The sequence below is a fragment of the Natrix helvetica genome (assembly GCF_964273705.1).
Source record: "Natrix helvetica genome assembly, chromosome: 9".
NCBI classification, from domain to species: Eukaryota; Metazoa; Chordata; class Lepidosauria; order Squamata; family Natricidae; genus Natrix; species Natrix helvetica.
The window spans coordinates 3360291-3500479 of NC_138560.1; the positions used below are offsets into that span (position 1 = coordinate 3360291).

Genomic DNA, 140189 nt, shown 5'->3' on the forward strand with positions numbered 1-140189 from the left:
AGGTTCCTCTTGTCCCTGTAGGAGGCAGGAGATTTCCTTGAGTTCCTCAAAATGAGTCGTAGAAGACATCGCTGATTCGTTGGGCCAGCTGCTCCACCTCACAGGATACGAGTAACTGCGAGGGCTGATGAGTCAAAGAGGAGGACGCTCGCTCATGCCCACCAAGGGAGAACGGGTGGGAGGGCGTCTCTGGGATGAGTGTTCCATCAGCCCTCCTGGTGGATCATCCTTTCTGGATGAAGGAGATGCTTATTCAGCACATTCACCCTCCAAAGCTGCATTTTTCTTGGAAACTTTAAACGGGGGGAGACTTCAACCCCCAGAATTCCCCAGCCAGCAAAGTGATCACCTCGTAAGTCGGGGAGTACCAGCTAGTCCTCGACTTACGACCACAATCGAGCCCAACATTTCCGTTGTTTGAGACATTGGTTAAGTGAGTTTTGCCCCATTTTACGACCTTTCTCACCTCGGTCATTAAAGGGAACCACTGCAGTTGATAAGTTAGTAGCCTGGTTGTTAAGTGAAACCGGCTTACTCACAGACAGAAGGTCACAAAAGGGGATCGCGTGGACACTGCGACCGTCATAAATGTGAATCAGTTGCCAAGGGTCTGAATTTTCATTACATGATCATAGGAATGCTACAACTGGTCGTAACTGTGAAAAACTGTCAGGTCACTTTTTTCCATGCCGTTGTAATGTTAAACGGTCACTAAACCAACTTCTTTCCTTCTTGTTCTCCTTCCCTCCTTCAACTCCCAGAATTCCCCAGACAGCCAAGCAGGGAGTCCAACCTTGGCCACTTTAAGCCTTGGTGGACTCCAACTCCCAGAATCCCCCAGGCAGCCAGGCTGGGTAATTCTGGGAGTTGAAGTCTCCCAAGCTTAAAGTGTCCAAGGTCGGAGACCCCTGGTTTAGAAAAGTCAGCTCAAAATGCGAGGGCGAGAAACAACATGTGAGGCTCTTGCGAAATCCTAAATCCATGGGTGTATTTCGTCAAGGCTGGATTTATTTCCCCCTTCCGTCCGTTCCCCCCCCCCCCAAAATATGTATTTTTTAAAAAGGGAGATTGAGGAGGGGGAAGAAAGAAGGAGAAGAGGGGATCCCAAGGGAACCTCGTAAGAGCAGAGCAAATGAATCAGGCCGAAAAAAAATATGATTTTTTTTTCAAAGCGCCTAAAACAGAGCTCTCTGTTTAGTCTGCTGGAGGGGCAGGCTGAGCGGAGGAGGTGTGGGTGGGAGGCCTTTCCGGCAACTCCTGACACCCAACCTCCCTCCCAAAATTATAATTATCCCAGCCCCTCCCTCTCCCAACTGAGACGCTCAGCAAAGTGCCCGGTTGGGACCCGAAGCTGCAGCCTTGCTCGGAGGAGGCAGCCTGTCCCCCCTTCTGAATGAGGGCACACGCTGTGGGGGTCTGGGGAGCTGCCAGGGAGGGGGTCCTCCGTTAATTTCAGCCCTCCCCCTCCCAGAATGCAGGGCGTGTGGATGGAAAGGAAGGAAGAGAAAGAAAGACAAAGAAAGAAAGAAAGGACTGTTCTGTCTCTGTATGAGTGACTGCTCTTGACAGTTTACAGATCCTTTCTTTCTTTGTCTTTCTTTCTCTTCCTTCCTTCCCCTTCCTTCTTTCCTCTTTTTTCTACTTCTCTTGACTCCTTTTTCTTCTATCCCTTCTCCTTCTCCTCTTCCACTTCTTTATCCTCTTTCCTCTTCTCTCTACGCCTCCTGCCTCCCTTTTCTTCTATCCCTTCTCCTTCTCCCTCCTTCTCCTCTTCCTCCTCTTCCTCCTCGTTCTTCTTCTCCCTCCTGCCCCCTGCTCCACCTTCCTTTCCTCTCCTCCCCTCCAGTGGTGGGATTCAAACATGTTTTACTACCAGTTCTAGTAGGGCGTGGCAGGGAGAGGGATACTGCAAAATCCCCATTCCCTCCCGATCAGTTGGGCGACTCGGAAGGCAGAGAATAGAAGGGGGCGAGGCCAGCCAGAGGTGGTATTTGCTGGTTCTCTGAACTACTCAAAATTTCCGCTACCGGTTCTCCAGAACTGGTCAGAACCTGCCAAATGCCACCTCTGATCCCCTCCCTCCCTCCCTCCATTTGGGGAATTGCCCAAGGTTGCAGGTACCAGCCTCACCAGGGAGTCTGCGAAATGCTAGGCGTGGCTTCACGGAGCCTGCTCCAAGGGGCAGAGCTTCATTTCTCCCTCTCCCTCTGCCACCTTGCCGATTCAGGCTCCTCGTGCGAGCCCCTTGGCGCTCTTGGCCCCTTTTCCATCTCAGCCAGCTCTCCCACCCCTTCCCCGGGCCCTCTCCTTCCTCAAAGCCTCAAAGGGTGGCATTCAGCAGGTTCTGAGGAGTTCTGGAGAACCGGTAGCGGGAAGTTTGAGTACCGTATTTTTCGTAGTATAAGACGCACCATGATTTTGAAAAGGTAAATTCAAAGTTTTTGCACTCTGCAGGCCTCTCAAACCCTCTGCACGACTCGGGTGGTTTTTTTTTGCGACAAACGGGTCATCCAGAGAGTTTGAGAGGCCTGCAAAGAGCTCCTGCATGCGTGCGCTGGCCAGTTCGGGCGGGCCCCCTGGAGCACTGTACCACAACAATCCCCGGTGCTCCGGGCGGGCTCCGGTATGGCTGTACCAGGGCGTACTGCCTGCAACCCACCCACCACTGAGTCACACGTCCCCAAGGTTCGCCATCAGGGGGCTAGGAGATACGGAGGGGGGAGCCCCGACAGAATCTACCAGGCTGCCCAAATGGCATTTTTTCCAAACTCCCCCTTTGTCTTTTTGATGGGATCTGGTTCTCCTCCAATCCCCAGGTGGGTGGGACGAGGACGGCCGGGGTTATTTTAAACCTGCAGCAGCCGAAGGAAACCAGGCTGCTGCTTCTGGCAAAACCAGGCTCTGTTTTCGAAACCGAATCCGCAGCCGGTCCGAAGAAGAGGCGCCCCCCCCCCCTGCTTCCCCCCACCGGTCTGCCCGGCTGGAGTGTCTGTTATGCCTGGGAGTTCTCCCCCCTTATACACCAAAAGTGGCTGAGACCAGACACCGGGCTCCCCGTGGGATGAATGGATCCTTCTCTGGCTCCAGACAGTGATGGATTACACCGCAGGGTGGAGCCGAGTGCGAGGGAGGGCTTGAGTCGTCCGAGGGCAAGAAATTTAACCTAGTTTGGGTTGGCCGGGCACTCCGAGAGGGCAGGTATAGTCTGTCATGGTGAGAATTCAGGGGTTTTGGGAGGGCATTCCTTTCCAGAATTGAAATCATGATTCCATGAATGTTGCTCTATTCCTCCAGATAACTATAACAGAGTTGGAAGGAAGCATGGAGGTCATCCAGTCCACCCCCCCCCTGCTCATGCAGGAGACCTATATTGGGGATTTGAACCGCCAAACTGCCGACCTTTCTGACCGACAAGCTCAGGGTCTCAGCTACTGAGAATATCACAGTCCTGGGATTTAGCTCTAATTTAGCATCGTCATCAAGCCATCATGTCATACTCCAGCATAAAGAACAAACCAAAGGAAGGACATCATGGTTTGGGACTGGGCTGCCTAAAGGAGCCTCTTCTCCCTGACGTTTCTACCTGCCCAGGTGGGTCCAGCAGGAGGGACATGTTACAGTCCCTTGGCTTAGTGGTTAAGGCACCAGGCTAGTGAGCTGGACAAGGTGAATTCCAGTCCTGCCTTAGACAAGAAAGTCAGCTGGGTGATTTTGAGCCAATCATCAGGAGACAGGGAGTTCTGGGCCCACCTCAGCCATGAAAGTTGGCTGGGTGACTTTGGGCCAATCACTAGGAGACAGGGAGTTCTAGTTCCATCTTAGACATGAAAGTTGGCTGGGTGACTTTGGGCCAATCACTAGGAGACAGGGAGTTCTAGTCCCATCTTAGGCATGAAAGTTGGCTGGGTGACTTTGGGCCAATCACTAGGAGACAGGGAGTTCTAGTCCCATCTTAGGCATGAAAGTTGGCTGGGTGACTTTGGGCCAATCACTAGGAGACAGGGAGTTCTAGTCCCATCTTAGGCATGAAAGTTGGCTGGGTGACTTTGGGCCAATCACTAGGAGACAGGGAGTTCTAGTCCCATCTTAGGCATGAAAGTTGGCTGGGTGACTTTGGGCCAATCACTAGGAGACAGGGAGTTCTAGTCCCATCTTAGGCATGAAAGTTGGCTGGGTGACTTTGGGCCAATCACTAGGAGACAGGGAGTTCTAGTCCCATCTTAGGCATGAAAGTTGGCTGGGTGACTTTGGGCCAATCACTAGGAGACAGGGAGTTCTAGTCCCATCTTAGGCATGAAAGTTGGCTGGGTGACTTTGGGCCAATCACTAGGAGACAGGGAGTTCTAGTCCCATCTTAGGCATGAAAGTTGGCTGGGTGACTTTGGGCCAATCACTAGGAGACAGGGAGTTCTAGTCCCATCTTAGGCATGAAAGTTGGCTGGGTGACTTTGGGCCAATCACTAGGAGACAGGGAGTTCTAGTCCCATCTTAGGCATGAAAGTTGGCTGGGTGACTTTGGGCCAATCACTAGGAGACAGGGAGTTCTAGTCCCATCTTAGGCATGAAAGTTGGCTGGGTGACTTTGGGCCAATCACTAGGAGACAGGGAGTTCTAGTCCCATCTTAGGCATGAAAGTTGGCTGGGTGACTTTGGGCCAATCACTAGGAGACAGGGAGTTCTAGTCCCATTTTAGGCATGAAAGTCAGCTGGGTGACTTTGAGCTAATCACCAGGAAACAGGGAATTCTAGTCCCACTTTAGCCATGAAAGTTGGCTGGGTGACTTTGGATGAGTCAGTCTCTCTCTCTCTCTCTCTCTTACAAGATTGTTGTTATGGGGAAATAGGGGGAAGACGGGATCTTTAGATAAGTCTGTCGCTTTGAGGTTATTTGTCAAATTAATAAAAGACGGGCTGTCAAAAAAGCGAGAGAGCGGCCATGCCCGCCAAAGGATGCAGCTGGAACTCTGCAGATGGCTTGGTGGGCACACGCTGCGTGCCCCGTCCGAGGAGGTGATTACGGAGAATCCCGGACGCGATCGCTTCTTCCTCACCATCATCCGGGAGGAACCAAGCGCTTTCCACCGACAAGGCTGTGCGTCCCTGATTTGGCCTCATCGCCGAGGGTTTCAGGGAGGGGGGCAGAGGCAGGATTTAGAAAACAAAAGAAAGACAAAACAAAATAAAAAACGGGTCTTCCCGTGGCCGAATCCACCTTGCCAGGGAACGTCTGCCACGTTGGGCAAAGATGCCTCTGTTTCTGCCTGCGTGGGAGGAGGAGGAGGAGCCCCCCCCACATACACACATACACACACACACACACACACACACACGTCTTATCTGCAGTGTTTACTCAGCTGCCTCCCTGCCTCCTGTGGTCCAGCAGCACCTCTCGGAGGTGTGAGTCACTCCCCGGGCTTGGTGAGGCCCTGGGGCTGGGAAGGAGGCAGGTGACTCAAGAGCCCATGGTGTAATTTCAGGCCGTAAAGAGGTATCATTAAAACGGCCCACGGATGATGGAAATAGCCCCAGGGTCTTCTCCGACACGGGCCGGGCCCCCGCAGCCAGGCCTAAACAAAAGCAAGCAAGAGGGATGGGAAGGAAAAACACAACTCCTGGGGACACGCCTAGTTCTGCGTTGCCAGCGGCTACCGTCCCGATCTTGTCCTCAGCTCGGGTTGGTTGCTTCCTTCGTCCGCATCCTGCCACGGAGACCTCGCTCCAGGATGCTTATAATCCCATCCCCCAAATTCCCCCAGCCAGCAAGGCCTTAAAATCAGAATGAAAAAAAATCGAGCTGGAAGGGACCTCGGAGGTCTTCTAGTCCAGCCCCTTGCTGGAACAGGAGATCCTAGACCATTTCAGACAGGTGGCCGTCCAGCCTTTTCTTAAAAACCTCCAGTGACAACTTTTATAGTGGCAAGCTGTTCCATTGGTGAATTGTCCTCCCTGTTAGGAAGTTTCTTCTTAATTCCAGGTTCCTTCTCTCCTTCATTAGTTTCCACCGTTTCGGGTGCTTTGGAAAATAAATTGACCCCCCTCTTTTTTTGTAGCAGCCCCTCAAATACTGGCATCCTGCTATCATGACCCCCTTAGTCCTTCTTTTCTCTTGACTAACCAAACCCAAATCCTGCAACAATTCTACCTATGCATTCAGTTTTGGTCGCCAGGATGTAGAAAAGATGTGGAGACTCTGGAAAGAGTGCAGAGAAGAACAAGAAAGACGATTAGGGGACTAAAACATATGAAGAACGGTTGCAGGAACTGGGTAGGTCTAGTTGGATTAAAAGAAGGACTAGGGGAGACATGATAGCAGTCTTCCAATATCTCAGGGGTTGCCACAAAGAAGAGGGAGTCAAGCTATTCTCTAAGGCACCTGAGGGTAAAACAAGAAGCAATGGGTGGAAACTAATCAAGGAGAGAAGCAACTTAGAACTAAGGAGGAATTTCCTGACAGTGAGAACAATTAATCAGTGGAAGAGCTTGCCTCCAGAAGTTGTGAATGCTCCAACACTGGAAGTCTTTAAGAAGATGCTGGATAGCTATTTGTCTGAAATGGTATAGGGTTTCCTCCCTAGGCAGGGGGTTGGACTAGAAGACCACCAAGGTCCCTTCCAACTATTCTATTCTATTTTATTGTATTCTATTCTATTCATGTTTTAGTTTCTGGGCCTCTAATCATCTTATTTATTTATTTATTTATTTATTTATTTATTTATTTATTTATTTATTTATTTATTTATTTATTTATTTATTTATTTATTCATTCATTCATTCATTCATTCATTCATTCATTCATTCATTCATTCAATTTATAGGCCGCACCCTCTCCACAAAGGGACTCAGGGCGGCGAGTCCGGGTGGACTTCAACTCCCATAATTCCCCAGCCAGCGTGCTTTAAAATGAGTGGCAGAGCAAATACCCCACTCCTTCTAGCCCTGATGATGTTACCTAGCTGGGTCATGAAACGTTTGCAAGAAAGTAAATCAAGGAATCTTCCAACTAAGCTCTGGGAAAGCAGCTAAGGTTTTTTTTTTTTTTTTTTGATAATAAGTGACCAAGAGCAGTTACCCAGAAGGATTAAGAGAATAATTCTCCTGAATTTCAGCGTTGACTGATTTTCCGCCATGATTCAAACCCCACGGATTCCGAGCGTTGTAGCCCAGCCAAAGCTGACTCCCACATACTCCTGGGAAACAGGGCGACAAGCGAGGCAAACAAACGCTCGTATCAAACCACAAGCGTCTTTCAGCCCAAGCGTACCCTGCAATCTTCAAAGCCGGTGACCTCAGAAATTTCTCTCCCTGCAAATCCAGAAACGCGGATCCGGGCTGCTGGATGACGCAAGCCATCTTCTCCAAGGAGCAACGGTGGATCTGATGGTTAAGAGGTTTGGGAGGAGGGAAGAGCCAGATTCAAATCCTGCCCTGCGGTCATCGAACGCACGCCGCGACTCCCGGTCCGCCGTCTTTTTAAATGTCAGCTTTAGCTCGATCGTATAGGTCAGGGGTGTCCAAACTTGGGAACTTTAAGACTTGTGGACTTCAACTCCCAGAATTCCCCAGCCAGCCATGCTGGCTGGGGAATTCTGGGAGTTGAAGTCCACAAGTCTTAAAGTTCCCAAGTTTGGACACCCCTGGCTTAAACAAATGTGGCAAGAAAGGTTGCAACATGGGGCAAAAATTCACTAAGCAAATGTTTCACTTAGCAACAAAAAAAACGGAGGCTCAATGGTGGTCGTAAGTTGAGGACTGCCTGTGCAAAACAGGCTTCAAGCGGTGTGATCCACGGGTTGATTTCAGGAGCTTCCGGTAAAAGCAAAACACATGCAAGGGACCTTGAATGGCTCTACCTGCCCAAAATTTCTGTTGCACAGGCATGCCTGACTTTGCATAAGTTGTGGGATTGCAACACCCTCCCTGCTTCCTTGCGCAAGGCAGCTCTCTTTTGGGAAGCACAAAGGGGACGTGACAAAGGTCCACACACCCCCACACACCCGTCCAGGACCTCTTGGCCTTTCCCTCTGCTGGGATCCTCATTTATTTGTTTCTTAAGATCAGGGGTCTCCAACCTTGGCAACTTTAAGACTTGTGGACTTAAAACTCTTTGCTGGCTGAGGAATCCTGGGAGTTGAAGTCCACAAGTCTCTTAAAGTTGCCAAGGTTGGAGCCCCCTGCTTTAAGAGCTCACCATTATTATTTCTGATCTGCGAGGAAGTGATGACCCTCCCCAAAAAAGTGCAGGGAAGAGCAACAAAGATGATTAGGGGGCTGGAGGCTAAAACATATGAAGAACGGTTGCAGGAGAATTGGGTAGGTCTTATTTAATGGGATGCTGCGGCTCAGTGGCTAAGACACTCAGCTTGCCGATCAGAAAGGTCGGCAGTTCAACGGTTCGAATCCCTAGCACCGCAAAATGGCGTGAGCTCCGGTGACTTGCCCCAGCTTCTGCCAACCTAGCTATTGGAAAGCGTGTAAAAATGCAAGTAGAAAAATAGGAACCACCTTTGGTGGGAAGGGAACAGCGTTCCGTGCACCTTTGGCATTGAGTCATGCCAGCCAGATGACCACGGAGACGTCTTTGGACAGCGCTGGCTCTCCGGCGTTGAAATGGAGATGAGCACTGCCCCCTAGAGTCATGAACAACTGGCACGTATCTGCAAGGGGAACCTTTCCCTTAATTTAATGAAAAGAAGGAGTAGGGGAGACATGATAGCGGTCTTCCAATATCTCAGGGGCTGCCCCAAAGAAGAGGGAGTCAAGCTATTCTCCAAGGCACCAGAAGGCAGGACAAGAAGCAATGGGTGGAAACTAATCAAGAAGATAAACAACCTAGAACGAAGGAGGAATTTCCTGGCAGTGAGAACAATTAATCAGTTCTTGCCACCCGGAAGTGGCAAGAACACTGGAGGTTTTAAAGACAAGACTGCACAAACATTTGTCAGAAATGATATAAGGTTTCCTGCTTGAGCAATGGGTTAGACTAGAAGACCTCCAAAGTCCCTTCCAATCCCCTCACCTCATTTCGATGGGGATAAATGAATTGGGCTTCGAGTCTTTAATTCTGCATCTTCATATGAATATAGAGCTGGGATTTACTATTCTTCTAATGTTTTTAACTGTACACCAATCAGAGTCATTCTGTCAGATGGGTGGTTAAGAAGAGACAGACGTCGGTTTGGACACGTAGGGGAATCTCCTGCCGATGGGACAGGGGGGGTGGACTAGAAGACCTCCCAGGCCCCTTCCGGGCCTGTTGTGCTGCTACGTACTCCGCTCGTTCAGTTCTGCCAAAATCTGTGACTCAGGGAAAACGCTCCAGGCCCACGGGACGGGGAGGGAGGGAGGGGTGGCGGGAATACCCTCCGCTGGGCCCAGACAGCATCCTGTTTCCAAAGTAATGTACACCAGCCCCACAGAGAGAGAGAGAGAAAACAGCAGCAGCGCCAAGGGAGACGTCGACCTCCCCCGTACCAGCCCCACAGCAGGCCAAGGCCTGAGCGTTGCCAAGGGAAGGATTAATCATTTGGGGGGTTCCCCGCGGATCTCCCCACCACCTCGCCACCTCAAGGGAAAGTGGCGTGAGATCCAGGCCTGAGTTGGCAAAAGTATTTCTGTGTTTTTTCTTTCTTTTTTCCTTCCTGTCCCGGGACGGCTGGGTAGGTAGGGCTCGGCTGAAGCACCCACGGGGCTCCGTTGCAGCTTGCCGACAGCCTCAACCCGCTGCCCGGCCTCTGTGGCATTCGGGAGAGCAATTGGAAGCTGGCAGGCGGCCAGGTTGGCAGGAAGGAGCCTCCCCCCACCAACCCCTGGAAGGGCCTTATGAAGGCTCGGCTCCCAGCTGTTCGCAAGGGATTTTTGCAGAATTTAAAAACTGCTTGGGGTTGGGTTTTTTTGGGGGGGCGGGGAGAGGGGTTACACAACAGGTTTTTCTTTGGGGGGGCAGATTCACAAGCCTTTTCCTCTTTGGGTGTTTTAAGAGGTATGGCTAGGCAGCGGACTGCCTGGCCATGCGGCTAGTCCTCAGTGAGTCGGCCATTGGCGAGGTCGATTTTGGAGGCCTCGACCAATTTTAGCAGGGGAGTATAAGTACAGGTAGGGACACGGGGCTCAGTGGCTAAGACGCTGAACTTGTCGATCAGAAAGGTCAGCACTATTGGCAGTTCGAATCCCTAGCGCCACGTAACGGGGTGAGCTCCCGCGACTTGTCCCAGCTTCTGCCAACCTAGCCGTTCGAAAGCACGTAAAAATGCAAGTAGAAAAATAGGGAACCCCCTTTGGTGGGAAGGGAACAGCGTTCCGTGCGCCTTCGGTGTTTAGTCATGCCGGCCACGTGACCACAGAGACGTCTTCGGACAGCGCTGGCTCTTCAGCTTTGAAACGGAGATGAGCATTGCCCTCTAGAGTCGGGAACGACTAACAGCAGGTGACACAGGCCGAGGACTGAGTTCACGGGTTAAGTTCCCGAAGCGGCTGTTTTCGGAGCCGAACGGAAAAGCTGCCTCTTGGCAGGCTGGGAACAAGAGACATCTGGACATCATGATGGGTTTTGGCATCCTTCCGGCCCAAACACAGAAAAAAAGCGAGCAGCTGCCACAGGCATCAATGGAGCCCCGGGGTCCCCGATTTAGCCCTGGCTTCTTCCATGGGTCAGAAGGGAAGGTCATTAACAGGGGGGGGGGCATTCCCCACCCCACCCCTGGGGCAGAAAGCTTCAAGGCCCTGCGGCAGGCTGCTGAGGATCTCCCCCTCGTAACGATCTGACCGGACCAGGCCGAAGGAGCTACGAGGCTCCCTGACTCTGGATGTTAAGAGGAGCAGCCAGGTGCAGAGAGAGGGCTCTGGGTTATAATCATGCTGCTTCCTAAGGTTTGCTGAGCCGAAAGAAGCAAAACAGACAGGGGGATAAAGTAAGGGATGGGATGGGCTAGGCCAGGACAAACAAGGTAGGGTAAGGTAGGATATACTGGATTGGATGGAATAGGACGGAATAGAGAAAATATAGAATATAGAATACTATCTGGATACCCGCGCTTCGCAACTAAACTATGTGATCGGGCTATGCAGGAGAAATTCAGTTCACAATCCGTTGTCTGAGTGGAGGTTGGTGATTGAAACACATAAGGAAATATCGCTCCTGCCACCTTGAGTCCGGAAGCAGTTCCATAGGTGGAAGGCGTAGACATTTTGGTGAGGTACTGATGTTTAGCACTGTAAGGAGCCCCGGATCGCTCCTAAGTGAAGAAGTGGAACGTCTGCAAGTTTGAACTGAGGCAACTGGCAGTTGGAGCAGAGTTCTTTTCAGGTGGGGAGGGGGAGTAGAACTCCTTAGCCTCAGAGCGTGTTAATTACTGTATAAGAAATACTAATGATCTGAGGGTCATTTTGAGAAATCCTTTCTTAGCGAGCACCTAGAAGTCAAGGGGAACATATATGCCAAATTTCAAGTTTGTAGGCTTTACGGTTATGGAGATTTTGTGATGAGTGAGTGGTATTTGCCTTTTATATATAGAGAGAGAGGGTAGGATAGGACAGGATAAAGTAAGGTAGGGTAGGATATATTGGATAGGATAAGATAAGATTAGGAAGGATAGGGTAGGACAGGATAGGGAAGAATCAAAGGATCAGAAGCCTTTCAACTCTGAGCGGCCAGATCTCCTTTATTGGCGAGCATTTCACGAGGCCACGGGTGCCACAGTCCACGGCTGGGCCTCTGCCCCTTCTTGGGAGGCAGGGGAGAGCAAACGCAAGCCCAGTGAGTATGAACCGTAACCTCAGTTGTGGCGGTGAGTGTCGGATTCCTCTGCAGTGAGAAAAGGGGAAGCCATTGCGTCACGCTGACCTTTCAGGATGACCTCTTGCCCAAGATGATGTCCGTGGCAACCATAATCAGTCCCCATTTCTTTGGAATCTTCTTCCACGGAAGGCTCCCCCGGATACATACTTATCCTTCCGCTACCCAGAAACGTCCCACGTTGTCAGGCGCTTTCAGTTCTGTGTGATAAAACGTGGTTCTCTCTCTTGAGTTTTGGCTCCGAACGGTTAGGATTAGGACACAGAACATCATCAGAGTTGGGAGGGACCTTGGAGGTCTTCTAGTCCAGCCACCTAGCTCTAGCAGGAGAACCCTAGCCCATTCCAGACAAACGGTTATCCAATCTCTTCTTGAAAATTTCCAGTGTTGGAGCATTTACAACTTCTGGAGGCAAGCTGTTCCACTCGTTAATTGTTCTAAATATCAGGACATTTCTCCTTAGATCAGGGGTGTCCAAACTTGGGAACTTTAAGACTTGTGGACTTCAACTCAAGTTGAAGTCCACAAGTCTTAAAGTTCCCAAGTTTGGACACCCCTGCCTTAGATCTAGGTTGCTTCTCTCCTGGGTGAGTTGGTTAGGAATACATTTGAGATTGGGTTGTGAAATCTTTGCAGGAACTCCAGAATGAGCTAGTGGTCAGCAGAGAAAGGGGTTAAGAGCAATCAAATGACGAAGAAAAGGGAAGGGAAGAGAGGCTCCGTGTGGTCAACCCAGAGGCCATCTGACCTCTCACACCAAATTGGAAAGAGGTTTTTTCCCCCCCTGAATTTTTCCAAACCGAACTTAAGCCAGATTTTTTTATTAGAGATTTGCTGCCCCCTCCTGGCCGTCACCATCCAAAGCAGCTGACAATGATGGGGTTTCAGAAACCAGGACTCACTAAGCCTAGATTTAGGGCTGTGATCTCAGCTGACAGAGATGGGTGGGCTGGGATTTTGCCAGTCCTCTGGGTTGTTGTAAGCGGACAACTGCTAGGCAGCCGCGGAAAACTCCCCTTGCTCACTTACAGACACCTTGCTTCCAACCAGGTTAAAACCTTTGTAAGCTGCTCTTACAAACCTGGTGATTGGCCCAAAGTCACCCAGCCAGCTTTCCTGTCTCAGGCAGAACTAGAACTCACCATCACCTGGTGATTGGCCCAAAGTCACCCAGCCAGCTTTCGTGTCTCAGGCAGAACTAGAACTCACCATCACCTGGTGATTGGCCCAAAGTCACCCAGCCAGCTTTCCTGTCTCAGGCAGAACTAGAACTCACCATCGCCTGGTGATTGGCCCAAAGTCACCCAGCCAGCTTTCCTGTCTCAGGCAGAACTAGAACTCACCATCGCCTGGTGATTGGCCCAAAGTCACCCAGCCAGCTTTCCTGTCTCAGGCAGAACTAGAACTCACCATCACCTGGTGATTGGCCCAAAGTCACCCAGCCAGCTTTCCTGTCTCAGGCAGAACTAGAACTCACCATCGCCTGGTGATTGGCCCAAAGTCACCCAGCCAGCTTTCGTGTCTCAGGCAGAACTAGAACTCACCATCACCTGGTGATTGGCCCAAAGTCACCCAGCCAGCTTTCCTGTCTCAGGCAGAACTAGAACTCACCATCACCTGGTGATTGGCCCAAAGTCACCCAGCCAGCTTTCCTGTCTCAGGCAGAACTAGAACTCACCATCACCTGGTGATTGGCCCAAAGTCACCCAGCCAGCTTTCCTGTCTCAGGCAGAACTAGAACTCACCATCACCTGGTGATTGGCCCAAAGTCACCCAGCCAGCTTTCGTGTCTCAGGCAGAACTAGAACTCACCATCACCTGGTGATTGGCCCAAAGTCACCCAGCCAGCTTTCGTGTCTCAGGCAGAACTAGAACTCACCATCGCCTGGTGATTGGCCCAAAGTCACCCAGCCAGCTTTCCTGTCTCAGGCAGAACTAGAACTCACCATCACCTGGTGATTGGCCCAAAGTCACCCAGCCAGCTTTCCTGTCTCAGGCAGAACTAGAACTCACCATCACCTGGTGATTGGCCCAAAGTCACCCAGCCAGCTTTCGTGTCTCAGGCAGAACTAGAACTCACCATCACCTGGTGATTGGCCCAACGTCACCCAGCCAGCTTTCCTGTCTCAGGCAGAACTAGAACTCACCATCACCTGGTGATTGGCCCAAAGTCACCCAGCCAGCTTTCCTGTCTCAGGCAGAACTAGAACTCACCATCACCTGGTGATTGGCCCAAAGTCACCCAGCCAGCTTTCGTGTCTCAGGCAGAACTAGAACTCACCATCGCCTGGTGATTGGCCCAAAGTCACCCAGCCAGCTTTCCTGTCTCAGGCAGAACTAGAACTCACCATCACCTGGTGATTGGCCCAAAGTCACCCAGCCAGCTTTCGTGTCTCAGGCAGAATTAGAACTCACCATCACCTGGTGATTGGCCCAAAGTCACCCAGCCAGCTTTCGTGTCTCAGGCAGAACTAGAACTCACCATCGCCTGGTGATTGGCCCAAAGTCACCCAGCCAGCTTTCGTGTCTCAGGCAGAACTAGAACTCACCATCGCCTGGTGATTGGCCCAAAGTCACCCAGCCAGCTTTCGTGTCTCAGAACTAGAACTCACCATCACCTCGTGATTGTTGCAAGGTCATCCAGGAGGTTTTCGTCACTGTCTCCCGGTTTCTAAACGGGTGCCTTAACCAAATTGACTCTTCTACTTACAGAATTAATTAGTGCAAATTCTAAAAGTGACTTCCATTTTGGTCGTCCCCCTTCTCTTTTCTCATCCGCCAGCCTTTAGAGGCAGAGACTGCGTGGTGTACAACATTTTTTTTAACTTCAATCCTTGGGAGCAAAGGGAAGCGGCGAACTTCCCTGTGAGTTCTGAAAAAAATTGCTAAATGATGCCAACCCTGATTTAACGGTTTTATTGTTTGCCTCTGAATGCTGGAGAATTGCACCCAATTCGCCACTGAATATGCAGAACACTGGAGGGGACGGCGGGATGTTTGATTTGGGGCGAGAGCCAGCATCTGTCTCTAATGGGGACTGATTACCGTATTTTTCGAAGTATAAGACGCACCTAGCTTTTGGGGACGAAAATAAGGGGGGGAAATCTGCTTCTGCCTCCCAGCAATTTGCCTCCTTGCAGCAAACAGCCTGTTTCACTTACAGCACAGCCTGTTAGCACAAGCAGCTGATTGTGGCTTCCCCACATCAGCTGTTTCAGGCTGCAGGGATTGCCCTAGCCTATTGCCGCCTCCACGCGCCCCATTTTCGGCCTCCGCATCCCATTTTCAGCCTCCGTGCACCCCATTTCCCGCCTGTTCTGGGGCAGCGGGGATCGGAATGGGTGGAAAAGGGGGTGCATTTGAGGTCAAAAACGGGGCGCGCAGAGGCCAAAAATGGGATGCGGAGACCGAAAAGGTGCGTGCAGAGGCATCCATAGGCTATGGCAATCCCTGCAGCCTGAAACCGCTGATGGTTGGGAGGCCGATCCAACCGACAATCTGTCGCTTGTGCTAATCAGGTTGTGTTGAAACAGGCCGTTTCCGGTTTGCTGCAAGGAGGCAAATTGCTTGGAGGCAGAGGCTAAAGGGTGGGGGCCAGCGAATGGGAGTACATTCGGTGTGTAAGACGCATTTTCACCCTCTTGGGGGGGGGGAGTGCATCTTATACCCCCTAAAATACAGTAGTTAAAATAGTGTTTCAAGCTTGGCCGCTTGAAGAGGGGACTCCCATGCTGGCTGGGGAATTCTGGGAGTTGACGTCCAACCCCCCCCTTAAAGTAGCCAAAGGTTGAGAAACACCGATTTACAAATCAAGGGGAAAAGGCAGACACAAGGAAGCAACATGCTGGCATCTCCACAACGGGTGTGTCCAAATCAAGGGATGAGATGTCCTGGGCCACGTCAAACACACACCGGTTTTCTGAGAGCTCTCTGTTCTCCCCCATCTTTTTCCTACTGGGGGCTCAGAAGAATTCAGGAAGCAAGGTGCTAATTTCCCCGCCCATGTACGCTTCCCTGCTCGGTCATCAGCAGTGCCCCGGGGCCTTCACCTTCATCCCAGGAACTCAAGTCTTCCTTCCGTCTCAGCTGTTTCCATACCGTCGGCGACTTCGGGCTCCTCGCCGTCGAAATAGCGCTCTTCCTCGTCTCTCGAGACAATGTCGAGGTTATCAAACTCTGGATTCTCGTCGACTTCACTGAGGGAGGAGGAGGGGGAAGGCAGGGGATAAAGGAGAGAGTGGAAAAGGGTTCAGCGTTTCACCATAGGGCGTCCTTGTCTTATGACAATCCAGGGGTGGGCTTCTGGGCGTTCGCAGGGATTCGGGAGAACCTCTAAGATTCTATGCAGTTCGGAGAACCCCCAAAGCCCACTGCTGGCTGGCCCTGCCCACCCCTCCCTTCCTAGGAGTCCCCAGGCGGTCCGCCTTGGACACCGGTAAGTGCAGGGCACGCACAGAGGATCAGGGAGGGCGAAAAACAGGCCTACCGGAAGTTTGGGAAGGGCAAAAACGGGCTCATTTCCAGCCTCCAGAGCCTGGAGAGGCCATTTTCACCCTCCCGGAGGCTCAAGGGAAGCCTCTGGAGCCCAGGGTGGGCAAAAACGCCCCTCTGCCGTGGTGCAGGAGGCCAACGAGGCCACGGCCACCCAGCAACAGGGCAGAAAACCCCTTGCTATAATGTTTGAAACCCACCCCTGATTCAGCCCAAAATCATCGTCGCTAAGCAAGTCAGTTTTTTGCCTCATTTTGTGACCTTTCGTGACACAATTGCGAAGTCAAATGCTACGGTTGTTAAGTGACTCATGCGGTCGTGAAGCAAATAAGGCGTTCTCCATCAACGTTGCGTGTCACAAGCCAGCTGGGAAAGTCACAATTGCCGATCCCGTGACCCCAGGGCCTGTGTAACTGTCACATACAGGTAGTCCTCGACTTACCACCACAATTAGGCCCAAAATATATGCTCTTAAGTGAGAATTTGTTAAGTGAGTTTTGTCCCATTGTAGACCTCTTGCCACCGTTGTTAAGTGAATCACAACAGTTAATATGTTAGTAACCCGGTTGTTAAGTGAATCCGACTTCCTCCTATTCCTATTCCCGTCCTGTCCTAGTCCTGTTTCTGCTCCTATTCTGTCCTGTTCTGTTCTGTCCTGTCCTATTCCATTCTGTTCTGTTCCCATCAGGCCACTCTTCAAGTTGTGACATTTTGAGCGCTAGTAAGTCAGAAGTGGGGAATGTACGAGCTCGCTTACCTGGGCTTCTCTTGCCCAACCCATAAATCCAGCTTAGTGTTAGGTGTGCAGGGATCTGTCGTGTCCCGAGTCCTGCCCTTACCTGTAATCGAAGTCCATATCCTTGCCCTCCAGGAAGCGCTGGTACATACGGCTCGTGAACTCTTCCCGCAGGAAAGCCTTCTCCTCCACATCGGGGACCCATTCGTCTGCATCAGGGTTAAAATCCTGGTCTAAGGAGGGAAGAACAGGAGGAGGGATGCTCAGTGTGCCTCTTCCAGGCCTGGGGACAAGCCGCCTTTCTCTGTTTTCATACAACTTCCTTAACTTTTATTTATATTCCAACTTTATCAGGCGGGATATTCGGTGATGAACATATCTGACACAGCTTTATCTTTTAATGACCCCATAATCCCTTGTCTGCGCAACTGAATGGAGCTAGCAGAGTCGTTTAATGGCCAGATGCTTTTCCTGTCGCCAGTATGGAGTTTTGTTCAGCAGAGATATTCTCAGTGTGCCCAGAGAGAGAAATATCTGCCGCTATCTAGGATCAAACTCACAACCTCCTGACTGTGAGGCGAGAGCAACACCTCTAGGCCACCGCAACACACTTTCTCCTCCTATTTTCCCCACAACCATCCTGTGAGGTGGGTTGGGCTGAGAGACTGACTGACAAAACCACCCAGCTGGCTTCCAGGCCTAAGGCGGGACTAGAATTCACCGTCTCCTGGGGATTGGCTCAAAGTCACCCAACCGGCTTTCATGGTGGGACTAGAACTCAGCACATCCCGGTGATTAGCCTAAAGTCACCAGCTGGCTTTCATGCTTAAGGAAGGCAGGATTAGAACTCACTGTCCTCTGATTTGTGCCTTAACCACTAGATCAAACTGCCTCTCCTACTACTCCGGATAGTAGAGGCAGCTTCCACTAATATTGAGGGAGACAGAAATCCTCCCTGGCAGTTTAGGAGACAATAGGGAATCGATTTAAATTGTATTTAATTTAGAAATTAATGTAATTTTGAATTAAATCCTATCCATTACTCCCCATTTCCCTGCAAAGCCGCAGGTTCTCCACTTATTCTCCCTTTGAAGCAACTTGGCTGCTCTCAGGGCCCTGACCCTTTGAGATCCAACCACTAGATCCTACTTCCTCATTTCACCCACCTTTGCTGTCTTGGTCACTGTCTTCCTCCTCCTCTTCTTGGCAGGCCTCTTCCTGCTCCTGCTGGATCAGCAGCCGCTGCTGGATGACCTTCTCCTGATAGGACTCTAGGAGGATGCCCGAGAGGGAGCAGGAAGCCTCCAGTTTACAATGGCCCAGCTCTTGCAGCTCCTCATCGCTCAGATACTGTCCAATGTACTGCTCATAGAGGAGGGGGTCCCGGCCCCTCATTTGCTCATCGCTGAAATATTCCCCACCTGCAAGGAATGGGGAGAGGGGGGTCTGTGAGCCTGGCACATTGGTTTCTCTCCTCTCTCTCTTCTCTCTCCCTTCTCGCTCTCTCTCTGCCTCTCTCCTCTTCTTTCTCTTTCTCCTTCCCTCTCTCTCTCTTTCCCCCTCTATCTTCTCTTTCTCTCTCTCCTTTCCTCTTTCTCTCTCTCTCCTTCCCTCTCTTCTCTCTCCCTTCTTGCTCTCTCTCTGCCTCTCTCCTTTTCTTTCTCTCTCCTTCCCTCTCTTCTCTCTCCCTTCTTGCTCTTTCTCTCTCTTCTTTCTCTCTCCTTCCCTCTCCCCCCTCTCTATCTTTTCTTTCTCTCCCTCCTTTCCTCTTTCTCTCTCTCTCCTTCCTTCTCTTCTCTCTCCCTTCTTGCTCTCTCTCTCCTCTTCTTTCTCTCTCCTTCCCTCTCCACTCTCTCTCACTTATCTTCTCTTTCTCTCTCCTTCCCTCTCCCCCCCTCTATCTTCTTTCTCTCTCTCCTTCCCTCTCCTCTCTCTCCCTTCTTGCTCTCTCTCTCTCCTCTTCTTTCTCTCTCCTTCCCTCTCCACTCCCTCTCGCTTATCTTCTCTTTCTCTCTCTCCTTTCCTCTCTCTTCTCTCTCCCTCCCTCCCCCCTCTCTCTAACACACATCCATCATATGCAGCCTAGACAGTAATAGAACAGCTGCCTTATAGTTCAATCCAAGATAAGAGCAGCAAAATTACTGCACACCTGGAGAATAGTTGACAGGTCTTCTTGCCCTGTCTTTTTAAAAAGAAAAATCTAATTCCATTTGCCACGAAGACCCACGCAGCCTCTGATCCAGCCTCCTCGTGGCGAAGGAAATAACGGCATTTATTACAATCTTGTTTATTCCAATGGTTTGCAACATCAGCTCAATCCCAAGGTTCTAGACAGCTTACTATGCATGACAAACGCAAAACTACCTTTTCCCTCTTCGCTTTCTTCTCAAAACTAAATTCCTCTATAGGCATTACTCTTCAAAAGTGAAATTTATTACTTGGCAAAAACCAGGCAGCAGCCTGATTGCTGCATTTTATGCCAACTGGAGTTTCTGAGATGCCTTGAAAAGCAATCTAGGGACAATTATTGCCAGAAATAATTAATTAATTCTGTCTGTCTGTCCGTCCGTCCATGGTCATCCACTCACCAACTTATCACTATATCCATCCACCCAACATTCATGCATTCTTTCTTTCTCTCTCTCTCCCCCCTCCCTCCCTCTGGCTTAGTTACAGAGCAAACTCCAATTTCTGTCTTTGCACAACGGAACTACTAACTAGCAAAATAAGAGGAACCACAAACAAGCGAAACAAGTAGCTAATATATTGTGGGCATGTGGTCTCTGTCTAAGTTGGAGAACTATGCCGAATGAACTTAGTCCTCTCATTGCAGTCATTGCACTAAGAATAGATCAGCAATGTTTGCATATGAACACCTGGAAGTTATGCTGCTAAAATGGTGGCTGGTCCTTCTCCTTAGTCCATAAATCTGTCAATCCACAGGTTGACTTTTAAACAAACTGTAAACCCATTTCCCCCCCCACCCCAAAAAAACCACTCAGTGCCCCAGTACCTCTGATGAGTTGTTGCAAAGCTGCGTAGCGCTTGTTCTTCACCCTAGTGTGCAGGGTTTTGCCCAGATTTGCTTTGCGGACCTCGGCGCAGTAAAAATCTGCCTCATAATTGCCAGAGAGATGGTAGAAACAGGGCAAATGTTCTTCGCGCAGGACTGTTCGGAAGCGCTCCAGGAAGATCAGAGGCTTGGCGTGGTATAAATTCCGTAAAATGCCCAATTTCTGGGCTGGTGTAAAATCTGGTTCATCCTTTTGTTGGCTCTGGACCGCTAAGCGGCTGTTAGCCACAGTGTGGAACATGGCAAGCACAGCGGAGTCCTCCTCTTCCATGGGACTATCAAGGACCACATTTGAACCAGAGGACTTAAAATTTCCATCATTGTAAGGTGACCGTTTGTCGTTGGAGGTCTCCTCTGTGTTAGGGGTGCCACTTTCAGCATCCAAGTCCCCCGGTTTTTCAGCGTCTTGGTTAAAATCTTGGGCAGCCTTGCTCCCATTAGTTGTGGCTGGGTTTTCCGCCTTTAATCCAGCCCAGCAGCAGGAGAGAGACGGCCCCATTTTGGACCTGTGTTTGTCCACCGAAGAATTTTGGCCTGGATGCCAAGAGTCCTCCTCCCTGCGTGAAGGCGATTGAAATGTTCCTTTCCTGCTCAGGGAATAGCTGTGTGAATTTGGGACTCCTGACATTTCTTCCCCCCAATACGTGTGACCCCTAGGGGAACTGCCAACAGTTCCAAAGCTGCACATATCTGAGGCTACATCACCAGGAAACGCTCGGCAAGACCTATCAGAACCTCTGTTGCTCTGCGAAGGGCAATCTTTGCTTGCTGGAATTTCCATATTGTGATTTCTTGCCTTGATTTTGGCTGGAAAATTGCTCTCTGCTCTCTGGGCAGATCAGCGACTGGCTTCCTCCCCTTTTTTCTCTCTTAGGGAATCAACACCTAGAAAGTGAAAATCATTTTTACAACATTGAATCAAATAGATATCAAATGCCCCCCCGACCCCCTCACCCAAGAGAGGGAATAACATCTACTGTACTGGGATAACCCCAAGACTGTGGCTCAGAAATAAATTCAAATAAGCTTGGCATGAATCCCAAGAGGCGTTCTGTGAAGCAGAGTTAAATGAGAGAGAAGACAAACTCAACATTATTTCAATGAATTATTTCAATGGCTGCACATTTTGGAAGGAAGACCCAAAATGATGTTGATATCTTAAAACGGACACTTTAATGTAATGGAAAAGACAGAATGACTACCCAGTGGAGGGAGGAAGAGCCTGGCTGCCTCTTCCCCAGTGATACAGATGTGAGCCAGAGGGCCACTCCACCATCCCTTAAGAAGCTCTGGATCCCCTCCAAGCACATGTCCAGATATTCAGATTTAAGGGCCTCAGCTGGACAAAATCTCTAATGTGGCTCCATATCACCCCGATGGACTGGAGGCCAAAACATATGAAGAACGGTTGCAGGAATTGGATATGTTTAGTTTAATGAAAAGAAGGACCAGGGGAGACTTGATAGCAGTCTTCCAATATCTCAGGAGCTGCCACAAAAAAGAGGGAGTCAAGGTATTCTCCAAAGCACCTGAGGGCAGGACAAGAAGCAATGGGTGGAAATTAATCAACAAGAGAAGCAACCTAGAACTAAGGAGAAATTCCCTGACAGTTAGAACAACTAATCAATGGAAAAATGCTGTGAATGCCCCAACACTGGACATTTTTAAAGAAGATGTTGGATAACCATTTGTCTGAAGTGGTGTAGTGTAGTGGTTGTAGTGAAGCAGGAAGCCTAAGCAGGGGGTTGGACTAGAAGACCTCCAAGGTCCCTTCCAACTGTGTTATTCTATTTCTATCCCTGACTCTAGAAAGAGTGCAGAGAAGAGCAAGAAAGAGGATTAGGGGAATGGGGGCTAAAACATATGAAGAACGGTTGCAGGAACTGGACATGTCTAGTTTAATGAAAAGAAGGACGAAGGTTGACATGATAGCAGTCTTCCAATATTTGAGGGGCTGCCACAAAGAAGAGGGAGTCAAGCTATTCTCCAAAGCACCTGAAGGAATGGATGGGAACTAATCCAGGAGAGAAGCAGCCTAGAACTAAGGAGAAATTTCCTGACAGGTTAAACAATTAACCAGTGGAACGACTTGCCACCAGAAGTTGTAAATGCTCCAAGACTGGAGGTTTTTAAGGAGAGATTGGACAACCATTTGTGGGGTTTCCTGACTGAGCGGGGGGGGGGGTTCGACTAGAAGACCTCCAAGGTCCCTTCCAACTCTTGTTATTCCTACTGCCAAGCGCTCTGGAGGACCCCAAGGGGAGCAGATGGGGGTCGTTACCAAAGGAAGGGACGCCTTTCCAGGGCAACCACCTCACCAAAGAGGGGTGGGGTGGGGTGGGGTGGAAGCCCAGGACGGAAACTCACCGTTGGAAACGGCTCCTGAGGCTCATCCCGCTCCTTCTTCGACCTCTTGCCGCTGGCCCTCTTCGCGGGGGAAGGTAAATCAAGTCGAACCAGCTCTCTCCGAGCGACTTCCGGTTCCTGGGCGGGGCCGCGGGGATGGCGCTCCGGGCGGGAATCGGGGCTGCGGAAATTTTGGTTCCGGGAGATTCTAACGGTGCGAGTCTATGGAGATTCTCAGCCATCCCGAAGGTGGTTTTTGCAAAAGGCAACTGGAGACTTTGGGGTTTTTTCTCTCTCTTTGAAAACGTTTCGCTTCTCATCCAGGAAGCTTCTTCAGTTCCATCTCAGTCTCAGAACTGAAGAAGCTTCTTGGATGAGCAGCGAAACGTCTCCAGGAAAAACAGAAATGCAGCTGCCCTTTGGGGCCAGAAGCACCCTTGAGATTCTAACTAGGCAACTAAAGAGGCAGAAATAGAGAACGTGGGAGAAGACAGGGCAGGATTTTTTTTAAAGGTGGGGCGGGGGAATCACAATCATAGCTGTAGGACATTACAGGAAGACTTATTTCCGGATCTTTTTTCTTTTTTAACAATCTGGGTTAAAAATAGGGAATCAACTCCCTGGGTCCTGGTCAATGTAACCCACCTCACAAGAGTTGGTGTTATGAGGAAAATAGGAAGCAAGGTTCTATTCACCCCTTCCAAAAAATTCTCTACATCTAACAGTCAGGAAAAGTTCAGCAAACCGACGAAAAGCAGAGAGGAAGGATGAATAGTGTTGGTGTTTTAAGATGTGGCTGATTCGAGGCCAGAAGTACATCCAGCTGCTGATGTGTGCAGAGGCCAAACGTTTGAATTTGTAAAGTCACCTATCGCAGGAGTGTTCCACCTTGGCAACTTTTAAGATCTGTATCTAAAAGACAACTGGACTTCTTTTTTGAAAAGTTTTCGCTTCTCATCCAAGAAGCTTCTTCAGTTCAGAGACAGAAATGAAGAAGCTTCTTGGATAAGAGAAGCAAAACGTTTTCAAAGGGGGAAAAACACGAAGAAGGAACAGTTGTCTTTTGGAAAAATTTGGGACAACCATGACCTAGATGATTAAGAATCTTCATAGATTCTAGAGCAGGGGTGTCCAAACTTGGGAACTTTAAGACTTGTGGACTTCAACTCCCAGAATTCCCCACCCAGCCAAGTGCTTCTTCTTCTTTTTTTTCATTCTTTCTTTGGAAGGACAGATATTGAAGCTGAAATACTTTGGCCACCTGATGAGAAGGGAGGACTCACTGGGACAGACCCTGATGTTGGAAAAGATGGAAGGCAAGAGGAGAAGGGGATGACAAAAGTGTCATTCAATGAACATGAATTTGGGAAGACCATGGGGTTGCGAAGCATCAGCAACTTTTAAATGCTACAGTGCACGGGTAGAGACAGAAACACACAGGCAAGTTTAAAGTTCAATATTCATTCTTTTTCTCCAAATACAAAAAGCTGTTACAATTCAACTCAACACAAAGCATGTTCAGAGTTACAGAAACTGAAACATTGTATAAAAAGTTACACATTTAAGATGATTCTCTCCCCCTTTTTTTAAAAAAAAATCCTCTCCTGTACTGAACCAACAGAATTGTTATCTTGATGAAAATATTAACAGCTACTGACCCACAGTAAAAAGTTACAGGGGAAAAAAATATTTCTTTGAAAAAAAGAAAAGAAAATCATAATTACTGTAAGATAGCCATTTCTCCTCCCCCTACGGTTTTAATGGTTCTTTGCAAAACAAAACAAAAAAAAGAAACAGATAAAAACACCTCAAAGACAGGTGACACCAAACTGCAAGAAGTTTCCAAAAGGTGTGGAATTTATGGTCTCTAGCAGATTGGGTGGAGGCGGAGTGGAAAGGGGAGAATTTGGGAAGGAGTCTGCAGGATGCGGTCCACAAACAGGGTAGCCACATCATGGCCCAAATCCTTTTTTTTATATAAATGTGCACTGTGACCACTCTCTTCTCTTAAGTGGACCACCCCCTGCAGACACCCCTGGAGAGAATAGCGGTAAATCCTACAGGAGCCCCTTCCAATGCTGCCCCCCCCCCCCAACCTCTGTAGGAAGTTTAGATACCTGGATGGGTCCTGGTTTAAAAGGATTTTTAAAAAGTACAATTTTATGAACACTGAAGAAGACCCTAGCTTCTTACGGAATAAAACAAATCTTAAAAGAAGAAAAAGAAAGGGGGGGGGAGCTAAATGATCTTCAACAAGGAGAGACAAGGAATCATGTAACTTTCCTCATGAAGGATGGTAGAAAGGACATAACATGCCTAGCTGTACAAGTAAAAACCCAACCATCCTCAAGAACTCTAGAGTGGGGAAGTGAGTGGAAACGCCCAACTTCCCTCTTCTGGATCTCTCTCTCTCTCTCAAGATTCAGAAATGCCCGTCACTGTGAAGGATGTGCTGTTCCTTTTCCCTGGGGTGGAGAAACAACACACCCTCCCGAGCTATCACTGTGCGCTTGAGCCTCCCTGCGAGGTCCCCGTGTAGCTTCCGTAGTCGTAGTTGCCGTAGTACGGAGGCCACTGACTCTGGTTTTGATAGTATTGATTCCATTGTTGGGTGTACTGTGGGGAAAAAGGAGAAAATTGATCAGTGGACAGGTAATATTCTCTACCTGGGGGAAAAAATCCCTTTCCATTTCCACCTGCTGGCTCATCTCAGATTATGTCAGGGTTGTTTCCTCCCCTCCAAAGTCCTCTCTCTTCACAAAAACGTAAGACTTAGAACAAGTTTATTGTCACTTTGAATGTACACTAATCGGCATACATTAAAATGAAATTTCGTTGCATGCAGCTCTTCAAAGGGTCTCCACCTCTACTATACACTACATAACCATAAATAAATAACTAAATAAACACACACACACACAAAGAAATTATGCATGTACACACATATAGTAGTTTTCCTTGTCAAAGGCGAAGGACCAACAAGAGAATGAATAGCTGAGTTGGTGCAACTTATTAAACCAGGGATGTCCAACCTTGGCAACTTTTAAGACTTGTGGACTTCAACTCCCAGGATTCTAAGGGGTTGACTGGCTGGGCTGGGGGATTCTGGGAGCTGAAGTCCACAAAAGTGGCCAAGGTTGAATATCGCTGCATTCAACTATCAATCTGGAGGAGGATGGAATCACTGCTCCATTTTTGTACCCCGCTACAAGTAGTCCTCGATTTGTGGCCACAATTGGGATTAAGTATTTCAGTGGTTAAGCAAGGTGGTTGCTAAGCGAGTCACAGCCGATCTTGTGACCCTTTCAGAGCAAGGCTATTAAGCAGATCCCTGCCGTTGTTAACTGAATCACATGGCTGTTATGTGAAGTCGGCTTCCCTTGCTGACACGGCTCGTCGGAAGGCAGCTAAGATCACAAATGGCGATCGCATGACCACAGGGCCCCGTAATACATGGGTGGCCCCACCGTGTCCTCTTAATGCACCAGAGTAGTCTTTGCTTTCCCACGCTTACCTGTTGGTACTGGTTGTAGTTGGGCTGACTGTAGGCTGGTGGGGTTGGGGCTGGCGGAGGAGGAGGCTGGGTGTAACTTTGGCTATAACTGCCGTAGCTTCCGTAGTTGTAGCTGGGAGCAGTGTAGCCCCCTTGGCTGTAGCTGGAAGGCGGGCTGTAGGGCTGGCTGTAGCTTTGCTGTGGACGACAAAGTGACAGTTGGTTCTGTCAGCTGAGGCACAGGCGCCCTAAGTCCCATTTAGTGGGTCCCTCAAATGCCTAATGCTGCCAGCTGAAGCGTATCTGGCTTGTAGGCACAATTTGCAAGAACAAGTTCCTTCTCTCCTCACTGACATCCGTTTTTTGCCCCAAAGGGACATCCCAAAAGCTGTGTGGTGATTAAGGCACCAGGCTAGAAACTGAGGGACGGTGAATTCTAGTCCTCGCTTAGGCATAAAAGCCACCTGGGTGACTTTGGGCCAAACACCAGGAGACTGGGAGTTCTAGTCCCGCCTATGCCATGAAAGCCAGATAGTGTCTTAGGGCAGGGGTGTCCAAACTTGGCAACTTTAAGACGTGTGGACTTCAACTCCCAGAATTCCCCAGCCAGCAGAGCTGGCTGGGGAATTCTGGGAGTTGAAGTCCACACGTCTTAAAGTTGCCAAGTTTGGACACCCCTGGCTTAGGGTCAGCCACCTGTCTCAGCCCAACACACCTCACATGGGGAAAACAGGAGGAAGAAAGTGTCTTGGACACAGTCACAGCCTTGAGTAGTTTGCAAAAATAGTCAAGGCAGGATATAAATGAATTTGTAACGTATCGACATGCCAAGGGCTAATGGAGCACTGGGCCTTTAAAGGTCTCCTATTGATAGGTATCAAAGATGTCAAATATGATGCTCACCTCTCTGGCTATTCCAGAGCTTTCCTTACAGCCCCCCAAGATACGCCACTGGATGCTTTCTCAGCTGCCCTGACCCTTCCCAGATTCATCCCTCAATTACCACCATCCCCATTTGAAGGTGTTTCGGCATTTCCCCAAACAGAATCTGGAGCCGAACCCTGGACATACCTGTGGTCCTTGACTGTATGACACCGGTGGGGGGTTGGTGGCAGGGCCTATGGCTGGAGGAGGGGGAGCAGGAGCAATGCTGCTGCTCTTGTAAGGATTCTGGTCACGTGCCGGGCTGTAGCTGCTCTGCTGTTGGTTGTTCTGACTGTAGCTGCCTCGGGTGTTGTTATTGTTGTCTCGGTTTCCACTGCCCCAGCGGTTCTGGTTGTAGCCGCCTCGGTTGAAGCCTGAATGGGAAAAACCATACTTATGAGCTTCCACTAAAGAGCCAATTTGGTCTAGCCTAGTGGTTAGGGTGCTGGGCTAGAAAGCAGGACACGGTCAGTTGTAACCCCAGCTTTGCAATGAAAGCCACAGGGCGACAGTGAGTTCTAGTCCTGCCTTAGGCATGAAAGCCAAGTGGGTTGTTTTGAGCCAATCATCAGGAGCTGGTGAGTTCTAGTCCCGCCTTAGATCTGAAGGCCAATTGGGTGGCTTTGGGCCAATCATCAGAAGATGTTGAGTTCTAGTCCCGCCTTGGGCATGGAAGCCAATTGGGTGACTTTGGACCAATCAAGAGGGGATGGTGAGTTCTAGTCCCACCGTAGATATGAAAACATGAGTGTCTCTGGGCCAATCACAGGGGGCATTGAATTCTAGTCAAGCTACATTGAAGTATTATATGGATGGGGAGACCATCAGAACTTTGAAACACCACATATGTGAGTCCCAGGTAGGTCTACTACAGGGGTGTCCAAACTTGGGAACTTTAAGACTTGTGGACTTCAACTCCCAGAATTCCCCAGCCAGCATGGGTGGCTGGGGAATTCTGGGAGTTGAAGTCCACAAGTCTTAAAGTTCCCAAGTTTGGACACCCTTGGTCTACTAGAATGTCCAACGGTTGCTAACTGACCAGCTATAAGTCAAGAACATAGAATTGAGGCAACCAACCTTCTCATCTCACCGAGGCCATAAGGCCAGCCTTACCTCCACTTCCGCCGCCGCCACCACCTCCTCCAATTCCGCCGCCACCTCCACCACCGCCTCTGTAGCCTCCTCCTCCTCCGCTGCCTCCTCCGCCGCCTCCGCCACCACCTCCTCCTCCTCCTCGGTTCTGGAAGCCGCCCCGACTGCCCATGGGCGGCCCTCGATTGTCAAAGCGCTGAAACCCTCCTCCGCCTCCTCGGCCACGGAATCCGCCGCCGCCACCTCCTCCTCCTCCTCCGCCCCAGCTGTCGAACCGCTTTTCGGGAGGCGGGCCAGCTTTCTTGCCTTCTTCGTTGTACTGCTTCACCAGCTTCTCTGCCTCATCCCGCTGCACCTCAACGTAAACCACCGAGTCGAGGAAATCGCCAGATTCCGGCAGGGCAAAGTTGGCTGCCGGGAAAGGAAACCGAGATGCTTGTCAGTCAGCGCGAAACAGGGTGGGATAGGGACAGGCTAAGTCACAGGGGGTGGGACTACGTGGGGCGGAGCTGGAGTGGATTTTCTCCTCCTCATATGTGCCACGAATGCGAGTTGTGTGGTGGCCTATAGGTGGCCATCAGGAGGCTGTGAGTTTGGTTCTCGGTAGAGGCAGATATTTCCCTCTCTGGGTTCTCACACTGAGAATATATCTGCTGAACAAAACTCCACACTGGCGACAGGGAAGGGCATCCGGCCATTAAAAAACACTCCGCTAGCTCCATTCAGTTGCCCAGACTCCGCCCCGCAAGGGATTATGGGATCGTTAAATGAAGATGATGGTATGTACCATAAATGCGAGGTTTGGTTTTCCTCTTTCTGACACCCTACCTTTCATTTCTAACACTGCGTGATCGGGCACGTCCTTCCCCTCTTCATCGGTGCGCTTTATTGTCCGATCTTTTAAATCCTCGTCCGTGGGACAAATGACAATGGCTTTGCGTTGAAAACCTTCAAAAGGACGCATTTTTCGTCTCTGGGCCGACCCATAAACATTTGTCTACCAATGATAATAAAGAAGTAGGTTTGTTTAAAAAACAAAAACAAAAGACCTTTATTTAGCACTTGAAGGCTCCCAACGCCCCACAATGGAACAAGGACTTCAAAGAGAGAAACACTGGCTTCCTGGAACCTCCATCCCATTCCTCCCTCCCCGTGGATAGAGAAAAGGATGGAAATAACCCCTGACAACGAAGCAAACTTGAAGAGATCCTCTCGTTTTTTAAAAGATGGAAAACAGTAGGACGTGACAGTAATGTGCCCCTTTTTGCAATTCAAATGAAACCCCCCTCGAAGACCAGGCTCACAAGGCAGCGGTGGCTTTGCTCAGAGAAAAGTGCATTTTGCCTTAGGAGGAGGAAATGAAGGGACAGGGCATCCGGAATGCATTCCTCTAAATGCACTGTTTGCATATTAGAGCCATCCAAGCACTAGAGCAGGGGTGTCCAAACTTGGGAACTTTAAGACTTGTGGACTTTAACTCCCAGAATTCCCCAGCCAGCCATGCTGGCTGGGGAATTCTGGGAGTTGAAGTCCACAAGTCTTAAAGTTCCCAAGTTTGGACACCCCTGCACTAGAGAGTTCATTAGCAGGAGGTTTTAAAAAGATGTCGTTGTCTTAAAAGGCCACCTCTGGACTTTTGAGGGGAGGGAAGAGGCAGGGAGGCTGCAATGATCTGAGCTGGGAACAGCCAAACTTGACAACTTTTAAGACTTGTGGACTTCAACTCTCAGAATCCCCCAGGGCAGCATGTGCCACACGGGTCTTAAAAGTTGCCAAGGTTGGGACAACCCCTGATCTGAATGCATTATGTTTGAAAGGCATTGGCCTTCAGAAAGATTTATCAAGACTCAAGAAGCCGGGGAAAAAGCTGGCCCAGTTAGGCCTTATCTAGGATTTGAAAAGCCAGGATCGCTGGTTGGCTTTGATTCTAGAATTAAGGCTTGCAAAATTGGCAGCCACTTATGGGTGGGTTGAGTGGCTCTATATACATTTAATAAATAAATACGTAATAGTAAAAATGAAAAATAATAAATAAAAGGGGGACAGATCACATTTCCACCTACTCTGGCTGGCACATCTGGCCAGACACCCCCCACCCCCCCAATTGACCCCATGAAGTAAATGGAGGGGCCTCATACCTGATCCAGGATATAATTCCGCTTCTTTCGTGCTGCAATCTGGATTAAGCGGTTGAGGCACTGTGTCGCTTGCTGGATGAGAACGTCCCAGCGGCCGGCGTAATTGCGCTGCCGTCGGAGTCCCATTACCTGAGAAAAAGACAGGTCGGTGAGGGCAGCCAGGGTGGGGGGGGGAGTGGAAGGCCATAGCAAGAGTGCTCCCTATAGCTGGCTTGAAGTAGGTCTTGCGTCTGAAGAGGTATATGTCCCCCAAGGCAATTCACACAGGAGGACTCATGAAAGGAGATGACTATCAGAATAATATACAGGTAGTCCTCGGCTTACGACTGTAATTGAGCCTGGAATTACAGTTGTAAGTCACTGTGGTCGTAAGTTGAGGCATCAGGTCCTCAGACATGATTTTTCAACATTTTTGTGTAGATTTAAGTTGTTGTTTAGCAACATTGATTAAGGAAATGCTGATAAATGTGCTTGATAGCACCTATTTCTGATTAGCAAATTGTTATTAAGAGGCCTCTACTGAAGCTTGTGAAAGTCGATGCCTTTAAATAAAATGTGTTAATCGGAAAAGATGCTTTCAAATATTTGACTACCAGAGAATAACATGAGTTTTCTAGTAGATGGCAAGGATGTCCAACCGTGGCAACTTTAAAACATGGCTGGCTGGGGAATTCTGGGAGTTGAAGTCCACAGGTCTTAAAGTTGCCAAGGTTGGACACCCCTGGTATAGGGAGGAGGCTGGACTAGAAGACCTCCAAAGTCCCTTCCCACTCTGTTATTTCTCCTATAAAGCTGGAAACTGGGAGCTTCTTGTATCAGAATCCCTGCAAGACAGCAATTTCACCGTCAATTCTCAAGTAGGACACTGCTGTCTTCTCCCAACCTGCCACTTTGCAGATATTTTGGGACTGCAGCCCCTGGAGTCCCAATTAATTAAGGGCTGACCAGAAATTCTGGGAACTGCAATCCAACCACTAGGGAGGGGGGCAACTTGAAAGCCGGTCTTGACCCAGACTTTGAGCAGTTGTATAAACAGGCCTGGTGATTAAAAAAAAAGGGGGGGGATCTAATCCGTAATACACAATCTCTCTCTCTCTCTCTCTCTCTCTCTCACACACACACACACACGGATGTAAATGGAACAATCTGGGGAACTAGGAATTTTTCATTATTCTAGAACAGCGGTGTCAAACTCGATTTCATTGAGGGTTGTGTTTTACTTTGGGGGCCAGGGTAGGTGTGGCCAGCTCGACGTCACTTGTGTCTGGGGTACCTGTGGTGGCCCAAGCACTCTGCCAGCAAAAACAGGCTCCCTAGCTCCGTTTTCAGCTCTGACGGCTTACTGCCACCCTCTGCCAGTGAAAACGGAGCTCAGGAGGGCTCCGTTTTTGCTGGCAGAGGCACTGTGGGCCAGTCCTTCCTTGTTTCCAGGGCGGCCCCCCGGGCCAGATCTAAGGACACCGCGGGCTGGATCCAGCCCCTCGCCCTTGAGTTTGATACCTCTGTTCTAGGAAGATAATTTGGAATGGTGACAGACCACACAAGGAACTCCCGCCCTCGCCCCAGCTCCTGCCAACCTAGCAGTTTGAAAGCATGCAAATGTGAGTACATAAATAGGTATCACTTTGGCAGGAAGGTAACAACGCTCCGTGACGTCATGCTGGCCACATGACCGCGGAAATGTCTTCGGACAGCGTTGGCTCAAAAGCCTTGAAACGGAGATGAGCACTGCCCCCTAGAGTCAGCAATGACTAGCGGAATAAAATCCGCAGGGACTCTTTCACCTTTGTAAGAAAATCCACCGGCTATAAAAGGAAGGCTTTCCTGCAAGGGACCGGCCAGAAAAATCATTTTGAAAAAGACAGTGAGCTGTTCTCAGTTTGACATGGAAGGAAGTGACCACGAACGAGGAAGCAGACGGGGAGAAACCGGTGTTCTCTGCCTCCAACGCTTACCCTCATTTTGTCCATAATGGCGTTTGTTCCCAAAATATTATACTTCTTGGCTGGATTGGCTGCGGCATGCTTAATGGCCCACGTAGTCTTCCCAGCGGCAGGCAACCCCACCATCATCAAGATCTGAAACGGAGGGTGTGGTTTTAACATCTGCTGCAAACCAGTAACGCGACCCCCAAACCAGTTTCTCAAAGCAAATCTCTTCTTTACAAATCTCTCTCTCTCCCTATATATATATACATACACACACACACACACACACACACACATATACATACACATATATAAACAGATACAGGAGTCCTCGACTTACAACAGTTTGGTTAGTGCCCTTCAAAAGTTACTGTGGCGCTGAAAAAAATTGACTTGTTTTTCAGACTTACGACCGTTGCACCATCCCCACAGTCACTTGATCAAAATTCAGGTGCTTGGCAACAGTCTCCTGTTTATGACGGTTGCGGTGTCCCCTTTTGTGACTTTCTGGCAGGCCAAATCAACGGGGAAGCCAGATTCGCTTAATGACCACGTGATTGACTTCACAACTTCAGGCATTCCCTTGTGGCAAAAAAAGGTCATATGGGGCAAAATCAACAGCAGAAATTTTGGGCTCAATTGTGGTCCTAAGTCGAGGACTAGCTGCGTAGTTTTATCGGCCTAACATCCAGTCAGTGATAACCATCTTAGTTGCTGTGTTTGGATCTGTCAGACTCTGATTGGCCCTCTTCACTCATGACAAATTGGGAGTCTGAGCATTAACCCCTGATTATTTTGTAATAGCAATGACCCTTAGACTTATATACCGCTTCACAGTGCTTTCCAGCCCTCTCTAAGCGGTTTACGGAGTCGGCCTCTTGCCCCCCAACAATCTGGGTCCTTATTTTGCCCACCTCGGAAGGACGGAAGGCCGAGTCAACATTGAGCCTGGTGAGATTCGAACTGCCAAATTACAGGCAGCCGGCAGTGAGCAGAAGTAGCCTGCAGTACTGCACTCTGACCCCTGCGCCACCTCAACTCTAAGCATAAGGCATGGTTTTAAACCCAATTGATACAATACTATTTTTTTGGAGGGGGGGAGGACTACTCTTGTCTTGAGTCCTGGTCCACTCAACGACCAACTGGCAAAGGACCCTGGCAACTGAACTCCAGAACCTGCCATGTCTGGATTCACATTTGGGGGCGGGGACGATGACGACCTACTTCGCATTCCCTTTTATTCTTTGGTCCAATTGTGCCCCGAACTCTCTCGGACAGGGGGAGGTGCTGTATTAAGGTGAATCCCGGTGGAATCGGAAAGAAGGTGTCTTCCCTTTGGCCGAAGTTGAACTCGATGGCACAGTTCTTCGCCAGGACATGAGGGAACAGGGCCTGCCCTCCCAAATTCTCCTTCCGTAGTCGATAGGCCATCCCTAGCCACTTCCCATTCTTCATGAAGGACATTTCGACATCGTCGCCACACTCGAAGTCCTGAGAGGAGGGAAGGAAACGTCAATCAATTGAGAAACAGGAAATGGAGGCCCGTGGAAGCTTCCGGTCTCCCCCTTTCCCACTTGGAGAAGGGAAGGTAAAGAGATCCAACGGGTTTTACTCCACTAGCCGCACCCCCAACTTTCGGAGGTGTTGCTCATCTGCTCTAGTCCAGGGGTCACCAACCATTTGGACCTCAGGGACCCCTAAATTCATAATTTTAAATCTCGCGGACGACTAATATGATCTGCCTAATGACCAGCTGGGCGGGCGTGGCTAGGTGGTCATCTGACTGGGTGGGCGTGGCCAATTCAATGTCACTCACGTCAAGGGGCGCCTCGCTGGCCTCTACTCATCCCTCCCCTCCCCAGCCACTCATCGCCTGCCCGTCCGGGCTCCTGAGGGCCCCAATAGGAAGCAGTTGCTGGAGCTAAGCAGCCCGCAGGAGAAAAAGTTGACAAAACAGCTGGCTCAGTTCCAATTGGATCTGACTGAGAAGGAGGCTCAGCAGAAGCACCTCACTGAGGACTAGGAGCATGGGCTTTCCAAGCAGAGGGAAGACCTGCAGGAGTGCAAGGCCAGGTGCCGGCGCCTGGAGGCTCAGCGGGCTGAGATGGTCAGCCAGTTCCAGGCCATGGTGCAGTCCCACTGGAACGAGGCCCTCTGGCTCTTTGCCACCAATGGCGCTTTCCTCCAACCTTCACCCAAAGACCCCCACCAGGAGGCCGAAGCAGACCCCAAGTCAGAATTTCTGTCCCCCTCCGACCTGCACAAAAAGACCACAAAGGGGGAGACTCTCTGCAGCAACACAAGCATTCATTGCACGTATCCATCCCAGGATCCGTAGTTTGAGGACCACAGATTTAGTGCCATATAAAAAATGCAAATAATTTTTCTGCGGACCCCCAAAATGTTCTCATGGACTCTAGGCCACTGAAGAGCTTTCTGCAGTCATGTGGCCAGCATGACATCATGCTGCAGGATAGAGCATGCAGCGAAACCTGGAGCACTGTTACCTTCCCACCAAAATGGTACCTATTGATCTACTCGCATTTGCGCTCTTTCGAACGGCTGGGTGGGCAGGAGCTGGGGCAAGTAGGTGGAGCTCACCCTATCACACAGCAGCACTCGGGCCTCAAACATGGGCTGCCGGCTTTCCAGCAGACAAGCCCGGTGTCTTAACCGCTGAGCCATCGTGGCGCCTTATGGGGGGGGGGTGTAGCTTCTGAAACAGCACAGGCTGCACTCACCACGAGACAAGTGATGACGTCGTTCTCGGAAAAGGTCTCACCGTAATTTTCAAACTTGCAATTAGTGGATTTCTTCGCGGTGCCTCCGTAGCCATAGGAGAAAGCCTCTTCACCTAACGGGGGTGATAATTAATCTGAGCAGCCGTGCCATGGGAGACCAGGTGGCATTAGTGGGGCAGAGCACTCTTAATATCCCCAGTGTGGTTTTACTTAGCAGGGAAATTGCCTAGTTCAAAAGCTCCTGTTTCAACTAAAGATACTTAAAAGTAAAGACACCCCAGCATAGCATGAAAGCTGGCTGGGTGACTTGGGGTAAATCACAAGGAGACAATGAGTTCTAGTCCCACTTTAGGCATGAAAGCCAGCTAGGTGACTCTGGGACAATCACCAGGAAGCCATGAGTTCTAGTCCCACTTTAGGCATGAAAGCCAGCTATGGTAGGTGACTCTGGGACAATCAGCAAGAGATTGTGAATTTTAGTCCTGGTTTAGACATGAAACCCGGCTGGGATATTATGAGCCAGTCATTCTCTCGCAGCCCAACTGATCTCACAAGTATGTTGCTGTGCAGCAAATAGGGGGGGAGGGGGGGGAAGCAAATTAGGTATGTTCGCCAACTTAAATAGGAAGGGTGGAATGTGAAATAAATAAACAAAACGTACCCTCCGAGATCTAGCAATTAAAACTATTCACCTAACTGAGTGCTACATGAATCCAGTGACCAGCCAATACGCACAACGTGAGGATCTGGTTCAGTGGGAGGAAGGTGTTTGACAGAGATCTCTTCGTTGATCTGAAGACAAAAAAGAAAGCATTTGTTTAGTACAAGACGGCCAACATTTATGACAGGAACAAGGGCTGATTAAATAAATCATTCAAGAACTATTATTATCTTCTTGATTAATTCCTAGATTTTTAAAGGCTTTATGAAGAATTTCTAAAATACTTGATATTAAAAAAAATTTATACGACAGGATAATGAATTCAAGTTATTCTAGATTTTTTTTAAAGCTGGCTGTTAAGCTAAAACCTCAAGTGAATTCTTTTTTTAATTTAAAATGGGCCATGTTTTTCATTAGCAAAGGGTTATCATAAGCGAACGAATGTAAGAGATAACACAACCGCTAACATTACAATAATAAAATGAAGCAATAAAGAAGAAAAGGGGCTATCCCTGTTGGTTGTTATGAGAAACTGAGTCACAACTGTTGGTTGAATTCATGTAATAACTGCTGCTAGAATTGTATTTGCACAACATTGGAAGGGTAGAGAGATCCTCACAGATGAAAATGTGGTTTAAAAATGCTAAGAATGTGCAGAAATGAAGAGATTAACACTTGCAATTAAAGGAAAGGAAGAATCTGGAGTGTTATAACATGTGGGAGCTATTTTATCAATGGTTAGACAATAAATATGAAAACAATGTATTATAAAGTTAAATTAAGAAGAGAAATGTTATAATAATAGATACGTGAAGTTTTAAGTACTAGTATTACTTGCATTCTTATGGCCTGGTAAATAAAGGCAGGTGGCTAGGGAATGTGGAATTACAAGTAAGTTTCAGGTGAACGAGCAAAACATTTGAACACAGGCTGAATTCCAGGAAGTGGGAATTTTAATTGTCCCAGAGCAGATGTGAAGCCTCGGGGTTTCACTAATTTGGTCCCTCCCAGAAAATGCCAAAAATTAAGGAATAACTTATGCAGCTGCAACAGCTACCTCATAACCTCCCTCTATCCCAGGGGTGTCCAAACTTGGAACTTTAAGACTTGTGGACTTCAACTCCCAGAATTCCCCAGCCAGCTGGCTGGGGAATTCTGGGAGTTGAAGTCCACAAGTCTTAAAGTTCCCAAGTTTGGACACCCCTGCTCTATCCTGTCCCCAGAGACCAACAGACTCCTCAGCTCACAGGTCTGCCTGTATGTAACGTAGCCCATGTTAGCAATGCTCCTTTTCATATCATCTCCTCTGCCCCTCCGCAGTGAGGAGGCACGTTCCCTCACCTTCATCTCATAGCACACCCTTCCACGCCACACCCCGTACGTCGCTCGTGCGCCTGACCAGAGGTAAGCAAATCCTTCGATGGTCAGAGGGTATCCACTGTATCGATCGCGGGCCACTTTGAAATGGAGATCGCAATTATCTGAAGAGCAAAGCAAACGTCGTCGTTAATGGAAACCCAAGGAGATGGATAGTAGAAGCAGCCGTGGGCTAAAACCCCGGACAGATCACAGCAACGTATTAAGGTGAGGCTTTCTTTGAGGGGAAAATGACTCTCCTGATGCTAAGCTAGGATAATATGCAAGGAGAATTAGCTAACTCATTTCTCCTATCAAAATTGCTGCATGTAAATGGCTCTATTAAAGCAGCACGGACTGAAATAGAATAGGAATGGAGAACTCTTCCTGGGGAAAAAAATCGCCACTTCTGCTTTGCAAGCTAAAAAAACCCTCAAACCCCGCCTCTATTCAATAATTTCCTTGCCAAAACAGGCTGGCTTAGTGTGAGATTATGATGTCTCGTGACTCGGGGCTATTAAAATCAATCCACTTAGGGGGGTTGTAGTTTTTAAGAGATAAATCAATGTCTTACAACTCTCCAATAGCCAAGGCACTTCACCATTTACCCACCAACCCTAAACACTTACAAGTAGAAAGGTTGTTTTATTAACCATTCACTTGTATCTGACTCTTGGTGGCTTTATAGACAAGGGCTCTCCATGCCACCCTGTCAATCACAGCTTCTTTCAGTTGCTGGATGTTCAACTCTGCATCAGATTTGAGGCTTTCGAGCCAGCGTTTTTCTTTGCTTGGCCCTTCTTCTTCTTCCACTAACCCTGCCTAGCAATGTTGCCTTCTCTAATGAGTTTGCACCACAAAGAATAAAAACGTTTCAACTTCCACCTATTCCGAGGGAGGGTTTGCCCACTCATGACCCAAACTAGAACAACTGCAAAAAAGCTGAATTTAAGCCTTCCTGCTAGTAGAGCCACAGCTGCAATTTCTCCTCCTGCAGGGAACCAATAATCTAAAGGACTCTTCCTCAACCCCTTTCCCTGAATTTCAAATATCGTGACCCAAGCAACCCTCTAACTCAGCTGCTGTCATCTTACTGCACTTCAATAGATGCGAGATGATTGAAGGACACAGGAACAGAGCCCAAGGGGGAAACGTCTGCTCTGTGTTGACTCTGCAAACAAGCAAGATCAGGCGAGAGGAAATCTGGGTCTTGGGAAGGGGGGCAAAATAAATTTTATTTATTTCCCACGTTGCGGAACTGCCCTTCTCCCTCAAAGTGGGACGCCGGGCGGCTTACAGTAAAATGTAAAAATATATACAAAGAGATATACAGAGAAGTTAAAAACAATGCTGTAAGCTCTGTAACTCACACGTATCGATGGCCACCAGGGTGTCGTCAAAATCGTCCTCGTCGTCTTCTGCAGGCGGCTGAGGAGATCGGCCCCTGGAAGAGAGGCAGGAAATGGAGCTTCCATAAGCCCGTTTGAGGCAAACTGAGAGACGCGGCCTGCAAGGCAGGCCAAGAGGAAACACAGGGCCTGATTCCAGGAAACAAATCCCACCCGTTACTGTGTTGATCAAACTGGGAACACTTTGGGAGCTTCCATCCAAGTCAAAAATGGCCTTTCCCATTACTGTTGCCCTCTGTGATTCAGAGATAGGAAGTCTTCATTTTTTCAGTAATTGTCTGGAACTACAACTCCTAGAATCCCGAGGAAACAGGGCCCAAAGGGAGGGATGCTGGGAGTTGTAGTTCAGGAACATCATGGAGGTTTCGTTTGGTGAGAGGAGCGAGATAGATAAGATAGCTGGATGGATGGATGGGCGGACAGATACATACACTATATACCCAAAAGTGTTCGCTCACAACTGAGCCTGATTATGTGGATGGGTGAGCGAATACCTTTGGCAATATAGTGTACATACATGCGTAGCAGAGCTTATACACTGCTTTTGCAACATTCTCTAAGCGGTTTACAGAGTCAGCATCTTGCCCCCAACAATCTGGCTCATTTTTAACGACCTTGTGAGGATGGAAGGCAGAGCCAACCTGGAGCTCGTCAGGATTGACTTCCAGGCTGTGGGCAGTTAGCCTGCAATGCTGCATTCTCTCTCTCTCTCTCTCTCTCTCTCTCTCTCTCTCTCACACACACACACACACACACACACGCACGCCTTAACAATCTGCATTTACAAAGATGTTATAAAACCAAGATTCATTTCAACCAAATATATATATTACTTTAAACCTTAAAGCTAAGGATCAGGTAAGAAGCAGCCGCTCGTCACGCCCAATCTTTCATCCGATCACGCTTACAAACTTTACAACTTAAGTGAAATCAAGCACCATTGCCAAGATGGCAAAATAGATGAGGAGAATAGAATGCCTTTGACAAATGCCTCCAAAACAAATCCTGCCCTCAAGGACACTTCTGGGCTCGGCTGCTTTCCTGGGCAGTTTTGGAAAAAATAAATCAAGCTAGATGAACGAGGTAAGCACACACACACACCCGCCCCGAATCCTTGTCTAAACGTACCTTTTATCCTCGCGATATTCGTAATACCCGCGCCCCCTGGACTCATCAAATGTCCTCTTATGGCCTTGCTGTGGCTGCTGCTGCTGCTGCTGCTGCTGCTGCCAGGGCTGATATGAGTCTGAGGTGTTATACCCGGAGGAGGGCGCATTGTAAGAGGAAGCCGAGGTATTGTAGCCAGAAACGGAAGAACTGTAGTTAGAGGGGGGTGCGTTGTAACCAGACGCCGGCATGTTGTGGCTGGGAGGGGCCTCCTCTTCCTTTATTTCTGTCTTCATGTCTGCATTTTAAACACAGCATTTCACATTTCAGCGGGCGAAGAAACCCCCGTGTGAAAAAGAAACAACCGCTGCTGTTTAGTCTGAAAAAGCCAGCAACCCCCGCCCCTAAGCGCAAGAGAAAGCGCTCTTTTCAATTTTGCTACCAAATGGCTTGGCCCAGAGCCAGCCAACCGTTAAGAGCCAGGGAAGGGATGCTAAGCAATAAAACTGGTGAGGAAATGATCACAGAATTGATGTGTCGGAACCAAAAGTATCTATTTAATCCCCCCACCCCCCAATTTTTTCTTGCTTCTGCTCTTACAATCTGGGGATTCTATTATTAGAATAAGACGGAGATATGATCAAGATAATAAGAGATGTTCAGGTGGAGAATTCTAAAGGGAACAATGTAATATTCAATTAGGGCAAGGATCCCAAGCGGGGCCGAAAGAAAACAAGATGTATTCCTCGCCTGACTGTGGTTTTGAAAAAAAAAAAGGGAGAAGCTAAAGGTTCACAATAAACCGGGGTGGGGGGGGGGGAAATCCATTATATTCCCCTTTATGGAAAATACAGCAAAGTGAAAACGATACAATGAGCTAAAAATACGATTCCCCTTAGTGGGGAAAAAAAATTGAACAGAAGTCTTATCATTCAATATGCAAATCTTTTGGAAATAGATAGTCCTCGACTTACGACCGTCATAGGAGTCTGTTGCCAAGCACCTGAATTTTGATCCCAGGACCATGGAGATGTTGCAATGGTTGTTAAAGAGTGAAAAACGGTTATTTTTTCCCTGCGCTGTCGTAATTTTGAACAGTCACTAAATGAATCATAAGTCGAAGACTACCTGGACTACATTTTGGTACATTTGTCCAGTAAAAAGTATCTCTCTCCCTTCCCTACCACCAGTTTTTTTTTAACGCAAATGCAGCTAAGGAATTCTAGTAGTGCTACTTCAAAACTCCCTACCCAACCACTGGAAATGTCAACAAAATAACCAAGGTTTCCCCCCGATCCCCTCCAAACACTCGTGTTTACCTGGTCGATCTTGGCTTACAGGCCCACGCTCGTAACCCAATTCGTTCTCCTGTTTAATATTGAAATGCTCAAAAGACTGATATCCTTGCCGGTTGTCTTGGTGAGTGTTGTCACGGATGCCATCTTGAAAACAGGAATCAAAAGAAAGAAGATTAGCGTTCCTGTTTCGTGCTACTTTGGAAAAAAAGAAAAAGAAACCGATTCTTCTTTCAGCGTCAGCAAGTGGTTGGGCTAAATGGAGTGAGTGGCAATCCCAGCAACCCACCATTACCTGGATGGTTGCGGAACAGTTACTACCTTCAGCGCAATTAAGCGGCCAAATCTTTTTTCCGGAGTACCGCGATTCAAGATACAGATGGGGAAGAGAAATGGCGGGGTTTCATGTGAGAATGCCCCATCCTGAAAACCAGCTTAGACAGTATTGTGTGGCAAACTGAAGTGCCAGGAAGGAGGTTACTCTGTGCTGTTTTTCTCTGAATACGACTCCCACCCCCAGGGGAGGATGAAAATAGTGCTGCCTAGGAGAGGGTTTGCTCCTTGATTACGGCAAGGCTGAATGCCAAGGCTAAACAACACAGGAAACCAGAGGGCGCAGCATGTCTTCCGCATCACGCAAAAAAATCGTGCTTGGTGTAGAAACCACAACCCCCCCTATATTTTAAGCCCAAAGCAAATCACTGGGGGAACCTCCCCTTTTAGATTCGGTACACTTAGCTACCTTGTTTGATATTAGCTAGAATATTATTTTTTCTTGTTTTGATATCTATATGTTAACCAAAGAAATAATTGAGTTGGAAGGAACCTTGGAGGTCTTCTAGTCCAACCCTCTCCAGTTTTGGAGGACTCACAACTTCTGGAGGCAAGTCATTCCAACAATTCATTGTTCTAACTTTCAGGAAAATTCTCTTTAATTCTCGGTGATTAATTTCCATCCATTGCTTCTTGTCCTACTCTCAGGTGCTTTGGAGAATAAGTAAACTCCCTCTTCTTTGTGGCAGTCCCTCATATTGGAACACCGCTATTATGCAATTATGTTTTTACTAGCCAAACCCAATCAGCTAGTTCAGATATTTATTTTATTTAGCGTATGGCATAAGATACATGGACAGCAGCAGTAAAGATGCATGGAAAGAACGCATGATAATATGATACACCAAAGATGGAGATGCATGGTCAATTTCGGGAGGTGGAAGAGATTCAGAGGACAGTTCAAAATAGGTAAGTGATCAATTGCAGTCTTTACACCTACAGGGCACGTTAGGTGCTGCTTGGAGATCCCGTGGGTCCGTTTCCATGAAGCAGCTGTGCTGAAGCTTCCCTTAAGGCAAGAGGATCACAGGCATCGCCTGGCAACAAAGGGCGGCATCGGAGGGGGGGGGGGAGACAAATGCCCAGATGCCATAAAAATAAACAGGGCACTTTTGAGAGCCAAGAAAAGTCCCGAGCAGCCTGGATCGCCCACAGGCCTCCTGAGGCTGGGAAGCTTCCTTAGTGGGGACGTCTCTATGGAGATTCTCAGTCCTCCAGGTTAGATTCTTTCAAAGGTGTTCCTTCCTTCCTTCCTTCCTTCCTTCCTTCCTTCCTTCCTTCCTTTTCTTTCCTTCTGTCTCTTTCTTTTCTTTCCAAAAGACAAATGGCTTCGTTTTTCCTTGAAGATGTTTCCCTTCGCCTCCCAAGAAGCTTCATGGGTTCTTCAGTTCAACTGAAGAAGGTTCTTGGATGAGGAAAAACTAAGCCCAGTTGCCTTTTGGGGAGGGGGAGGGAAAGCATTTTGGGGGCTCTTAAGGGAGAAACATCCTCGGGTTTTGCAGGACGGCCCGAGAAACGTCGGCTGTCCGGATCCCAGGCCGCCTCCTCCTCTGCCCAGATCACCCTGAGAAAGGCCACCCGCACCGGATCCCACTGGAGGACGCCGCCCCTCCAGCAGTCTGGGCAGGAGACGGATCCTTCCCTAAAGGGCGGGGGCTGCTCTGCTTGCTGGCCCATGATCCCAACCCCAACCTCCTTGAGACCCATGTTCCACAGCTATAAGGATCTCCCGAGGAGGGACTGCTGGCTGTGAGCCCATCCTTCCCAGTTTTGCTGGAGACCTATCCTCTCCAGCCAGGGGCTCCCCGGAGACCCATCCTCTGCAGCATCACGGTGTCCTCACTGACCATGCTTCCCGGCCATCCTATTCCCCCCCTCCCTCAGAGGACCCATCCTCCTCACCTAGGATTGTCTCCTCACAAGCCCATGTTCCCCAGCGATGGGCTGTCTCGTAGAGCCCATGCTCCCTGGCCAGAGCATCGTCCCCAACGAGCAGGAAGCCACATTCCCCGACCTCCCCCGTGAAGACCCATCCTCCCCAGCTCTTGCGCCCCCCCCATCCTCCCCGGAAAAAGACGCCTCCTCAGACTCCATCCTCCCCAGCGAGGGGTTGCTTCGTAGGACCTATGCTCCCCGGCGAGGGAGTGTCTCCCCACAGACCATGCTCCCCGACCATAACATCCGCCCCAGAGACCCATCCTCCCCGGCCAGCCGTGCGTCCCGCCCCCCGCGGTCCCCTGCCTCCCAGGGCCCATGCTCCGCGGCCCGAGACCCATCCTCCGCAGCATGGCGATCTCCTCAGTGACCATGCTCCCCGGCCATCCTATTCCGCCCCCTCAGGAGGCCCATCGTCCTGACCTAGGATTGTCTCCTCACAAGCCCATGTTCCACAGCGAGCGACGGGCTGTCTCGTAGAGCGGCCAGCGCATCCCCAGAGACCCATCCTCCGCCCCAGCGAGCGGGAGGCCGCATTCCTCCACCTTCCCCAGCCTCCTCACAGACCCCATGTTCCCCAGCGAGGGGTTGCTTCGCATGACCCATCCTCCCCAGCGAGGGAGTGTCTCCCCACAGACCATGCTCCTCCGCCCGGGAGACCCATCCTCCCCGCCCGCCAGCCGTGGGTCACCCTCACAGGCCCGCCCGCGGTCCCCCTTCCTCGCAGGGGCCATGCTCCGCGGCCCGAGACCCGTGCTCCCCAGCGAGGGCCGCCGCGTCCTCCTCCCCTCCGGGCTCGCTTACAGTGTCCGTCGGGGAGCGGCTCTCCGTCCGAGCCGGAGCCCGAGCCCGAGCCTCCTCGGGCCTGCTCGGCTTCTAGCGCCGCATGCAACCGCCCGGCCAGTTCGGCCTTGAGCCCGCGGGTGTCGAGGCCGCGGCGGCCGAGCTCCTCCTTCAGCTCGCTGACGCGCAGCCTCCGCACATCCATTGCGCGCTCAATCCCGGCCGCAGGGTCGCCGTTGCCCGGCCATAGGGGCTCCGTTCCGGGCTCTGCTCAAAATGGCCGCTCTCCCTTAACCCCCGCCATGCAACGGGCGTTCCGGTTGGCCCACCTGGCGGTGGAAGAATGAGAGGCGCCCTCTGATTGGAGAAAGCGGGCCCCCGCCTTGGGGCCCCCTCCTCTCCCTTCCCTCCGTCTCCCGCTCATTCCCTGCCTGTAAAAGGAGCTCGCGCATTGGGCGAAAATAAAGGTCAGTCTATAAAGAGCCTCCCCATTGGCTAGAAAGGGCTCGTTTCCTTCCCCGCCTTCACTTTCTCTGAAACTGGTCAGGGAAAGGAGAGGGGGGGAAAACAACTGACTGACGAACGAGGGGGCTGGGCTTACGTTCCCGAAGGCGAATCCCCGAGGCCTCTCCCTTCCTAACTTCTCATTGGCTGGAAGGCCGACTTGTTTGTGCTGTTATGTGGAGGCCTTTCCTCCTCCCCTCTTTTCTATTGGCTGAGCTTCCCTCCCTGGGGATGATGGGAGTTGAAGTTCAATACGTCCGAAAAACAACAAATTAGGAAAAAGTGACTCAAGGCAAAAAAATCGAGGTGTTCCCCCCTCAATACTTCTTTATATGTATCTCCTCTATATAAAGATATATTTTATAACAGTTAAACATTATATCCTAAAATATATACTACGCACAAGCTTATGTAATATTGTATATCAGATATGCATTTCTGTTTAATGGAGATTAAGATGAATTATGCAACTGTAAAAGCAATGTTGCCTCCAAATCGAGCATAAACAAGCCAAAATTAAATACCCAGTAGAGTTTATATCCCTACTGAACAAAATGGCATTTGAATATACAGTAACTTTGGCTGGAGTAGAATAGAATAGAATAGAATAGAATAGAATAGAATATAGAAACTAGAGTAGAGTGGAATAGAAATATGGAATAGAATAGAAATATAGAATAGAAAAATGCAATAAAATAGAATAGAAATATGGAATAGAATAGAAATATAGAATAGAATAGAAATATAGAATAGAATAGAAATATGGAATAGAATAGAATTCCTTATTGGCCAAGTGTAATTGGACACAAGGAATTTGTCTTTGGTGCCTATGCTCTCAGTGGTGTAAATTTGGGAAGACTGAATCTTAGAGCCTTGTATCTTAACCTTAAGAACTGCAAACTTCAACTCTCACAGCGCCTGGCTGTGGGGAATTCTGGGAGTTGAAGTCCACACCTCTTAAAAGTGCCAAGGATGAGAAACACTGAATTTGAGGCATTTCAACACAGTGCAGAGGTTTAACCACCAGAGGGTAGCATCGTAACAGCCAGACTAGCAATGAGCTATTTCCAATCGGAGTTTTGTCCTCTTCAGGGTAAAATACTTTTTTTAGGATAATTGGAGCTATTGGAGTTTAGGATTAAAGAGATCCAGCTCTTTGGAGAATCATGTAATTCTGGGAAAATTGGAAAGAAACCACCAGCTGCAAGATGGATAGACTTTATTATAGCAGAAGGATTCACTGGAGAAGAGTCTAATGCTGGGAAAGATGGAGGGCAAAAGAAGAAGGGGACGACAGAGAAGGAGGTGGCTGGATGGAGTCACCGAAGCAGTCAACGTGAGCTTCAATGGACTCCAGAGGATGGAAGGCCTGGAGGAATGTTGTCCATGGGGTTGCGATGGGTCGGACACGACTTTGCAACTAACAACAAAAACATAGCAGAAGTGAATGAACCCTGAGACCCTAAAATACCAGGTCAAGAACAAATCTTCTTGCAGAAAATCTATCTGTGTTAATGTTCTCCAACTTTGATAACTTTAAGACTTGTCGACCCTAACCCTACTTGCTGAGGAATTCTGGGAGTCTACAAGTCCTAATGTTGCCAAGTTTGGAGACTCCTAATTTATGTGTCTATGTGGACGTGGTGGCTCGGTGGCTAAGATGCTGAGCTTGTCGATCAGAAAGGTCGGCGGTTCGAATCCTAGTGCCGTGTAACGGAGTGAGCTCCCGTGACTTGTCCCAGCTTCTGCCAACCTAGCAGTTCGAAAGCACGTAAAAATGCAAGTAGAAAAATAGGAACCACTTTTGGTGGGAAGGGAACAGCGTTCCGTGCGCCTTCGGCATTTAGTCATGCCGGCCACGTGACCACGGACACAGCTTCAGACAGTGCTGGCTCTTCAGCTTTGAAACGGAGATCAGCACCGCCCTCTAGAGTCGGGAACCATATATGCGAGGGGAACCTTTACCTTTTTAATCTATGTGTTCACTAAATGTTGACTCTAACTGGAAGGCATCTTGTCAACCAATCAACCAACCAACCAATAAACCAATCAAACTGGGTTTGGGACCATTTCTTTTCCTTCAACTGAAGGAGAATTGGCATTTGTGTCTTAGTTACCATGTTGTTGTTGCTGTTGTTGTTTTTACCACGCCCTTACCCTTGACTCAAACAGAGATTTATCTATCACACGTTTCCCCATTTCCTCGTTCTGTATGTATTCACTTTCTCTCCTATTAGTTTTCAGTTTCCTACTGATCTTACTTCCCCATGGACAGTCTGAGAAACAGAAAGGCCCCATTTAAGGCTGATTGGAAAAGAGCTCAACCCCGATTAAGAAGAATGTGTTTGGGGAAACGGGAGTTCCCCCCCCCCCCCCATGCTAAATGGACTTCCTTGTTTCCCTGTGACTTGCTTGGCTTGATTCAACAATGGTTCTAGGAAGCAATTGAATGTGCCTATTGATGGTGGTTTTGCCTGGTGAGGGGGAGGGGGGACAAGGGATTATCGCTCCCCTTCCAATACAAATTGCATTGGTTTTTAAAGAACAAACAAGGCTTCCTAGCTCAGCTACCAATGGAGATGTTGGGAGACCCTAGAACAGTGTTTCTCAAACTTGGCGACTTTAAGTCCTGTGGACTTCAACTCCCAGAATTCCCCAGCCAGCTATGCTGGCTGGGGGATTCTGGGAGTTGAAGTCCACAGGACTTAAAGTCGCCAAGTTTGAGAAACACTGCCCTAGAAAGTGCGAAGAGAAGAGCAACCAAGACGACCAGGAGTCTGGAGGCTAAACTGCAGGTGCTGAACGATTGAGGGAACTGGGTTTGGCTAGTCCAGTGAAAAGAAGGACCAGGGGAGACGTGATAGCAGGGTTCCAATATTTGAGGGGCTGGCACAAAGAAGAGGGGGTCCACTTATTCTCCAAAGCACCTGAGGGAAGGACAAGAAGCAATGGGTGGAAATTAATCGAGGAGAATTGAAGGGAAATTTCCTGAAAGTTAGAACAATGAATCGTTGGAGTGACTTGCCTTCAGAAGTTGTGAGTCCTCCAAAACTGGAGGTGTTTAAGAAGAGATTGGGCAGCTGCTTGTCTGGAATGGTGTAGGGTCTCCTGCCTGAGCAGAGGGTTGGACTAGAAAACCTCCAAGGTCCCTTCCAACTCTTCACTGCCCCAGTATCCTCACAGTCACGTGACCAAAATCCAGTTGTTTGGCAACCGATATTTATGAAGGCAGTGGTGAAATTCAATTTTGGTTACTACCGGTTCTGTGGGCACAGCTTGGTGGGCGTGGCAGGGGAAAGATATTGCAAAATCTCCATTCCCTCCCCACTCTGGGGCCAGCCAGAGGTGGGATTTGCCGTTTCTCCGGCAACCTATCAGAACTAGCTGAATTTTACCTAATTCTGGGGTCATGTGATTGCCATGTACAACATTCCAGCTGCGTTCCGATAAGGAAAATGCAATACAATACAATACAATAGTAGAGTTGGAAGGGACCTTGGAGGCCTTCTAGTCCAACCCCCTGCCTAGGCAGGAAACCCTATACCGTTTCAGACAGATGGCTATCCAACATCTTCTTAAAGACTTCCAGTGTTGGGGCATTCACAACTTCTGGAGGCAACTTCTGTTCCACTGATTAATTGTTCTAACTGTCAGGAAATGTCTCCTCAGTTCTAAGTTGCTTCTCTCCTTGATTAGTTTCCACCCATTGCTTCTTGTTCTGCCCTCAGGTGCCCTGGTGCCAAAATGATTGAGAGAAGCCAGATTTGTTCATGATTCATTTAACTGCAGTGACTCGCTTAACAAACATGGCAAAAAAAAAAGCTTGTAAAATTGGACGTGACTCATTTAACAAACTGTTTTGCTTGGGAAATTTATTATGTCCCGATTGTTTCCAGCCCTCTTTTTTCCATAACTTCCTTTCCCCCTCAGAAATTAGAATTTTAGGACACCCCTTAGCTAGGAGCCTAGAAAGCTATCTTCAGGAAACCAAGATTAAATTTACGGAATGCTTTCTCAACGGCTAGTAAAATGGACTGTTGTTTCCTGCAAAGATTCCCCTCCCGTCACTCCACCTATAAACTCTTTGGGAGGAGCCACAACCTTAGCCAACTGTCCTTACTTCCTTCTATGACATCTTCTCCACAGCTGTTCCTTTCTCCTCTCAGCTCTACGCACACGCACATCAGGAACAACCTCCCTCTGTTCCTCCTCACTGCTCCCTGACTCAGATGCCACCTGGTGGCCAACAGGCCTCTCTAGTCCCTGCTCTGACTCCAAACACCCTCCAGAGTCTTCCTCATCCTCCAGAGCAGTCTCATAATGGTTATCGCTGTCAGAGTCCACCAACAGCTCAGCCGGCAGCTGCTGGGCCGCAACACTTATATGTATTTTAAAAGAAAGTTTTTATTTATAAGCAAAATATACCACAGAGCATTCTCTAAAAACAGACCTGAGTGGAAAATGCATTTTTACAAAAGTAATGAGTGGGGGGGGGGGGAACATTTCATATACAGCATTTTTTTCTCTTTAAAAAGTATATACATTTATATATTTATTTATATATATATATATTTAAAAATCATGAATAAGAATCTAAAAGAAAATAATTCACTGGGCTGTGTGCACTTCAGCTCGATAGTCTGTAATCTTAACGCAGAGGTCTTCAAACCTGGCAACTTTAAGACTTGTGGACTTCAACTCCCAGAATTCTCTAGCCAGCTGGCTGGAGAATTCTGGGAGTTGAAGTCCACAAGTCTTAAAGTTGCCAGGTTTGGGGATTCCTGTCTTAATGTAATAGCAGATAAAGTCAAATAACACAACAGGTACACGGAATGTCAAAAGGGAAAGGAGGTGCGTTGCATGTAAAAAAAGGAGGAGGGGTTTAGACATGCTGGCTGGGGCATTCTGGGATTTGAAGTCCACAGGTTTTTTAAATAGCGACGGTCGGACAGCCCTGCTTTTAAGATCAGCAGTAACACCTCCTTTCTCCAATCTGGGCATTCCTTACAGACCCGGAAAAGAAGATGAGATTGCAGCAAGACATGCTGGCAAGTAGAATGGAAAATATGATTTTGCAGCTGGAATGAAGTCCCTGGAAATAGAATTCAACGGCAGGGGAAAAGTTGGCATTGTACAATTCTATCGGCTTGTCTTGCGGGAAACCTTAACTCGGTGACTATGTTAACCACTTTTTTTTCTAAGTTCCCATACAAGACATTCGGTTAGTTTCTGTTCCAAAAGGCTTGGGGGGTGGGTGCAAATCAAGGATGACCACCCACCGCAGCCCAAATAGCCAAACTAAAGTCCAAACTAACTAGATTAGAATATGGGCCAAACGATGCTCTCTCTCCAGATGTGGTCAGAAATCAGCAGTCCGAAGATACGGTGGCTTTCCTCACAATGGGGATAAAAAACGCCACCACCCCCATCCCCTACAAAATGTGTCGACTTCAACTCCCAGAATTCCCCAGCCAGCATGCTAAGTCAGCTTTATAAAACACGTCGATTTCAACTCCCAGAATTCCCCAGTCAGTCAATTCTGGCTGGGGAATTCTGGGAGCTGACATTCACAGGCCTTGGAGTTGCCAAGATTGAGAAATGCCACTTTGTATGACACAGTTGGGGACATACAAGCTGTCAGGTGCCAAGGGTTTGCGCAGGTTGGGTTTTTCCCCAGGACATAAAAACGGGCGATGGAGAACTGATGCTGGGGGTTATTTCCATCTTCCTGCAGCTGTTGAAGGTGGAGGCTTTTTCAGGAAGAAAATTGAGATTGGGGGTTTTCCTTGGAGGGGGGGGAAGGCATTTCCTAGCTAGCCGATCCAGGTGGGTCCGTCTCTCATTTCTGCAAACGCCTTGCAAAACAAAAACGCAAGAAAGAAAGAAAAAAAAACCTCCTTCCCTCTTGCAGCAGAGAAGGACGAAAGGTTAAGCATCCATTTTTAACCGTTTTTTAAGTCCTCACCTGGATAGGCACTGGAGGTGTTCTAAGAAGAGATTTGGACCACCATTTGTCTGAACCCGCTATAGACTTTCCTGCTTGAGAAGGGGGTTGGGCTAGAAGACCTCCAAGGTCCCTTCCAACTCTGTTCTGTTTTTTTTTTATCTTTGTAGGATCCTTGGTCTCCCCAGAGATCATCTTTTGCCCTGTTCAGGTATGGCTAAAATTAAAATGTTAGTCAGTCTTCCCAAGACTTGGTCTTCTCAAGAATCCCGTAAGCTCTGGAGGTAACCCTGAAGTGGTCTTCAGAGTAGAACAGTCCGAATTTTCTTCTTGGGATGCAGTTCAGGAGCCAGATGTGGAGAGGGGGCAGAAAAGTTTCTTGAGAAGCACCTGGGTTAGAAAAGTCCATTAGATTTTTTAAAAAACCCATCACTTTGCTCCATTCAATCTGTGTGTCAGACCTTATTTTTGGATTTCAGGCATGCCGCCCTTTCTACCGTGGGAAAATGGGGATTATACGGAGTTGGGTGATGTGTAGCCATAACAACATTCTTTCTCAGAAAGTCAAGGTCATCCTTTGTCCCTGCGCCTGGCTGGGTGTGGATGGGAGGGATCTGTCTTCGTGGCAGTGAAAGATTGGACCATGGGGTGGACTCGTGGGTGTTTGGGGCAGGATCTTGAACTTCCAACTGGGTGGGAAAACCTAGAAGCTTTCAGATTCAGGTTTCCCCAGATGTGCCAACATGACATCTCTAATAAAGTGGACCTTTGAGGAAATTCAAGCCTTGGAGTTTTATTTCATTGGGGGTGTTTTTTGGAACCCTGACACTGAGGTTGAGAGCAGGGGTCTCCAACCTTGGCAGGCTTCAGGTTGCCAAGGTTGGAAATCTCTGGTTTAGTGTGAATGCCCCTTTCATTTGTCCTTGGTGTCAAGTCAAGGGCGATGAGCAGAAAATCGCGGCAGTGAAACAGCTGGAAATAAAACTAGGAAGGGGGTAAGAAACTGGAGGGAGTAAGCTACAAAGTACAGGTAGTCCTTAGCTTACGACAATTTGCTTAGTGGCCGTTGGAAGTTACAATGGCACTGAAAAATGTGATTGATGACTCTTTTTCACACTTATAACCGTGGCAGCCTTCCTGAGGCAGAAGAACAGCTGGAGCCTGTTCCCAGTGTGCGTATGCGTAGAGTTGCTACACAAAGGGAACAGCTAAAGAAGAGGGGTCGACGGGAGTAAGGCCACAGGTGGACGATGAATGGCCCCTCCCAGAGGAAATAAAAGAGGAGCGAAAGGGGAGTGGAGTTTGCAGGAGACCATTAGTTCGCTTCATTGGTTCGTGACTCTCCGAGGCTCCTTGCCAAGTTTTGCAGAGATCGGCCTGGCAGCTCTCCAAGCCAGAGAAGGTCTGTGACTGTAAATCCTCCCTTGAAAGACTTTGCTGGATGTGAATGAGCAGAATTCACAGTCAATTAATAAAAGGGTTTTTTTGTCGGGACAAGGAGTTTGCTTCATGCTCTTGGGAAGCCTCGGACAGAATACTCTGGTCCAGGTGACTGGAGCAGGTAAGAAAGACCTCCATTTGGGACAGAGGTCAGTGGGATCAGGAGAGGGCGATTCCTCGGGGGAAGGATGGCTGTGGGTCTCAAGCGTTTGTCTTTGGAAGCCCCCTCTTGGGGGCGGAGAGGTGGGGGTCACCAGCAGAGTGCCTTGCAACATCTACATAAACACCCAGCACAGGGGTCTGCAGATCTTCTCTTTTTAGGCCCCTTCCTCAGTGGCCGCACAGCTGAGGGGCTCAGTCAAGAGCCGGCTGTTCTCGAGGGGGGTGGGACACATGACGTAGCGGCCAGCTGCCTGCGGGGGGTGGATCTCGGCGGACGTCACCATGGCCTTCAGATGCTGGCTCTCCTTGCCCAGGGCTTCCTCGGGGCCCAGGCCTCCCACGGCACCCAGTTCCGCCTCGGCCGGGGCTACCCCGTCATCCATGTTGACGTAGAGGATCTCCTCGGGATCTTTGGGGGGTGGGAGGGACTTGAGGGTCTTCTCCAGCTCCTGGGACAGGATTTCGAACGTGGGACGGTCACGGGGGTTCAGCGCCCAACAGCTCGTCATCAGCTCATACCTGGGGGAGGGAGGGGGAGGAGTAACAAGAAGACGGAGAAGTTATTTCTGGAGAATAGATTCCCTTTGGGGCTCTACAGCAGGGGGTTGCCAATCTGGGCAAATTTAAAACTGGTGGGCTTCAACGCCCAGAATTCCCCAAACAGCGTGCTAGAAGGAAGTGAGGTTTATAAAGAGAGAGCAAACACTCCCTTCTAACATTGATGATGTTAGCTAGTTGGGTCATGAAACGTCTACATAAAAACAACCAAGTACAGAGAGCAACAAGGAACCACAGTATTTCTCCTTCTCCAACTCCTCCATTCCTCTTCCTCCTCCTTCACCACCATCACCCTTCTAGCACTGGTCATGTTATCTAGTTTGGTAATGAAATGTCTGGAGGAAAATAACCAAGTTCAGAGAGCACCAAAGATCCACAGTATTTCTCCTCCTCCATCTCCATTTCCTCCTCCTCCCCCACTCCTTTCCCCTTCCTCCTCCACCCTACTCCCTTCTAGCACTGATGATGTTACCTAGTTTGGTCACAAAACGTCTGCAGGAAAATAAGCGAGTTGAAAGAGCACCCAGAACCCTGCAAATGTTCTTCTTTCCCTTGACACCCCCATGTTGGCTTTGTCCCTTCCTCTCACCCCAACTGTATCCCTTCTCCTCTGCTTTCTTTCCAAAGTTTCTGGGAGTAGCACACCAAACTTAGGCGGAAGTTGGTATCCTTTGGCAGGCGCAGGGATTGTGCCAAACCCATTCAGGGTAGGGAAACGGGAAGGCCTATAATATTTTCCCAACAATGCGAGAAACTGAGGCTACTTACAGGCTATCCAGACAGTCAATCGGCTGCTTGAGTCGGTTGCCTTGACGTAGGTAGTCGTAAATTTCACTGTTTTCCACCCCGGGATAAGGCGTCTGGCCTCGGGTGGCGATTTCCCACATGGTGACTCCAAAGGACCACTGCGGGGTAGAGATTAGAAGAAAGAAGATAAGGGAGGCAGAAGAAATCTGTAATCCAGACGGGGTCCAGATGCTCCCAGTTGGAAAGATTGGAAGATGGTTTCCAGCGAGAACAAAAAAAAAACAAACGATTTATTGGCTGGGAAGTTAATCAAAGAAATAATCAAGTTGGAAGGGTCCTTGGAGGTCTTCTAGTCCAACCCTCTGCTCAAGCAGGAGACCCTACACCATTCCAGACAAGTAGCTGCCCAATCTCTTCTTAAACACCTCCAGTTTTGGAGGACTCACAACGTCTGGAGGCAAGTCATTCCACCGATTCATTGTTCTAACTTTCAGGAAATTTCCCTTTAATTCTCCTTGATTAATTTCCACCCATTATTCCTTGTCTGGCCTTCAGGTGCTTTGGAGAATAAGCTGGCCCTGTTGTGATCCGCTGGCGGCCTGCGGAGCTGGCAGCAGAGTCAGACAGTGAGGAAGTTGGGGAGGAACATGGTCCAGTCCTGGAGTCTTGGGAAGGCTTGGATGACACTACCGGAGGCAGAGAGGGGACCAGGGCTATCTGGGAGTTATGTGCTGCCTCTGTAGCCTCCAAAGTTGGACATCAGCAAAGTAGAGGAACAGGGGGAGCTTGTTCCCAGTGCGCGCATGCGCAGAGCTGCCAGAAGGCAAGAACAGTTAAGACAAAAGGGATGACTCGGGAGTAAGGCAATTGACCCCTCCCATAGGACATAAAGGAGGAGCAAAGGCACATGAGCCTTTGCAGGAAGCAACTTTGTTCGTTCTGGTCTGTTTAAATTCTGAAGCTCTGTTTGGACTCCGTGCTCCGTGTGGCCTTGCAAGCTAATTGCCAATTAGGTCTTTGGCAGCGCTTCAAGGGAGATAAAGGTGGGTGCTTATCAGCCTTACCCTGAAAGACTTTGGCAGACTTCTGTCGGACTCTTTACAAACTATTTGTGACTCATTACGGGCTGTGAATGAACATAATTCGCAGCCGTTGAAATTTTAAAAAGGTTTTTTTGGGATTAAGTGTGTGCTTTTGACTGTCTCAGGAAGCCTAGATTAGAACAGACCCCCTTTTTCATTGTGGCAGTCCCTCAAATATTGGAACACCGCTATCATGCCACCCCTAGCCCTTTCTTTTTACTAGACTAGCCAAACCGAACTGGCCAGTTCAGATATTTATTTTATTTAGAGTATGGCATTAAGATAAAGGGATAGCAGGAGTAAAGATGCATGGAAAGAACGCACGGTAATATGATACACTGAAGATGGAGATGTGTGGAAAAGGGAGACTCACTACGTCGCTCTTGGTGGTGTAAACGCGATCGGCCAGGCTCTCGATGGCAATCCACTTCACCGGCATCTTGGAGATACGGCCTTGGCGGTAATAATCACCGTTGTAGATTTTCTTGGAGAGGCCGAAATCGGCCACACAGGCGGTCATGCTTTCGTTCAGCCTGCGGAGGGAAATGCGAAGGGCTCTTGAAGGAAAGGCTTTAAGGGGTGAAGATAAGGGGGACCACCCCGAACTGGATCCTGATGGGGCCACATTGATCTCTGTGCCAGGCCTGCAGCCATCTTTTCTGTTGGATCTTTGGCCTGCCAGACTTTCTATTATTCTACTATGCATTTTCTATGGTGGGAAAACGGGAGGGGGGGGGGGATTGTAAGGAGTTAGATGATATGTAGCCATAACAAAATTCTTTCTAGAAAGCCAAGGTCATCCTTTGTCTTTGCACCTCTGCACCTGAACAGAACTGGATGGGTGGAAGCTGCCAGCATGGCAGTGGGAGATTGGACCATAGGATGGACTTGTGGGTGTAGGGGGAAGATCTTGAACTTTCAACTGGGTGGGGAAAACCGGGAAGCTTTGAGATTCGGGTTTTCCACAGAAGTGCCAACATGTCTCTCTTAATAAATTGGAACTTTGAGCAATACTTTGCCTTGGACTCTGATTTACTTTTGGATGCTATTTGGAACCGCTTCTAAATCCCCCTTTTTAGGGTTTTCCACCTGTACACACTCACATGCAGTTGCGGGCCGCGAGGTCCCGATGAATGAAGTTCTTGCTACTGAGGTACTCCATGCCACTTGCAATGTCCACCATGAACTTGACCAACGTCTGGGTGGGCAGGTACTGTGAAGGAAGAAGAACCTAATCAGAGGAGTGTCTATGGAGATTCTCCATCATCCATTTCTCATCCAAGAAGCTTCTTCAGCTCTGGCTGAGGAATTCCAATGTTTCACCATCCAGTCAGATCCGAAGAAGCTTCTTGGATGAGAAGCGAAATATCTTCAAAGAAAAACCAGAAAGTCCAGTTTTGCCTCTTGAAAAAAAGCATCTTTGGGACAATCAGAAGAGACACCAACAAGAACTAGGATCTCAGCTGGGATTTAGCCACCTTTGGAATGGAGTCAGATTAACAGATTAACAGAATTGGAAGGGACCTTGTAGGTCATCTAGTCCACCCCCCACCCAAGCAGGAGTCTCTACATCATTTCTGACAAATGGCAGTCCAGTCTCTTCTTGAAAGTCTCAAGTGATGAAGCCCCCACAACTTCCGAAGGCAACTTCTGTTCCATGGGTTGATTGTTCCCACTGTCAGAAAATTCCTCCTTATTTCTAGGTTGAATCTCTCCTTGTTCAGTTTCCATCCATTATTCCTTGTTTGGCCTTCGGGTGCCTTGGAAAATAGTTTGACTCCCCTTCCTCTCTGTGGCAGCCCCTCAAATATTGGAAGGCTGCTATCCTGTCTCCCCTGGTCCTTCTCTTCACTAGACTGGCCATGCCCAGTTCCTGCAACCATTCTTCATATGTTTTAGCCTCCAGTCCCCTCATCATCCTGGTTGCTCTTCTCTGCACTCGTTCTAGAGTCTCAACATCTTTTTTATAGCATGCTAGGTGTGGTTTTACTAAGGCTTTATAGAGTGGCATTAGCACCTCCCTTGATCTTGATTGTATCCCCCTGTTAATCCAATTTAGGATTGCATTGGCTTTTTTTGGCTGGTGCTGCACACGGCTGGCTCATATTTAGCTGTTGTCCATTGTTTGAGGGCTAAGAATCAACGGTCCTGCAGGATTGCTACCTACCATGGGGCTCTCCCCGAGCCGGGAGTATAGCAGGAAGCTGTGTAGATCTCCATGCTTCATGAATGGCAGGATCACCACAGGGGACGGGTAGCCTTCACTTTCTGTGTTCTGCAGACAGACACCTTCGGGAAAGAGCAAGAGGACATCCGTGAATTCTCTAAAGCGGAGTCAGGGGTGAAATCCAGCAGATTCTGACAGGTTCTGGAAAGCGGATAGCAGAAATTTTGAATAGTTTGGAGAACCGGCAAATGCCACCTCTAGCTGGCCCCAGAGTGGGGTGGGAATGGGGATTTTGCAGCATCCTTCCCCTGCCACGCCCACAGAACCGGCAGTAAAAAAAAAATTGTACTTCACCACTGCGTGGGGTCCTTGGTGCTCTCGAGCTTGGTTGCTTTTTTTGCAAACGTTTCATTGCCCAAACTAGGTAACATCACTGAGCACTGATGATGTTACCTATCTGGGTCATGAAACGTCTGCAAGAAAACAGTCCAGCTCAGAGAGCACCAAGGATTCCTCATGCCAACCCTCCCTGAGCTGCAAATATTCCCCTTTTATCAAAAGAAAGAAAGAAAGACTGATCAGGAAGAGAAAGGAAGGGGCTGGCTTTTCTCTTGCTAAACCATGATGCAATTTATTTACTTGCACTTAGCATGCTGTGTGAGACCAGGCACTGTGGTTCACAAACATGCAATGAAGTTGTTCAGCATCACGAATCCCACAAAATAAAATAAATTGAGATGGGAGATTTTCATGCAACACGAGATCTGTTCGGCGGAGGTTCATTGCAAACCCTTCGACAAGTATTTAAAAGGGTCAGGAGAAAGAACACAGCTGGTCTTCTCCTTCCCTTCCAAATCCAAAGCTGACCTCTGACCCCTCCAGGCCCCATCCCTGCCCCCCTCCTTTGCTTTGCATGGGCTATCCACTTTCAGCATGACCTTTGCCACAATCGTTTCACCAAACCTGCAAGAATAACAGAATAAAAGAGTTGGAAGGGACCTTGGAGGTCTTCTAGTCCAACCTCCTGCTCAAGCAGGAAACCCTACACAATCCCAGACAAATGGTTATCCAACATCTTTTTAAAGATTTCCAGTGTTGGGGCATTCATAACTTCTGGAGGCAACATCTGTTCCACTGATTAATTGTTCTCACTGTCAGGAAATTCCAGCTCAGTTCTAAGTTGCTTCGATCTTTGATTAGTTTCCACCCATTGCTTCTTGTTCTGCCCTCAGGTGCCTTGGAGAATAGTTTGACTCCCTCTTCTTTGTGGCAACCCCTGAGATATTGGAAGACTGCTATCCTGTCTCCCCTAGTCCTTCTTTTCATTAAACTAGACCTACCCAGTTCCTGCAACCGTTCTTCATATGTTTTGGCCTCCAGTCCCCTAATCCTCTTTGTTGCTCTTCTCTGCACTCTTTCCAGAGTCTCCACATCTTTTTTAATATCGTTGCGACCAAAGCTGGATACAAGCGTGGTCTTTCTTACCAAGCCCTAATGTTATTTTGGCCGTATTCCTCTTTTAACATGAACCATGGGGCAGGAAAAAGGGACAGGGAAGAGGAGGAGGAGGAGGAGTGTGGGTGGAGGGGGGGAGGACTGAGTGAGAAGGTCCCACTTTGCTGCCTCCCAAACCCCAAAACAAGTCTGAGATGAATTAGCTGAGCTTCCGCCCACCCGTCTGTCAGCCCAGTCCCGGTCAGGATTCCGAAAATCTTGCCAACATCTGTTTTCCCAAGTAATGTTCTCCGTTCCCTCTCGCTCACAGCTTCATCCCCCCAGGGGACAATCTGTCCTTTCTGCTTTCCCCAGCCCCTTCTCTCCCTCCCCCCACTTCCCCAAAGCCCAAGCCCTGTTTCCTTTCTTTTCCATCCCCCCCCCCCCCCCAGGCTCTAGCTAAAAAAAATTATTTTTTTTGCCCCAGATGGAATGAGTAAAGGTGCGCTTTGCAGATCTCTCCAGGCTGGGCTGCTCTCCTCTCCTCATCCCCCACCCCTGCTCTGCCCCATGCCGGAAATTGCAAATCTGCCCATGATTTATATGTCAATCCCAGTCTGGGAATTTACTAAGAGGAAGAAGAAGAGGGAGGCAGGCCTTAAGGAAAGGAGTAGGTAATCTGACACATTCAAGGTGAGTTGGAATTGCTAGAGCAGTATTTCTCAACCTTGGCAAGTTTAAGGCATGAGACTTTCAGCTCCCAGAATTCCCTAGCTGGCATCCTTGGACTTCAGCTCCCAGAATTCCCCCGTTAGCAAGCATGGATTTCAACTCCCAAAAGTCTCCAGCCAGCCTGCTTGGACTGGAGCTTCCCAGCATGCTGGCTGAGGGATTCTGGGAATAGAATTAGAATTAGAGTAGAGTAGAATAGAATAGAATCTGGAAGGGATCTTGGAGGTCTTCTAGTCCAGCCCCAATCCTGAGTTGAAGTCCACACTTGTTAATATTGTTGAAGTTGAGAAACATTCTTCTATGCTCTTAGCTGTCTTCAGCATTGGATTGGCAGATCTGCATTCATTCTCTTTTTGTGGTTCCGAGATTGGGGAACCTTGGCCTTGTTGGCCATTCCCTATGGTTGGCCTTCTTGATCACTCTCTATGGTTAATCTTCTTGGCCACTCTCTATGGTTGACCTTCTTGGTCATTCTCTATGGTTAGCCATGTTGACCACTCTCTATGGTTCGCCTTCTTGACAACTCTCTATGGTTGGCCTTCTTGTTCACTCTCTATGGTTAATCTTCTTGACCACTCTCTAGAGTTGATCTTGTTGATCATTTTTTATTGGCTGGCCCTGTTGACCGTTACTTATGGTTGGCTTTGTTGAGACTATAGAGATTTGGGCTAGAAAGAGGAGACCATGGATGCTTTAGGTGTCTGCAAAAAAACTGGGCATAAAAGAAGAGACCGCTCTGTCCCTCACCAATCAATTTCATGACGTTGGGATGGTCAAAGTCCTTCATGCAAACGGCCTCACTGAGGAAGTCCTCCATCTCACTGCGGGTGCATATGGCGACTGACAAGAGAAGAAAGACATTAATGCTTTGGCAGCGTTAATCCTTGCTCAAGGATTTCTGATCCTAAAACTTGACAGACATAAGACTTATTTATTTATTTATCTATAGAAAATGTCCGTGTGTGTTCCAGCATAACTCTGGAACACCTGGGCTGCTGAAATGAAAAAGGAATGAATTATAATCTATAGTGTCAAATCTCAGTACTTTTGACAGTGAGAGTGTGCATTTTGGATTCAAGTTCATGTCCGTGCGTGTCTGGGTGGGTGTGTTCCACAATTACTCGACACTAAAGATATAATTCATTCCTTTTCCTGTCTAATAGCCTAAATAAATACCTCTTGGTTTTCAAGAGTATCAGTCTAATCTCTGTGGGAATGATGTCCAAAAGGAAGGGGGCCACCCCAGAGAAGGCTACTTCTTCTGCCAGACGTACCTCTTTAGGAGAGGGGACCCGCGACAGGCATACTTAGGAGACTTAACACTGAGGAAAGGGAACCTCTGGGTATATGCAGAGTGGTATTCCTTCAGGATAATTGTGCTCCCTCTCTCTCTCTCTCAGTTTATTGGGGTTGAGGCAGCTCTAACCCTCCCATCAAAAAGGGGTATTTTGCGTCCTCTTCTTGTGACTACTTACTCTTCATTGTCTTGACCGCAACTTTAAAGACGGCGCCGTCTTGGCTGAGTTGGCCTTCCATAACCGAGCCAAATTCTCCTGGAAAAAAGAAAAAGCAGAAAAGACTCTTCATTGGGCTTCTCTGAGGAGAATCAAATATGGTTGACATCCCTGCCACCTTTAGGATGGCCCTGTGCCGCTCGTATCACCCCCTGCTATAATCGTAAAAGGTTTATTATTATGACATCTGTGGTAGATTCTCCGTCATCCAGCCCCTGAAGAAGCTTCTTGGGTGAGAAGCAAAATGTCTTCAAAGAAAAAGAAAAAGCACCTTTGGGACATTTATTAGGATGAATAAGGTCTTTTAAAAAGAAGATATTACAGGTAGTCCTCAACTTACGATGGTTCATTTAGTGACCATTCCAAGTCACAATAGCACTGAAAAAGTGACTTATGACTGTTTTTCACACTTAACCCCATGCTCACATGATCTACATTTGGATGTTTGACAACTGACTCATATTTATGACGGTTGTAGTGTCCAGGGATTTATGCGATCTCGTTCTGACAAGCAAAGTCAATGGGGAAGCCAGATTCACTTATCAACTGTGCGACTAACTTAACAACGGTGGCAAGAAAAGTCGTGAAACGGGGCGAAAACCCACTGAGCAAATGTTTCAATTAGCCACATAAAATTTGGGCTCAGTTGTGGGCCGTAACTTGAGGACTCACAGTACGGTGATTGCCCAAATTTGATTGTCAGATGCTGTGTTTCTTTGAGCCCCAGGGTGATTTTGAATCCCTTCTTGATCTGAATTTGATTTTAGGAAGGATTTTAGGACTTCTTTTTCTGAATTCTTGCGATTCAAAGCCAGAGAGGGATGAATTTCCAAGGAAGAAAAAAAGCAAAGTTATGAAATCCAGCCACGTAGCAGGGGGGGAAAAAGCTGTCATCCAAAGCTTCTAAGGGAATAAATACACCCACACACCCTTATATTGTTGGGTGGGAATAGCAAAATGCTCTTTTTCCCCAACTCAGGAATTATTAGGAGCCTGTCCTACTTGAAGGGAAGAAGGGAAAAAAAAAAAAAAGGATAGCTCAGATAAGGAAGGGAGGACAGATGCTAACTGCCTCTCCCTAGAAAAACGACTGCTGTTCAACCCAGGCTTGTAAGAAACAGGACCAGCTACGCTGAGTAGTAAATCACTTGTAGGGGTTCAGCCAGACAATTTTAACAACAACGGCTTCCTGTCGCCCAATCTTGAAGGCGTGGGATGAATTTAGCCAGGATCGGCTGGTCATTTTTATGGAGGTTTCCATTCCATTCCAGGCCAAAGTTCCAGGAGCCATAATTAAAAACAGTTAGGGAAAATTGAGAAGCCAGAATGATCCTCCTTTATAGTTTTTACTTTATTTTATTTTAAATTTCGATCTTTCCGGCTGGACCTGGAGAACGGGAAACCTCCAGAAAGGTTGATGCCCTTTGGAATGGCATTAAAGTGGGCGTGTCCAAACTTGGGAACTTTAAGACTGGTGGACTTCAACTCCCAGAATTCCCCAGGCAGCCCATGGCTGCCTGGGGAATTCTGGGAGTTGAAGTCCACCAGTCTTAAAGTTCCCAAGTTTGGATGTCCCTGCATTAAAGCAAACCATTTGCAAGGCGAAGCATTTGGTACGCCCGCTATACATAGCTGGTTTCATGCGCTTTCCGGTTTTATCCGACTATATTTATAATTGGGATGGGAGTTGGCGGGTTGTGGTGGGCAAAGGAACCAAGGAAGGAAGGAACCAGGGGATTCTATTTTTGCTTTAAGATGAGCCCAAATCCAATGGGGTGATATTTCCGTTTTTGTCTGGTTCTCCTCTATGAGCGTTGGGAGAAGGCAGGGGCAAAGCGCTTGGAAAAACCTTGCCAAGAAAACTGCATGGACTTGACTGTTTAGTTGCCAGAGGCCAATGAAGAGCACACGAGCACATCCAGGCAAGCAAAATCATATATACAGGTAGTTCTTAATTGACAACCATTTGGTTAGTGACTGTTCAAAGTTAGAAAGGAGGGAAGGGAGGGAGGGAGGAAAGAAGGGAAGGAGAGAGGGAGGGAGGGAGGGAGGGAAGGAAGGAAAAAAGGAAGGAAGGGAAGAGAGGAAAGAATGGAAGGAAGGAAGAAGGAAGGAGGGAGGGAGGATGGAAGGAGGGATGGAAGGAAGGAAGGGAGGAAAGAATGGAAGGAAGGAAGGAAAGAAGGAAGGAGGGAAGGAGGATAGAAGGAGGGAGGATGGAAGGAAGGGAGCAGAGGAAAGAATGGAAGGAAGGGAGAAGGAAGGAAGAAAAGAAGGAAGGAGGGAGGATGGAAGGAGGGAGGGAGGAAAGGAAGGAACGACAGGGAGGGAAGGAGGAGAAGGAGGAAAAGAGGAAGGAAGGGAAGGAAGGACAGCGAGGGAGGGAGGGAGGGAGGGAGGGAGGGAGGGAGGAAGGAAGGAAGGAAGGAAGGAAGGAGAAGGATGAAGAGAGGGAGGGAGGGAGGAAGGAAGAAAAGGGAGGGAGGGAGGGAGGGAGGGAGGGAGGGAGAGAAGGAAGGAAAAAGAGGGAGGGAAGGAGGAGAAGGAGGAAAAGAGGAAGGAAGGGAAGGAAGGATAGCGAGGGAGGGAGGAAGGAAGGAAGGAAGGAAGGAGAAGGAGGAAGAGAGGGAGGGAGGGAGGGAGGAAGAAAAGGGAGGGAGAGAGAGAGAGAAGGAAGGAAAAAGAGGGAGGGAAGGAGGGGTGGGAGGAAGGGTGGGAGGAAGGAAAGAAGGAAGGAGGAGGAAGAGAGGGAGTGAGAGAGGAAGATTCATTGAGGAAAACGACTCCAAATGTTTCCCTTCTTTTGAAAAGCTTCCAAACGAATCCCAGCTGGGCTTGGAGGAAGCCTCTTGCTTTGCTAAGTGAAGCTGGGGAGGAAAGTCTGCCAGGCCTCTGACCTAAATGAGCAAAACAGCCCTCCGTCTTGTTCTATTTTGACGGCAAGAGAGCCAGCGAGAGTGCTTAGTAATGGTGTAGTAGTAGATGATTATGGTTGTCGTAGAAACCAGGCTCCACATTCAGGGCCAATTCATACGTCATTAAGCTATAAAAATGGACGAGGGGCCAAACCCACCCCAAGCGCTGCCCAGCGCAGGACATAATGAGCCATCCAACCAGAGACTAAAACAATTGCCATAGCAAAGGAAACAAACCGAACAAAACCAGTCAATTAGCAGGCCAAAAAAGAAGTCCGTTTTAAGAGACTTCCAGCAATCCTAACCATTCCAAGGACCGAAATGAATCGTTGTGCAATTCTCATAAATTCAAGTACACATTCATGCAGTTATTTCCATGATGCAATTTCAGGCTTTTTCCCTCTAGGATAATTGTGCAAATGTGTGGGCTATTTCCCTCCCTCCCCTCCTAAATATGCATGTGTTTAATCTTACGCAAGGGTTGCGTGGTGGGTTATTATTTTTCATCAAAAGCAAAAAGAGTCTCTCAGACTGGTCCTCAGGGATGCCAACATGGAGATCTTAAGAATTCATCCAGTGTTTCTCAACTTGGGAACTTTAAGATGGGTGGACTTCAAGTCCCAGAATTCCCCAGCCAGCCATGATGGGAGTTGAAGTTCTCATGTTTTAAAGGTTCAATAGATTCCTGACTAGGGAATTCTGGGAGCTGAAGTTCTCATGTCTTAAAAGTTCAGTAGATTCCTAGGGAATTCTGGGAGCTGAAGTTCTCATGTCTTAAAAGTTCAGTAGATTCCTAACTAGGGAATTATGGAAGTTGAAATCCACACATTTTTAAAGTTCGCAACCTTGCTGGCTGGGAACTTGAAGTCCACACTGCCACACAATGAGAAACACTGGGTAAACCAATCAGGAACTATCCCCAATTTAGGAACTACTATGAAGGCAAAGTCATCCACAAGGAGAGCTGCCAGAAGGCAAGAACAATTAAGAAAACAGGGTCGACTTGGGAGTAAGGCTTGGAGATGATTGGCCCCTCCCATAAGACATAAAAGAGGAGCAAACGGAGGTGAGCCTTTGCAGGAAGCAATTAGTTTATCTAGTCGGTTCAAGCTCTGAGAAGTTCTGTTTGACTCTGTGCTAAGGTTGGCCTTGCAAAACTAATTTGGCAATTAGGTCTCTGGTAGCATTTCAAGGGAGATAAAGGTGGCTGCTTATCAACATTCCCCTGAAAGACTGTGGCAACTCGAGCAGACATCTGTCAGAATCTTCACAGACTGTTGGGGAAGCTGTGCGGGCTGTGAATGACCATAATTCACAGCCGTCTGAATAAAAGGGGGTTTGGGGGACTAAGATTGTAATTTATGCTTTCTCAGGAAGGCTAGGTGAGAACATCAAATTTCATTTTTCAGGCTGCTCCTGCCCCTTTCTATGTGGTAAAAGCCCCGCCCCAACCTTGAACCAATTTTCTTTGGGACAAAAATACAGTCCATCAAACACTGAATAGAGACTGGTCCCAAGAGCCTACCTTCTCCAAGAGTCTTGCCCAAGGCCACTCTATGGCGGTCAATCATTACATCCTGAAGCTTTTCCTTCAATTCTTCACTGATGCCCAGACTGTTCACTGCAAGAAGAAAAGGAGATTAAAGCAGAGGTGTCCAACTTGGACAACTTTGTGGATTTCAACTCCCAGAATTCCTATGCAGACACATTTTCATTCACTATGGCAACTGGGGAATTCTGGGAGTTGAAGTCCACAAAGTCTTAAATTTGCCAAGGTTGGACACCCTTGGTCTAAAGTCTAAACTGGTGGCAACTGAGAAAGGGGGGACAATTCCTAAATGCCACGGAAGAAGAATTGGTGTGGCTGGTGGCTTGCTCTTCCGCAGATGGAGGATCAGGCCATCATGAGATCCAAAACAGGCATCTCATCTAGGAGGCCAACATAGTCCAGCTTTCCCGGCTGAATGTCCTGGAATTGAGGCTGCCAAAATTTCAGATAGTACTGCAGAAGGCAGGACTTCTACTGTTGCTTCAAACATCTCCAGATCTTGGTTGGATTATAGCAAAGTTTCCTGATTAGCCATGAGTGGAGACCTTATCTAAGTTGGGTTGATCTTCTCCTTCTGAAGGAAAAATGGGTAGATGCTCCTGACCTGGTTCAGATTCCACCATGAGAACTTTCTTCTTTCAACTTATGGAATCTACCTAGCCATTTTTGGACTCTTGATGGTTATATGTACAGAACGATTATGGTCCATAAGACTTACAGAGTTTGCCTCAGGGTCTGGCTCAGTTTTGCTAAATCTGTTGCCTTGATGGGCATGAACTCCTACTGCTAGAATGGTGGGGAAATGTGAAAGCTTCATATGCACTGATGATGTTACCGAGTTTGGTAACAAAACATCTCCAATAAAACAACCAATTAACCCAATTAACACTGCTTGCTGGATCTCAATGTAAACTCACGCCAGGGTTGAAATGCTCTGAAGTCTGCTACCAGTTCGCTTCACTACCGGTTCACTTTGCGCGCACACGCATGCCTTGCACGCAGGCACACCCCTAATGTCGCACAGCTGATTGTTGGAACTACCGGTTCGCCCCGCATTTTTTGACAAACAGCTGTGCGACAATCAGCTGTGCCATGAGAAATCACGTGGCACAGCTGATCGTTGCACAGCTGATCGTCAGAATGTTAAAAAAATGCTACTGGTTCACAGCGAACTGGTAGCTCTGACGATCAGCTGTGCAGCAATCATCCTGGGGCACAGCTGATTCTTGCGCAGCTGATGGTTGGAGCTACCAGTTCGCCCGAACCGGTAGCATTTTTAAACATTCTGACGATCAGCTGTGCAAGAATCATCCTGGGGCACAGCTGATGGTTGGCGCTACCAGTTCGCCCGAAACCGTAGCATTTTTTTTAGTGTCGGTTCAGGCAAACTGCTCCGCCCTCATACATGTTGGATTTGTGGGGAAGAGGAACTCACAAGTAGCTTCAGTGGTCCGGCGACTGTAGGATTTTCGGGCACGATAATGAACTACCAGCTCTCCCTGCTCCATGTTGGGCTCAAATGCTTCCCTGAGTAGAAAGAAAACATGAAATGGGGCCCTGATTGGTCCCCCCATGAGAACTCCCCCATGTGCGATGAAAGATTTAAACCAGAGGTCCCCAAACTTGGCAACTTTAAGACTTGTGGACTTTAACTCCCAGAATTCGGAGAATTCTGGGAGTTGAAGTCCACAAGTCTTAAAGTTGTCAAGTTTGGGGACCTCTGGCTTAAAAAAAGGGTGGCCTTTCTTGAGGAACACCTTCGCCTTACCCGTAGCGTGTTTCCTTTTTCCTCATACGTGCCAAGAAGACGATAATGAAGATGGTGGCTGCCACGGCAGTGGCCACGGCGATCACCACGTACCACCAGTGCCAGGAGAAGGAAGGGACGGAGGTTCCTACTGTGAGGAAGGGAGACTATTGTTAGCGAGTAGAGCTTTTCCAGTAGGTAAAGCTGGATAGATAATCCTCGATTCACAACTCTTTGTAGAGTGCCCGAAATTACAGTGGCACTGAAAAACTGACTTATGACCACTTTTCACACTTACAACTATTGCAGCATCCCCACAGTCACGGGACCAAAATTAGGGTGTTTGGCAGCTGGCATATATTTATGGCAATTGAGGACTGTCCCCAGAGTCATGTGACTGCCATTTGTGTCCTTCTGGCTTCTGCAAGTCAATGGGGGAAGCCAGGCTCGCTTAATGACCACAAGGTTCACTTAACAACTGCAGCGATTTGCTTAACTGTGACAAAAAGGTCGTAAAACGGGTCGCCACCCACTGAACAATTGTCTTGATTAGCCATGGAAATTCCAGGCTCAATTGTGGTTTTAAGTTGAGGATGATCTGTGAACATTCTCTTCGGGAATCTAGTAGCTAGTTTTGGACCATCATCTAACTCTGAGGAGACAATGGAGAAATTCCACTTCTTCTTCCTCATTGTCCAGCTGAGATCAGCTGGTCACTAAGACTTCCCCATGTTCTTCTCAGGTTCCAACCTCTAAGCTCAATGCCTCAGGAGATCCTTAAGGAATGGATGGCAAAGGTTCCCGTCTTCCTTTCAACTAATACGTTGGTTAGATGTGTTCCTTGGTTTTTCTTGATCATGGTTTATTCACTAAGCGACAATGAGCTGAGTTGGTGGCATTATTATAAACTGGTTTAAAATCACAGTGGCCAGGCGCAGCGGTAGAACTTAAGGCCACAATGTGGTTTGATTTTGGCTTGTAGGATACCTCCAGCCATTCCTGATAGCTTACTAGGTGCTGACCATGATTTAAAATGAATTCTGGCTGAGCCGTAGGTCTAAATGCTTTTTCATATGCTACACAGTCATTTTGAAAAGTGGATTTCAATTCGTCCTCAGAATTGTCCCGTCACAGATCCTGGTGGATTATCTAGCCTCTGAAGCTTTCTAGAAGACAGTTAGGACCTTCAGACGTGCATTGCAAAACTCCATAGGATCCCTGGATGGAAGAGGTAGTAGCCCTAATTGGGGGAAGTTGTCTATCCCAGCTTTCCATTTATAGGGTTCCTTGGATTCAGAAAAAATCCTCTCACCTGACTGAGGAGCTGGTAGTAGTTCACCTGCAAGAGGGAAAAAAACATTAAAAACTATGTGTGTGGATGGAGGGATGGGTGGTTGGGTGGGTGGAAGAAAGGATGGATGCATGGATGGATCAATGATTGGATGGGTGGATGGATCAATGATTGGATGGATGGGTGGATGGGTGGGTGGGTGGATGCATGGATCAATGATTGGATGGATGGAAGGATGGGTGGGTGGGTGGGTGGATGCATGGATCAATGATTGGATGGATGGATGGATGGATGGATGGGTTGGATGCATGGATCAATGATTGGATGGGTGGATGGATCAAAGCTGGATGGATGGAGGATCAAAGATTGGATGGGTGGAGGATCAATGATTGGATGGATGGGTGGATGGGTGGATGCATGGATGAATCAATGGTTGGTTGGTTGGATGGATGGATGGATGGATGGGTGGATGGGTGGGTGGGTGGGTGGATGCATGGATCAATGATTGGATGGGTGGATGGATCAAAGCTGGATGGATGGAGGATCAAAGATTGGATGGGTGGAGGATCAATGATTGGATGGATGGGTGGGTGGGTGGATGCATGGATGAATCAATGGTTGGATGGATGGATGGATGGATGGGTGGGTGGGTGGATGCATGGATGGATCAAATGATTGGATGGTTGGATGGATGGGTGGGTGGATGCATGGATGGATCAATGATTGGATGGGTGGATGGATCAAAGATGGATGGGTGGAGGATCAGTGATTGGATGGATGGATCAATGATTGGATGGGTGGATGGATCAATGATAGGATGGAAGCATGCATGGGTGGGTGGACAGGCACTCTTGACCACCATTGCCTCAGTTAGAGCAAAACTTTGATCTTGTAGGACTCACCAGACCCACATTTGAAACCAGACTCCACAATTGGCTTATGCTCTAGAACTCTGTAACGTTCCAAGCCACAAGAAACGGAGCAGAAATGAAGAGCCAGACGGTCCCCCTGCATCACAACCACCCGAGGTGATGGCCCACCAGGTAGTCTCCCATTTCTCACCTGGTTCCGAGGAGAGGATCATGATGGCTTCGCTCCAGGGTCCGTCTCCGGCACTGGTGTAGGCCGCAATCCGGACGGTAAAGTTCTGTACACTTGAGTTCAGAGACAAAACGGTCTCGTTGGTCAGTCCCACGTCCACGATCACCTTGAGGGGGAGAGAACTTTGATCACATGGCTGTGGAGATGCTGCCACAGTCCTAAGACCAGGACCAGCTGAAAGTCAGTGCTGTTGGAACGGTCGCTAAACAAATGTCTGTAAGTAGAGGACGATGGGTAAAATTTCAGCTGGGGATTGGAATAGGGTACAGCAAGGGTCCCCAACCTCCAGTCCATGGACCAGCAACGTGCCACGGCATGCCAGAAACCGGGCCATGTAAACAAGCAAAGTCCCATCTCTGGGATGCAGGCAGGATGCGTAACCCCACCCCTTCTGGTCCACGGAAAACCTCTCTCCACAGAACCGGTTCCTGTGGTTGGGGAACACGGGGGTACAGCACGCTGGGCCAGGATGCTCAGGAGTTGGGCGGCCTGCAGGTGCAGCGTACTCACCTCAGGCGAATCCCCACTTTGGCAAACCAGCTTGTACCCCCGAAGGATCCCATTGAGGCTGCCCCGCGGTTGTGCCCACTGGATGGTGGTGCGGCTGCCATTCTGAATAGCCACGACGTTGTCCGGTACGGTTGCAGGCGCTGTGGGAGAAACGATTCATGCACCACGGCAGGAGGTTTTTGTGTGCACAACAACGAATTAGTTGTTCTAATGTTTGTTTGCTTTTTACTGTTTGAATGCTTTGGATTGTTTTTTATTGTTTTTAATGTTTTTTTAAAAATAATCGTAATATTAAGGTTTTGAATTGTGAGCTGCCCAGAGTCGTTTGCTAAGATGGGGGGCTATAGAAATCAAGCAAATAAAAAAATAGAATAAAATAATAAAATAATAAATAATATAATAATAATAAAAATAAAAAAATAAAAATAATAATAAAATAAAATAATAAAAAAATACTAAAATAAAATAAAAAAATAATAATAAAATAATAAAATAAAATAATAAAAATAAAATAAAATAAAATAAAATAAAATAATAAAATAAAATAAAATAAAATAATAAAATAAAATAAAATAATAAAATAAAATAATAAAATAAAATAATAAAATAAAAGGTAGTCCTCAACCTACGAACATAATTGAGCCTAAATTTTCTGTTGCTAAACGAGACAGTTGTGAAGAGTTTTGTCCCATTTTATGACCTTTCTTGCCACAGTTGTTAAGTGAATCACTGCAGTTACTAAGCCGGGGTTAAACTAGTAACACGTTTGTTAAGTGAACCTGGTTTCCCCCATTGGCTTGGCTTGTCAGAAGGTCGCTAAAGGGGAAATCACATGACTCCCGGGGACACGCCGACCATCATAAATAAGCATCTGAACTTTGATCCCATGACCATGGGGATGCCTCAACGGTCGTAAGTGTGAAAAAACAGTCACGAGTCATGTTTTTCAGTGCCGTTCTAACATCAAACAGTCCCTAAATGAACTGTCGTAAGTTGAGGACTATCTGGAAATATCGTCACTTGAGCCCCCCGTATAAGAAGGAAGAGGCCATTACTGTCTACAGGTAGACCTCCATTTATGAAGTCAGGGCGCTGGCGTCTCATCCATCCCCATTTCTCCCTCCTCTTACCCCCTTCCAAGGTGTCCATAGCCACCCAGTGGGTCCAGGGCGAGTGGCCCTCGGTGGAATGGCAGGCCACGCGCACGTGGTAGGTGGTGAAGGCGGCCAGGCCGTCCAGCGTGTGGCTGAAAGGTGGGACGCGGATCTTGCGGTTATACAGCTTGTCGGAAACGGTGCTCGGGTCTTCATCGGAGGGCATAGCCTGGGAGAAAGGGGAGCATAAGCAGGTGAGGATGGACCCCCAAATAGGGAAGATGCCTGGAATGATTCTGGCTTGGATCACAAGTCCCTTCCAGCTCTGATTCTATTTCTTTTTCTATTCTTGTTTTATTCTTATTCTATTTTATTCTATTATTTTATTCTATTCTTCTTTTATTCTTATTCTATTTTATTCTATTATTTTATTCTATTCTTCTTTTATTCTTATTCTATTTTATTCTATTATTGTTTTATTCTCATTCTTTCTACTCTACTATTATTTTATTCTTATTCTAGTCTATTATATTATTATTTTATTCTATTATATTCTATTATTATTTTATTCTTATTCTAGTCTATTCTATTATTGTTTCATTCTTATTCTAGTCTATTCCGTTGCATTCTAGTTTTATTTCTATTCCATTCCATTCTACAGCCTGATTGTTGGGTTGGTCTTGGTTCCAAACTGCAGGGAGATCATTTTGAGGGGGAGAAAGGAAGATGCCATCCTTTTGCTCAGTTGTTTAATTCAATCCCATAAAAATCTATTCAATGTTATTATTATGAAATAATAGATTTGTTTTTTTAAAGTCTAGGGAGATTCTTCAGAGGTGGTTCAGGACTTACAGCCATTCATTTAGTGACTGTTCAAAGTTACAACGGCTCTGGAAAAAGTGAATGACAACTGGTCCTCACACTTATGACTGTTGCGGCATTGCCATAGTCACATGCTCAAAATTCACATTCTTAGCAACTGGCATGTACTTATGACGGTCGCAGTGTCTGAGGGTCATGTGATCCCCCTTTTGAGACTTTCTTGTCTGGCTTTCTACGAGGGAAGCTGGATTCATTTAATGACTGCTCTGTGATTCACTTAACAACTGCAGCAATTCGCTTCATAGCCGTGACCACAACGGTTGTACTAGCGGGTCTGACTCACCTAACAACCACCTTGCTTAGCAGCAGAAATTCTGGCCCTACTTTCGGTTGCATTTGTTTGAGGACTAGCTGCATTTATGACGTTTTATTCTTCACCCACTCCATCCTTTCCCCACCCCTTCCTTCCTTCCTTCCTTCCTTCCTTCCTTCCTTCCTTCCTTCCTTTCTTTCTAGTTTTTTTTCTTTATTCTTTAAACATTTGAAACGAATCAAGGCATTCTACTAAAGAAAACAAGAAAAGAATTTGACCCCGGAGTTAAAATTCCTTGCCTTTTTTGGAACCAAGCAACCCGTTTTAATTTTCAAAATTCGGGCTCAGGTTTTGAGGTAGAAGAGTGATATTATTACAAGGTGCTGGACAGAAACTTTCACACCATTTCGAAGTGGAAAACAAGGTGTCCTCCGTTCAATCTTAAGTTTTGCAAAAATGCGAATGCCCTCTGCAAACCCGTGTTCTTCGGCCAGATTTCCATGCCGTTTTCTCGGGGATGGAAGAGCCTCCGAAGGAGGAGAGGTTTGCAGTGGAGAGCAGCAGATTGCTGACCCCTGCCTCATTTATTTCCTTTTTCTTTTGGGGTTCATATTCCTCTTTTTTTTTTCCTGCTGAGGCTGCGTTTCTTCAAAACTGCAGCCCAGGGCAGATGCTTTTCCTCTCCTGTGTGAAAACGAGCCCACGTTGGAAATACCCCTTTTTAACTATCAGTTTTCATTCTTGGCTCTCGAAAACCTCTTTCTCATGAATTTCACTTCCCCATCCTTGAGATGGGGGGGGCGTGTGGGGGTTTGTCACATTTCATTCAGCTGGCGAGGGGGCCGGGGGGGGGGAGAAGGAATCGTCGTTGGATGAGTAAACCAACGTCCGGAGGAAACAAATTTTGGCAGGAAATGGCTTCTAAAAATAAAGCAAGTTCCCTCGGAGGGCAATAGCAATAGCACTTAGACTTGTATTCCGCTTTACAGTGCCCTCTCTAAGCGGTTTACAGTTGGCCTCTTGCCCCCCCAACAATCTGGGTCCTCATTTTAGTGACCTCGGAAGGACAGAAGGCTGAATCAACCTTGAGCCTGTTGAGATTTGAACCGCTGAACTGCGTCTAGCAAGCATTCAGCTGAAGCAGCCTGCAGTACTGCACTCTAACCACTGGGCCACCTCGGCTCATGAATGCTGAAAGGGAGGTAGAATATAGGTAGCCCTCAAAATTTATGTTGCTAAGTGAGACAGTTGTTAAATGAGTTTTGCCCTGTTTTACGACCTCTCTTGTTGTTAGGTGAATCACTGCAGTTGTTACGTCGGTAACACGGTTGTGAAGTGAATCTGGCTTCCCCATTGACTTTGCTTGTTAGGAGGTCGCAAAAGGGGATCACGTGACCCCGGGACTCGTCATAACTATGAGTCAGTTGCCAAATGTTTGGATTTTGACCACGTGGCTGCTGCAATGGTCGTAAGTGTGGGAAATGGGCATATGTCACCAATAACGGAGAATATTTGTAGCTCAGGGTTGAAATGAGGTGCCCTTGGTGCTCTCTGAGCTTGGTGGCTTTCTTGCGGACGTTTCATTACCCAACTAGGTAACATCATCAGTGCTAAGTCACTTTCCTCAGTGCCACTGTAACTTTGAACGGTCCCTAAATGAACTGTTGTAAGTCGAGGACTACCTGTAATCTGTTTTGGGATTTGAACAGAAGGGGCCTCAGTTCTACCATGAAACCTTGTTTCGTAAATTGTTTGTTTCATCGGCGGCGGGCTGTGGCGTTACCTGGATGGTGCAGAACTCCTGCGCATAGGCGCCGCTAAAACCGGGCTCCCACGTCACATCCAGGCTGTGGTCACTACGACGGGCAAAGGATAAGTCATGTGGCTGTCCAGGTAACACTACGGAGAGAAGATAATTATCAATATTCACCTGCCAATCAATACCAAGACCACCAATGCTCTAAACCAGCAGTGCCCAAACTTGGGAACTTTAAGACTTGTGGACTTCCAACTTCTGGATGGAGAATTCTGGGACTTGAAGTCCACAAGTCTTAAAGTTCCCAAGTTTGGACACCCCTGCCTTAAAGGAAGGGGAGCAAACTCCTTATCAGTGCCACCCCCAAAACCAGCGATTTGCAGTGTTTAAAAACGTGCGCCTTAAACGGTACCTTTAACTCCCATTGGGCAGTTTCCACACACACACCTGTTTACACCGACCCTTTGCACTAGGGTCCCTCCAAAGGGATTTGCCCACGCCTTGGGTTGCCGTCTCTCACCTTTCACCACCGCAGTTCGGGATGTGCTGACTCCCTTGGCATTGTGGGCTTCGCACGAGAAGGAGGCGCTGTGGTTTAGCCCTGAGAGGAAGCAGCAAACATCAAGAGGAAAAAAGGTGAATTGATTGTGACCAACTTTAAATACTTTTAAGAGTAACGCTTTATTTACTTGTATCCCAGCTTCATCGGTTATCAATAACTCAGGGCGACGTGCAGACCTAATAGATTTTCTTCATTTTCCCCACAACAACAACCCTGTGGGGTGGATTGCACCGAGAGAGAGGGGAGGCACTAGAACTCACCGTCACCTGGTGATTGGCCCAATGTCATCCAGTCAACTTTCTTGCCTGAGGCAGGACTAGAACTCCCAGTCTCCTGGTCATTGGCCCAGCATCATTTAGCTAGTTTTCCTAAGGCGGGACTAGAACTCCCAGTCTCCTGGTCATTGGCCCAGCATCATTTAGCTAGTTTTCCTAAGGCGGGACTAGAACTCCCAGTCTCCTGGTCATTGGCCCAGCATCATTTAGCTAGTTTTCCTAAGGCGGGACTAGAACTCACCAGCTGCCGGTGATTAACCCAACATCACCCAACCAGCTTTCTTCCCTAAGATGAGACTAGAACTCACCATCACCTGGTGATTCAGTCATCCAGTCAGCTTTCCTAACACAGAACTAGAACTCACAATCTCCTGGTGATTGGCTCAACATTATCTAACCTGCTTTCCTAAGGCGAGACTAGAACTCACTGTCACCTGGAAGGGCTTATTATCCAGGGAGGGCTTATTTTCAGTGAAACAGGATCCTCCGTGGTTGTCATTGTTGCACAATCTCAGTCATTTCTTTTTCCGTTCCTCAGCCGCTTTGGAAGCATTGCTGAGGAGCGAAGTATAAAGAATAAACAGGGTTTTTTTTTCACCCCAAAGAATTGGAAGAAGGGATTCAAGGTTCGAATCCTGCCTCCTTTCGCACTGGTGGTCTTGGGAAGAAAAGCTGGGGCGATCGAAGTAAACTTGACCTACGCTAAATAAATAACATTTAAAAACTTTTTTCCCCCAGACAGGAAATGATAGTTAAACCGAGTGCAACGCGGAGACTTTAATTTGAATGAAACCTCATGAAGTCAAGAGGGAGATTGGCAAGCATCCATTCAAAACTGTTTATTTCCCCTGCATGGGAATTCTTGGTGAAGGTGCAGTCACAGGCCTCCATCTGCAGTCAATCTATCCTGCTGGATATTTGAGTAAATATTTCGGAATAATCCCCAGAATTCCCTCGAGGTATCTCTTCCGTTAATATGAAACAGGAGAGACCTGTGTGTCGGAGTCTAGCAGAGGTATAAAAAAAAAATATCAAAATCAAAATATTCATGTCCTGGAAGATGCAGCTCAGCCTTAATGCTTTGATGCAAATTGCCTCTTTGGCTAAATAAGTGTAGTCCTCGACTTACGACAGTTCGTTTAGTGACCATTTGGAATGACAACGGCACAGAAAAATGGTGACTTGGGATCGCTTTTCACACACTTTCCACTGTTGCAGCATCCTTCATGGTCCCGCAATCAAAATTTGGACACTTGGCAACTGGTTCGTATTTATGACAGTTGGGGCGTGCCGGGGGTGGGTGGGTCATGTGATCCCCTTTTGCGAACTTCTGACGTGCCAAGTCAAGAAAGAAGCCAGATTCACTTAACAACCGCCAAGCCCCAGGGAAAATCCAAAAATCCAGGCAGTTCGAATGAATATAAAGATGTATTGCGAGCTTAAGTTCTCTACAAGAATCTGACTTACTAATTCTCAATTGGCGGTAGATGAGAGTCGAAAAAATTCAAGCTGGGGTGGACTTAGATCTCCGGAGGGCACGAATGGACTCAAGACTAATGATGTGTTTGGCTCCCCCTCCCTTGGGCTCAGCCCAGTCAACTCCTACAACAGTAAGGAGTAAGTATCTAACTATTTATGTATTTAAATATCTAAGTATTGATCTATCTATGTATCTTTTATGTATTGACTGTACACCGCCCCGAGTCCCTTTTGGGAGAGGGGGCGGTCTATAAATATGAATAAAAGTAAAAGTAAGTAAGTAAGTAACAACCACGTTACTAACTTACCAGTGGTGGGTTTCTATTTATTGTACTACCAGTTCGTTTGTGCGCGCATGCGCTGAAGCATCCAGGCAGTTGGGCGGAGCCTCCCACCACCACCATTACGAAACCCACCTCTGTAACTTGCTAACTGTAACGATTCACTTAACAGCTGGCTGGATAATTCTGGGAGTTGAAGTCCACAAGTTTTAACCTCGCCAAGGTTAGGCAGCCCCTGGTTTTAGGCTTTTCCCCGCAGCAGCCAATTCTTTGAACACGCTGTTGTGTGGCTTGGAGCCTAGCCCAGTTTTAACAATAAGCAGCACCACAATGGATGTTCTTGTCTTGATCGTACCGTTCCTGCAAGGGCTGGGTCAAACCAGTAGGCACTGGCAGCCACCTGGGCAAACAGAGGGCACCGATGAAGCAAGGCAGGGGGCAAATATTTGAGTGGCATGCACGCTGGGAGAGAACCAAATGCCACAAATGCTGAAAACAGGAAAGGACCCGTGGGATTGACATGTCTAGTCCAGCCACCGTGGGTGATACCACTTTCTGACCACATCATTTCTGCAAAGACTGAGTCAGCAACGGGCAAACATTCCCAGCAGCTGGCAGAAACAGATGTCCTGGCACACAGGGGACTTTTAAAAAAAAAGGAGGTGGGAGGAGAAAGAGAAGGGGAAAAGAGAAGGGAAGGAGGAGAAGAAAGGAATAAGAAAGGAAGAGGAGGCGGCAGGCAGTGCCTTATCACTTTCCAGAAGATTGGGTGGCATTGATTTTGGACTCCTGGTTTTATTTTTTTAATGTCAGGACACCTTTGAACCATCTCTGATGCTCATCCTGGGCAGGATGGTCCAAGATGCTAGTCCCTTCTGTTTGCTATCCTTCCACCCATCCTGAAGACCAGCTTCCTGCAAGCTGAAGCCCACGAAATGGCTGGAATTCAACTCCCAGAAATCTCCACTCAGGAAACACACACACACAGAGAGAAAGAGAGAAAACGAGAGAGATGAGAAAGAGAGATAGATGAGAGAGAGAGAGAGAGAGAAAGAAAGAGAGATGATGGATGAGAGAGAGAGAGAGAGAAGAGAGAGGTGATAGATTATAGTGAGAAAGAGAGGGAGATGAGAGATGAGTGAAAGAGAGATAAGAGAGGGAAAGAGAGAGAAAGAGATGAGAGAACGAAGAGAGAGATGATAGATGAGAGTGAGAGTGAGAAAGATGAGAGAACGAGAGAAGAGAAAGAGATGAGAGATGAGAGAGAAAGAAGAGAGAGAGATGATAGTGTGTGTGTGTGTGTGAGAGAGAGAGAGAAATGATAGAGAGAGAGTGAGAGTGAGAGAGGGGGGAGATGAGAGATGAGAGAAAGATAGATGAGAGAGAGGGAGCAAGGGAGGGAGAGAGAGAAGCCTTAACCACTTTAAAAGCAAAAACAGGACCGGAAGCAGCCACTTTTCACCCCTCTCCTTCTGCTGGGCTTTAGTTTAGCTGGCTTGGAAGAGGCCAGACCCTCCCCCCCCCGCACCCCTCCTTCCTGGCATTCCTACAGGCTTTGATCCCAAAGTTTGAATCATCATCCCAGCACCTCCAGACCAACATTCCCTTCCTTTGACTCAGCACCAAACGGAAAGAAGATGAGTTTATTGGACCTGATAGAGTTGCTGAAGGAACGCAGGCATGAGGGGCCGGGGACAGGCGGCTACCCACCAACCCACCAACCCACCCACCCATCCTTGCCTGCAGGCAATGCAACCACATGGGATCTTAATTAAACATTGCTTTTGGGGAAGGGGGAGTCCACCTATTCTGCAAAGCACCTGAACGCAGAAGAGGAAAGAGAGAAACAACCTGGAACTAAGGCGAAGTTTCCTGTCGGAACAATTAATCAGTGGAACAGAAATTGCCTCCAGAAGCTGTAAATGCTCCAACACTGGAAGCTTTTAAGAAGAGATTGGATAACCATTTGTTTGAAGTGGTGTAGGGTTTCCTGCCTAAGCAGGGGGCTGGACTAGAAGACCTCCAAGCTCCCTCCCAACTCTGTTATTCTGTCTTCTGTCGTCTTCTTTTTCACTTTCCCCTCAACCTGCCAGAGCCTGGCTGAGCTCAGCCTTGGGGGGAGGCTGCAAGGGGAGAAAATGAGGGAAAGAGGGTGGAAAGGCGACACAAAGGAAGACCCTCTCGGTGGCCGCAATGCCAGAAGGGCTTCCTACAAGGGAGCTGAATTTCCTCCTGCCAAACCTCCGTGTCTGTTTTCTCCTGGCATCGACACAACCTGTCTGGCTCTGTCCCCCGGTTGCCTCTGGTCCAACGAGTCTGACGAGGCTGGGAAGATTTATCTCCGGGAATTTCATTTCTTTTCTACTTTGGGATGGGTTTCAAAAGCCCTTTCAAACCTGTCTGACTGCATGAGGGAGGGGATTTTTTATAAGAGAGGGTGGGACTCTCTCCCCTCCTGCTTTAAAGAAAATTCAGGCTCCATCTCTCTCTGTCTTCTCTCTCATACTCTCTATTATCTATCATCTCTCTCTCTCTTCTTTCTCTCTTTCTCTCATCTATCCTCTTTCTCTCTTTCTCTCTCTCTCACATCTCTCTATTATCTATCTCTCTGTTTTCTCTCTCACACTCTATCATCTATCATCTCTCTCTTCTTTCTCTCTTTGTCTCATCTATCATCTCTCTTCTTTCTCTCATCTCTCTTTCTCTCTCTCACTCTCTATCATCTCTCTCTCTCTCTCTCTCTCTCTCTCACATACTCTCATCTATATCCCTCTCTTTCTCTCTCACAATCTCTCTTTTCTTTTTCTCTATCTCATCTATATCTATATACAGTATCTTCTTTCTCTCTCACACCCTTTCTATTATCTCTCATATCTCTCTCTCACTATCATCTATCATCTCTCTCTCTTCTTTCTCTCTTTCTCTCATCTATCCTCTTTTTCTCTCTCTCTTTCTCTCTCTCTCACTCCTATCATCTATCATCTCTCTTTTCTCTCTCTCTCTCACTCTCTATCATCTGTCATCTATCTCTCTCCTCTCTCTCCTCTCTCTCTTCTTTCTCTCTGTCTCATCTCTCATCTCTCTCTCTCTCTTTCTCTATCATCTATCATCTATCTCTCTCTTTCTCTCTCTCTCTTTCTATGATCTATTATATCTCTCTTTCTCTCTCTCTCTCACTCTCTTTCTCTCATCTATCATCTGTGTGTGTGTGTGTGTGTGTGTGTGTGTGTGTCTGCAACTGTGCAACTGTGTCGGAATGCACAGGGAGACTCCTTGACTTACAACCATTCGTTTAAGCGACTGTTCAAATTTATAACGGCCCTCAAAAAAGGGACTTACGACCAGTTCTCGCACTTACCGCCGATGGTTATGTGATCACAATTTAGATGCTTGACAGCCGCCCTGCATTTACGACGGTTGCAAGCTGGCTGGGGAAATTCTGGGAGTTGGAAATCCACACATCTTAAAGTTGCCTTACAACCATTTAAGTAACCTACCTGGAACCTCTGCAGTGTCTAGGTCTTGAACGTGGCCTACCTCGAAGGGCTTCCCCAGGGAAATCCTAGGGCTTGTAGACCAGACCAAAATCACTGGACTGGAAGGCTTCCAAGAAAAGAAGCATGGTCCATAATCACGAAATTCCCAAATGGTGGAATTTCCCTTAGAAAGAGATCTGGTGTTTTTGTTGTAATGTCCCCGGAAGGGGCACAGCGGTATTGTAGTCTCAACCCTCTCCTCTTCAGGCTGAGACAACTGCTCAGAGCATTAATTGCTCAGTCCTCGGCACGCAAGCCCTCAATGGGGCTTTGTCTCAAGCCTAAACACTCAACGTTGCGGTTTGACCGGGCCTCTTACAACTACAAAGACCATTGAGGGACTACAAAGAGGGTCGTAAGGAATGAGGGCATTTGGGGCAACGTTTCCCCAACCGCAATTCTCCTCCAGAGCTGCTTCCTGCTCACCAGGCGTCTGCTTGGAGCTCCCTACGATTGCCCAGTCATTGGAAAAGGCTGGGAGTTGTGGTCAAACCAGAATCCACAGTAGCCAACATCAGTTGGGTAAGCAAAGGGCACCAGGTGGTAAATGGACGGGAAGGAAAAAGAGACTTGGCTGTTTAAGATCTGGAGACCAGCAGAACCTGTTGAAGTCCTCATTGCTCTCTGGTCACGGTGGTTTTCTTGCAGACGTTTCATTACTTGGCTAGGTAACATCATCAGTACTAATAGGCAGTGGGGTTTATTAACACAAAACAAATCCCACTCGCTACTAGCACTAATAATAAAGGGACGTGGTGGCTAAGTGGCTGAGTGGCTAGCTTGTCGATCAGAAAGGTTCGGCGGTTCGAAACCCTAGTGCCGCGTAACGGCGTGAGCTCCCGTGACTTGTCCCAGCTTCTGCCAACCTAGCAGTTCGAAAGCACGTAAAAAAATGCAAGAAGAACAATAGGGACCACCTTTGGTGGTCTGTGCGCCTTAGGTGTTTAGTCATGCTGAACACATGACCACAGAGACGTCTTTGGACAGCGCTGGCTCTTCGGCTTTGAAATGGAGATGAGCACCACCAATGGTGGGTTCCTAACCAGTTTACTACTGGTTTGCTGAGAGGTTGTTTAGACTTTGGGCCAATCACCAGGAGACAGTGAGTTCTAGTTCTGCCTTAGGTAGAAAAGCTGGCTGGGTAACTCTGGGGCTAATCATAAGGAGATGTGGAAATTCTAGTCCTTCCTTAGGCACAAACGCCAGCTGGTTGATTTGGGGCCAGTCACTCTCTCTCAGCCCAACCCACCTCACAAGGTTGTTGTTGTTATACGGAATATAGGATGAGAAAGAACTATTAGGTATATTCACCACCCGGAGTTCCTTATAAAGTGATAACGGTGGAATAAAATTCTGATCGATCAATCAATGAGAAGCAGCTGGAATCAAGTCAAGCTTCTTCTCCAAAGAAGGCAGGACAAGAAGCAATGGAGGGAAACTAATCAAGGAGAGAAGCAACCTAGAACTAAGAAGAAATTTCCCAACAGTGAGAACAATTAATCAGTGGAACAATTTGCCACCAGAAATTGTAAATGCTCCAACACTGGAGATTTTAAAGATGATGTTGGATAACCATGAGTTTGATGTGGTATAGGATTTCCTGCCTGAGCAGGGGGTTGGACTAGAAGACCTCCAAGGTCCTTTCCAGCTCTATTATCCTTCCTTCCTTCCTTCCTTCCTTCCTTCCTTCCTTCCTTCCTTCCTTCCTTCCTCCCTCCCTCCCTCCCTCCCTCCCTCCCTCCCCCCTCCCTCCCTCCCTCCCTCCCTCCAATACTGGATTTTTTAAGAAGAGTTTGGACAACCATTTGTCTGAAACAGTATAGGATTTCCTGCCTGAGCAGGGGGTTGGACTAGAAGACCTCCAAGGTCCCTTCCAACATCTGTTCTGAATGATATCCTGCCAGCTCTTGGACAGAGGAAGGGTAAGGCCAGATGCCATGTGACAACTCGGAGAAATAAATGGCAGGCACCCTTCTCCCGCCTGGGAAGTGTGTGATTCAAGGCTGGTCTTCTTGGAACCTGGGGAGATTTCTCAACACCCCTCTCATTGCATTAAACCCCTCCTGCATTTGCCCCCCCCCCCTGCAAGGTTATGGAACAGAAGGGGGTGGGGAGAACATGTAGATTCAAAACACACTGGCCTATCATACTGTTGTCCTTTTGCTTCCTGTCTCTTTTGCGCAGGCAGGTAGATAAACTCCAGCTCCTCTGCCTGCCAACTGCCCAAACAGTCTTTGGTAACCTTGGCCCGGCTGGTTCCCACGCTTGGAGCGAGCCCCTCCTCGGCCTGAGCCATGGGGCGGGGGGGGGGGGGGACGGGACCCGTCCCTCTCCATAGAAAATGAGGACAAAGGACGTCGCAAGTTGGGGACAAGCCAGGCATTCAGAGGAGGGGGGACGGGAGAAGACAATGAACAAGGACGTGGAGCCAGGAGGTGGGGGGCTGGACGAGGCTGAATGGCGGGGAGAGGAAGGGGGTCTTGCATGCACCGCCGAGCCCCCTTTTTTTCTGCCGCTGTCTTCTCACTGGTGAGAAAGGCGAACCCCCTCTCTGCAGCCAATGCAGCCCAGCGCCCAAAAGAAAAAGCTACTTTTTACGGCTTCGTTGGCCAGATTAAAAAAAAAAAAAAGGCGGACGATGAAAGCCATGAGCCCGGGGGGGGGGTTGAGGGGGATGGAAAAAGGCCCCCTTTTGAACCATAATTCCCCCTCCTTTCAGCCCCACAGCTATTTTCAGCCCTGGAGTCTGGAGCAAAGTGAAAGAAAACCCCAAAGAATGGGGTTTTATTGAGCAAAGTGGCCAACCCCGCCGTTGGATTCGTGGTGTTGGTGGAAGGCGCTAAACGGCCTTTGACAGTGTTCAGACAACACACAAAGCCCCCAACCGTGTAGCCGCATTTGGGGTGGCTGGGAGGCATCGACGGGGTCTCGGGGTGCCCAGGAACCCTGCCAACTCAGGAAGGGCAATTCAAAGCCAGGACCCACAAGGGAGAGGTGGCATTCAGACAATCACCCTGTGTCGTGACTGCTTAAAAGCATGGATAGTGGAACCAGCCAGAAAGAGATTGTATATTCTTGGTTTGTCTTAGTGGCCTGCCAAGGTCCCTCTTTAAAATCTGCAGAGGTGTGGGAAGGGGAGATGAGGAGAGGGGAGGGACGGAGGAGAAGGAGAAGGAAAGGAAAGGAGGGAAAGGAAAAAGGAAGGAAAGGAAAGGAAAGAGGAAAGGAAAGAGGAAAGGAAAGAGGAAAGGAAAGGAAAAGAAAGGACAGGAATGAAAGGAAGTCAGGGAAGGGGAGGGGTGGAGAGGAGAGGGAAGAAGGAAGGAAGGAAGGAAGGAAGGAACAAAGGGGAAAGGAAGGGAATTGGGAGGAATTGCTAACAAGCCATCGTCCCCCATTCAAATGCCAACCTTTAAGCTACAGTTGTAATTTGTCGCACACTCCAAAAACCTGGTTGTAACTCCAGGACCAGCTGCAGTTGGGCCTGGATGGCATCTCAGCTGTCCTGGGTGACAATCTCCCCGCTACCCCCCGGCACCTGCTGCCTCTTGAAAGGTGTCCGTTTCCGAGCAGAAGAACCTGGGGTGGCATTTAACTGACTCACCTGTCACCCCCAAGACGGAAGGGGTCTCTGCCAGGGGGTCCGCCAAGGAGTTCAGGGGAACGCTGTCCTGCAGCCAGATCACCAAGATAGGTTCGGGGGGTCCCTGGGCTGCACAGCTGAGGTTGAACGGAGTACCGGCTGTGATCTCCAGATCTTGGGGCTCCTCGGAGAAAAAGGGGAGGCCTGACCACAAGAGAGGAGAGAAACAGCGTGAAGAAACGAGCCCCAGGATTGGTTGGGTTCACACCAGAGGTGGGTTGCTAACCGGTTTGGGCGAACTGGTAGTGGAAATTGGGACTGGGTCGCCGAACCGGTAGGGACGGCAGGCTGGCCACGCCCCAAAACCAGTTCCCTAGTTGCCCATGCCGCTGCTGGCATGGTTTTTAGCCAAAGTATAATGTTCTAAAAATGTGCAGAACAATTTACAGGCAATTGCACATGTGCAATCTATGCACAAGCTACGCACAATCTATGCACAAGCTATGCGCAAGCTATGCACAAGCAATGCATGGTGCACGCACGCAAAGCAAACCAGCAGTAATGCCGGCAGCAACCCATCCCTGGTTCACATGTGGTGCTAAACCGCCATTTGTTAGACAAGCCATGATGGCAAAGCAAAGCCATGATGGGCTGGTTCACATGAAACAAAGTGTGTGTGTGTGTGTGTGCGTGCGCCAAACCAGGATGTTGTGGTCAACAATATCCAAGCAAGGACACCTTGGCTTAGTCTTATCTAGGAATCGAGTCAGTGTTTTTCAACCTTAGCGGCTTGAAGATGAGTGGACTTCAACTCCCAGAATTCCCCAGCCAGCTTAGCTGGCTGGAGAATTCTGGGAGTTGAAGTCCACTCATCTTCAAGTTATCACAGTTGAGAAAAGGCGCCTAGATAATTTTCCTCAATCTAATAGCCCCGTTAAAGACCCCAGAATGGAATAATGGATGATATTTGTGAAAAGTACGTTATTTAAAAGGAATCAAACCTCTGGCTATTTATGCCGCTTGCTCCTTGAGGCCATCAGTGAATAAAATGCCCAATTTCTGAGCATGGCTGTGCCTCCCCAGGTGTCTACAGGGGACTGACTGACCCTCATTTACCTTCTAACTGCAGGTAAGCTTCTTCGGAAAAAAATTCAGATCCATTCACCGAGGCCACACACTGGTAATTCCCCATGTCCGAGAGCTGGAGGAAAGAGATGCTGCAGGGAGAGGTGGGGGGGGGGGGGAGATGGGGAGCGGGAGTGGAAGAGATGAGGATACTGGTCAGCAAAGCGGTTTTGAGCATAGATTGTGTTGTCCACGAGACTGGATGCATGGGAAATCCATGTCTGAGCTGGTGTATCAACCTTAATGTTTCTCAATCTTAGCAGCTTTGAAATGCCTGGACTTCAACTCCCAGAATTCCTTAGTCAGCGTACGTGGCTTCCACTTCCATAATTCTCTAGATTGCTTACGTGGACTTCAACTATAGTACAATACAATAGTAGAGTTGGAAGGGACCTTGGAGGTCTTCTAGTCCAACTCCCTGCTTAGGCAGGAAACCCTACACCGTTTCAGACAAATGGCTATCCAACATCTTCTTAAAGACTTCCAGTGTTGGGGCATTCACAACTCCTGGAGGCAATTTCTGTTCCACTGATTAATTGTTCTCACTGTCAGGAAATTTCTCCTCGGTTCTAAGTTGCTTCTCTCCTTGATTAGTTTCCACCCATTGCTTCTTGTTCTACCCTCAGGTGCCTTGGAGAATAGTTTGACTCCCTCTTCTTTGTGGCAACCCCTGAGATATTGGACCACTACTATCGTGTCTGCCCTGGTCCTTCTTTCTCTTAAGCTAAACTCCCAGAATTCCTTAGCATATGTGGCCTTCAACACCCAGAATTCTCTAGTTTTCAGCTCCGATGTGATTTACAACAGTCATTAACCAAACGGTCGTAAGTCTTGTCAATTCAGTCTTGTCAAGACTTGAAGGGGTCTCCAAGACCCCTTGCAACCAGACCCAGAGGAATGAAAAGCTAATTTTAGCAAAGGGAGGGAATAAATGTTCTTGAGATCTAACATTCTCCAGGCAAGGACCAAGCTAGTTTTTAAACAAAGCGACTTCGATGCATTCATTTGTCAAATTTGGATTGCCTGACGGTGGTGCCATCTTGACTTTTTTGACCTCCCTTGCCCCACCGCAGCCGACACAAAAGCTTTTGACAAAGCCGATGAAAGACAAAGGAATCTCAGTCTGATGCAACCGGAACTAAAAGTTCAGAGGATGCAGTTTTCATCTACTTAGGGGGGAAAGTTTTCAAGGTTTTAGTTTTGCGGTGGGGGAGTTAGCATTTATCATCAAGAAAAGGTCAGGAACCTTTAGTCATTTAAAATCAAGATCCTTTCCTCTTTTGTTTCCTTCCCCAGGTTGCCACCCTGCCCTGCCTCCTCTTCCCTCTTGCAAGGTCAGCGGAGAGAAAACTTGCAGAATCTATTCTGCTTCTTTGGGGGTAGTTTGTCTCGCAGGCCACTTCCTTTAAACTATTTTTTTGTTTTGTTCAGCAAAATTAGTTCCCCCCCCCCACACACACACACGGGGCTGTTTATCACAACCGTGTCCGAGGCGGCTTCTTTGCAAAGCCAACCCCCACCCCACTCCCGACAAGCTAGAAAAAGAAAAGGATAAAAAAACAACAACTCAGATTCGCTGATCCCACATAACTAAGGGGCAAAGTCAATTTAAAAAATGCAACGTGCAATCTAAAGGTGTTTTTTTTTAACAGAATCACAGAGTGGGAAGGGACCTTGGAGGTCTTCTAGTCCAACCCCCTTGCAGGAGAACCTATACCAGTGATGGAGAACCTTTTCAGCATCAAGTGCCCAAATCGAAACGCGCATCCATGCCCGAGCACTGGAAACCAGAAGATTAGCTGGCCAGTGCGCACATCTCTGTTTTTAGCTGTTTGGGGCGGGGCACTTTGGGGCTGTTTTTGTAATGGTCTTTGTGGGCACCGGAGCACCTGAAAATGGCCTGGAAAACGGCCTGAGAAAGCCCCAGAAAACGGCTTTGTTTTTTGCCATTTTCCGGCGCTTTGGTGCCCACAAACACCAACTGGCCAGAGCATTTGTGCGTGCTGGAAACCAGAACAGCAGCTGGGGATGGCACGCGTGGACCCTATACCATTCTTGGCAAACGGCCATCTAATCCCTTCTTGAAAGCCTCCGGTGATGAAGCACCCACCTGTCCCCCTCCTTAATAAAAATTAACACCCAGGGGTGCCCAACACTGTCAACGTTGAAGCTGAAAAACCGCGTAGCCTTCAACACCCAGAACTCCCCAGCTAACATGTCCTAGGGTGAGTTATTAGCTTTCGTTTAAAAAAAATCAAGTTTCTATCCCTCATGGGGGTCAGAAAGAAGATCTGGTGTAAAAAAACAACAACAACACTAAACTAAACGTGCTGACACGAAGTTCCTTTGGATAAGAGGTTTGCGGTAATGAAGGAACGTTGGGGGAAGCATTGCTTGAGAGAGAGAGCTATGATGGGTCAACTCAGACGTTGCGCTAAACGGAGGTTTCTGAACAAACCAGAATAGGCCAGCTTCACCCGGGATGCTCCCTTGCAAACCAAACAAGACCCATTAACATTTAGGATGCTGAGGGAACCCAATCCTTGTCTCTTTGGGCCAAGAGGGATGTCACAAGGAGAGAGGCAGGAGGAAACAGTGCCAAACGTCTGTATGCTGGCTGGAGAATTCTGGGAGTTGAAGTCCACAAGTCTTAAAGTTGCCAAGTTTGGGGACCCGTGCCTTACAGGCTTCGAGTGAGTGTGCCGTTCCCCACGTGGCTTGGCCTGTGGGTCCAGAAAGCCGGAGAAAGCCACGTGAGGGAGAGAAGGCACCAGCCAGATGGACTTCCACCCAGTTCCGCAGCTCTGCTGTTGAGCAACTGGAACCAATATTTCCCATGACTCATCTTCACCCATCTGGGACCAGCTAGCAGACTTCAAGACGCCCCCTCCTCCTCCCCCAGCCAGCCCCCATTTCCACGAGGAAGAGAAGAACCTGTGGAGGAGGTCTACAATCCGAGCTTCATCTGAACTTTGCCCATGCTAAGAGGACTCTGAGGCTTTTATTTTGGGTCAAAAGTGGCCATCCCTGGTCTTGGGCTACTTGGATTCTCTTGGGCTTCAAAACCCATCGCTCCCAGCCTCTGCCATCTCTGGTCTTCGGCTTCTTGAATTATCTTGGATTTCAAAACCCATCACTCCCAGCCTCTCTGGTCTTGGGCTTCTTGGATTCTCTTGGACTTCAAAACCCATCACTCCCAGCCTCCGCCCTCCCTTTGAGGAGGAGAAATCAGAATGAAGGCCGCTTGCTACATGGACCCTACACGGATTCACTTCATAGATTGTTTTCATGAAGGTTCAACAATCTTCAAATGCTGGTTAAAGGAACATAATTTAATAAATATTACTTTAGCTCATGATGCTACTAGGAGTAATAATAATGGGACTTCGGAATTCAAACACAACAATTTATTTAGTGACCGTCTGAAGTTACAACAGCACTGAAAACAGTGACTTATATGATCATTTTTCACACTTAGGACAGTTGCAGCATCTCCGTGGCAACGTGATTTTACATTTGGATGCTTGACAACTGACTCACATTTTTGACGGTTTGCCATGTCCCAGGGTCCCGTGATCCCCTTTTGCGACCTTCTGACAAACCAAGTCAATGGGGAACCCAGGTTCACTTCATAACCGTGTTACTAACTTAGCCACTGAAGCGATTCACTTAACAACGGTGGTGAGAAAGGTCGTAAAATGGGGCAAAACAACTGACTTGCTTAGCCCACAGAAATGTTGGGCTCAGTACAGGATTAGCTGTACTATTTTAGCTTGTGGTGCTGCGAGTAATAATAATGGGACTTTGGAATTCAAACAGACAGTCACGTAACACCTCAAACTTAACAATTGTTCAGAAAAAGGACAAAAATGTCTGGATAGTGGATGTGGCAGTGCCTGAAGAGAGCAGAAAAAGGGGAAAAAACGGGAGAAAAATCCCAAAATACGAAGACCTGCAAATAGAATTAGAACAACTGGGGCCAAAGAAAGTCAAATAGTCCCAAAAGGAGTTGGCGCCTTAGGTGCAATGCCAAAACATCTGGCGTGCCACTTGTACCCCATTGGCATCGACAAATTCACCATCAAAATATTGCAAAAGGCTCCCACAATGGATGAATGGCTGCAGGAATTGGCAGAGATGGCTAAATTGACTGCTTGGATTATAGACAAAAATAGACAATTTTTTTTTTGTTCCTACTTGGAAACTTCTACTGGACTTTGTGCTCGAGGTAGGGGAAAAAAAATGAAACTTTGATTTTGTGTTTTACTGACAGCTTTCTTGTTATAGAAATGGTGAGTTGATACTATTAGATAAAAGCAAAAAATTGAGGTTGGACGTTATCATTTTATTCTCCTGCACCAAAGGAGGTTGGAAGTCAATGCCTTTTTTTTTCTTTTCCCCACACTTTTCCCTTCCTTTTTCCGGCCCTCCACTATCTTTCCTACTATTTCCTTTTGTACTAATAGTACTAATACATAAATAAATAAACTTTGGAGAGAGAAAGAAAATGGCAAAAGGCTGAATCCTTGGACAATAACCTTTAACCCCACCTGCTTATCTCGGGTCCTTGGAAGGGACTCGACAGGTGAATAAAAATATCAAATTCAGACTAAACATCTTATTATAGCACCAACCATAATGATTGCAAAGGTTGAAGGCTGAAGGAAAAAACTGAATATTTGTTAACGTGGGATTTGTTTTATCAATGGCTAACTGATAGAAACAGAAGTTAGAAATTTAAAAAGCATTAAACAATGACTAATCATATTAGAAAGGTTGACTAAAATAGATAATCAAATACTACTATTATTATGGGATTATTATTAATGTTATGTATATTATTGTTGTTGTTTTCTCAAAATTAACTGCACCCAGACAACACACTTTTTTATGTTTATAACACATTGAGTTATTTGTAAAAATAATACAAGCGGGAAACAAATAAATAAACTGGCCCATTAACCCTGCCAGCCAAGTTGCCAGATGGATGCTCACCTCAGTTCACTTGTGGTCATCCATTCTTCTTCGTCCAAAGGCACCTGGATCTGGTTAATGTTGGCAATTTCGAAGGCCTCACCATCCCTCAGCCAGCTGATCTCCGGTGCCTCTCCCAGGGCCAGGACCGAGCAGGTGAGCTTCACGTCCTTTCCCAAAGACGAGGTCAAATTTGACGGACTTTCATGGAAGTATCCCGCTAGGAGGGAAGAGAGGAAGTTGAAATCGTCCAATTGGGAGAAACGGTAGCACAATATCACAACAGCAACCAGGAATTTAGCTCTCAAATCTGCAGGTTGACCTGGATCTGGAGGATTTGCCTATACAAGTCATCTTTGCTTAGCGACTGTCTCATTTAGTGACTGTTCACAGCTACGACGGTGAGGAAAAAGCAACTTTGCAACCCGTCCTTGCATGTCTGCCCTTTGTAGGTGTGTAAAGAAAAGGAAAGCTGAAGTAAGATTGTAAGCACAGTAATGGTTTTGCTTGGCGACCGCTTCCCTTAATTACTGATCTTAGTTGTGGTCAAACACAAATTGCAACAAACAAACAAACAAACAAACAAACAAACAAAAGGAAATGGATCACGTATAAAAAATGTAAATCCATGCAACTTTATCAGAAAGTGCCCAACCATTCAAACCAATACAGGACAACCAACGTAAGTCATACATCACAAACATCTCACAAGCTACTAACAGATTATTACAACCACATGGTATCATTGCAACACACAAACCAACTAAATCCCTCCAAAGCAATTTAAGGAAACCGAAAGTCCCAGCAGCCCCAGAAGAAGAAAAAGAAGTGATCTTCACTATACAGTGTAAGGGCAGCAACTGTATTGGACAGAAAGGCAGAAGACTAACAGAGTTCATCCATGAACCACAACTGCCAGTCAGAAGATAGGATGAAAACTCCTTAAACTCACAACACATGGCTAGACTCAACCATGGTGTCACCTGTGAGCACCCTAAAACAAGGTCAATCAAAACAAAAAAAAACCATTCAGGAATTCCTGGGAGCTTGGCCCTAATCAGCCATCGATGGATAGAGAGAGATAAACCATATTTACACACTGTTCCAAAGAGGCAATAAGAAAAGCTAAGAAGGAAACAAGGCATCCTTTCCAGCAACCAGCACCCAGATAAGCAGGGATTAATACCAGACAAACAATCTAGCAGAAAACAATAACTTAATCAAGGAATTACCAGGAAGAAAATCATATTCCCACCAGTATTGTTAGGACAAGCTACTATGTAAATAGAGAGTGTTGATGTTATTTAGTTGTGTATTGAAACATCTGCAAACAAACAACCAAGCTCAGAGAGCACTAAGGATCCCACATTTTAACAGTGAAGTACACCATGCTGCAAATATTCCAGATGACAATTAGGTGGCAACAAAGAGTCAGGGACTCTGCCTCTCTATGCTGCCCTCTGATGGTCATCCAAAGCTTTGCAATCCTTGCTAGAAATCCCAGGGATTGCAAAGCTTTGGATGACCATCAGAGGGCAGCATAGAGGGGCAGAGTCCCTGACTCTTTGTTGCCACCTAATTGTCATCTGGAATATTTGCAGCATGGCGCCAATTTAGATTTATGGAATTCAGTTTCTCGATTACTGTAATCTGTCTGTCTAGCTCATTGTTTCTCAACCTTTGAAACTTTTAAGAGATGTGGGCTTATTTAAAAATAAAGTGCCCAGCCACTTTGTGATTGAAATCCTTTTCAGTTTGCATTTTATATACAGCACAATGAGAAAGAAGCAGAGTTTCAATTCTGCAGTTACAGAATTGTTTACCTGTCTTTCTCCATTAATGTTTTTTTTAATCTCCCCAATGGTATAATGTAATTGTCTAGTTTGTCAATATCTTCAAACGCAGAGATATCTGCAACTTAATGGCTGGGGTCAGATGGGGCCGGTCCAGTGGGAGCAATGGTAGGTCAGAGTCTGATATTATTGCCAGTGGGGCAAGAGTGTTGGCAGGGAGGGAGGGAGGGAGGAAAGAAAAGAAGGAAAGGAAGGAAGGAAGGAAGGAAGGAAGAAGAAAGGAAGGAAAGAAGTAAGGAAAGAAGTCAAGAAGAAAGAAAGAAGAAAGGGAAAAGAGAAAAGGGAGGGAGGGAGGGAGGAAAGAAGGAAGGAAAGAAGAAAGGAAAGAAGAAGAAATGGAAAAGAGAAGAGGGAGGGAGGAAGAACAAAATTGGAGAGAGGGAGGGAAGAAGAAAGAAAGAAGGGAAGGAGGAAGGGAGAGAGGAAGGGAGGAAGAGATAGAGACAGACAAGAGGAAGGAAGGAGGAAGGAAGGAAGGAAGCAAAATGAAGGAAAAGAGGGAAGAAGAGAAGGAAGGAAGAAGAAAAGGGGGGAGAAGGAAGGAAACTAAATATTTTAAGAAAGCGATAGAGGGAAGGAAGAAAGGTACCCCAACAGGTACCCCAACATGCCCTGCCAAGCAGCCACCCCCTGCCCTCTGCCCGCACTCCCAACCCAGTTCCCTTGGAAGCTCCCCCTGTGCAAACCAAGCAGACCCTTTCTTCCCAGCCAAATGCTAGTGTGGCCAACCCAACCACCTGACTCTCGGGGGCTGCAACTTGTGAAAAGAAGCCCATCGTCCCCAGCCAGGAGGACCAGGGCTGGAGGAAAAGATGGGTTTGGGGCTTTTAGAAGCAGGCGTAGAGGACTAGGGCCGCCTCACAAACTGTGGACTACGACTCCCAGAATTCCTGAGCCAGCCTAGCTGAAGAATCGCCTGGCATAGCCGGCTGAGGGATTCTGGGAGTTGAAGTCCACAGGTCCTCAAGTTGATTCCGATGGCGGGAAGGAGGGAGGGAAGGAAGGAGACGCCTGGGGCCCTTTCATAAATAAAAGAAATGAAATAAAATCCCCTCTTGGGAGCGGAGTTAACCCTTCAGGCATGAGGGACAAATTCCAGGGCCTGAGAACCGAAGTGCCATACTGGGAAGGAGCCCAGAGTTCACCCAAGGGGCTTCTCCTTCCTTTCTCAAGCCAGATTTTTCTTTTTGGGGAGTGGGGGGAGAGGGAGAGCGCCCACCCACCCCCAGGGCTGGAACTGGTTCCCAGTCCCTCGGCAAGAAATATGGCATTCTTTCTCTCCCCCTTCCCCCTTTTGCCAGGCCTGCTATTCAAAACCCAGCTATATAACCCCCTTTATCTTCTATCTAAATACCTGCTATCTACTAAATATCTACTATCTAAATCTACTCTCTCGAGACAAAAGATAAAAGGATCCAAACCCCGTCGCTGGGCGCCTTTCGTGCTGAATTCTAGCAACTGCACGGAGGCACCCAAGTCGGTTTGCTAGACGACAAGAAGGAAGCCCTGGTTGGCTGTACAGGGAGTCCTCGACTTAGCGGCCACTCGTTTAGCGACCGTTTGAAGTTAGGTCGGTGCTGGAAAAAGGAGCGGTGGTGACACAGTGGTTACACTGCAGCATTGCAAAGCGCAGACTGCCCACTGACAGCAGTTCGATCCTGAGCGGATCACGGTTGATTCAGCCTTCCCTCCTTCCGAGGTCGGTAAAGCGAGGACCCAGGTTGTTGGGCTGACTCTGTAAACTGCTTAGAGAGAGCTGTAGAGCACTGTAAAGCGGTATATAAGTCTAAGTAATATTCCTTCCTTCCTTCCTTCCTTCCTTCCTTCCTTCCTTCCTTCCTTCCTTCCTTCCTTCCTTCCCTCCCTCCCTCCCTCCCTCCCTCCCTCCCTTCCTGTAAGAGTGCAGCATTGCAGGATAACTCTGCCCACAGTCAGGAGCTTGATTTGGATGGGCTCAAAGTTGACTCAGCCTTCTGCCCTTCCGAAGTCAGTAAAATAAGGAGCCAGATTGTTGGGGGCAACTATGCTGACTCTGTAAACCCCTTAGAGAGGGCTGTGAAGCACTGTGAAGCAATATATAAGTCTAAGCGCTATTGCTAAAAAAGGGACTTGTGACAGGTCCTCGTGCTTGTGACCGTGGCATGGGATTGTGATCCTGACACTTGGCCACTGTATTTGTGACGGTTGGAGCATCCCAGGGTCACATACTGTCGTTACATAGTCCTCATCTCAGCCAGCTTCCAATCAGCCAAGGCATTAAGGGTTTCCATGTGATTCACTTAGTGACTGTTGCAAAACGGTTATAAAAACATTGACAGTCACAGGACGACTCCCTTAACAACACATCATTTAGCAACCGACGTTCCGGTCCCAAATACGCAGTAAGTTGAGGCCCACCTGTATCTTCCTTTTAGCTAGCCTATAACCCCTAGTACAGGGGTGTCCAAACTTGGCAACTTTAAGACTTTAAGACCCAGAATTCTGAGAGTTGAAGTCCACAAGTCTTAAAGTTGCCAAGTTTGGACACCCCTGTACTAGTATTTCCTCGTGGTCTCCCATCCGGGTTCTACCCCGCTCCGTTCCCAGTGCGCTTTTGAAGATCATCCAGCATGACCTCCAAGGCAGGGAACCTCAAACTCAGAAATTTACCATGTCTCTTGGGGCTGCTATGGGTAGATTGATCCAGAGGTCTTCCGGATTTTGAATTCTTGCACCCTGAGGTCAACAATCCCTCCTCCTTCTTCTTTTTAACGCCAAGTGCATCATCTTTTTGGAGACACTTGCTCAGCGTTGTTCTGATACTCGGGACATTTGCAAAGTAAACAAGAATAATCCTGCAGCTTTGGCTCTCCCTGCAAAGGGCGGGAACCGATTTTTGCGTTAGGACCTACGACAGCAGAGAGTGATGTCAAGTGATGTCAAGGCATCCACCTCTCCCAGCGGGAAAGAATTGGAACACGTTTTCACCTCCCTCCTCAACTAGCTTGGTCTGCAACCCAACAAGGCAGACAAGGACTTCACCGGATAACTAGAACTGCAGAAAAAACAATGGCTACCAACCTGCCTTCCATCGAGGACCTGTGCACTGCACGAGTCAAAAAGAGGGCTGTGAAAACATCTACACACCCCTCACATCCTGGACATAAATTGTCTCAACTTCTACCCTAAAAACGACGCTATAGGGCACTGCACACCAAGACAACTAGACACAGGGACAGTTTATTCCCCAAATGCCATCACTCTGCTAAACAAATAATTCCCACAACACTGTCAAATTATCTACTAAGACTGCATTACTATTATTCTTCTCATCCTTCCTAGTACCTATCTCTTCCCACTTATGACTATAACCATGTTGCTTGTATCTTTACAATTTATATTGTTTATTTGTTTATTTGTTTCCTAGTTTGATTTGATTGCTTATTAGAACCTATGACTATCACTAAGTGTTGTATGTTTTATTCTTGATGAATGTATTCTATTTTATTCTTGATGAATGCATTCTATTTATTTTTTCTTTATGTAAACGGAGAGCATGTTATGCACCAAAGATAAATTCCTTGTGTGTCCAATCACACTTGGGCAATAAAGAATTCAATCTATTCTATTCTATTCTATTCTATTCTATTCTATTCTATTCTATTCTATTCTTTATTGGATACCCAAAAGGTTAGCTCCATCTCCCCCATCCCACAGTCATTGGCTGAAGTCCCCCGCCGCCCCCATCTCAAACCCGCCACCCAGTTTCCCTGTTCTTCCAACTTAGGGGTGACTCACCCAATCGAATCAAGTGTTTGGAATGTGGCATTCCAAATTGCTCATCCCTGGATGTAGGGTTGCAACGAAGGTCGCCCACCCATTTGGCCCATCCCCATCCCTCGGCCTTAACGAACGGTCCAGGTTTTTTAAAAAAATATTTATATTTCACATTTCATATATATGACTCTGGGTGGCTTTGGGTGAAGCAGATAAGTAAACGACGTCGTAGGGAATCAAAAGCCAGAGCAGCCGAGCGTTATAAAAGAACCAGCCTGCAATCCAGGCAACTAAAAAGGAGAATTATTGTTGGCCTATGTGAGTTCCCTTCACATTTCTTTGAGCCTGGAACATGGAATGAAAGGGCTGGAAGGGGCCTTGTAGGCTGGGGAATTCTGGGAGTTGAAGTCCACCCGTCTTCAAGTTGTCACGGTTGAGAAAAATTGCAAAAAAGCAGCAACAATAGAACAGCAGGGGAAAAAATCTGGGTTTCCTTTTCATGTCTCCAGCGCAACCCTAGGACAGCAATCTATGCTTCTGATGACAGATATAATGTTCAAAGCATAAAGTGGTGTACATGCGTTGAAAAAAAAAATGCTCCAGGCACCCGTAGCCACAGCTTTTATTGTTCTATTGTTTCCCTTGTCCTTTTTGGACATGTCCCACGGTGATAGGCGTGATTTACGAGGGTAAATTGCCCAGTTAGAAAATAAAAATAAAGTGTCTATTACAGGGGTGTCCAAACTTGGGAACTTTAAGACTTGTGGACTTCAACTCCCAGAATTCCCCAGCCAGCATGGCTGGCTGGGGAATTCTGGGAGTTGAAGTCCACAAGTCTTAAAATTCCCAAGTTTGGACACCCCTGGTCTATTAATACATAGCCATGAAATTTCGCCACTCTTTGCACTGAAAAAAGGGACTTACGACCACTTCACCATTCCCCACGGTCATGGGATCAAAATTTGGGCACACTTGGCAGCCAGTGCTTTATCATCCTTTGTGACCTTCTAAGCCGACTTCCAACAAGCCAACTTCAAGGAGTGGGAGAGCTGGCTTCGCTTAACGACCGTGTGTTCCACCTCATGCCAGTGATTCACTGAACAACCGTGGCAAAAAGGTTGTCAAATCAGGCACGGCTCGCTTACCATTGGCTTTGTTTACCAATGGAAATGATGACCACTTCCCACCCCCCCAAACTGAGGCCGTAAGACGAGGACCACGGAAGAAGAGGGTCTTCTTGCTTGAGCAGCGGGTTGGACTAGAAGACCTCCAAGGTCCCTTCCAACTCTGTTATTCTGAAGAGCCAAACATTTAAAGAAGTTTTCTAGTCCCTTTTCTGACCGCTATCAATTCCTATTCAAAAGTATAGGAAAGGGGGAGCTTTGCAAATATGGCTAGTATATGGTTTATAGCTCACCGGGACCACCCATTCACCAGATCAGAAGGGACAGATTCCTCCAGGGAGGAGAGAGAGAGAGAGAGATGAGAGAGAGAGAGAGAAGACAGAGAGTGATGATATATGATAGAGTGAGAGAGAGAGAGAGAGAGAGAGAGAGAGAGAGAGAGAGAGAGAGAGAGAGAGAAAGAGATGATAGATGATAGAGAGAAGTGAGAGAGAGAGAGAGAGAGAGAGAAAGAGGATAGATGAGAGAAAGAGAGAAAGAAGAGAGATGATAGATAATAGAGAATATGAGAGAGAAGAGAGAGAGATGATAGATGATAGTGTGTGTGTGAGAGAGAGAGGGATATATATATACAATCTCAATCCTACACGGGAAAAGACCCGAATACAACAAAACCAGCATACCTACACCCGTGAAAATCTACGAAAACTAATATATATATATATATATGAGAGATAATAGAAAGAGTGAGAGAGAAAGAAGATATATAGATATAGATGAGAAAGAGAAAAAGAAAAGAGAGATTGAGAGAGAGAAAGAAAGAGAGAGAGAGAGAGAGAAAGAGAGAGGCAGTCGGCTGCCCCAAATCCTTTCCAGGGCCTCTTCACCTCCTGGTTTTCCTTTGCAAATCAAAACAATCCGATAGTGCTCCCCGAGGTTAAAACCAGGAGCAACCAGGAAGAATCTAAGGGTCTCCAGCAGAGTGATGGAGCCCAGCTGGATCTCCTTTGGATCAGAGCTGGGCTCCCTGGAATTGAGAAATGTGTGTGTGTGTGTTACGGTTTCTTTTACGTCTTTACCCCATCGAATGATATATTTGCTTGGAAAGATGGGGCAGAGCAGGGCAGGTCCAACTTGGGTCACTTTAAGACCTGTGGACTTCAACTCCCAGAATTCCCCAGCCAGCCATGCTGGCTGGGGAATTCTGGGAGTTGAAGTCCACAGGTCTTAAAGTAAGCCAAGGTCAATCGATCAGAATAGAGCTGGAAGGGACCTTGGAGGTCTTCTAGTCCAGCCCCCTGCTCAAGCAGGAAACCCTTAGATCACATCAATCAATTAATGTCAATCAATCAATTAATCAGTCAATCAATCAATCAGAATAGAGCTGGAAGGGACCTTGGAGGTCCTCTAGTCCAACCCGCTGCTCAAGCAGGAAACCCTACACCACTTCAAACAAACAGTTCTCCAGTCTCTTCTTAAAAACCTCCAGTGATGGAGCACCCACAGCTTCTGGTGGCAAGTCGTTCCACGGATTAATTGTAAGGAAGTGTCTCCTTAGTTCTGGGTTGCTTCTCTCCTTGGTTAGTTCCCCCCCCCCCCCTCGCTTCTTGTCCTGCCTTCAGGTGCTTTGGAGAATAGCTTGACCCCCTCCCTTTAATAACAGAATAACAGAGTTGGAAGGGACCTTGTAGGTCATCTAGTCCAACCCCCTGCCCAAGCAGGAGACCCTGCCTACTGGGCTTACACGAAGCACTAAACTTAAGTATTGGATCTTTGCAACCTACGAATCCTAGTTACTCTCTCTCAGTTTACGGAGAATAATAGGGACGTCACCTTGATGTTCCCGCAAGCTGCAGCTCTGTAATTGACACAATCAAGTCTATCTTATCTCAAGGAAGTTGTAGAAGATGTGTAAACAAGCGTCAGTTTCCCAGCAGACTTGGAGTTGAGAGTAGGTAACTTGGCCCCCCAAATTATCCACTGAGTACTACAAGTAGTCCTTAACTTACAACTATTTTTTCAATTGACTGTTCAACATTAGAGGCACTGGAAAAAGAGACTTATGATCGATCCTCACCCCTACGACCGTTTCAGCATCTCCCACGGTCCCCTGATTCAAATTTGGGCACCTGGTAACTGGCTCCTATGTACAAAAAAATTGCAGGGCCCTGGGGTCGCCATTTGGGACCTTCCCAAAGGGCTCCCGACAAGCAAAGTTAATGTGGTGGGGGGGACGGACGGACGACCCAGATTCGCTTAACGACTGCAGAGGCTTACTTAACATCTTTGACAAAAATAAATAAAAAGGTCCTAACATTGGGCACGGCTCACTTAACAACTGCCTGGCTTAGCAAATGGAAAAATCTGGCCCCTGATTGTGGTCGTAAATTGAGGACCAGGAAAGGGGGAGGGAGGAGCCTTTTACTTTAACAACAACACTGCACAGTAGGCCAAGGCTGCTGGGTTGCCCCCTGTTTCTCTCACAGCGATGTGAACGGAGTAGAGTTTGAAACTCTTTCTGCCTGCTGGAAATGGCACATCCAATTTGAACCACCTGCTTCGCTCCGATTTTGTGGGCGTCGCTGGGTTTCTCCCAGCTTCCCCGACGCAACAGAAGTCACACAAAATAGGTGTCCCCAAGCACAACCACACACTCACACTCACCTTCCTGGGTGTGGCTGATGCCCATCGACCAAGCCAGCAAACTGAACAGCAAGCACCACCTCACTTGGTCCATCTTCCCAAACTGAAAAGTTGCCTCGAAAATCATCCCAGCTTCCAAAACAGTTTTTAGTGGCTCATCGGTGGAAGAAAAAAAAAGGGGGGAGGAAATTAAAAAAAAAGAAAAAGAAATCCAGAAAAATCTGTTGGGGAAAATCAGATCTCTCCCCAAGAAGCAGCAGCCTGCCTTCACCGAATCATGAAAAAGCAGCCGAAGAAATGATCACTCGAGTCCAAGAAAACAAGTGACGAAGTCCGCGGTGAAGTCAGCGCCCAAGAGGCTGGAGGAGCGATGGATCCGAAGTGCTCAAAACTCTTGCGGAAACTCTGGAATAATTCCTCAACTCAAAACATTTGTCTGCCTCATTGAAACCAAAAAGAAGAAGATGAACAGAGGGAAGTTTAGGGACTATCCAAAAGAATTCTGCTCCCCCTTTCAAAATCCCTGCATTAATTTGCTTTTGGGCTTAGCAAAATTACTTTTTCTTCTTCCCGGCTCTGCAAGAACAGCTGGGTTTTGGGGTGTTTTTTTTTTTTGTTCTTCTCTCTAGTTCACTCTTGGGTTCCTCCTACTCCGGCTTCTGAGCCCTGAGGAGTCTACTCAGATCTTACAATAAAGTTGCTTACTCAAGAGAGTTAACTTCTTGCTTACTCCAGAGTGTCATCTTCTCCAAAAAGACAGTGAGAGTGAGTGAATGAGAGAGAGAGAAGAGATTGGGGAAGAGACAGCTTTGCTCTCACTCCCCGACACAGACAACTCCTACACACAGCCTCAAGCTTGTGTGATAGCAGCAGCAGAAAACACCTAAAAGATTAGCATAGCCGGCTGATTTGGGGGCCAGCGGGAAGGGGGTGGGTGAGTGGGTGGGTGGATGCCTTGGAAAAACCAGAAAGTACAGGGAAGGGGGTGCAAATTCCATCTGGCTGCAGAAGGTTTAAGGGGAGGAGGAGGACAAAAGGAGAGGGCAAGAAAGAATTTCCCTTAAAGTTACACTCACCCAAATTCTTCAAAGAAGAGTTTTGACAAGAACACCCCAGCCAAAAAAGACAGGCTGGGATAGGAGCAGCCTGAGAAAAGGAAGGAAAATCAAAACTTTTCCCAACTTTCCAGACCCCCCCCCCCCCGAAAGAGAGGCAACCTTGCCCACAGCAAGTGAAACAAGGCAGGAAATATATATATATATATATAACAGAATATAATATTGTGGCTTACGCCCAACTATGACAGGGCGGGCGCCACTGTCAGTCAACTTTTATGAGGGTCAAAGACCAGCCTAGGTGCTGGAGTCAATCAGCTGTTTTCAATTTTCTGGAAGATGAAATGGCTCTTGCAAAATATTTCGGGCCTGATTTTTTTTTTTTTCCTGGAGTAGAAAAATCCCTCGGAATCGGCAATGTGGAGGGGATCGAACCGGCGGAGGCTCCTGGGAGGAATTTGGGGATCTTTCTGCTGTTAATTCAGCGGAAGGAATCGAGCCTTCGGTACAAGACTTTGCGTAAACTACTTCAGCCGAAGAACGCCGTCCCGAAAGGAATGTCTCAGCCGCTGGTTTCTGTTCTAAACAATTAGCTCATCTTACACAATCCCCTCAGACCATTTTTCTGATCTTCTGAATCTGCCGGTACTTGTTCTTCTCCCTTGAGTGACTCAGACAAGCCAACATTGCGAAAGGAGGGGTGAGAAAAAATCGGAGCTGACCAGGTACGGCTCCCCTTTAGCACAGAGGTCAGCCACATGTGGCTCTCTCATCCCTCTGCTGCAGCTCCCTATCTCCGGTCGGCTCCACCATTGATTGGGCTTTCGGTTATGACAGGTAGAGGAAAAAGGATGCCGCACTAGGAGGAGAGACTCTATGGTGGGGGAACCGGACTTCCAGTCGGCTCCAAAATTGAACAGGGGAGCTTCCGTTTAGGACCCTGGTGGCTCTTTGAGTGTTTAAAGTGTCCGACCCCTGCCTTAGCCCATACATGTCAATTCCTTCCTTTGGCATCATTGAGGTTAACGTACCTCAACCTCGGCAACTCTTAAAATCAGGGGGCTTTTAAATTCAGAATGGAGCTGGAAGGGACCTTGATGGGTCTCCTAGCTCAAGCAGGAGACCCCATACCACCGTGATGGTGACCCTGTGGCACATGTGCCAGAGATGGCACAGAGAATCCTCTCTCTGGGCGCACACACCATTGCCAGCTGCTCCTCTGGTTTCCGGCGAGTGTGTGCACGCCAGCCAGCTGATCTTTGTGTATGCCAGAGCACTGGAAACCCGAAGTCCAGGTGGCCGGCGTGCACATGAGCGCAGGTAAGCTTGTCTTCAAGTTTCTGACACTCCGGCGTGCGTAGTTTGGGCACTCAGTGCCGAAACTGTTCGCCATGACTGCTGTAGCACATTTCAGACAAATGGCTGCCCAATCTCTTCGTAAAAACGTCCAGTGATGAAACACCCACGGCTTCCGAAGGAAAGCTGTTTCACTGATAAATTGTTCTCATATTAGGAAATTTCTCCTTAGTTCTCCGTTGCTTTTAGTTTCCCTCCACTGCTTCTTGTCCTGCCTTCAGGTGCTTTGGAGAACAGGTTGATTCCCTCTTCTTTGGGGCAGCTCCTCAAATACTGGAATACAGCTACACTATATTGGCAAAAGTATTCGCTCACCTGCCTTTCCTCGCATGTGAACTTACCGTAAGTGAAGTCCCTTTCCTAATCCAATATGGGTTCAATATGACGTCGGTCCACCCTTGGCAGCTATAACAGCTTCAGCTCTTCTGGGAAGGCTCTCCACAAGGTTGAGGAGTGTGTTGATGGGACTTTTTGACCCTTCTTCCAGAAGCGCACTTGGGAGGTCGCACACTGATGTTGGACGGGTTTACGTGGCCTACCACTTCGTGGCTGAGTTGCCGTCGTTCCCAAACACTTCCACGTTGACAAGTTGACTGTGGAATATTTAGGAGCGAGGGAATTTCACGACTGGATTTGTTGCCCAGGTGGCATCCTATCACAGTTCCATGCTGGACTTCACTGAGCTCCTGAGAGCGACCCCTTCTTTCACCAATGCTTGTACCAACAGCCTGCCTGCCTAGGGACTTGATTTTATACCCCTGTGGCCATGGAAGTGATCGGAACGCCTGGTTCTGGTTATCTGGATGGGGGAGCGAATAGTTTTGGCAATATAGTGTATCATGTCCCCCCTAGTCCTTCTTTTCTCTAGACTTGTCCCCCTCCCCCCAAATCCGGCAACTGTTCTTCGTATGTTTTAGCCTCCAGGCCTTTAATGGACCTTCAATAAGATACGCATTAGAGCAGGGGCCTCCAAAGACGGCCCCTTTAAGACTTGTGGACTTCAACTCCAACTTTGGAGGCCCCTGCATTAGAGGGAGAGAACCAGTTTGAAAGTGGATTACGTGCTGTGGCTTTGTCCCAAAGGATGCTGGGAATTGTAGTCTCGGGCAATTCACCAGGGCAGCCTTCGCTGTGAAATGGATTTAAAGAGAGAACGAAAAGGATGGACGGAAAGGTGCTGTGTGGTCATCTAGTCCAACCCACTTGTTTCCTCTTCCCTTCCTTGTCTCCAAAGCAATGTTTCGGAATAGAATCAGAAAATCTTGGAAAGCAGGACAACATCGGAATTTAGAGAACGCCTTTGGAGACAAGACAATGCCAGTGGAAGGGATCGGCGAAAGAATTCTGCAGCATCTTGAAACTTTGCCGCTGGTTTCGTGCTGGTTTCCTGGGCAATTTGAATCCTGATTGTTCCCCAAGTTCTCTTCCCCAATCTTCTCTTTGGTGAGGGTACAACCAAGGCCACATCCCTCCCCGCTTTAAAAAAAAAAGAAAGGTGAGATGAAGTGGCATTAAAATGTCCCATTGTCTGTGTTTTTTTGTTTTTTTTTTTGGCCAAAGCTCAATGTGTTTGCCTAGTTAACCATTTAACTCATCGCAAAGAGAAACTCGGCAGCGGATCAGAAAACTGTCAATTCCCAGAACATCAGTGAGAGCAATTTTAATTTGGCTTTACAGGAGAGCTGGATAAAATGTTTCTGAATGATCAATTTGAAAACCCAATCTAATCCCAACCCCGACCCTAGAGATAACAGAATCACAGAGTTGGAAGGGACTTTGGAGGTCTTCTAGTCCAACCTCCTGCTCAAGCAGGAAACCCTATATAATTTCAGGCAAATGGTTGTCCAATCTCTTCTTAAAAACGTCCAGTGTTGGAGCATTCACAACTTCTTGTGGCGAGCTGTTCCACTGATTAATTGTCCTCACTGTCATGAAATTCCTCCTTAGTTTTAGGTTGCTTCTCTCCTTGATTAGTTTCCGCTAATCTTGCTTCTTATTTTGCTTTCTGGTGCTTTGCAAAACAGGTTGACCCCTTCCTCTTTGTGGCAGCCCTTCAAATATTCCCCCAGGGCCCCTTCCCCAAGGTTGTCCCGAAGGATGCCTTTTTTCAGGAGGCAACTGGACTTTCTGGTTTTTTTCCTTGAAGACGTTTCGCTGCTCAGCCAAGAAGCTTCTTCAACTCTGACTGGATGGTGGAGAAGGGTAGGATTGCAAGGGATATAAATCTCCTTCCATTCTCCGCCATTCAGTCAGAGCCGACGAAGCTTCTTGAGTCAGAAGCGAAACGCCTTCAAGGAAAAGCAAAATTAAAAAGGGCCGGTTGCCTCTTGAAAAAGCACTTTTGGTTCAGCCATGACCTGTGTGACTGAGGATCTCCACCACACAGCTTTCTCGTCAGCAGAAGTCAAACCTTTCACCTCTTTTAGTGGAATTTTTTTTTCTTCCAAACTAAGAGGTGTGCATGCCCCAATTTGCTAACTCTTTTATCCAGCCCAACCTTGCAAAATTGCATCCCCAGGAGGGGGGCCTCTAGCTAAGCCACTGAAACATCCAAGGGCCCAGGGCCGAGCAGAGCAGAATCTTGGAGCCCAAACTGGTCAGGCAGTCATCAGACAGGTGAAGATCAATCTTGGTCTAGGAGATAAAACGACCTGATAGAGCCAGAGTGACAGCGTTCTCTCCTAAAGATCAGTTCATCGTGGTTAAAAGGAGTTTCTCCTTTGGAAACACTGCCTGGAACTGGACACAGCAAACAGAGGTAGCCCGTATGAGGTTGCTAAATGGCCATCACCAAATTTCTTGGGCCCAGCTAGGGAATTTGAATTGCTTTGACATTTATTTGTATCCTGCCATTATGATTTTTTAAATAAATAACTCAAGGCGGTGAATATAGCCAACACACTTTCCTCCTCCTATTTTCCCCACATCAACAATCTTATTAAGTGGGTTGGTCTGAGAGAGAGAGAGAGAGAGAGAGAGAGAGAGAGAGAGAGAGAGAGAGAGAGAGAGAGAGAGAGAGAGAGAGAGATGATAGATGATAGAGAGAAGTGAGAGAGAGAGAGAGAGAGAGAGGGGGGGGGGGAATAGCCCAAAGTTGCCCAGTTGGCTTTCACGGCTAAGGTGGAACTAGAACTCACTGTCTCCTGGTGATCGGCTGAAAGTCACCCAGCCATCTTTCATGGCTAAGGCAGGATTAGAACTCACCATCTCCTGGTGATTGGTCCAAAGTCACCCAGCCGGCTTTCATGCCTAAGACAGGACTAGAACTCCCAGTCTCCTGGTGATTGTCCCAGTCACCCAGCCGGTTTTCATGCCTAAGGCAGGACTAGAACTCACCATCTCCTGGTTTCTAGCCCGATGCCTTAACCACTTGACCAAACTCATACTAAATACGCTACGGAGACCCTCTCAATTGGGAGCAGACTTTCCATCATGAAGCAAACCGGTTGTTAAGTGAGCCACACTCGATTTTAGGAGCCGGCATATTTGCTAGGGTGAAGTGAATCACTGCGGTTGTTAAACGAATCCCATGGTTGTTAAACGAATTCAGCTTCCCCTTTGACCTTGCTTGTTGGAAGCCAGCTGCAAATGGAGATTAACTGCTGAGACCCTGCAGCTGTTGGGCCTCCGCGCCACTTGCCAAGGGCCCAATTTTGACCCTAGGGCAGTGGGGAACGTTGGGACGGCCGCAAGCGTGGGGACCGTCCTCGGTCAACTTGTTCAGAGCTGCTGCGACTTCAAGCAGTCGCTGAACGAACAGTCGCGAGTCGAGGACTCGGTGTGCAGGCTGGATTTCCATCTATTGGCTGAAGCCGCTCAGAAAATTCTCCCTTCTTCCACTGTCTTCCTTTCCTTTTGAACTCAGAAAGGACCGGCTTGCTCTCTGGCTGACCTCGGGAAGATCTTGGCTCCTTGGCGTCTCCTGCAGACAACCCCAGAGTCTTCTCCAGGACTTGATAACGTGACCCTGAAAAAGACTTTCCAGGGACACCAAGTTTCCCCTGGAGGCAGCCAAGATAACAAGCCTGCGTTCTCCTGCCAGGGGAGGAGAATCACAAGGGAGGAAAAAAAAATGCAAGGACTGATTTTGGCGCTTCCTTAAGTGTGTTGAACAAAAGATGCCGTTGGACTTCGCTTTGAAGGCCATCCATGCGGGGGCGGGTGGGGGTGGGATGGGGCAGTCCAAGGCTAGCAGATGGCACTGTCCTTCCTTTCAGAAGACGAAAAATCACTTCCTGATAACTATAGCAAGTCCTACATTTTATTTAAAATCTTCTTTTCCCACGAAGTTCCAGCGTTGGGGTTTGGTTTTGTTTTGGTCCCTAGAGCGCCGCCTGGTGAAGGTATCTCAGTACTGCAATTGCATTCAACCCCCCCCCCCCATTTCTGAACGATTCACACACACACACCCTCAAAAGATGCAAAGTGGTTTGCATTTTTAGCAAATATATTGCAAATTAAGACAGAGTTGAATCCCGCCTTAGGCAGGGGTGTCCAAACTTGGGAACTTTAAGACTTGTGGACTTCAACTCCCAGAATTCCCCAGCCAGCTGGCTGGGGAATTCTGGGAGTTGAAGTCCACAAGTCTTAAAGTTCCCAAGTTTGGACACCCCTGGCCTTAGGCATGAAAACCAACTGGTGGACTGTGGATCAATCACCAGGAGATGGTGAGTGCTAGTCCTGCTTAAGCATTGAAAGCAGGCTGGGTGATTTGAGGCCAGTCACCAGGAGACGGCGAATTCTAGTCCTGCTTTAGGCGTGAAAGGTCATTGACACTCCGTTCAGCGGGTGACGGGCTGAGTCCACTTTGATGCTGTCCAGAGGAGAGAAAATTCTCCGGGGGTCACTTTTGCAGAGTTTGCTAGCTGCTGCATCCAATCCCTTCTTCCTCTTGGTCAACCGACAGACCGAGCTACATCGTGTGTTGAGTCACCAAATATTTAAGGTGGAGAAAACATCTGGCTTGCTGGTTGCACCCTGGTGACATGTGAAGGATGCGAATCTGAAGCCGAGGAACAGGACGGGTTATCTGGGACCACTTAGAAAGATGGGAGAATGGGGAAATCCTCCCCATCTCCTCCTCCTCTTACCCCCAAATCCACGTTTACTCTCCCTTCTGCCTGCCTTTTTCCCAGCCTTCAAAGGCCTCACCAGCCGTGCGTAAAATGGAAAAAAAATCCACATCAAACCCAGGCTGGGCGATGGACAGCGGCCAACATCTGCGTCCAGATGTTTTCTTTTTCTGCAGCAATTGCATGGGAGGGGTCCCAAGAGCGGCCAAGGGCCGCACCCAAGCTGGGATTCAGATGGGAGCAAACACTTTTGCTGGGGGGGGGGCAGCAGAGAAAGTGGCCTGCCCAAGATCGTTCTGTGGGTTTAGGGAAGGGGGAACTGGGAGAGAGAGACCACCACCAAAAGAGCCATCCCTTCGTCTCCCAACTTCTAGCATCTTTCTTCAGCTTGAGGGAACTTGAATAACTCTGGAAGGTTTATATTTGTATATTTATTTGTATCCTGCCTTTATTCCTCCTTTTTTTCCCAACAGCCACCTTGTGAGGTAGGACTAGCTCAGTCACCCAATCGATTTTCACACCTAAGGTCGGACTAAAACTCACCATCTCCTGGCGGTCGGCCCAAAGTCACCCAACCGGCTTTCAGGGCTAAGGTGGGACTAGAACTCCCAGTCGCCTGGAGATTACCCCCGTCACCCAGATGGCTTTCATAGCTAAGGTGGGAACTAGAACTCCCAGTCTCCTGGCGATTACCCCCGTCACCCAGATGGCTTTCATGTTTAAGGCAGGACTAGAACTCGCCATCTCCTGGTGATCGGTCCAAAGTCACCCAACTGGCTTTCATGGCTAAGGTGGGACTAGAACTCCCAGTCTCCTGGAGATTGGTTGAAATTGCCCTCCTGTTGCTTTTGCACTTTCATTTATTTTTATTTGTAAAATTTATTCCTCTTACCAGGGGGAAAGTTAGCGGGTTCACCGTTTGTGCAAACCTCCTGCGATGTACGGCTTGCCTGGCGCCAGCAGCTTTCAGCGACCTTCTCCCGTTTGCAAATCCGTTTGGCTCCAAGCAGAGGCTCTCTGGACTTCCAAGGCCGTGTGTGTGTGTGTATTGTGTGTCTTTCCCATCCCTTGCTCCGTGCTGCTTTTTGCAGAGCGCAGCAGAGAATGGGACTCTTCGGCATGCAAACCGTGTCCCGTATCCAACATCATCAAATGGCATGGCCGTTTCAGTTCCGGAGTTGGGGGCAGGGGGAAGGGGGCTGTGCCAAACTGTGTGGCGGAGCGTGAGATTTACCCTCCTCTGGTAGGGGGTCTCTTACTCCTAACCCCCACCCCCTCCAAGTCTGGCAGCCGAGCCTTAATCTCAGTTCCCCTAGTTGTCGCTTGAAGCCAACACACGATTTGGTACTTGGGAGGTTACTCTGGGGTAAATTAATGTAGCGTGGATTATGCGTGCAAAGCAGGGGCTGGATGGGGAATTCTGGGAGTTGAAATCCCCCAGGCTTAAAGTTGCCAAGCTTGGAGACCCCCCACCCCCGCTCTAAAGAATTCGCCCTGCTCTGCGATGAGCCCGTGCTCCGACTGCAGGATTTGTACAAAGGAGCGAGCATGCGGCCAGTCTTTAACCCCAAGTTTCTAGTCCTTAAATATGCCGCGGTCGGATCAGGCAATGGTAGCCGGAGAAAACGCACACCAAGTTTCTAGTCCTAAACCAGGGGTGTCCAAACTTGGGAACTTTAAGACTTGTGGACTTCAACTCCCAGAATTCCCCAGCCAGCCATGCTGGCTGGGGAATTCTGGGAGTTGAAAGTCCACAAGTCTTAAAAGTTCCCAAGTTTGGACACCCCTGTCCTAAACGCACTGCTCTGCCCTGCAAAGAAGTGGCAGTGAACCCATGCTCCCGACTACAAAATTTGCGCTACGAAGCAAGGGTGTATATGGGAGCAGAGCCAATCTCTTTAACCTAAGTTTCTAGTCCATAAAGACGTACTATCAGCTCAGAGATGGCACACGATGCCTACAATTCTCCTCCCGCTTCCCCCCCCCCTGGACAAATCTATTTCAATCTTCATGCCTCATTTAGGCTAAATATGGCAGCTGATCTGGCCTCTTTAACTCCCAAGTTTCTAGTCCTTAAGGAACCTGTGATGAGATCAGGCATTTCCCGCAAATGAAAACTGCAGAAAACACATCAAGTTGGTAGTCCTAAATTAATTGTCCTCCTTTGCAAGAAAAGGCCACAAATCCATGTTCGGACTACAAAATTTGCAAGTATGGCAGCAGATTCAGAAACCTAAGTTTCTAGTCCCTAAGGACACACTATCATCTCAGAGATGGCACACACTGCCTACATTTTTCTCTCTCCCCCCTTCCCCCAAACAAATCTATTTCAATCTTCATGCCTAATGCAAGCTAAATTCTGGAACGGAAACTGGAGTGAGTAACTCCGGGCATATTTATCACACGCAGCGCCAGCCTGTTAAAATGTGTCCGAGTTTGTCAAGATTAAATTAATTTATATTTAAACCACTTAAACTGTGGCCCTGCTTCTTCTTCTTTTCTTTTTTTTGGTACTTCCCCCCTGTGCGAAAAGAAAAGAAAGGAATTGCCAACGGAGTATTTCCAGGCGAAACCTTTTAACCATCGCCACTAAAAACGGGCATGGGGAGAAATCCATGCGAAGTGCATTCCAGAGGCATGACTGTCTGCCAACGGAGGCCAAAATAATTTCCTGCCCCACAACAAAGGGGCTTCGGTGGATGAGGCAGCTTTTAATCCCCGGATATTTCGTCTCTGGCACACGGGAGCATGAGACACCTCCGGACTCCCAACTTCCAAAGTATGCATAAACCAGGCGCTCCAGGAACGGCTGTGCCTTATGCTGCCCGGTGGGGCGAATCATCTGTAATTAGGCCCAGCGTTTAAGACTCTGCAAACTCCCACCGTCCGATGCTCCGTATCCTGGCACCGCTTTGGGGCAATCGAGCAAAATCGGAGACCCCCGGAAAGGGATGAGTTGTGAGCGGGGAAAAACAAACAAACTGTGAGAAGCCTGGTGCAGCAAAATTCAGATATTTCACACCCCCCCCCCCCCAAGAGCCACAGAGAAGGTGGTGAAGAAAAATCCCACGTTTTCCCTGCAAATAAGACCTCCCTGGACAATGAGCTCAAGCGTCCTTTGGAGCGCATGCGGTAAGGTAAGCCCTCCCCGAAAACAGTGCCACGCAGCAGCAGCAGCCCTGGGGTGACCACGCTCGCCACCCTCCTGCGCCTCAAAAATAATAAGACCTCCCCCCAAAAATAAGGCCAAGCGCTTATTTCGGGGGTCAAAAGAAAATAAGACCCTTTCTTATTTTCGGGGAAACACGGTAATATTTTTTTTTTTAAAAAAAAAGCCAGGAATGGTTTCCCAGAGGTGGTTTAAATGTTCCTCTTGCTTGAGTTATGACAATTGAGCCCAACATTTCTGTTGCTAAGTGAGACATTTATTCAGGGAGATTCGCCCCACTTGTACGACCTTCCTTGCCACAATTGTCAAGTCAATCACGGCACTTGCTAATCGTTGTCAAGTGGGTGGTTTTCCTGCAGACGTTTCATGACCTAGCTAGGTATCATCATCAGTGCTGGAAGACAGTGGTGGGCAGTTTTTTTTTTCCTGATTATATACAGATAGTTTGCCCTGTCAATGTTGGCCGGAGAGATCTTTTGGTGGTTCCCCCAATTAGGCCGTGGTTTATTGCTGGCTTGTTTGTCTGAATTGGTAGTCCCTGTTTATTTGATTATTGGCCTCGAGTTAACTTTGATTACTCCAGGGATTAGCAATGCTGACAAACAAGCTAACAGTAAACAACGGTCTAATCGAGGAACCATCAAAAGATCACTTCCATCAATATTTACATATTATTTGTATACAGGTAAACCTCGACTTACAACCGTTCACTTAGTGACTGTTCAAAGTTACGACACGGGGAAAAAGTGACTTGTGACCATTTCCCACACTTACGTCCTTTGCAGCTTTCAATGGTTTACACTCCAATGCTTGACAACTGAGCAAAGTCCAGGGGGAAAAGATGGATTCACTGAACCACCATGTGACTAATTGAACTGCAGTGATTCACTTAACGACGGCAAGGAAAGTCGCCAAACTGGGCAAAGCTCACTTAACAGATTTGTCACTTTGTGGGTGTAGGTCAGGGGTGTCCAAACTTGGCAACTTTAAGACTTGTGGACTTCAAGTCCCAGAATTCCCCAGCCAGCTCTGCAATCACATGATTTCCGACAAACTGGTTCCTATTTATGACAGTTTGCAGTGTCCCCGGATCGCACGAGCCTCTTTTGCGACCTTCTGACAAGCAAACAGGGCGGCCAGATTCGCTTAACAACTGTGTGACTGACTTAACGACGGGTGCGATTCGCTTAACAACCAAGTTCGTAAAATGGGGCAAAGCTCACTTAAAAGCACGTCTCACCTACCAACAGAAACGCTGGGCTCCGTTGTGGTCGTATGTCGAGGATTACCTGCACAGGCAGTCCTCCACTTACAACCTAACTACAAAGTGACAGACGTCCGTTTTTTACCACCTTTCCGGCATCCCCATGGTCATGGGATCAAAATTCGGATGCTTGGCAACCACTAGTTCCTCTTTATGACGGTCGCGGTGTCCTGGGAAGGTCACCTGATCCCCTTTTGTGACCTACGGACGAGCAAAGTCAACCAGGGAGGGGGGAGAAGCCGGATTCACTTAACAACCAGGTTACCCAACTTCACAGCCGCCGTGACTCGCTTCACACCACATGGCAAGAAAGGTTGTAAAATAGGACAAACCTCCCTACTTAACAGCTGCCTCACTTAGCGACTGCGGTCGCAAGTCGGACTCCCTGTGCACACCAATGACCATACATCTTCATTCTGGGGTGTGTGTGTGTGTGTGTGTGTGTGTGTGTGTGTTAAGTGTGCCGTTCCCCCCCGCCCCCCCCAGCCCAGCTACAAACAGGGAGCATTTCTAAAGCCACGCTAACTTCACTTCTTCATCCGCCGTTTCCCCCCCCCCCCCCCCGTTCTTTCCATTCTTCCAAAGCCCCGGACTTCTTACCCCCGCCCCAGGAGCCCCTTCCTCAAAAGTTCCTTACCCCGAATCCTGCCGAGAAGACACCGAGGAGGCAGCCCGAAATAAGGACGGGGGGTCCGTTGGTCGGTTTGTTTCAACATAAAGACCCACAGGGAATTTATTCAATCCATCGTCCTCCTTTGGGAATGCAATGATGAGAAAGCGGCATTCTTGGCTTGGCTCTTAGCATCTCTTCTCCTCTCTTTTTCTCTCTTCCTCTCTCTTTTTCTCTCTCTTTCTTTTTTTTTCTTTTTTGTTTTTATATATATATATTTATATATTTATGACACGGAGAGACACACAAACTTGGCAGGAAACGAACTCCTGAACGACTTAAAATGACTCGCATGATGGGAGAGGGCCCGCACAATGATTGCTGGGTGGGTGGGTGGGCTTGCTTTAAACACAGGGGGAAAGAAAAAAAAGAATCTACAGAGGGGTCGGGTTCTTTTGGGAGGGGGTGGCCCCCGAGGTGAGAGGTTTCTCTCGCAACGAACACACAACATGTCACACGTCACTTCCACATGTCTTAAGAGGCCTCCTCGCGGCGCTTGCTGACCGACCCTTCTCTCTCCTCTTCCCCCCCCCCCCCCGTTCTCCTGCCTGCTTCCCCCCCTCCCCACAGAGGTTTTCCTGGAATATAAAATAAAGAGCTCAGGAAGACACCCCCCCCCCCGAGCGACTCTGTGACCCCTCCCCGGCCCATCCTTTGCCCGTTCGCTTCTTGTCCGTTATCCAACAGTGAGAGTGTCAAGTTAGGAATCTTTTTTTTTTTAAAAAAAAAAACTCAGCGGCTTAATCTTTCTTCTTCTCTTCTGCCGTTTTCACCGGGACGGATTCGGCGATGGGAGAACCCCCTGAATTGGCGACGGGGGTATCTCCGGCTCCTCTCTCTGTCGCCGCCTCGTCAGGGCTGTCGGCGGGAGCCTCGGCTTCAGCCTCAGATGGGGCGCTGCCGGCCAACACTGCAGGGATAGCGTCCGGCTGAGCAATGCTGGGCGTCGCCGTTGTCCTTCCGGCGGGCTCCTCCCCACTGATGCCGAATTCGTTGACGCGGCTTGGATCCACCCGGTAGATCCACCGTTGGTAGAGGTAAATGAAGAACACGACATCTGGGGGAAGAGAAAGGAGGGAGGGATCAAATAGTGATCTAAAACCAGGGGAAGAGGATTTGAGCAGGATCTTCTTCTACTGCCATTCCTTAAAAGATGGTTTTTGAGACACAGCAGGCACACAAATGCACACACACAATACAATACAATACAATAGCAGAGTTGGAAGGGACCTTGGAGGTCTTCTAGTCCAACCTCCTGCTCAAGCAGGAAACCCTACACAATCACAGACAAATGGCTATCCAGCATCTTCGTAAAGTCTTCCAGTGTTGGGACATTCACAACTTTGCTGAATGGGAATGGGAGGAATTCACATTTGTTTAATAAATGGGGTTTCGCTGGGGACCAGGACTCTGCCTTGTGCTTTTGGGGGGAGCCCAGGTCAGAAATACCATTTGATGGGTGTAAGGAAAACAACCTTGGGAGAGGGAGGTTACCAGATTGCCAAATGGTTACGCGGGGCAGGGGAGGAACGGCAGAGACCGCGAGAGAAGCCATTACCGTCGCGAAGGCAGCCTATCCTGTACATCATAGGCATTTTGATGACGAAGGCGAAGAGGTCGTCGATGAAGGTGTTGAGGGCCTTGTAGGTGAGCATCCTCCAAGGTAGGTGAGCCACTGACTTCAGCTTGTAGTTGATGAAGAGCTGAGGCGTCATGGTGATGAAGCCTGGTAGGGCGAGAGAGACCAGCGTCCTCGACTTACGACCACAACGGAGCCCAACATTTACACCCTTGTTAAGTGAACTCCCTGGCTGAGTGGGTTTTATGACCCTTTCTTGCCCAGTCGTTAAGGGAATCCCTGCGGGGGTTTATGCGAGTGGCAAGATTTGTTCAGCCACTTTTTTTTTTTAGGGCTGCTGTAACTCTGAACAGTCACTAAATGAGCTGTTGTAAGTCAAGGGCTGTAAAACTGGAGAGGGGAAAAATGCCATTGAATTGACTGAGATGGAAAGGGAAGGATTCTTTCATCTAGAGAGCTGTGGTGGCGCAGTGGTTAGAGTGCAGCACTGCAGGCTAACTCTGCCCACACTGCCAGCAGTTCGATCCTGACTGTTCCATCATTCCGAGGTCGGTCAAATGAGGACACACCAGATTTTGGGGGGGGGGGGGGCGCAAGAGGCTGAGTCTGTAAACCGCTTCGAGAGGGCTATAAAAGCACTAGGAAGCGGTTTATAAGTCTAAGTGCTATTGCTATTCCTTCCTTCTTTTCTCCCCCCCTCCCTCTCTCACACAGGTTGACTCAGCCTTCCAAGGAGGGCAAAATGAGGACCCAGATTGTTGGGGGGGCAAGAGGCTGAGTCTGTAAACCGCTTCGAGAGGGCTGTTGAAGCACTGTAAAGCGCTATATAAGTGCTACTGTTCTTCCTTTTCCCCTTCCTTTCTTCCGCCCTTCATTGGTGCACAGTGGTTACAATGGAGTATTGAAGGCTGTCTCTGCCCAATGCCAGGAAGTTGATCCTGGAAGGCCTCAGGGTTGACTCAGCCTTCCGTCCTTCCGAGGTGGGTCAAATGAGGACCCAGATTGTTGGGGGGCAAGAGGCCGACTCTGTAAACCGCTTAGAGAGGGCTCTAACAAAGCACTGTGAAGCGGTATGTATGCCTAAGAGCTATTGCTATTTAGAGTACCTCAAAAGGATTGGCAGGTGGGAAGCCAGGCCTGGGAGGTGGGGGTGGGGGAAGCTGTCAGGGGTCACCCACCCACCACTAACTCACCAAAGGTCAGCAGGAAACCATAGAGCATGCTCAGGATCCAGGAATACCAGCCCTTGTGTTCCATGTAGAGCAGGCTGTATACGGCGTAACAACCCAGCAGGGGGAAAAGGATCCAGGAAAGATACCGAAAGGCCATCTGTGAAGGCAAAGGAGGGTTGAGGACAGGCTGGGGGAAAAAAGATCAAGCATACCAGCATTTGGGGAGCAGGGAACCCACCCGGGAGCGCCTAGGGACTAGCTGCATGAATCAGTGTTTGTTGAGGGTCCCCAACAGGCAACATCCACCATAGCATTTCTCCATCTTGACAGAACTGGGAAGGCGGGTGGACTTCGACTCCCATGGTTGGCTGGGGAATTCTGGGAGATTCATGGTTGTCCCAAAGGTGCTTTTTTCGAAAGGCAGCTTGGCCTTTTGTTTTTGTTTTCCCTCGAAGACGTTTCGCTCCTCATCCAAGAAGCTTCTTCAGTTCTTGGATGAGAAGCGAAATGTCTTTTGAGGGGGGGGGGGGGAGGAAACGTATCGCATTTTTTCGAAGTAGAAGACGCACCTTAGTTTTTGGGGAGGAAAATAGGGGAAAAAAAATATTCCTGCCTCCTAGGTTTCATCTGTCTAGCGTCCTTAGCCTGGTCAGCTTCAGAAGATAAGGGTGCTGGTTTTGAGCGCCCATGTTTTTTATCCCCTGGTTTGGGGATAAAAAAACAGCTTCTGAAGCACAGCTGATCATGGGAGGGAGCAGCAATGAGAAAATGGCAGTTGGTCTTACCTGAATTGCAATTTTAGCCGTTGGGGCAGGAGGGTCCCAGTTGTGGGGCTGAAAATCCCGAGCCCACAAGCTTCACAACTGAAGCCTCCTGCCCCTCACTCCGGATAAGCCGACAAGGCACGAAGATTGCTTCACTTGCGAGCGCCTCAATAGGGCTGAGAAAAAGCTTTAAAAAAAAGCTACATTCGGAGTATAAGACGCACCCAAATTTTCAGTCTCTTTTTTTGGGTGTGTGTCTGTGTGTGTGTGTGTGTATAAAGTGAGTCTTATACTCCAAAAACACAGTAAGTCCAGTTGGCCTTTTGGAAGAGATCCTTTGGGACACCCATCTCCAAGTTGCTGAGTTTGAGAAATGATACGATACAATGCAATACAATAGCAGAGTTGGAAGGGACCTTGGAGGTCTTCTAGTCCAACCCCCTGCCTAGGCAGGAAACCCTATACCGTTTCAGACAAATGGCTATCCAGCATCTTCTTAAAGACTTCCAGTGTTGGGGTATTCACAACTTCTGGAGGCAATTTCTGTTCCACAGATTAATTGTTTTCACTGTCAGGAAATTTCTTCTTAGTTTTAAGTTGCTTCTCTCCTTGATTAGTTTCCACCCATTGCTTGATGACAGACTGGAGGGGGGAATACCAGCTATCCTGAATACATGGGAAGGGTTCACACCCGTGACGGCTTGAACTTACATCATCGTAGATTTTGGTCGACGATTCAATGTACGTCGATTTGTCCTTGAACGTCAAGCGTGGGAAAATCCCGGCAATTTTGTTCTCGCGATCCAGCTGTTGGGCAGCATCAGAAAAACGGGACGGAAGAGAATGAAGGGAGGGTTAGATTTTGAGACACCGGACTGGTTGACCAGCTGTATTCCCTTCCCAGCCCCCCCCCCCCCCAGTGCACTGAGACTACAATTCCCATCATCCCCAATCACCATATGCCCATGATGGGCTGGGAAAGGATGGACTGTAACCAGGAGAGGGTTGGGAAAGTCTGTCTTACTAGAACTCCCAGACTCCTGGTGATTGACCTAAAGCAGGGGTGTCCAAACATGGGAACTTTAAGTCTTGTGGACTTCAACTCCCAGAATTCCCCAGCCAGCCATGCTGGCTGGGGAATTCTGGGAGTTGAAGACCACAAGTCTTAAAAGTTCCCAAGTTTGGACACCCCTGACCTAAAGTCATCCAGCCAGTTTTCATGCTTAAGGCAGGACTAGAACTCACCATCTCTTGGTGATTGGCCCAGCTGGCTTCTGTGCCTAAGACAGGATTAGAACTCCCAGTCTCCTGGTGATTGACGTAAAGTCACCCAGTCAGCTTCCATGCTTAAGGCAGGAGTAGAACTCACCATCTCTTGGTGATTGGACCAGCAGGCTTTTGTGCCTAAGATGGAACTAGAACTCCCAGTCTCCTGGAGACTGACCTAAAGTCACACAGCTGGCTTTCAGGCCTAAGGCAGGAGTTGAACTCACGGTCTCCTGCTTTCTAGCCTAGTGCCTTAACGACTAAACCAAACTGCCTCAATTCTTCTTCAATTCTTCCCCTTATGAAGTAGTTATATAGCGATGTGTCCCCTTCTCACCCGGACATCCATCACTTTCGTGATCTTCCAGAGGTCAATGAGCAGACCGAAGAAGACGCTGACTTGCACCACGAAGTTTGTTTCGTTGTCCAGGATGTAGAGGAGGACCACGAGGGACTGGAAGACCCCGAAGAAGACCGACCGAACGGAAAGGCCTTCCAGAGACTGCCTGCTGTTCCAGAACTGAATATCTGAGAGAAACACAAGTGAGGTTGGAAAAGGAAGAGATTCCCCCTGCACACCGTTTGCTCCGCAGACAGGGGTCCTTTCGACTAGAACAGTGTTTCTCAACCTTGGCGCCTTTCAAGTCCTGCGGACTTCAACTCCCAGAATTCCGCAGCTGGAGAATTCTGGGGGGTTGCAGTCCATGCCTCTTCAAGTTTGCCAAAGTCGAGAACTTACCGTTCTTAAAAGCAAGGAACTCAAAAACGCTGTGCACAATGGAGACGACGATCGTCAGAGCCAGCAAATAAGGGTTCGTTTCTAGCAAAGCCACCTAGAAGAAGAATAAACCAAAGAGGTGTGAGACCACATGAGAAACAACAATATAGATCAGGGGTGTCCAAACTTGGGAACTTTAAGACTTGTGGACTTCAACTCCCAGAATTCCCCAGCCAGCATGGCTGGCTGGGGAATTCTGGGAGTTGAAGTCCACAAGTCTTAAAGTTCCCAAGTTTGGACACCCCTGACATAGACCTACCCAAAAAAAAAAAAATCAGTAACAAGGCACGAGCATCGAATGGACTCAAGACTCGCACCCAGATCCCCAGGTCGGAGGACAATACCCTGTCCTACTTTTGATTTATTAATTCTTTTGTATTTTGCCTGTATTATTTTTACAAATAAGTCAAGGTGGTGAATATATCCAACGCATCTCCCTCCTCCTATTTTCCTCACAACCCCGGGCTGAGAGAGAAAGAATTGTCCAAAGTCACTCATGCCTAAGTTGAGACTAGAACTCACCGTCTCCTGATCATCGGCCTCAAATCACCCAGCCTGCTTTCATGGAAGACTGGACTAGAACTCACCATCTCCCACTTTCTAGCCTGTAGTGATGGCTAACCCTTTTGTCCTTGCGTGCTGAAATCGCGTGCCCACACCCACAATGCAATGCACCTCCCTGTGCATGCGCGCATGACCTTCCAGTGCTCTGCCTTCCCAAGCATGCGCAACACCCGCCCCCCCCCTGAAGCCTCCTGGGACCAAAAATGGGCCACGGATAGGGTACCACACCCCCCACACTCCTCCCAGCCCCTGCGCATGTGCCCCTCCGAAAAATCAGTTGGCCTGCGGGAGGCGGGCACGGATGTGTGGTTGAGCTGAGCAACGGCTGACGTGCCAGAAGAGAGGGCTCTGCCTACCACAGGTTCGCCATCCCGCCACTAGAGTCTAGACCCGTGATGGCGAACCTATGCCACGCGTGCCACACGCGGCACCCGGAATCCTCTCCTCGGCCACGCAAGCTGTCACCCAGATCAGCTCCACCACGATGCGCTCACACCTCCCTCCGGGCAGCTCATTTTCGGGTCCCTGCCGGCATGTGGGAGAGGCGCAGGGTGCGAGGGAGTACGCAGTGGGTACGAGCCCCCCCCGTGCCCCATTTTAGGTTCCCAGGAGGCTTCAAGGAGGCCTGCTAGGCCCAAAATGGGGTGCAGGAGGGGGGTAGCGTGTTGTGCACCCATTGCACTATGGGTGTGGGGACACACTTCCAGCACACGAGGATGAAAAGATCGGCCATCACTGCTGTAGACCAAACTAGCTCTCTTCTTTTTCCAGAATTGCTAAAACCTCCCTGTTCAGTTTTTCAAGGCAAGGATTCTCGATACCCCTTTGGAGTCCAGAGCCTGGGGTCTCCCCAGGTGTATGCGGGGGCTGGTCTTCTCCACCGCTCACCTTGACCGAATCCTGCTCCTCGTCGGACTGTCCGTACAAGTCCTCCCCGAGGAAATTCCAAGGAGATTTGCTATTCTGGGCGGCGTAGAGCTGCCACCGCCAGAGCGAAAGCGGGCAGTAGGAAAGGCGGAAGGGCAACCGTTCCACGGTCTCATTAATGGGGTAGTAATCCTTTTGCAGGTTCCAGTAGTCGTTGAAGTAAAGGATGGGGTAGTAGTCGCCACTCACGGCGTCAAACTTCACATCTGGAAAGAAACAAGCCGGGAGCGTCGCGTCAGGATCCAGATGCCGCCAGGACAGAAGGGAGACCAGGGGGAATTAAGGAGACATTTTCTGGACAGGGAGGACGATGAAACCAGCGGAACGACTTGCCTTCCGACACTGTGGGGCTCCATCAGGGGAGGCTTTTAAGGGGAGGCTGGACAGCCACTTGTCTAGCATGGCACAGGGTTGGATTAGATTACAGGGGTCACCAACTGGGGGTCCGTGAGAAAATTTTGGGAGTCTGCAGAAAAACTATTTGCATTTTTTATATGGCACTAAATCAGAGGTCCTCAAACTATGGACCCTGGGGTGGATACGTGCAATGAAGGCTTGTGTTGCTGCAGGGAGTCTCTGCCTTTGGGGTCTTTTTGTGGGGGTTGGAGGGGGGAACAAATTCTGACTTGGGGTCTGCTTCGGCCTCCTGGTGGGGGGCTTTGGGAGAAGGCTGGGGGGAAGAGCTGCTGGTGGCGAAGAGCCGGAGGGCCTCGTTCCAGCGGGACTGCAGCATGGGCTGGAACTGGCTGACCATCTCAGCCCGCTGAGCTTCCAGGCACCGGTACCTGGCCTTGCACCCCCGCAGGTCTTCCCTCTGCTTGGAAAGCCCATGCTCCTAGTCCTCAGTGAGGTGCTTCTGCTGAGCCTCCTTCTCGGTCAGATCCAATTTGAACTGAGCTGTTTTGCCAACTCTTTCTCCTGGGGGCTGCTTAGCTCCAGCAACTGCTTCCTGTTGGGGTCCTAAGGAGCCCAGGTGGGGAGGCGATGAGTGGCGGGAGGGGAGGGGCAAGTAGAGGCTGGCGAGGCAGCCCTTGACGTGGGTGGCATTGAGTTGGCTACGCGCACCCAGTCACATGACCACCTAGCCATGCCCACCCAGCCGGTCATTAGGCAGATCATATTAGTGGTCCGCAGGATTTAAAATTATGAATTTAGGGGTCCCTAAGGTCTGAAAGGTTGGTGACCCCTGGACTGGAAGACCTCCAAGGTCCCTTCCAACTCCGTTATTCTGTTATTCAAGAGCATCCGAGAAGGGGAAGCCCTCCCCCCACTTGTCACCAGAGCAACTCCGTAGGTTCGGAATTATTTGAAGCCTTACATTGATCCAGGGGGGGAGGAACGCTGCCCTTCACCCACGGCGTGTGGTCATCCACAATGTTGATGGTGAGGTTGGGGTGCCAGTGCGAGATCACCTCCACGGGGCCGAAATCTTCAGCTCTCTGCAAGAAAAGCACGAAGGCTGAGTAACGTTTCTACGGGTGGCGGGGATATGTGTGTGTGTGTAGGAAAGAGAGAGAATATAGAATAGAACAAAGAATAAAGTAGAATATCGAAGAATTAGAATAGAATAGGACAGGAATAGGAATAGAATATAGAATAATTAGAATAGAATGTAGAGTAGAATAGAATAGAAAATAGAATAGAGTAGAATGTCCCCTTCTATTCTAATTCTTCGATATTCTTATTTTATTCTTTGTTCTATTCTATATCCTATTCTATTCTAATTGTTCTATATTCTATTCTATACATCCTATTCTGTATTGTACTGAAACTGCCCTTACTACACCGTGTTGTATCCTATGCCAGCTTGTCAGAGAGAACCCAAGAGATCTAACCGCAGGCCCAGCTAGTCCCGTCTAGGGTGTTTCCCGGAGTTGTGGTGGGAAAGGCCCTGGTGCTTTTTCCAGGTGAAGTACACAGGTGTGACTCCATCTGTATGCACGAAGCGTAACCTGAATACCAGATCTTCTCTCTCGGTCTCGCTTTCGCATATCCAGAGCTCTGTCAAGCAGTCCCAAATGGCTAGTTTTCCTCCCCATCTTCTGTTACCTCATAAGCACCATCAAACCTAGTCTCTGGTTTCCAGTGATGGCCAGTTGCCAAGGGGCCACTACTGGGCTCACTTATCTTTCCAAAAGGCCACTAAGCCTTTTTCCACAAACTGCCCAGGGGAGACAGTTTGCAAAGTGCCAGATGTTTTTCCCCCCCCCCCCAGTCTAACAGTTTAAATGAAACTCTTTTATTTCGTTAAACACCGAAAGGGGAAGAGGGCCTTTGAATCCATTTTGCTTCTTCCTACCTCCCCGGTTCTCTTCTTTCATCATCTTCTTTTAACGACCCCATAATGCCCAAGTAAGAGGGTAAGAGTCTCGGCAACTGAATGGAGTTAGCAGTGTTTTACTGGCCAGATGCCCTTCCTGTCACCAATGCAGAGTTTTGTTCAGCGGATATATTCTCAGTGTGACAACCCAGAGAGAGAAATATCTGCCGCTACCTAGGATCGAACCCACAGCCTCTTGATTTTGAGGCGAGAGCTCCACCTCTAGGCCATCGTACCACTCCTATCCCCCTGTTCTCTTACAGTGTGGAAAATATGAGGAGAGTTTCTGGAATTCTACTTCTCAAAAGAAAGTGGCAGGCAGGGGAAGATTGTGGCTCTTATTGCGGGAAAATCCCTCAAAAGAGCAAAGGAATTCTGCAGGCAAACTATCATAGGGGTAAAGATAAAAGTTCCCCTCGCACATATGTGCTAGTTGTTCCTGACTCTAGGGGGCGGTGCTCATCTCCGTTTCAAAGCCGAAGAGCCAGCGCTGTCTGAAGACGTCTCCGTGGTCATGTGGCCGGCATGACTCAACGCCAAAGGTGGACGGAACGCTGTTCCCTTCCCACCAAAGGTGGTTCCTATTTTTCTACTTGCATTTTTCACATGCTTTCGAACTGCTAGGTTGGCCGAAGTTGGGACAAGGGGAGCTCACTCCATTTACACGGCGCTAGGGATTCGAACCACCAAATGGCTGACCTTTCTGATCGACAAGCTCAACGTCTTAGCCACCACGTCCCTTTAAACTATCATAGTTCCCTCCTTTTTTTGCAGAGGCCCAATTCCATCCAGCAGCTGGAGACTGTAAAGCTGAGGAGGGAAGAGCTGTGGTGGTGGGGGGGAAATTGGGACTTTGAAGAAGAAACAAGAGGAGGAGGAAGTATCAGAGAGGTCACATTACTTTTATCATTTCGGGATCCGCTTCGGTTTCCCCAGTTAGTAAGTTCTTGGTTTTCTGAAAGCGTCTGCGTTTGTACTTATTGATCACTGCAAATAAAAACAAAACAAACAGGAAAAAGGTAAAGTTTAATCTGGGTTTGATCACTTTGGCATAGTGGTTAAAGCACCAGGATAGAAACCAGGAGATGGTGAGTTCTAGTCCTGCCTTAGGTATGAAAGCCGGCTGGGTGGCTTTGGGCCAATCACTAAGAGACTGGGAGTTCTAGTCCTGCCTTACGTATGAAAGCCGGCTGGGTGAGTTTGGGTCAATCACTAAGAGACTGGGAGTTCTAGTCCTGCCTTAGGTATGAAAGCCGGCTGGGTGAGTTTGGGTCAATCACTAAGAGACTGGGAGTTCTAGTCCCGCCTTAGGTATGAAAGCCGGCTGGGTGGCTTTGGGCCAATCACTATGAGATGATGAGTTCTAGTTCCACCTTCACATGAAAGCTGGCTGGGTGACCACAGTTGGAAGGAAAGCTTACTTCGAGACGTGTGAACCGTGGCCAGGCGTCGGTAGAGGTTCTTCTGTTTGGGATCAGGATGGAACCCACTTTTCGTAAAGTACACATGGATGTAAATGGACCCGTTGTGTTGGACGCTCTGGAAATCAGAAGGAAGTCATTGTGAGCATAACTTACACGTCCCTCTGGCAGGGTGGGGGGGGGGGGAACTCACCCGTCCGGTAACAAAAACTGTGAAGGGGAGAAGCAGAGGCAGAACTTGTGAAAAGGCCCAACCGCCATCCCTCGTTCCTGGCTGCAAGGACTTATTCCCAACCACGTGAAGAACGCAGGGCTTTAAAATGTCGACATAACCCACTTGATTTTACAAACTTTTTTTACAGGGGTCGTTAAGGAAATGACACCGTTGTTAAGCGAACACTTGCTACGGGCTGGTGTTGCTAAACACCAGATGTAAATGCTGGATTTGGGGTTTGTTTTTTTTCCAGGAGGCAACTGGACTTTCTTGTGTGTTTTTTTCTTTCTTTTGAAGACGTTTCGCTTCTCATCCAAGAAGCTTCTTCAGCTCTGACGGGATGGTGGGGAACGGAAGGGTTTGGACTCCTTGCAGACAGCTGGTCCTTTGGCTTCTTCTTAAGGGAGTCGTTGAAGCACTTAAGACAGGGGTGTCCAAACTTGGGAACTTTAAGACTTGTGGACTTCAACTCCCAGAATTCCCCAGCCAGCTGGCTGGGGAATTCTGGGAGCTGAAGTCCACAAGTCTTAAAGTTCCCAAGTTTGGACACCCTTGACTTAAGAGGTTTTAACTGTCTCCTCGGGGTCACCAGAGTCATGCAAATGGGTGGGGAGCACATGTCCCCCATCCCCCGTGTCCCTTCCTTGTTGACGACAGGCACAGGCCGTTGGGGGTGAGCCTGTGTTGTCTGCATCTCAAACTGAGCTGCAAATGGGTCCTGTAATCTGGAACCTGGGGCAAAATCCATTCATGTTCTCACATCATTTGAAGGGGGCTCATCCCAAAGTGCATAGCTAAGAGAACAATGGAGATTCTCAGTCATGCAGGTCATAGTTTGTCCCAGTTGCCTCATGAAAGAAAGAGCTCTGGGACAACCATGACCTGGATCAGTGGTCACCAACTGGTCGTCTGCAGAAAAATTATTTGCACTTTTTATATGGCACTAAGTCAGGGGTCCTCAAACTACGGACCCCCGGACGGATAAATGCAATGAACACTTAAGTTGAGGACTGTCTGTAGAGTCATATACAGGTAGTCTTTGACCTACAACAATTTGCTGAGTGACCGTTTGAAGTTGCAGCGGCACTGAAGAAAATGACTTATGATGATTTTTCACACTTATGACCGTGGCAACCTCCCGACAAGCAAAGTGAATGGGGAAATCAGAGTCACTTCGAAACTGTGTTACTCATTTAACAACAATTCACTTAACAAATGTGGTGAGAAAAGTCATAAAACGGGGCAAAATTCACTGAACAAATTTCTCACTTAGCAACCTAAATTCTGGACTCAATTGTGGTCATTAGTTGAGGACCACCTATGGAGTCAATCATTTCCCCCTCTCGCATTAAAAACCCGCCATTTGGTAACCGCTTTGGGACCTGCTTCCTTGTGGTGGGAAAAACGATTCAACGGAGCGCTTGGAGCAGAGAGAAAACCCCAGCTGTCAGTACATTGTGGCATCCATCCACCCACCTCCGGGATTTCCAACTCGGTGTAACGCTCGTAGCAGCCATCCGCATTCTCTCCACTTGTCCAGTCTCCGTAGACGAGATCTCGCTGTTCCCAAAACAATGCTGACGTTGTGTTGAAGTCGGTAAAGTGCTCGTGTTCGGATATGAAGACGTGAAGATCCTGCCGGGAAAAGACAAGAAAAAAAATAATTCATGACATTGAATTGGAACCCAAACTCAAGGCTGGTGTTGTGGCCTGCCAGTGGCCTCCGCTGACGGCAGACTCAGGCGATGAGGAGGTTGGGGAAGGGCCATTTCTGGAGTCTGGGGAAGGCTCTGATAGATGCTCAGCATTGGAAGCAGAGACAGACCCGGGGCTGTCCGATATTTCCCAGGAACTGGAGAGGCAGCTGCCTTCGGAAACTGAGATAAATGGGGAGGGAGAACAGCTGGAGACTGTTCCAGATGTGCGTATACGCAGAACTGTTAGGAGAGGAGAACAACTGAGGAGCTGGAGTCGACTCGGGAAGCAAGGCTCACGTGGACACTGAATGGCCCCTCCCTGGCTGGGAAATAAATAGAAGGGGAATGGTGGTCGTAGGAGACAACTGTTCGTATTTCTGAAGATTTTGGCCATTGCGTTTTGTGCCTCAGAGAGACTGCTTGCCAGAACTTAATTTCTTTTTGGGACAAATTCTGAATCAGAGAATTTCAGTCCTGGAGCCAGAGGAGGAGCCTATAGCTCCCCTTCTCCACCAAACTGTCAAAGTCCGACTTTAAACCCTTGGAAAATCCAGAATCAGGATTCGGCTATCCTTACCATTAAAGTGTCCTTAGGGAAGAGATTACGGCTTCGTGCACTGGGTGCCCCGCCGGGGGTGGATGGATCCTGGGTTGTTGGCCCACGACGAAACCAGCTACTGATGGCCCAGATAATAAAGATTCTGGAGAGGAAAAATAAAATGTTGACATTTACACGTTTTAAAACCAACTTTTCCATCGAGAGGCAGTGGCCAGACGGGGAAACCCCAGAGCCATTCAGACTGGACAAAGAAGTCCTCAAAAGATAAACCTTTCATCAACCATCTTAAACCTGGTTGGGCAACGTTTTTATTATTCTCAACTCGAGGATCTAATATGGGCAGTCCCCATAGACTTACGGCAGTTCATTTAGTGACCGTTCAAAGTTACAACGGTGCTGAAAAAAGTGACTGATGACCGTTTTCCCACACTTACAACCATTGCAGCATCCCCCGTGGTCACGGGATCAAATTTTGGAATGCTTGGCAACTGACTTGTATCTATGACAGTTGCAATGTCCCAGGAGTTGTGTGATCCACCTTTTGTGACCTTCTGACAAGCAAAGTCAGTAGTGGTTAAGGTACCAGGCTCGAAAGTGGGAGACTGTGAGTTCTAGTCCGTTCTTAGGCATGAAAGCTGGCTGGGTGACTTTGGGCCAATGACCAGGAGATGGTGAGTTCTAGTCTCACTTTAGGCATGAAAGCCAGCGAGAGGATTTGGAGCCAACCACCAGGAGACTGGGAGTTCTAGTCCCACCTCAGGCATGAAAGCCAGCTGGGTGACTTTGAGTCAATCAACAGGAGACAAGGAATTTTAGTCCTGCCTTAGGCACGAAAGTCCCTCCCTCCCAGCCTCCCCACCTCGCAGGGTTGTTGTTATGAGAAAAATAAGAAGAGGAAGGTGTGATGGATATTTCTGCCACCATCTCTGTACAAATAAAGGTGAGATAAATGAATGTTTCTTCCTATCCCTTTGCGATGGAAGCTTCACCCCGAGTCTAATCTATATTAAAATCTATCGTGTTCTCGGATTCTCCATCATTTCTGGCTGAGGATACATCTGTGGCAATATCCGCAGAGATGATAGAAGGGGAGATACCATCCCAAAACTGAAAGTGCTGTTATCCTTTGTGGTTCGTTGCACTAATAACCTCCCATGTTTAAAACTGGGGTTGAAGATAATCCACAAACTGGAAAGACAAAGCCACAAAGTTGCGTATCAGTTTCTGATGTTCAGAGTCACAAGTGAAACCTGAAAACCAAGGAGGTCCTGTGTGCGTTGCCAGCTTGGACCATCTGTTGAATCATAACGGTATCTTGGTTTCTTCGCTTAACAACTATGGCAAGAAAAGTCGTAAAACAGAGCAAAACTCTCTGAACCAATGCCTCCCTGAACAACAGAAATTGTGGGTTCAATTGCAGTCGTACGTCGAAGAGTGCCTGAATATATTGTTGTGGCCCGCCAGCAGAGCTGGCAGCAGATTTGGACAATGAGGAGGTTGGGGAGGAACATGGGCCAGTCCTGGAGTCTGGGGAAGGCTCTGATCAGGGCTATGCATCGAAGGCAGAGCTGTGGCCAGGGCTGTCCGACAGTTATCAGCTGCCTTCAGAGTCAGACATCAGTGAGGCAGAAGAACAGCTGGAGCCTGTTCCCAGTGTGCACATGTGCAGAGCTGCCAGGAGAAGGGAAGAGCTAAAGAACAGAAGTTGACTTGGGAGTAAGGCCACAGGTGGATGATGAATGGCCCCTCCCAGAGGGAATAAAAGAGGAGCGAAAGGGGAGTGGAGTTTGCAGGAGACCATTAGTTCTCTTCATTGGTTCATGACTCTCCGAGACTCCTTGCCACGTTGTGCAGGTATCGGCCTGTCAGCTCTCCAAGCCAGAGAAGGTCTGTGACTGTAAATCCTCCCTTGAAAGACTTTGCTGGATGTGAAGGAGCAGAATTCACAGTAAACTAATAAAAGGGTTTTTTGTTGGGACCAGGAGTCTGCTTCAGGCTCTCGGGAAGCCTCGGTCAGAACCTATATCTTCTATTCTACGATGTCCTCTATTCCTCCCTGCTTAAAGTGGGCCATAACATTTTTGGACAATTTTCAATTGAGTGTGAGATGAATTATTATTTGAATTTTAAAGCGATCCGTGGATTCATTTAAGCGATGAGAAAGGAAGCCCTGCCAAATTGCAGCCTTCTTTGCAAACTCATGAATTGGGAAGAAACGGTAGGGCAACGTTGGTCCATAATAGGGAGAAAGAACACTTCGAGGCTGGCACGGTTCCAATTTGATTTGCACTTATAGATTGAAACATGCAACAGCTTCCTCATTTGGATGTTTCATGCGTGGCTGGCAACCTGGGGTGCCAAAGCATATTGCTGAGGTAGCTCAAGAATGCCATTTAAAGTAATAATTTTAATAAAGGCTTTGGAAGTAACCTTTATGTGTTTTCCCACTGGGTCACCTTGATTTTCAAAGATTCCACTGTCCTAGAATGGATTGGCTCCTACTTATAGAGGTAGTCCTCGACCGACCACCACAACCGAGCCCAACATTTCTGTTGCTAAGCTAAACATTGATTATGTGACTTTTGCCCCGTTTTACAACCTCTCTTGCCGTAAGTCAATCCCTGCAGTTGTTAAGTTGGTGACACGGTCATTAGGTGAACCTGGCTTTCCCTGTTGACTCTGCTTGTCAGACGGTCGCAAAAAGGGACAGGAAGGCCTGGAGGAACGTTGTCCACGGAGTCGTGATGGGTCGGACACAACTTTGCAACTAACAACAATTCAATGAATCCACGCTTGGCAAGCTAAATAGGAAGCACCTTTGTTTTGTTTGCAAATAATAATAATATTAAAGATTTTCAACTACCAGCAAGAACGAGCCCTGACATTTAAAGAGCGCCTGTCATTTCAGATCCATGGTGGCAGTGCCTGTCAGTGGGCATCCACTCACCTGCTGCCTGCCACGTCCCTGACCTTGTTGTGTGCCTGTTGCATCACCAGCTGTCCCATTATAGTGAATGGGACTGTCGGTGAGTCAACGGAGAAGCTGCTGCGGGACAGAGATGACAGTTGCTCTTTCAAAATTACGATTTAAACCGAGTCGGTTTCAAGCAAGGCTTTATTACTAGTGGTTTTAATCGTGATTTTAGATCGTGATTTCAATCTAATCCACCCTGAGACCAACGCTGGAGTTAACTGGCTCTCTCTTGCATATAATGCACAGCGTGAAGACAAAGGCAAAGGATCCAGAAAGGGGCGGATTTTTTTTTTTACCTGAATAAGACTCCTTTGATGATTTGCCAGGCATTCGGAGCTTGCTGCTGGGGCTGGTTCGGCTGCTGAGTCTCCACGACCCCTTCGCCGCCCCCCGCGGTGCCATTGCTCGTCACTTCCTTTAGAAGCAGGGCAAAAGAAAACAGAAGATTAAAACAGGGCATCACAAAAAGCCCCTGGCCACAAGAAATGGGATTCCTTATTCGGGGGGAGATTCTGGGCTGGTTTCAGATTCAGGGAGGCCTTTGCCCAACCTTATCCCTGGATTTTAATTCTACGGTCTACAGCAAGAGTAGCCAGAGGTTAGGGATTTATGACCAGAATTTCTATTGCTAAATGCTGATCCATTATTTCATTATTGCTCTGACGATACATTGATGTTCATAGGATGGCAAATTTGCTTTTCACTCCAAGCACAGACAACTGAAGAAGCTTCCATTAAGTTGTTTAGACGCCTTGCCTGATGTTCATGATAACGTAAGGCCAAAGCAGAGGCCGAAAACATTACGCGCGGCAAGAGAGGTTTTCTCATTGGATAATCAACCCACTTCATCTCCTGTACGTTGCTGTGAAATTGGGGGTGTTATTCCTTTGTGAACCTCACACCACTTTTGCCGATGACTCTCATTGGGCCTTGCCTTCCCGGCTAACCAGTTTGGTGAGATCTTTCCTCTCCTCCTAAATACGACTTTTGGCTCTGACCTTATTTGCAAATATTAAACAAGCCTCAATTCTACTACTATATACTAACCTCCAACGGGGAAAGTTGTCCAATTAATCCCACCTTTGACCTGTATTTTTTTAATAAGTGACTAAACGTATCAGGAAGTTATGCAACAACAGCAATAAAATTACAACCATAGGGACTTTTCATTGATGTTTTATATACACACACCCCCCTTTAGGGAACAGTTTTCAGTAAAGGGTGACCATATATCTCACTGCAATTATCCACACATAACCATTTATAAGCAACTCACTTCTAAATGTGAAGATCAGATTTTCAATTAACTAAGTAATTGGGGTCTTAAATTTGTCTTTTTACTGTTGAAGGGCTAGCTAATTTGCTAGGCTGGAAATCTTCCCCTAAAAAGTATTAGATTGGTCTGGAATTTAGTAGGCTTCAACTGTGTGTTTTTACATAGCTACAGTTGCATTAGGATTCATTTTAGGACTTAATTTTATTACCATTTGGGAATCAAATAAAGCATTAATTTTTCAAATGTTGAATGATACGATTTGCACAACACCTACCTAAATTATATGACTTGTTTATAACTATAGGAAACTTTCCAATGTTAATCCCATTTTACAGATTATCTTCCAGATTCAGTTTATGCTCTTAATCGACACTAAGGGCACACTAAATCAATAAAATTAACTGAAAAACAGAAGTATTTGAATTTATCTTTGGAATAGGGTGAAGGTCAACATTCACCAGGTAAGGATTCCGAACCCTTTCTCAAATCTTACGTTTCACCCCAATTAACAGAGGGGAAATTAAGACTCTGGCTCTAGACTGAATAGTTATTAAAACTACTCGATCTTATGCAAAGGCCAGGATTGACATTCAAGGTGCGATTATCCTTCACATCTGAAAATAGAAGAGAGCCAGAGGCAGATTGCAACCTGAGAAGATTAAAGTGAAAGCAGAGAAAGTGATAAGGAGAATGAAGGAGAAGTAGATGAAAGCATTCAGGTAATAAATGCTCCAGGGGAATCCCGAGGCCCATTGTAAAGATATAAGGTGAAGAAGGTAATTCCTTGCATTTATCCTGTTTGAAGCAGTTGGCAACCAGCAGCATTCCAAGCCCTGTTGACTAAATATTGATAAAAAGAGAGAGAGAGAGAGCAGTCCTACAGGATATACCTCCGCCCTCTGAATCAATGGCTTTTCTGGAGGACAAAAAAAAAAAAAGTAATTTTCCACTGTTAAGAGGAGGGCTGCCTGAATGTGTGAGCGCTGTTTGACTGAAAGATTTCATTTTGGAGAGGCGAGCCTGGAGAAATAACTCAGGCAGGGACTTTACCACCGCACCAAGCCTTGATTCTCAACTGCTGAGATACAATAGAAGTATCTTCTCCAGAAAAGGGGGGAGGGGGGAGGGGGTTGCGGTGGGAAGGAAAGACAAGAGGACTGAACCAGGCCTCTCAAGGCAAACAATACTCTCTTTGAATGAGCATTTTTTTTTAATAGTGGCTATTTATTAGCCATTTTTGTCTCTTACTACATACTAGTATCCCCTGGTACACAGCTCAAGAATGGCTGCTGTTGACAACAATGAGCATTTACAAGGAGAAAACAGCGTCTTGTTTCTGGTCACCAGTTTAGAAAGCTGGATTAATTTTTAAAAAAATAATAGAATAAGTCTCACTGGGGAGCAAGATGCTTGCCACCTTTTTAGAAATCACGTGACAGAGGGAAAGAGGCTGGTTTCTATCATCTAAACCAGGTTGCAGGTGATAGTTCAACCAGGGCAGGAATCTTTGCAACAGGTATCCTCCCATGGAGGATACTACAAAGCAAAATATGCTGGAAAAGGAAGAAAGCGGAAGGATATTTGCCTGGAAAAGAGGGAGGGGAACCTGTACCTAGCAGGGAGGCCAAAAGTCAATTCCCCAAAAGAGAGGAAAGAAAGATAAGTAAAAAAAATCTGCAGCTCGAAAGGAGATGTTAAAGCAAACAAACACCCGTAGTATTTTTTCCTCTTCTGGTGAAAGGAGAGCAGTAGCAATTAATCCTGGCTAAATGTTGATGCCCATGGTGGTACTACTGAGAGATAAATGCTTTAAGGATTCACCTGGGAAGAAAGATGGAGGAAGTTACAGCAGGGGTCTCCAACCTTGGCAGCTTGAAGATATGTGGACTTCAACTCCCAGTATTTCCCAGCCAGATGATAGCTGGAAAACTCTGGGAGTTGGAAATCCACCATCTTAAAAGATGGCTGGGGAATTCTAGGAATTGAAGTCCACCCATCTTAAAAGAGGATGGCTGGGGAATTCTGGGATTTAAAGTCCACAAGTCTTCAAGATTCCAAGGTCAGAAACTCCTGAGATATCGGTCCATAACTATGAAAGCTGTGGAGCAAATAGAAAAAATGACAGGACACAATTCTGTCTTCATGAATTGAAGAGGTGTGGGGGCGGAGTGGGGGGGGGGAGAAGCCATTGACTAAACCTCGGATTGAGAAAAAGGAAGTTGACAATCCAGAATGGAGAGTATTAGGAAGGTGGTCCTTGACTTTATAGCTGATGAAATAGGGAGGCCAAACCATCACATGATTCATGGTTGTCCAAATTGGCCATTCAGTTCCATAAATAGCCCTTGGCCCAACAATTCGTGAATCATCCTATTTCCTCCGTGGCCATTGCGAAAATGAAATTGAAACAGTGACAGGACTCAAGCTCCCTTCTAAATTGTGTGGATTTTTTTGGGCGTTGTCAAGTTTCTGCATTGGTTTGCTTGGTATTTTTACTGTTGGATTATTTTATCGTTGATTATTTTACTCTTCTGGGGTGTTTCTCTCTATTGAATTGCCCAGAAAGCAGAGTGGGATAAAACAAAAATTAGATTAGTGATTACCTGTAACCAATAAATCCGTATACAGGTAGTCCTCAAGTTACGACCCCAATTGAGCCCAAATTTTATGTTGCTAAGAGAAACATTTGCTAAATGGGTTTGTCCCATTGGACAGCTTTTCTTGCCACGGTTGTCCAGCAAATCCCTGCAGTAAGTAAATTAGCCACAGGGTTGTTAAGTGGATCTGGTTTTCCCCATTCACTTTGCTTGTGAGGAGGTCACAAAAGGGGATCGCAGACGCCGGGGACCTGCTGTAAATGTGAGCCAGTTGTCAAGCATCCGAATGCAAATCCCGTGACTGTGGTGGGGATGCTGCGACAGTCATTAAGTGTGAAAAAACGGTTATAAGTCACTTTTCCCCCCAGGGCCGTTTAACTTTGAATTGTTGTAAGTTGAGGACTACTTTTACGGCACCAAATTCCTTGGAAGGGACGAAATCCTTCGGATCCAGTCAATTCCACCCGATCCAGGTAGCTGGGATACCTGTCTCCTAATAAATCCTGTTTTATTTCACTGTCCTCGTCCCCACATATACACACCTCCATTTTCCTGGCTGTGTGTTTAGCCAAATAGGTTTAAAATTGGGGAGGGGGTGCCCAAAATGCTGCCCCTCCCCCAAAATCAAGACGTCTGAAAAGGAATTCTTGTCTATATAACCCTTTCTGGAGACCTTGGGACTACCGTTCCCAGAAGCCCCCAGTAAGCATGGGCAACGGCCGCCTGGGCCGGGGATACTGGGAGTTGTAGTCCCAGCCCCCCCTTCCCCCGGAGGGGCGTCTAGCAGAGGCCGGGGGGGGTTCTAGGGAAAGGAAGGCATCCTGACTTGTAAAGAGCCGGGTTGCTGAATGAAGGGGGGGTGTCGTGGCGGGGGCTAATGGAGGCCGTCACGTGATTCCAGGGAAGGGAGGGGCGGGGGGGAGAGAAAGGAAAGTACCCCGGGGGGCGAGTGGAAGGTGAAGGCCGGGACTATCGCACCACGGGGAAAGGAGGCCGCCCAGGATGGATACCCTAAAAGAAGGGGAGGGAAGGCAGAAGAGCCCCGCCGGGGTTACCTGTCCATGACCGGCTGCCGGCCCTGCGGCCGCTACCACCTCCGTCTCCGGCGCCGCCATCTTGCTGCGCCGTTGCCTGGTGGAATTCTCGCGAGAGTTGCCTCTCTTTCCCAACTCCCGTTCTCCCCCCTTTTTTTTTGCCCGTCACGTCGCCTCGCCTCCCCTCCCACCTCCTGGAGGCGGGGCCCGTTTGCAGGTACCGTAATGGCGAGAGAAGCGGCGAAGACGATTACCGTATTGATGGATGGATGACTGCCTGCCTGGGATCCTGGCGGCTGAGGGAAGGCGAAGGAAGGTCGGTGGCCTCTTTCCCGCTTTTAGGGGGGTCCGAGGGTTTCCCGAGGGATCTGAGACTCGGAGCCAAAACTCCGTAAGAGAAGAGCCAAGAGTTTTCTATGGGAGGGGTGCTTGGTGCTGTCTGAGTTGGATGCTTTTCCTGCAGACGTCTCGTTACCCAGCTAGGTAATGTCATCAGGGAATCAAGGGAGTGGGATTTGCAGGAAAGAGGAGGAGGAGGACTATAGCATCTTTGGTGCCCTCTGAGCTTATTTGTTTTCCTGCAGACATTTCATGACCCAACTAAGTAATATCATTAGTGCTAGAAGGGAATAGGGTTTGTGGAGAAGAAGGAGAAGAAGAAGGAGAAGAGGAGGAGGAGGAAGAAGAAAAGGACTGGGGGTGTTACGTAGTTTGGGTAATGAAACCTCTGCTGCAGGAAAAGAAGCTCAGAGAGCAGCAAGGACCCCTCGTATCAATCCTGAGCTACAAATATTCTCCTTTATTAGTTTTCTGTACGCTCAATGTCATCCATCTAGGGGTCATCCAGACATCTGCAACCTGGATCTGCTAACTTTCGATCTTGCATCCATACCCACTGAAAGTGTGACCCCGACATATTAGTCAAAAGCCAGTTGATTGCTGTCACGGTCAGAAAATTTCTCCTTATTTCTAGGTTGAATCACTCCTTCTTCAGTTTCCATCCATTATTCCTTTTCTGGCCTTCAGGTGCTTTGGAAAATGGCTTGATCCCTTCCTCTCTGGGGCAGCCCCTCAAATACTGGAAGACTGCTATCATGTCTCCCCTGGTCCTTCTCTTCCCTAGACTAGCCAGGCCCAGTTCCTGCAGCCGTTCATTGTATGGTTTAGCCTCCAGGCCCCTAATCATCCTCATTGCTCTTCTCTTCATTTTTTCTAGAGTCTCAACATCTTTTTTATAACGTGGTGACCAAAACTGGATGCAGTACTCTAGGTGTGGCCTTACTAAGGCTTTATAGAGTGGTATTAATACATCCCTGCCGGGAGAGGAGTCCCTGCGGGGAGAGGGGGGCGGTATATAAATTTAATAAAACTCAAACTCAAACATCACTTGATCTTGATTATATCCCTCTGTTAATAAAATTTAGGATTGCGTTGGTTTTTTTGGCTGCTGTAGGACTCCCTGTAACCTTGCTTGATCCATCCACATGGGATGCTTGCCAAATAACCCGAGGCCTGGAAAAACATTCGCATTAACTGGAAAAGGCGCTTCCTTCTCATGAAGGCAAAACCGAAAATAAAAGCCTCGAGCTTTCTGGAAGGGAAAATTGCATTGCCAAGTACCCTATGACTATCAAGTGTGATTGGACACATTCCTTGTGTGTCCAATCACACTTGGCCAATTAAATTTATTTATTTTATTTATTTTATTAAATTTATAGACGCCCCCTCTCCCCGAAGGGACTCAGGGAGAGTCCTGTCCTACATTCTCTTCTCTCCTCTCTCCTCTCCTCTCTCCTCTCCACTCTACTCTAATTACTCTACTCTCTACTCTACTCTAATTACTCTACTTACTCTACTCTACTCTAATTACTACTTTATGTTCTAATCTACTCTGTTCTCCCTCCCTTCCTCCTCCTTTCCCGAGTTTACTTCCCCCCCCCACTTTTAGGTCTCCGCCCCGCCCCCTTACCGCTCGGCTGGGGCTTTCCCGTTCCAAGAAGCCTGACCTCACCGGGGAGCCTCGTCCAATCAGGAGGCAGCAGCCGGCCCAGCAGGGGGAATTCCAAGAGCGATCGCCCCCCCTCCTTCGGGACTAAAAGCGACTTCTCTCCCTCTTTCTCTTCTTTTTTAAGAAAGAAAGAAAAGGGAAACGTAGAAAGGGGGAGGGAAGAAAACGAAATTAGCACTTTTTTTGGCGGGGGGAGGGTTTCTGCGTGGAATGTGGGCTCCGCCGGGGGATGAAGAGCCTGCTGGGACGGAGCCGGAGCGAAAGCAACCCGAGCGAAAGGAGCCGGAGCCGGGGGATGGATGCTGGCTTCTCCTCTAGGTAGGCGGGGGCGAGAGGAAGAGAGTGAAAGTGGCCAGGCCGGAGCTGGCCTTAGTCATTAGGGCAGGGGTCCCCCAAACTTGGCCACTTTGAGATTGGTGGACTCCAACTCCCAGAATTCTGGGAGTTGAAGTCCACCAGTCTTCAAGGGGCCAGGTTTGCAGACCGCTGAGTTAAGGGTCTCGCTGGCTCCCTCCCAGCTGGGGAAAGGCAGCTGGGCCTGGTGCAGTGGGCGAAGGTCCATCGCAGAGTGGGCTGGAAGCAGCTGCTTTTCCCCCTGCCTGACTCCTTCTGCTTTTTCTTCTCCTGCCTCCGAAAATGCAAGCGTCCCAAACACATTCTATGTATTCTATGTTTTGATTCCACTTTATAAGGCCACGCTTGGATTATTTGCATCCAGTTTTGGTTGCCACGATGTAAAAAAAAAAGATGTGGAAACTCTAGAAAGAGTGCAGAGAAGAGCAACAAGGATGATTAGGGGACTGGAGGCTAAAATATATGAGGAACGGTTGCAGGAACTGGGTATGTCTAGTTTAGGGAAAAGAAGGGCTAGGGGAGACATGATAACAGTCTTCCAATATCTCAGGGGATGCCACAAAGAAGAGGGAGTCAAACTATTCTCCAAGGCACCTGAGGGCAGAACAAGAAGCCATGGGTGGAAACTAATCCAGGAGAGAAGCAACTTAGAACTGAGGAGAAATTTCCTGACAGTGAGAACAATTAATCAGTGGAACAGAAGTTGCCTCCAGAAGTTGTGAATGCCCCAACACTGGAAGTTTTTAAGAAGAGATTGGACAACTATTCATCTGAAAGGGTGTAGGGTCTCCTGCTTGAGCAGGAGGTTGGACTAGAAGACCTCCAAGGTCCCTTCCAACTCTGGTATGGTATGAGCGAAAGGAGGAAGGAGGGAAGCCACAGCGGTGCGAACAAAGCTCTGATTTTTTATGTGCGTTGCATATAAGAAGCCTTTGTTCTCTTGCCTTTTTAAAATTTTATTATATCCTGCAAATCCACCCTGCTCCGATGTCCTTAATCTTTCATTTTTTACTACCGTGAAGGACGTCCTTGATTTACAACCACAATTGAGCCCAAAAGTCACTTTTCTCCCATGCCGTTACAACTTTGAATGGTACTAAATGAACCATTGTAAGTCGAGGACTTCCTGTACTTACAACCGCTTACAACCCTCTGGTGACCTTTAGAAGTTACAAGTGCGCTGAAAAAAGTAACGTATGATGGGTCCTCACACTTATGACCGTTGCAGCATCCCCATGGTCATGTGATTAAGATTTAGGCACTTGGCAACCTGGCTTGTATTTATGATGGTTGCAGGGATCCAGGGTGAGGGGATTAGCATTTGCTTCTGACAAGCAAAGCATTAGATATCTTTGATGCCCCGAATCTATCTATCTATCTATCTATCTATCTATCTATCTATCTATCTATCTATCTATCTATCTATCTATCCATCCATCCATCCATCCATCCATCCATCCATCCATCCATCCATCCATCCACTGTATGTATGTATGTATTTATGTATGTATATATGTATGTATGTATCTATCTATCTATCTATCTATCTATCTATCTATCTATCTATCTATCTATCTATCTATCTATCTATCTACCTACCTACCTACCTACCTACCTACCTACCTACCTACCTACCTACCTATCTATCTCCTCCTCCTCCTCCTCCTCCTCCTCCTCCTCCTCCTCCTCCTCCTCCTCCTCCTCCTCCTTCTTCTGTGTGTTTCTGTGTTCATTCCAGCATAACTCTGGAGCGCCTCAAGCAATTTCAACCAAGATTGGTACACAGATGACTTACCCTCTGGAAACAAATACTGTGGGGCTAAGACACCCCTAACACCCCTTGGGGTGTGTGGTCTGTTAAGATACAGCCTGTTGTGCCTTCAAATGGCTTCTGCTGTACTGCTGTAAAATGGCTTCTACTGCACAGCGCAGCGAATTCGCCATGGTAACGGCTTCACAGTACTCCACAAGGGGGCTTCCTCTGGTAAGGGGGAAACATCCAACATTAGAAATTGCGTTTGATCCAGACATTTTCCCTCTATAAATAAATACCTGGGCAACGCTGGATTATCGGCTAGTTATTTATAAAAGTAGTAAGAGATGTGATATAAATGAATAAATGCATGACAAAGATCTCGTTTTGCTGCAGGCTGTCAGATGAATCTCCAGCGGTTCATGCCAACGCAGAAAGCTGGTTTCAAATAAACTCTGGCTAAGTATCGGAGAAAGCTTGCCAAAGGTGAGATTCACATGTCATTTATGCCAGATTTATGAAGGGGAAGGGGTAGGGCAGGGGTGTTAAACCCCAGGCCCAGGGGCCGAATCTGCCCTACGTGGTGCTTAGATATGGCCCGTGGGGCCACTCTGGAAACAGCGAAGGACCGGCCAAAACAGAGCTCGGGAGGGCTGCGTGCCGCCCTCCCAAGCTCCATTTTCACTGGCAGAGGGTTGCAGGAGGATGTCCCAGCTGAAAAGGGATCTCGGGAGTCTGTTTTCACTGGCAGAGCACTTGGGCCACCACAGACACCGACACAAGCGATGTCGAGCTGGCCACGCCCGCCCTGGCCGTACCCCTCCTGCCCCTCCCAAGGTCAAACACAACCCTGATGCGGTTCTCAATGAAATCGAGTTTGACACCCCTGATGTAGGGTCTACCTACTTGGGTGGGAGGTTGGACTAGATGACCTACAAGGTCCCTTCCAACTCTGTTAATCTGTAAATCCCAGATTGCAGGATTGAATATTCTGGGTGAACACCTGTAGCATCTTCCTCTGTTTTATTCTTCTTTTTTCTTTACAGGCCCCCTTGCTTGCCGCTTCTAGCCTGTCCATAATGCAGCCAACCAGAGAGACTTCGGGTAAGGATTTTCAGCATCCTGCTTTGCAGGTGGTCCTCGATTTACGACCCCAGTCCAGCCCAGCATTTCCCGTGCTACGTGCAAATGTTCATTAAGTGAATTCTGGCCCCATTTTACGACCTTGCTTGTTACGGTTGCTAAGTGAAACGCTGCACTTTTTAAGTGAGTAACACGGTTGTTAAGTGAATCTGACTTCCCCATTGACGTTGCTCATCAGATGGTCGCAAAAGTGGATCACGTAACCCCGGGACTCTGCAACCGTCCTAAATAGGAGTTGGTTGCCAAGCGTGTGAAATTTGATGGTCATAAGTCACATTTTACAGTGTTGTTGTAACTTTGAACAGTCACTAAATAAACTGTCATAAGTGGAGGCCTTCCTGGACAGGTAGTCCTCGACTTACGACAATTGAGCCCAAATTTTCTGACGTTCAGGGCAACATTTGTTAAGTTTGTCTTGCCATCGTTGTTAAGTGAATCCCTGCAGTTGATAAGTTAGTCACCCGGGCGTTAAGTGAATCCGGCTTCCCCGTGGACTTGTTAGGGGATCGCAAAAGGTGATTGCATGCTCCCAGGACACTGCAGCTGTCATAAAAGTGAGTTGGTTGCCAAGCATCTGAATTTTGATCACATGATAATAGGGATACTGCAAAAGTCATAAGTGTGAAGAACGGTCTTAAGTCACATTTTTCAGCCCCTTTGTCACTTCGAACGGTCACTAAACGAACTGTTGTGAGGCGAGGACTACCTGTATTCACATCTGGTCAAAAGGCTGAGCGAAACGGGAAGCTGATGTGGATGTTTGAAAACAAAAGGAATATGTAGTACCACATAGAATAATATTTCTCCTTTTTTTTCTTTTGCAGATGAGTTAGGTAAGCACCTGGGGGGTGTAGTGGGGTGCTGCAAATGACAGGTAAGGAGATATTCGTCACTTAACAGATGCTGGGAACAGGCTCCAGCTGTTCTTCTGCCCCACTAATGTCCGACTCCGAAGGCAGCTGATAACTGTCAGACGGCCCTGGCCCCCTCTCTGCCTCTGACACAGAGCCCTCATCCGAGCCTTCCCCAGACTCCAGGACTGGCCCATGTTCCTCCCCAACCTCCTCACTGTCCAAATCTGCTGCCAGACCCGCTGGCAGACCACAACATGTGTAGCATGTTGTCTAATCTTGATTCCCAGGGTGTCCAAGCCGCGATTTAGAGGGAGCCGGTGTCAGGCCTGCCTCCTTCAATATCCAAGAAAGGAAAACCTCAACTCCATTTGAATAGAGATAAAATACTTTTACTAGATATGAATTGAAAGCAGCGGAAAGGAAAGCAAGATCTGAGCCAAAAAGGCCCGAACATGTACCGTATTTTTCGGAATATAAGACGCACCCTTTTTCCCTCAAAAAAGAGGCTGAAAATCTGGGTGCGTCTTATACACTGAATACAGCATTTTTGGCCTCCCAAAACCCCTCCCCCTTCACCAAAATGGCCGTGCATAGCCCTGAGGAGGCTTTCAGAGAGCTCCTTGGGGCTGGGGAGGGCAGAAATGAGTACAAAATCCCCCCCCCCCAGCTCCCAGGAGCACTCTATAAGCTTCCTAAAGGCTATTCATGCCCCCCCTTTTTTTTTACAAAAAACGGGCCCGTTTTTGCTTGTTTCCCCCCCCCCTCCATCGTCCCAGGAGCACTCTGCAAGCCTCCTAAAGGCTATCCATGACTTTTTTTTTTTTTTTGAGAAAAAAAACGGGCCTGTTTTTGCGAAAAACAGGGAGGTCTGCAGAGTGCAAAAACTTTTTTTTTATTTGCCTCTTCAAAACCTTGGTGCGTCTTATACTCTGAAAAATGTGGTACATATCAAACATTTACCCCGCACCCTCCCCCCGGTTTCCCCAATCCAGTGTCCAATCTGCAACTCCCTAAGGCAGGGGTGTCCAAACTTGTGGACTTTAAGACTTGTGGACTTCAACTCCCAGAATTCCCCAGCCAGCCATGGCTGGCTGGGGAATTCTGGGAGTTGAAGTCCACAAGTCTTAAAGTTCCCAAGTTTGGACACCCCTGCTCTCCGCCTTGGCATGGAAGGTGGCCCTGGGCCTGGCGCCAATGGCCATTCAACACATATCCTACCTACACTTGCCTCGTTGTCAGCTTCCGTGGCAAAGCCCAGAGGAAGAAGCTCTGCCACGTTCCATGCTGGCTGGGGAATTCTGGGAGTTGAAGTCCACAAGTCTTAAAAGTTCCCAAGTTTGGACACCCCTGCCTTAAGGTGTCACGTGGGGGTGCATCTTCAAAAAGCCTCATCACGTTGGTATGCGAGACGGTTGGCCTTGACCAAATCCAAACACCGGCCACCAGCATGCGCAGAAGAGGCTGGGAACAAGACTCCCTTCTTCATAACTCCTCCAGCACCAGTCATTCCCCCTCCCAAATATCCCAAGCCCCCTCCCTCCCCGTTTCTATGGCAGCCGATAGCAAGCAAGGAAAGTCAAGGCAGCTTAGCCAAACGAAGCAGAGCTTGGGACGCATGAATGGGTCTCAACCGCTCTGGCCCAGCCATTCTCTTCTTCGTTTTCTAGCCATCATCGATGAGCTGATTAAAGAAGATGGTTTTGCTGAGGATCCAGGATCCAGGATCCGGGCTTCGTTGAACGAGCCCCCCAAGTTGATTCCCAGAAGCACCGACTTCACCCCGCCGGGGGAGATGCTGAGCGGTGGGAGGATGAGCCTTTTGCAGAACGGGCTGGAGACTTACGGGGTCTCGGGGGCCCCCGCCCCGGCTTCACCCCAGGATCCCTTCCCCCAACAGCTGTCCCGGACCCTCAATAACTTGTCCTTGCAGCCCCAGCTGGTCCCCAGAGGGCTGCTGCCCCCCAGCCGGGATTTGGATGTTCCTTGGACAGCTCCTGGCCCTTTGGGGTGCGCCACAGTGGCCCTAGAACCTCTGGATGACGCCATGCGGGACCCTCCCAAGCTGGTGATCATCGAGCAGCCGAAACAACGAGGGATGCGCTTCCGGTATCAGTGCGAAGGGAGGTCAGCCGGGAGCATTTTGG

At 48.0% G+C, this 140189-nt stretch overlaps 5 protein-coding genes and 1 long non-coding RNA gene across 12 annotated transcripts in view; 1 reads left to right on the top strand and 5 right to left on the bottom strand.

Annotated features, from left to right (window-relative positions):
• Positions 1–14691: 14691 nt before the first annotated feature.
• On the bottom strand, positions 14692–22562 carry CCDC97 (coiled-coil domain containing 97). Its single transcript, XM_081962742.1, has 5 exons — positions 22459–22562; positions 20032–20976; positions 18185–18439; positions 17122–17251; positions 14692–15987 (listed from the first exon to the last, which is right to left on the bottom strand). Exons 2-5 carry the CDS (start codon positions 20870–20872, stop codon positions 15843–15845), a joined length of 1371 nt encoding a protein of 456 aa, XP_081818868.1. The 5' UTR covers positions 20873–20976; positions 22459–22562; the 3' UTR covers positions 14692–15842.
• A 1320-nt stretch (positions 22563–23882) lies between these two features.
• Positions 23883–43956, bottom strand: HNRNPUL1 (heterogeneous nuclear ribonucleoprotein U like 1). The gene is made up of 15 exons (XM_081962543.1): positions 43654–43956; positions 40606–40728; positions 39308–39584; positions 38141–38214; positions 36756–36895; positions 35446–35545; positions 34754–34866; positions 33237–33503; positions 32040–32162; positions 30085–30213; positions 28775–28943; positions 27968–28357; positions 27002–27228; positions 25952–26128; positions 23883–25053 (listed from the first exon to the last, which is right to left on the bottom strand). Exons 1-15 carry the CDS (start codon positions 43835–43837, stop codon positions 24937–24939), a joined length of 2610 nt encoding a protein of 869 aa, XP_081818669.1. The 5' UTR covers positions 43838–43956; the 3' UTR covers positions 23883–24936.
• A 4147-nt stretch (positions 43957–48103) lies between these two features.
• On the bottom strand, positions 48104–99442 carry AXL (AXL receptor tyrosine kinase). Of its 5 annotated transcripts, XR_014176177.1 has the most exons (21): positions 98227–99442; positions 88851–89049; positions 83847–83947; positions 82752–82934; positions 73535–73615; positions 73042–73157; positions 70160–70352; positions 69030–69169; positions 68481–68625; positions 67440–67466; positions 66149–66278; positions 65816–65907; positions 64357–64452; positions 59878–59955; positions 59150–59242; positions 56237–56358; positions 55173–55282; positions 54443–54602; positions 53009–53145; positions 49560–52201; positions 48104–48498 (listed from the first exon to the last, which is right to left on the bottom strand). XR_014176177.1 is itself a non-coding variant. In XM_081962535.1 (20 exons), the coding sequence occupies exons 1-20, from the start codon at positions 98330–98332 to the stop codon at positions 51838–51840; spliced, it is 2670 nt and encodes an 889-aa protein (XP_081818661.1). In that variant the 5' UTR covers positions 98333–99442; the 3' UTR covers positions 48548–51837. The 5 variants fall into 5 exon arrangements, 4 of the variants coding, with proteins under 4 accessions (XP_081818661.1, XP_081818660.1, XP_081818663.1 ...); XM_081962535.1 differs by lacking the exon at positions 48104–48498 and having other exon boundaries at positions 48548–52201; positions 66149–66275; XM_081962534.1 differs by lacking the exon at positions 48104–48498 and having other exon boundaries at positions 48548–52201.
• Positions 99443–107824: 8382 nt separating this feature from the next.
• Positions 107825–110598, bottom strand: LOC309397052. The gene is made up of 2 exons (XR_014176197.1): positions 110371–110598; positions 107825–109330 (listed from the first exon to the last, which is right to left on the bottom strand). It is a non-coding gene; the product is annotated as an uncharacterized lncRNA (long non-coding RNA).
• A 222-nt stretch (positions 110599–110820) lies between these two features.
• Positions 110821–132099, bottom strand: CLPTM1 (CLPTM1 regulator of GABA type A receptor forward trafficking). The gene is made up of 14 exons (XM_081962545.1): positions 131955–132099; positions 127323–127441; positions 124071–124194; positions 123273–123431; positions 121583–121700; positions 121063–121148; positions 119160–119280; positions 117803–118047; positions 116312–116405; positions 115910–116100; positions 115018–115113; positions 113564–113699; positions 112350–112517; positions 110821–111848 (listed from the first exon to the last, which is right to left on the bottom strand). The coding sequence occupies exons 1-14, from the start codon at positions 132012–132014 to the stop codon at positions 111532–111534; spliced, it is 2034 nt and encodes a 677-aa protein (XP_081818671.1). The 5' UTR covers positions 132015–132099; the 3' UTR covers positions 110821–111531.
• Positions 132100–133945: 1846 nt separating this feature from the next.
• RELB (RELB proto-oncogene, NF-kB subunit) overlaps positions 133946–140189 on the top strand; it is a 22796-nt gene continuing 16552 nt past the window's right edge. The window contains exons 1-4 of one of the 3 annotated variants that reach the window (XM_081962551.1): positions 133946–134259; positions 136445–136534; positions 137095–137152; positions 139713–140189. The exon at positions 139713–140189 is cut by the window's right edge and continues 44 nt beyond it. In XM_081962551.1, coding sequence (XP_081818677.1) covers positions 137128–137152; positions 139713–140189 — 502 coding nt within the window. In that variant the 5' untranslated portion in view covers positions 133946–134259; positions 136445–136534; positions 137095–137127. Of the gene's footprint in view, positions 134260–136444; positions 136535–137094; positions 137153–139361 lie in introns of those variants that run through there. The other 2 variants (XM_081962550.1, XM_081962549.1) reach the window with 2 other exon arrangements.

Excerpts from the sequence above, each read along its gene's own strand:
- HNRNPUL1 (XM_081962543.1), bottom strand. The coding sequence starts at position 43,837 with ATGGATGTGCGGAGGCTGCGCGTCAGCGAGCTGAAGGAGGAGCTCGGC. Across the intron at positions 32,163-33,236 it reads AGAATAAAAGGGAATGCGAA|ATCTTGATGATGGTGGGGTT; the intron begins GTAGGTCGTCAT and ends CCTCCGTTTCAG. Across the intron at positions 27,229-27,967 it reads TGGCGGCGGCGGAAGTGGAG|GCTTCAACCGAGGCGGCTAC; the intron begins GTAAGGCTGGCC and ends TTTCCCATTCAG.
- AXL (XM_081962534.1), bottom strand. The coding sequence starts at position 98,332 with ATGATTTTCGAGGCAACTTTTCAGTTTGGGAAGATGGACCAAGTGAGG. Across the intron at positions 83,948-88,850 it reads ATGACCACAAGTGAACTGAG|CATCTCTTTCCTCCAGCTCT; the intron begins GTGAGCATCCAT and ends CTCTCCCTGCAG. Across the intron at positions 73,158-73,534 it reads CCGAACTGCGGTGGTGAAAG|TGTTACCTGGACAGCCACAT; the intron begins GTGAGAGACGGC and ends TTCTCTCCGTAG.
- CLPTM1 (XM_081962545.1), bottom strand. The coding sequence starts at position 132,014 with ATGGCGGCGCCGGAGACGGAGGTGGTAGCGGCCGCAGGGCCGGCAGCC. Across the intron at positions 116,406-117,802 it reads AGGAGCAGGATTCGGTCAAG|GTGGCTTTGCTAGAAACGAA; the intron begins GTGAGCGGTGGA and ends TTCTTCTTCTAG. Across the intron at positions 116,101-116,311 it reads GTTCCTTGCTTTTAAGAACG|ATATTCAGTTCTGGAACAGC; the intron begins GTAAGTTCTCGA and ends TGTTTCTCTCAG.
- CCDC97 (XM_081962742.1), bottom strand. The coding sequence starts at position 20,872 with ATGGAAATTCCAGCAAGCAAAGATTGCCCTTCGCAGAGCAACAGAGGT. Across the intron at positions 18,440-20,031 it reads TTTGCAACAACTCATCAGAG|GTGGGGAATATTTCAGCGAT; the intron begins GTACTGGGGCAC and ends CATTCCTTGCAG. Across the intron at positions 17,252-18,184 it reads CAGTGACCAAGACAGCAAAG|ACCAGGATTTTAACCCTGAT; the intron begins GTGGGTGAAATG and ends TTCCCTCCTTAG.